The sequence below is a fragment of the Lampris incognitus genome, chromosome 13 (assembly GCF_029633865.1).
Source record: "Lampris incognitus isolate fLamInc1 chromosome 13, fLamInc1.hap2, whole genome shotgun sequence".
Lineage (NCBI taxonomy): Eukaryota > Metazoa > Chordata > Actinopteri > Lampriformes > Lampridae > Lampris > Lampris incognitus.
Genome location: NC_079223.1, coordinates 19,586,015 through 19,703,844, shown reverse-complemented (window position 1 = coordinate 19,703,844; position 117,830 = coordinate 19,586,015). Strand labels below are relative to the sequence as shown.

Below are 117,830 nucleotides of genomic sequence, written 5' to 3'. Positions count from 1 at the left end.
AGTCATGGCTTTATGTATATCCACACTCTATAGTAAAGGACATTTACCAACGTCTACCTCCAGTTAAAACACAGCTGCAAGTACTTTTGTAGAACTCGGTTGATTTTGTTTCATAAACCATCTCTACATTCGAATAATGACTTGTTTTGCTGTAATTATGGTGCAAAAGTGTAAAAGTATGCTCAATTTAATGTGTTTTGCTCAGATCCCATTATAGTTCGCTGAACAGACCACATATGGTCATTAATGAGGTCTTCATTTTATTTTCCTACAGTAATAATAATAAACATAATAATAATACTAGTAATTTTGCTTGAAAAAGCATCATACAAATTGAGTTAATGATTGTATACAGTGTGCCAGCGATCACATAAATGGAAACAGTCAAAAATAAAACAAACATCACTTGAAGTTGCCTCAAAATAAGAGCTTCACAGTGAAGAAGGAACAGCAGCAACAAAAAAAAAACCCATCCATCCATCTATTCTCTATGCCTGCTTACTTCTGTAGGGATCAGGATGATTTTGAGGCCTACTTTGAACAGAAGGAAGAGATGCTTGTCCATTAATTAACTTGCCTATATGTCTACTACCGCAACTACTGTGCCAAAGCTGCAAAATAAATAAATAAATTAAAAAGCAATGTAAACAACACCAACAGACAACCTGCTGATTTAGTGCAAAGTTTCCCTATATTTTCATGCCGTGACCCGATTACTTTTCAGCCCTATTACTTTTTGTGCAGTAAAAAAGTTCTCATTACCCGTTAAAAAAAAAAAGAAGAAAAAAGGCGAGCTTATTAACAAGCCGCTTAACATCATTCATCCATCCAGTATTCCCCTATTAAATATTCAATCATGGACTACAAATAATCAAATGTGGAGGAGAGGGCATGTCAGCATTAAAGATGGGCAGATCGAGGATATCCTGTGACCACCTGGGCCCACTGCTGCTGCAGATTTAAACCCACCGATTCAGTAGCTAGCACTGCTGCCCGAATCAATGTCAGCCCTTTGTTCAGAGTTTGCATATTTCCCCTTTGTGTGGATTTCCTCTGAGGACTCTGGTTTCCTTCCACAGTCAAGAAACATGCATGTTAGGTGAAACGTCTCCAGATATGCATATCAGGTGAAAGGTCCAGAGACATGTATGTTAGGTGAAATGTCCAGAGACATGCATGACAGGTGAAATGTCTGGAGACATGCATGTTAGATGAAATGGATACAGTAAAATGTGTGGCCCTGTGATGGACTGACAACCTGTTCTAAAGTAGTAGTAGTCATACTTCTATATTTCAGTCTTAGATTTGAGCTGCAGCCTACCTAAATCTACTCATCTTGTTTCACCTTAGCAGGTGAAAATCAGGGCATTGGTAGTGATTTTAGTGTCTGACTGTAGAGGATCCTGTAGAGCAGTGGTTCTCAACTTTTTTGGGGTCCTGGACCCCCTGCGTATTTTTGATCTACCCTGAGGACCCCTCCACCTGATCTTGGGGGAGGGGGGTTGCAATTTGATAGAAACAGTAGAAACTGCATTTTAAATTGCATTATAGCATTTATTCACTCTTTGGGGCAAAAATAAGAGCTTTCAGTTGTAGCTTAGATATAGTTAACAAAACAGAATTCTTATGCAGTAACTTTCAGATATATGTAACAAAACAGAATATGTATTCAGTAACTTTCAGATATATGTAACAACAGAATTTTTATGCAGTAACTTTTAACAATGCAAACGGGAGCGAGATTTCTTATTAAAATACAATAAATTACACTTGTGAAACAGATGTAATTAGAGAAAAAAGTCCTGTTACCCTTTATAGTTTAGGTAGATAAAGGTCTCAGTCACATTTGAGTAAAATAATCCTATTTCTATAAATGTCATAGGATCTTTTTTTTAAAGATATTTTATTTTCACGGACCCCTTGCAATTACACCACGGACCACTAGGGGTCCGCGGACCCCCGGTTGAGAAACACTGCTGTAGAGGATCCTGTCCGTTTGATCATCTGTCTTGAGGCACCAGACAAACAAACAGAACTTTTAGCTGTATTTCAAATTCAAGGCTATCAGCCAAAACGCTCTCTCCACAGCATTAACTTCTTCATAGTCACAAAATTTACAGCACAACATGTTCCCGAGTTATAACCATTTCAATCAAACTTAACAACTCCCAAGCAGTGAGTACAAATATACACACACAGCTGCTTGGGGTGAATTCTGCAGAGCCCAGTGAGGCCATTTGGCCACATGTCCCCTTTAGGACTAACTTGTTATCCCCATATTATCTCACACGCCCTCTTTAATAATCCTCGTAATCCTGCCCCGGCTCGTAATAGATTCAGATAAAGAACAGAAATTCCTCAGTAAGCTTTGTTTCAACTTTTACAAGTTGCTCCAGACATCCGGTTCATTCTGTAATCAGTTATTCAGGTGTGTGTGTGTGTGGGGGGGAGGTGGCTAGGGGTAGTGGGATTCAACAGATATCTGGCACTGGAAGACTCCATCATATATGGAGAACAAAGGGGCAAAGGGGAAGGACAGAGACAGAAATACAGGTGTCGTAGGACCAAGAGAGGGAGACAGAGAAGGAGAGAGGGAATGAGAGGAGAGACAGAGGAGAGAGCGATATGGGGCTGAAGAAACAGAAACGGCAGCATTCAAGTCCCTCTTCTTCCCCGATCTCTCTCTCTCTCTCTCTCTCTCTCTCTCTTTTTCTGTTTGAGCCCTCTCCACTTCTGCCTCCAGCTCTCTCCAGTTCTTCTTTTTCTCCTTGCTTTTCCCCTTTCTGTTTCTCCCCTTCTCTCTCTCTCTCTCTCTCTCTCTCTCTCTCTCTCTCTCTCTCTCTCTCTCTCCTTTCACATCTTCATCCTATGAGGGCAGAACCAGCCTCCCATGGGCCTCTAGCAGCCCTCTTCCCATCCACTCACCCTCTCAGAAGCCTGAACTGAGCTACATCCTTCTTATGGGCAGGGTAGGGCTGTTGGCAACATAATAAATACGATCGTGTAAATAATATAACGATGTTTTTCAATTAATCAATCCGTTGAAGTCAAAGATTAAACTGGGTCCCACTGTCTCACTGAATATCATTAACTGGTGATCAAAGGGGTCTGAATAATGTAGCGAGCTAACTGCTGGCATGCACAGGACTTGGTATGAATTGCTGTTTCCATGTGCACAGCAGGTAATCCTCCGACAAGTCCAAACTCATTTTGCATGCATGCATTTTGTCAGCCACAGCCACCTCTTCCTCACTGCCTGCCAGTTTGCAATATGGAAAGTTGCACATAGCTTCGACTGTCAATGGCATCGTCTTTGGTGAATCGGGGGAGGAACTGCCCTGGTATCTTTAATCAATTCGTGTACATATGGTACATTTTTAACCTACAGGCAACATGCGTACCAAACAACAACACTACCAAATCCAAACTCTGGATGAAATGCAACAGCAAGTTGTCTACATAGTGCTAAAAAGAGATCATTAAAAAAGGTTAACCAAAGTTCTTCAAGCAGTTAGAAATCTTAACCCATTTAACTTTGACTTAAAACAGATTCAACGGTAGATATAGTTTTATCAAACCACCACTAGAGGGCAGAACCACAAACGTATCCTCAAGGACATCGAGACAAAAGTGTTTCATGAGGCGTGATGGTTATTGATTGACTTATTGATTGGTTATTGAAATCTTTTAGGCCAAAACTGTGTTGACAATCACAAGTCTCAGAAGCCAATCTAAAACAATTTGATTGGTTTGTTTAACTGTCGCGTCAAAGAAAAAATAGTTGGCCTTTTCAGAAGAAGCCTCTGTTTGTCTACAGCTTGCCAACTTGTCTCCAGTTGTTTATTTATCAGATAAAATCTGATAAATAAAACCCCTGTCTCTACTGTTAATGTCAGGGTAGCAAAATTGTTGACATTTATTTCAGTGTTGGTGTAAATATTTAATTTTTGTTATAACACAAGCATGCTCTTGACTAAACACTAGAGAAAAACTATTGGGCATATGCACAGACACACAGACATAAACACCCCCCCCCCACACCACAGATAGGTTGTTTATTCATACCATAGAATTTCTACTTTTTTTTCTCTCAGTTCAACTCACTCTTTGTCCTTTAATGCCCAGTAATACAATTTTTAACAAGCTTGGATTGTTAAACATGTACTTAATCGTTATATTGTCATATTTCTTTAAACGCTCAGTGGGTAGAGCAGCAAAGGCACTAACACTGTCAGCAAGGGCCTAGGTTTGGTTTAGACAATGATGGAAGTGACATTTTTGAAACATTTGTTTGAAACTATCAATGTGCTGTGTGTTTGTGTGTGTGTGTGTGTGTGTGTGTGTGTGTGTGTGTGTGTGTGTGTGTGTGTGTGTGTGTGTGTGTGTGTGAGCTTGATTCTGCAAATATACATCTGGGAATATACATCAAATTTTGCTTTATTCAATGTATAATTGCTGGCATAATTTAGCCCAAAACAGAACTTTTATGTCACAGAAAGTTGAACCAGTTCATCTGGACACAACCTTTACTGAGAGAGAAAAGATTCATCACTCATCTAAACAGTGTTGCCAGATTTGACTGAGACCAAATAGCCCAATCACAGCCCTGAACGCGCCCAATCGTCACAAAAATAGCCCTTTTTTTTTTTACTGCCGTTTAATAGAAGGTTTCTCTGTCCGTCAGGTGTATGTATATAATAATAATTATGTTTTTTTAAGTCTCAATGTTGGCAAGTAGGATATGATAATATTTTAACACACACACACACACACACACACACACACACACACACACACACACACACACACACACAGTTATGTCCAATACCACTACAATCCACTAGGTGGGGGATTAACGCAACACAGACGTCACCATTAGGCCAGTGGATATGCGGAAAAATTTAGCACTTTACGCATGACACTTTTCTACCCATCGCCACAGTAGACGTGATTTGACTTTTACATTGATTTCGTCGCAGAGGTTATGATCTGGATCGCTGTGAACATAATTTATCCATATAGTGGGCCCAGAATAAAATACAATCTGATGTAGAAAAAGAAACTTACCCATTCCGCTGAACTCTTGCGAATTCCGTGTGACGGTAAAATCAATGCTGAAACACGCAGCTTGCCAGCAAATACGCCTGCGCCTAGACAACAGTAAACAATTTCCCTTAATAAACGACGTTATCTTCTCTAAGTCTTTTGGATAACGTTACATTAAATACAACGAGTCTTTACTTATTACATTAATAGATGCAATATTTTACAAGGCTTTTATCACAGAGTAGGGCTAGGCCTTTGGAATTGAACAATAACATAATTCGAATAAGAATAAAACATTTTTTAGTTGTAATGAACTTAAATGATATTTGCCTTTGCGGTAGTATAATAGAAAAAAAATCATTATAACACACAAAAAATAGGCTAAATAGATCTCTGTACAAACACTTACCGGTTCAGCTGAACTGCTAGCAGGGAACGTATTGATTGAACTATATACAGTCAATCCATGTACATCCTAGTGGTACTTCTTGGGAGTGAAACCTCGCCAGCAATTCGCTGGGAGGTGTGAATGTTGCTGATGTCCAGCTGTTCCTTCCAAGGCCCGAACGAACAGTCATGATGCTTGACAACAACTTAAGCCCCGTCCGGTTTCGTGCGTCGTCTTTCAGCAGACAGACTTGCGAGAGGCCCTCTCGACGTGTGCGTTTGATATGGGTAATGCCGGGTCTTCAGGGCAGTGGTTTCCACCGGCATCGGTAGACGCTTCGACTTTAAGCCAACAGGCCTCAACTGGGTCTTAGTCTGGTAACCCGGAGGAAGCAACACCCGCCACTGCACTTCCAGCATGTCGGCTGAAGCCGAGAAGAGCTGATCGGGTAAGTCTTGACACTCCTGTCTTGTCTGAAGACATGGCTGAATTTGGGCTCAGATATTCAATTTTCCTAATGCCGAACTGAAACGCAGCTTTACTTCGACGTGCTGATCCAGAATTCTGTCGACGCAATCTGCAATTAGCAGCCAGCGTGTAGAGCTGGGGGAGACCAGCTTTAAAGGACAGCCGCCATCGTAAGTTTGGTACACTTCACGGTGTTCACTCTGGCGCTTCGCAGAATGTGCAGACCAGCTGTACGTCTCTCGGACCACATACTCACTGGGTAGACACTGCATTGCCTTGTTAGCAACAATGTCAAGTGAATGACACACACAACAACGCACAAGCTGTAGGTCTGGCTGCCATTCTTACGATAAAGTGAATACAGAATGGTTTCTGCCACACGTCACGCTCGCCCCGTCTGTTGCGATTCCGACAAGGTTTTTTCATCTGCAACCCATTTTCTTCCGGGAACCCCGTTATCGCTTCAACCATGTGATTTGCTGGAGCTTGAGTAAGTCCCACAATGCCGAGGTAAGTACTGACAAATTTGTTTTGCTTCTTTGACCTGTACTTAACGCATGTGCAGAGAATGTTTTCCACTCATATATCAGCGGATTCGTCCGAGTACAAATGAGTACGGAGAATGGGCCATATAGCTGTAAGAAGCTCCCGTTTGAAACGTGGCGCTAAAACGGAGTTGATCGCCGCTGTGCATTTAGTTCGATGCATTTTAAAAGAACCAAACTCCTGTTGTAAAATCTCTCCCAAGTCTCCCACTGCATTAATCGATGTGTGGCATGCTACATGTGTGGCAATTCTTCATTCCCTTCTTTGTTGGTCATCTTTTATTTCGTTAGCCCTTGGGGGGGGGGGGTTAGCACGTCCCTGTTTGGTGCTCACCAGTCTCTGCATGGGTCTTTAGCTCATTCAGTTGGGCTCCGAGTTGTACATTGCAGTATTTGCAGCGGGCTTTTGTGTTGTCTCCGGGACCAGACGCGATCCATTGCTTTAACCCGGGGGTTGTTTTCCAAATCCCGTCCGTACACTTTTGAATATTTCCCCCATTTCGACATTTTAGCAAAGGTTAGCTTCCTAGCAAGACTAGCCAGACGCTCGCTCCAGCTCCGACACAACATTTTGCGCGTGGCGCGTTGGTGTACGTCATCATTTCGCGTCAGAGCCAATCTGGTCTCTCCCTCCCTGCGCCTTCTCCCTCGTCTGTTTTTGTAGAGAATACCTGTCAATCAACAGGCGTTCTCTGTACAGGCACGAGGGGGCGATTCATTGTGGAGTTAGGGTTGTGAAAAAATGAAATGTTACTTTTCACCGGGGGAGCCGAGAAACCGCCCAAATGGAGCAAAAAGTAACTCAAATTATCACAAGCCGCTCAAAGCATGACCCGCCCAATCAAATAGCTCAATTGGGCGTGAAACCGCATCACCGCATCTCAGCGACCTCTTCAGTCTCAGTTGAGTGCCGGTATCCCCACCCTTATAAACAACACAGTGGCATAACGACCGAAACCAACGATCGGTTTCATATGCAAATTGCCAGGACCATTAACTAGAGTTACAATGGCCATGTGTACTGTTCAAAGAGGATTGGGGGATAGTTGCAATCACAGGATTGTAAAATGGCGACAGATGTACTCAGCCCCCCTGTCGGTTCAGGACTTTTATGCCCCCCCCCCCGATTTTAAATAATGTAATGCAGACCAACAATGTGCAAGAAAGTAAGGTATACTGACTTAATGTTATTCTGCAAGTGCTGTTCCACTTAAGTTTCCATGATTAAACTAGTGTCACTTCTAAACTGAACTTCATTTGGTTTTAATGTGAGGTCCTGCCTCCATCTACGGAGAACCATCAAATCAAATCAAATCAAATTTATTTGTATAGCCCAATATCACAAATTACAAATTTGCCTCAGTGGGCTTAATAGCAACACAACATCCTGTCCTTAGACCCTCTCATCGGATAAGGAACACCTCCCTAAAAAAAAAAACCCGCTTTAACAGGGAGAAACCTCAGGGAGAGCAACAGAGGAGGGATCTCTCTCCCAAGACGGACAGCGTACAATAGATGTTGTGTTTACACAATTTACATAATACAAAATTGAAAGAGGATAACAGAAGTATAATGGACATAAAATTTATGAAGAATATGATGCACAGGATGCCAAGCAACCGTCTAGTGCTCTAAATGTGCAGCATGACCACGTCTATGCACCTCAAAGAACAGTATAAAAACAACAACAACAACATATCACTACACCACTGCAAGACCTCACACGAGACCCTATGGCTCCACCTGCCTCTGCTGCACTGATCATCTACCTAGCTGTGACTCCTGTAGGCAATAAGACGATGAAGCTACAGATGGAGACCATGAAAGCTCACTAAATCAAACCAACTTATCCCGATTAAACAATGTATGACATGCACAGGCAAATTAATTGGCTTAATAATCGATGTTCATCTTAAACAAGACCCATACGATGACTGATTGTTCACTTATCCAGCTCATGAGCGCTTGAGGGAAGGCAGGGAGGGGGTTGATGTTAGGTAACACTACACAAGTAGCAGATGTTAAGGATGGTTGCTAAGTTAATGTAGCATATTCGGGGCGGGGGGGCAGAAGCAGGAATGATCAGCGTGAGCCAGAGGAGGAGGAGAATAAATCTCTAATGAAGAGGAAAAGGAATCTCCCCAGGCGAAAGCCTTACCTTCCGAGGCAACAAAGTCAGGAGAAACCCCTTTAGGGACAGACGCCCGCCAAAGAGACTGACGTATGAATTAAAGGCCCTGGACCCTGACTAAATTCAGCAGAAGATTGACCTGGGACGGAGAATATGGGAGAGAGCTAAAGAAAAGATGAACAAGGAGGGTGGCAGAGAGTGACACACATACACATACACTTACGCTATGGCACACACACCTCATCATGGCTGTGTTTTGAGTTATTTGTGAACTTCTTAATCTGATAGCGGGGACGCTATCAAACATAGTGGGGGAAGGGAGTTACACTTAATCGCCGGCAGAGGGTGATCTTGCATTATCGGCGCACGTATTGGGTCTTTCTGACTCTTTCGTCCCTCCGTGGCTACTGTAGAACCGATCGTGCCGTAACTACAGCGCCACCGCTCAACCTTGCAGCCAGTTTATTCCAGTGGTCAGTCGCGGTATTGCAGCAAAAAACCCTGCGGCCCAAAAAGCATTTCCCCCATAGACCACCATTGTAAAAGAGACGCCTGTAGCGGATTCTATGGATATAATTCCCCTTAAATGATTCTGGTCGCTTTAAGAAAGTGTTTCCGGGTTAACAGGGTGGCTGATGGTTTTATTTTCGCTAAGGCTATGTATGCTTAAAAAAAACATACAAGTACCGTGAGATGCTTGTAATGCTCATAGAGGTGTGTCCTTCATTTATGGGCCAGTAAAGAGGAATATCTTCCTTACCAAATGTGATACACCACAACGGATACACCCGGTGCATAATCCTTTTCATCTTAATACCAAAATAGGATATATTTAGTCTATCATCTTGACACACAGGCCTATCGAATTACACAAGCACTTTTCAGATAGAGACCCACACGTAAAAAGCATTCTTGGGTCCCAATCCATAGTTTATGACAAGTGCTGCAGTCAACCATCAGAAAGGCAGGATTGTGGTGGAGCCACATCAAACCCAGTCCTGACAGACTGTCAAACAAATATGAGCTGGGCCCTTTCAGGATATCAGCATGCTCTCTGCATTAGGTGACTTAATGGCTAAAGAGCCTGCCTCTCAAGTAGAGTGTCTGCCTTCATGTCTGCCTCAGTTTGGCTGTCGCCAACTAGCAGTGAGACGAACACATTAGCCTGTCACTGGCCAAATGTACCACACACACACACACACACACACACACACACACACACACACACACAGATGAGAGGGCTGTGTGTACAACATGGTATACACATGTACACATGGTATATAACATGTGTAAACAACATGGTACACATTAACACACAGGCATGAGCTGTAGATACATGTGGACAGCACACAACAGCTAAAGTTTTTTTATTTTCTGAAGAATATTCATCAACCTCTATCATGTGCTCATTAGACAAAATAATACTGATTCAGTTTCAAAATGTACACGTTATTGCAGATTATTGATTATCATTAGATAAATGTTTACCTGTTTTGCAACATGATTTCCTACTACCAGTAGGAAAATAAAGCTCGTGTTACACCAATTAAACAGCTCATTTTTTTCCAGCTGTGTTGGAGGAAACACACACACACACACACACACACACACACACACACACACACACACACACACACACACACACACACACACACACACACACACACACACACAAAGATAGACATACAGAGAGACAGACGAGCTAGCTGACAGACTGACTTACTGAAAAGTACGTATGAGTTATAGATAAGGTTAATCACCACTTGTGGCTGTCTGCCAAAGACTAAACGTGAAATGATGGTAGAAAAGCCAGGCCAAACATGGATACTTAACAGTAGTGCTCTGTCGCCATGCTGTGGTTGAAAGTATTAACTGCAGCCTCTGTTATGCTTGGTTTAATATGAGAATACCTCTGCTATTCCAGTAAATGCTTTTGTTAATGTTGAAATACTCCATTATTTTTACTGTCTCATCTGTATGCATGTATGGATGTATCACACACACACACACACACACACACACACACACACACACACACACACACACACACACACACACAGATGGAGAGGGCTGCATGTATACAACATGGTATACACATGTATACCATGTAATATGTGTAAACAACATGGTACACGTTAGTGCACAGGCATGAGCTGTAGATACATGTGGACAGCACACAACAGCTAAAGTTTTTTAATTTTTTTGAAAAATATTCATCAACCTCTATCATGTGCTCATTAGACAAAAAAATACTGATTCAGTTTCAAAATGTACAACTTATTGCAGATTATTAATTATCATTAGATAAATATTTATCCGTTTTGCAACATGATTTCCTACCACCAGTAGGGAAATAAAGATCGTGTTACCCCTTATTTTTTTTATTTTTTATTTCTTCTTATTTTTCCAGCTGTGTTGGAGGAAGCACCTACACACAGAGACAGACAGACAGACACACACACACACGCACACGCACACACACAGAGACGAACTGGCTGACAGACTGACTTACTGAAAAGTACGTATCAGTTATAGATAAGGTTAATTACTACTTGTGGATGTCTGCCAAAGACAAAATGTGAAATGATGGAAGAAGGGTGAAGGCCAAACAGCCTGTGTAATGGATACTTTACAATAGTGCTCTGTCGCCATGCTGTGGTTGAAAGTATTAACTCCAGCCTCTGTTATGCTCGGTTTAATATGAGAATACCTCTGCTATTCCAATAAATGCTTCTGTTAATGTTGAAATACTCGATTATTTTTACTGTCTCATCGGTATGCATGTATGGATGTATCACACACACACACACACACACACACACACACACACACACACACACACACACACACACACACACACACACACACACACACACACACACGAACCCAAACAAACCAGCATGATTCGTGTGTGTGTGTGTGGGGGGGGTCGTTATATGATACTTGTCAGTAATGAGTGATAAGAGAAGACCATGTTGGGAAGGTTGCACCCAAATGCCATGTGATGATTAACACAGTCTTAATAGGCTAGTCAAGATATGCTCTGTCTAAAAAACAAAGTAAAACCAGCAGCTGAGCAATACATTCTGATTTTATTCCCTTGACATATGTGTATGAAGCTTGTATGAGAAGTTTAAATTTCTAGAAATAAAGAACATTTGAAGACGTGTGAGAGTTACATATTTCAAGAAGAGAGAGGAACACAGGGTGATGTATAAGAGTGGAGGAAAGTGCACACAGGTGGACTATATCTTATGTAGGAGGCGCGATGTGAAAGGGATTGGAGACTGCAAGGTGGTAACAGGGAGAACGTAGCTAAGCAGCATCAGATGGTGGTCTGCAGGATGACTTTGGAGACCAAGAAGAGGAAGAGAGTGAAGGCAGAGCCAAGGATCAAATGGTGGAAGTTGAAGAAGGAAGATTGTTGTGTGGAGTTCAGGCAGGAGTTAAGACAGGCACTGCGTGGTAGTGAAGAATTACCAGATGGCTGGGCAATCACTGCAGAAATAGTGAGGGAGACATCTAGGAAGGTACTTGGTGTGTCATCAGGACAGAGGAAGGAAGACAAGGAGACTCGGTGGTGGAATGAGGAAGTACAGTAAAGTATACAGAGGAAGAGGTTGGCAAAGAAGAAGTGGGATAGTCAGAGGGATGAAGAAAGTAGACAGGAGATGCAGTGTAAAGCGAAGAGAGGTGGCAAAGGAAAGGGTGTATGGTGAGTTGTATGAGAGGTTAGACACTAAGGAAGGAGAAAAGGACTTGTACCAATTGGCTAGACAGAGGGACCAAGCTGGGAAGGATGTGCAGCAGGTAAGGGCGATCAAGGATAGAGATAGAAATGTGCTGACAAGTGACGAGCGTGTGTTGAGAAGGTGGAAGGAATACTTTGAGGGGCTGATGAATGAAGAAAATGAGAGAGAGAGAAATTTAGATGATGCGGTGACAGTGAATCAGGAAGTGCGGTGGATTAGCAAGGAGGAAGTGAGGGCAGCTATGAAGAGGATGAAAAGTGGAAAGACGGTTGGTCCTGATGACATACCTGTGGAGGCATGGAGATGTTTAGGAGAGATGGCAGTGGAGTTTTTAACTAGATTGTTTAACACAATCTTGGAAAGTGAGAGGATGCCTGAGGAGTGGAGAAGCAGCATACTGGTACCGATTTTCAAGAATAAGGGTGATGTGCAGAACTGTAACAACTACAGAGGTATAAAGTTGATCAGCCACAGTATGAAGATGTGGGAAAGAGTAATAGAAGCTAGGTTAAGAGGAGAGGTGATGATCAGCGAGCAGCAGTATGGTTTCATGCCACGAAAGAGCACTACAGGTGTGATGTTCGCTTTGAGAATGTTGATGGAGAAGTATAGAGAAGGCCAGAAGGAGGTACATTGTGTCTGTGGATTTAGAGAAAGCATATGTGCTGAGAGAGGAGGTGTGACATTGTATGAGGAAGTCGGGAGTTGCAGAGAAGTATGTGGGAGTGGTGCAGGATATGTATGAGGGAAGTGTGACAGCGGTGAGGTGTGTGGTTGGAATGACAGATGGGTTCAAGGTGGAGGTGGGATTACATCAAGGATTGGCTCTGAGCCCTTTCTTGTTTGTAATGGTGATGGACAGGTTGACGGATGAGATCAGGCAGGGGTCTCCGTGGACTATGATGTTTGCGGATGACATTGTGTTCTGTAGCGAGAGTAGGTTGCAGGTTGAGGAGAACCTGGAGAGGTGGAGGTATGCACTGGAGAGAAGAGGAATGAAAGTCAGTGGGAGCAAGACGGAATACCTATGTGTGAATGAGAGGGAGGACGGTGGAATGGTGAGGATGCAAAGAGTAGAGGTGACGAAGGCGTATGAGTTTAAATACTTGGGGTCAACTGCTCAAAGTAATGTGGAATGCGGAAGACAGGTGAAGAAGAGAGTGCGGAGTAGGTAGACATGAGTATCAGGAGTGATTTGTGACAGAAGGGTACCAGCAAGAGTTAAAGGGAAGGTTTACAAGATGGTTGTGATATGGTTATATGGTTTGGGGATGGTGCCACTGACGAAAAGACAGGAGGTGGAGCTGGAGGTGGCAGAGTTGACGATGGTAAGATTTTTATTGGGAGTGATGAAGAAGGACAGGATTAGGAACGAGTATATTAGAGGGACAGTTCAGGTTGGACGGTTTGGAGACAAAGCAAGAGAGGCAAGATTGAGATGGCTTGGACATGTGTGGAGGAGAGATGCTGGGTATATTGGGAGAAGGATGCTGAATATGGAGCTGCCAGGAAAGAGGAAAAGAGGAAGGCCAAAGAGGAGGTTTATGGATGTGGTGAGAGAGGACATGCAGGTGGCACGTGTGACAGAGGAAGATGCAGAGGACAGGAAGAAATGGAAATGGATGATCTGCTGCGGTGACCCCTAATGGGAGCAGCTGAGAGTTGTAGTAGTGAAGACGTGTGAGACTTATGGCTCAGCTGGTATTACAAGCATTAAAAAATACAATAGAATCATTTGCTTGCCTCTGTCTTGGTCTCTGTTTCTCTCTCACGCTGCCCATCTTGGTCTCTGTCTCTTATCTTTCCACTCTGGTTCTGCAGAACAAGTTAACATTGTCCGTACTCTCCTGCAATATTGTGGATATGTGACTGAGGCTCTCCATGTAGAAAAAAAGAGAGAAAGTTGAAGACAGCACAGATCTCCACAACCGTCACTGGGTGGCAGGATAATTTAGTGGTAAGAGAGTCTGTTGTCTCACCTGGAGGTGCTTAGGCTCAACTGCCATACTGACAAACCTGTCAAAGCATCCTTCAGCAAGGCATTTAACAAAGAGAATTTACTCCTCATACAATCCTCTTACTCATGCTTCATAAGAATGATTGAAAATAAAGAGCTCATAAGACTAAGATATCTGTCTCTGAGCAGAATTCCCTCGTCATCGATAATTTCAAGAATACCACTATTGAAACATTTTGATCCATCAGAGAAACTTGCTTGTTTAATGCTCCAATGTCACACCAGCTCAGCACACAGCGAGTTAGACTTGAACAGCTGGGATGACCCACCACATCAACCGTCTCTCTACGATATCTCCCTGAACTGAAGGACATTGTTAGTCTAACTTGTCCTTACTGCCATATGAGCCACTTTCAACCATCTTGTCTGTGGTAGATGATTTCGGCTTATGTCTTTTGCCCCTTCTGTACAGTACAGTGGGACTGGCATTGAGCCAATGTGATGGCACGCACTGCTCCTCCAGTAGACTGCATGGTGCCTCCAAGCAGTATTAGATCAGCGACACAAAAACACTCAAAACTTTCTCATACATGCTTAACGTGCATGAAACCTTTCTTTGGGGCTCTCAATATTACAAGCTACCAACCCATGCATGTATTTACATTACATTTTCTATTCCTTTAATGCATGTAGTGCAGTCAGTATGAGTACTTAGTAGTGACCCCCCCCCCTTATTACATTTGCTCTACATTTAGCCGGCATACGAACAGCGGAAAAAGCTTTTTTAAATATCACTGGCAACCAGTTACAAAGTTGCCATACAAAGGTCTAATGTTATTAGACGTCATCATTTTTTAATATTGTCCTGCCAGACAATGTGAATGAATGAATGATTTTCATCAACATGCCCCTGCAGATGTGGAAAAAGTGCGGGTTAAAAGGAAACCTCCACAATCCGTCTGTGAATCCAGGCTCCTCATCTTGCAACACTGGTGACTGTGCACACAAGACCCAAATAGGGCAATGAGAGAAAAACTCTCTCTGTGTCTGACGGTAACAAAGATGTACGATATGAGACAGGCCCAGTCACATCCTGGTCCTCAAGAGAGCGTCACTGACCAGCCTCAGGCGTTCGTAGAGAGGGTCAGTCTGGATGTAGTTACAGGGAGGTGGAGATGACTAAATTTTGTGATTATTTTCTGCCTTCTACTCCATTCTGTCTTTTAATGTGTTTATTTCATGTGCCATAAAGACTTGCTGTGTATTCCATTTATTTTGTCTGCAGTGAGTACAAATTGTAAAGTCTTAATATCGTTCCCTCCATTCTCAAGAATAGGAGTGTTCCCCTGCAGGTGGGCCTCTAGGCTACAGGACAGAGGTGGGAAGCAAGACCTACAACCTCAGGACTGAGGGTACGAATCTTCACAGGTTTCAATGATGAATGCTGACTGTGCAATCTGAAAGTAGCATCTACATCTACATGTACATCACTACCAAAGTACCCTTGAGTAAGGGGGGGAACTCCCCCAGAGATGCTACACTGCAAGCAACCCTGCATTTTGAACTCCTCAACAGGTGTGTGTGTATGTGTGTGGCTTTGTATGGGTTGAATGTGGGTTAATTGGAGGATGTATAAAAATGACAAATTCATGTTGCTTGTCATGTGTTTGGATCATGTATCAGTTGGTGAATATCAGCCCACAATTATTCGTACACCTGGGTTTTCCGTTGGATCCAAGTCTCTGCACTGCAAGCTGTTGGGGGCTGGAGTTAGTGCCCATTCTTCATCATTGCCTTGAGGCAGTGATGAAGAATGGCAGTATTTCCAGCCAATGGAGATGAGTGATAATGGTTTCAGCAGGAAGGGGAAATGCAAATGGGACTGAAATGTAGATCATGCAAATGCTGAAACACACACACACACACACACACACACACACACACACACACACACACACACACACACACACACACACACACACACACACACACACACACACACAGTGGGCTACACCGTTCAACAATATATGGAAATAATTTTGTCAGGTTTTGGTAACATGCACACACATATGACATGCTGAACGTAAATTAGTGTCAAATGACTCTTTAATGACTCTTTAGATACCAGATATTACAAAAATTATTGTTGTGTGTCCTGATCTTAATTTGTTTTTGGAGCAATTCCCTTTTTTTTTTCCCTGGGATTTTCCAAAAGCCCACGTTCCTTTGTGTCAATCATCAGACCATCTTTAACCAAAATGATGAATCCCTTTCCCTACTGTGTCATTGTACGCTGAATAAAATGGGAGAACTGACAGTAAATTTAATTCACCTGGAACAACTGTAAATAAACTACAGTCGTGTCATGGATATATTCAGTTTAATAACTTTTTAGACCTTTTTTTTATTAAACCTTTTTTGTTAAATATGGATTAAAAAGCTGATGTTGTCAGAGCTGGCAATAACAGTTGTTTACAAATCAGAACACACAAAAAATGGGGGGCATGATTTCTAATATAAATAAATAAATACAAACACACAAGCTGGTGAAAATAGGCTTAAGCCCAACCGGGTTTGAGAACATCAGCGAAGCGGCGTTTTGGTTGGCTAGCTGTTTGGCTGGCTTCGGCTACCACATAGTATGTCTGAACGATAGCCTCGTCCTAACCGTGGCACACTCAGTGGGGTTGTGTGTCTGATCCCAGCTGAAACTGTGCAGCACAAACACGCAGGTCTAACGGAGACACACCGGAATAAGGAGGGAGGGAAAAGACGACAGGAAAGGCTTTGGAGAGAGAAGGGGGCGATGAGGGAGAGGTGAGAGAAACAGGGCTCATCGTCGAGAGGAGGACGGCGGCGCGCTGAAGAGACGGGAAGCGATGCGGGCTGACGATGCGGACCATTGTAGCGGACGTAGGACGGGGCTGACGGCGTGGCGATGCTGAACCCGGACGTCGAAGACGGAGGAAATATTTAAGGTCGGAGTCAGTCAGGTGTTCACCCAGAGTTTACCGATATAAATACACGCTATTCTGAGGAGGTGGGCCAAGTCCCGGGAGAGGGAGAGACAGAGACGGAGAGAGAGAGCGCGCGCGTGCGAGAGAGAGACAGAGAGAGCGTGCGAGAGAGAGAGCGAGACAGAGAATTCGCGCCACGACGGACGGTCAGATAGGACACAACTGAACAAATATGGGGATTGACGTTGCCGATTATGTGAAAGGACTAATTCAGAAAAGGGTTTGAAATATCGAGGAGACATCTGGCATCGTATGGGGATACATGTCTACCTTTATGCGGGTAAGACGCACATCTCTCTCCCTCCCTCTCTCCCCCCCCCCCCCCCCGTTTCTCTGTCTCCGTCCCTCTCTCTTGTTCGCAGGCTTCCTTCCCCTGCGCCTTAAAACTCCTGTCAAGTCCGCATTAGGAAAACACCATCTATGCAGCGGAAGTGGTCTCTCACTATAGGCTTTAACCGCCACTCCGGTGAATTATTAGGAGATATCGGCTGTTAAAACTTACCTGTTTTTTCCCCCTTGTTCGCGTCCATAACCCAATTTGACCTTCTTTTTTTGTTAAATATGAGTGACCGGACAAAGTATTCGGTAAGCTAATATGTTGTTAAGGGGGCACGTATTAGCAAAGCGTTGGACGCAGGGGGGGGGGGCACTAAAGGGATTTCGAAATATATCCAGATGAAAAAACTAAAAAGCTTTAACATCGAGGAAAATGTCGCAAAAGTATTATAGTGCTGTGGGAAACAGCAAAACACTGGCATAATGTAAACACGTACTGTACAATTATGGGACGACTAAACCTCCTGCACCGTGCAGAACCAGGTCAAAACTGTCATACCCCCAGTCGTAGGCTATTCTTTATTGTGTTGTTAACAAACAACTACACAAAAACACACCGGTGTCCCTGGTACCATAACAGCAAGAGTTGTCCCTGATTGTCCCCATGGTTCTGTGGCACCCATTGACCTGAGCTAAGCTACAAAAGTTCCCTTCTCTTAGGCAAATGTAGAAGGTAAAACTGGCACTTCATGGATGTTTAGCAATGCTATAAACTGAATGGAGGACTAGTGGTTCCAACATGTTTAGCTTGTAATTGGTGTAATTGATCTGACTAGCATGTGTAATTTGTAGACTACAAATAATAATCAGAGTACAGGGTCATGGTTTTTTATCTTTTCACCACAGGTTAGGGTTGTCAAGTTGCAAGTCGCGACTGTATTATGTGTCGTGAAACCCCCAAACCCATTTGGTCTCATTTGCCCATAGCACTGATGGGAATTGAACCCGTGATGTTTCAGTTGTGGGACTGTCTCACCATCCCGGTGGTCATGGAAGTTGAACCCATCACCTTCTGGTCACAAGATGGACCCTCTGACGTCTTGCCACCCTTGTTCAGCTACAAATCGGAGTCTATGTGAGATTGGTGCTGCTGCCAGAACTGACAGGTTGGATGGATGAAGGGGCTATGAGGGCCAAATAGACTGTCAGAAAGAGGTGGGAGGAGATGGATGAGAGCATGGAGAGAGGGGCAGAGGGAGTTGGAAAGAGAGGGAGGAGATAGAGAGAGAGAGAGAGAGAGAGAGAGAGAGAGAGAGAGAGAGAGAGAGAGAGAGAGAGAGAGAGAGAGAGAGAGAGAGAGATGAGGAGATGACAGAGAACTGTTTTGTCTACAGGCTATACCTGATTCTCTAACTCTTGCGCTCTTTTTTTAAACCTGACTCCCTCTCTCTCCTTACTGTCTTTTCCTTGTGTCTGCCCTCAATGTCTTTCATATTTGCCTGCTTTTCTTTCACCTGTGGAGGGAATTGGTCTCTGTAACATCACTTGGTATATATGATTATGTACCATTTCATCTTTTGAATCCATCTTGGCACCATAACACTGTACCACTGTCGGGGTAATTTGCTACTCAGTCACAGGCAAGAGTCCTCAGATGTCATTTTGTGGTGTCACTTTGCATTCTTCGATGCATGCATACTTTTTATTTGTATTAAATTGCTTTGTTTCATGTTAGACTATGTATGTCTTGTTGTCCATTGTCATATTTTGTTTGCACAGACTGTGCAATTTTTATAGAAGACTGTACAATCTTACATTTTGTAAATATGGAGCAACTTTTAACAGCATGAAACAAGGATACTCCAGTTATTTCATATGCAGGTCATAGGTACATTTTGTTTAATTCCCTCTCTGTGATTTAGAATATATTATAGTTATAGTTTAGATCCCACTAAGGGCATTCAAAATGTATCGGAGGAAAGGCCAACTCTTAGCATGTGTAAGTTGCAGGTCAAATGAGAATGACACCAATTATAGCTACATTAAATGATATTTTTGATATAACAGTGAACCAAATGACTCCTGTAATGTGAAAGAACTGCTTCTACGATGACATTTAGAATCAATGGCAGTACAAGTGATCCTTTCACATTACAGGGAGTCATTTGATTCACTTTTAATTTTAAAAATACGACAATGCAGCCTTAAAGGTTTAGTCTGCAACTGAGGACGATATACGTCATTTTTCCTGTTGTCAGTAGACCGCTTGTGTTGTCGCAGTACTCCACATAGCCAAGGCGGTGCATGCCATTACGGATTGTACCTTTAAAGAAAAGCTGCTTACAAGTCCCTCAAGACAGATAGGCCAACAAGCCCTTCAAAGGACAGTTATGGAAGCAAAGGGAACACATGGGGTTTACTTTCATGAGAGATCTTTCACACTCATACATTTACATACAATAACCTTAGCAAGAAGTCATAAAGGAAGGCTTTTGCTAATTTTCTCAGGGAGACAATCAGTAGTAGGGAAATGATGAAGTGGGTCTTAGTGATTCACATGGTAAGCTTTTCAAGCCAATCAATCAATCAATCAATCAATCAATCAATCAATCAATCAATCAAAGGAAATCCTCATGAGGCTTCATTAGTGACCAGTCTGATTGGCACTTAAAAATCTTTAATCTTCCTTATATGAGGGACTTTGATAAGTGATCAATAAGACAAGTCCTAAACCTTACACATTTATCAGGATTGTTCAGTCACAGTATCAGTGTGGGTGATTTGAAAAAGCCTCAACATTTTCTTAAAGACGTGGCTTGATTAACATCCAAAGGGATAGGTTTGGGTTTGAAGGTGCTGAGGTGGGTCTCAGTTACTGATCCACAGGGTTAGCTTTTGAAATAAATCAACCACAGGACCAAACATCCTGGATCTTCCCTTTGGTTTAAAAGTGATGGTGCTGTTTATGTAATGATGTTAGTGTCCTGTATGCCACACAAGCGGTTCTCAAAGGCAGGGATCGGTGTACCACCACATAGCCTTGACAGAAATTTAGGTGGACCTAAAAAAAAATCAAATAAAGAGTTAATATTTATCAATAGCTGTTATTCAATTCACTATAGGATAAAAGGAAGGTATTGGCACTTCTGATTTTATGGTTTGATCTCCTTACTAATACTCTCTTCTCTCTTTTCATTTGTCTGTCTCTTTCTTGCTCTTTTTTCTCTTTCCTCTATGTCGCTCTCTCTGTCTTTTTCTCTAGCTCTTCCATTGTTTGCTACTTCTCTCAGTGGATCATGGAGTGGAGTTGAATTTGACGCAAACTCAAGACACTGTAAGTTCTGTTTGAGAGAGTGTGTGTGTGTATGTGCATGCGCATGTGTGTTATCACTGTAGCTGCTAGAATGTGTAGTCTGTAACAGTTCTCTACATGTGCAATGAGGGTTATGCAACAACTCAGCAGAATGTATCACACATTGGCATGAGTCATACACACACACACACACACACACACACACACACACCCATGAATGCTGAGGATGTGGCTCCGTCGTATTGGAAGGAGTGATTTTTGTCAATGGATTTTCCTTTTGTGTAATAATTCAACTGTAACCAGCTACTGTTTGCATCCGTTAAAACAGCAAGTTTTAATAATAATTAATTAATTATAAAAATAATAATGATGGAGCTAATAATGATAATAATAATAATTGATAATAATTGCAGCAGCCTCATGCATTGTTATGATTGACCTTAAGATGTTAAGTGCTGGTCTCTACTAGTGTCCAAGTCAGAAGTACATCTGCAGGTAAGGCAAAACACACCAACAACACATCTGTAACCTGGATACGAGCATCTCTGATGTGGTTCCCTGTTTTTTATTGTTTTTCTTTGAATTGATTTTTCTGGGTTTTTCTGGCTGGGTCTTTCCCCTGGAGCCCCTATCAAGTGTGCTTAGGGTGACAATATTAGCCGTGTTTGAATACCTTCTGAAATACATCTGTATAGACGAGTCTCTTTCTAACTGTTTTATGTTTGTTTATTTACTCCTATGTGACCTTCCGTGATTGGCATTTTTTTATCACGCTATTTACTTTGAGTTAATCTAATTTAATTGCTTCCGAAGCGAGGTATGTCAGTTAGAAATATACTATGATGACATTAGGATTAAAACTTCATTTTATATTATTTTTATTATAATTATTGTTGTTGTTGCAGCATCATAGTAGAGTTTACTTGTATGAGACGGTGTAGTTGAAGTATTGACTGGTACATTTGGTCCCTGTGGCCATGTTCCAGAAAGAGCCATGAACGCACACTTACACAGGGTGGCGTGGGTGGCCGCTCAGCTGCATCAGACAAGACACATGAGACATGAGTGTATACACACACACACACACACATACGCACGCACGCACACACGTGCACATACACGCACGCACATACACACACTGAGTGCCAGGGGCTTTATAAACAGCTGGGATAGGGGGGTTGTGACTCTCACATCACTCTCTCCTCTCCTGCTCTACCCTCCTCTCTTTCTCTCGCCTCCTCACCAAGAAACCACTTGATCTTTTTTATGTTTCATGCTCTATCTGTCTGCCTTGTGTTTCTTTATTCACTTATTTTCTCTCTCTCCCTTTCTCTCCATCCGTATGGGCTCTCCCTCTCTGTTCGACTGACGGTGTGCGTAGCAGGGCTGTGTGGTAGAGACCGGCTGAACTGGGGTCCTTGTTTGTTGAGATGTGCCAGTAGAAGATACTGTGGACGGGGGTTCATGCTGATGAAATTGATCTGCTCAGGTAAGGGGCAGGAACGTCCTCTCTTCCCTCTCTCTCTCACTTATTTCTTTGTCTGTTTTCTGCCTGCCTTTCCTAGTGCTCCGTTTCTTTCTCTCTCGTTCTGATGTTACTAGTCATGTTCTCTCCTACATTCTTCTCTCAAGCATTAAGGAAGACTATAGCCCATTTCCATATTATTATTTGTATGGCTTTCTTTCCCATGGACAAGCATCTTCCCTCTCTCACATAGAGCTCTCATGGCTTCTGACAGGCTTATATAGCTGGATGTTGTTTGTTTTGTAGCAATGTGCACGTATATTGCCGTTATCTCCCTCTGTCAGTTCTCACAGTAGCGTCATCGCGGCCTTTGACTTTCTGTTGTGAAAAACCCCCTTTGTGGCATGCATTTTGAAAGGAGCTGTATGAATAAAGTGATTGGACATTGCATTTTGTCCCATCCTTAAATATAATTGTAGTGGCCATGTGGCATAGTGAGGCTGGACATGGGATTTGATTCCCCTACCTGTTGGCAGTATCCTAGAGTCAGATACGTATTTAACCCCCACCCGCTCCATGATCACACACCAGCTGTCCGATCAAAAACAACCAGGAAAGCATGAAATGAGAATTTCCCCTTTGGGAATTAATTGTGTCCAGTATAGTAATGTAAATCAAAATTGTGAATTAATAAATAAATAAATAAACACCGTTGCTTTAATTCTCAAAGATTTGGTCAATAATGCACTTTTTCCAATCTGAATTTGAATTAAAGAGGTCTTTAGGAGTCATCTGTCTAAACAAATATTACTGTTTAAACATTTTCTTTTTTTCATGACTGTTGGATGACATCTGCATGATACAAGAACAGAGAATGTCATATTTATCTTTTTACTGAGGCCCATGTACTGTGTGGTGTCACACAGACATTTGCACTGTACTCTGTACAAACAGGAGGAAGTGCTGAATCGGCTCAATCACAGCTCAGAAGATGTGGAAACTTAACAGTGTTCTCCTGATTTGTGCAAGTGAGATGTTGTCAGATTGACGTCCGCCAGGATGTCCCTGGGCTGTCATGTCATTTATCCAAACAGGGTTGTGTTAGAGATGGGGTTAGGTTCACGGTTAGCCCAAGGTCAACATGTAAAAATGCTGAGTGGAGAGCATCTCTCACTTGCAGAAATCCGTACGTGCAACTTACATCGCGTATCGGATAAAAGAGAAAAAATGGGTGGGAAACTTTGCTCAGTGTACAGTCGGTTGCCACAGGACAGCAGCAACATGCTGCAGCAAGACGTACACTAAGCTCTTACATTTTGTGATTAAGCCGCAAAATCACGATGGATTTGATGCTGTCTCTATTCCACAAACAGAGCTAAGCCAACATTTACATTAGAGACTAGGACGTTTATCAACCATATCTGTTGCTTTTCCATCTGTCGAGTTTTATGGGAATCTTCACGTTCTGAATTAGTCAAGCTGAACAAAATAATAACAACAAAAAAACCTCTACATCTCACAAAGAAGTTCTTAGGCTAACTTTAGATGGAAAACTTGCAAGCTGATTAACAGATTATGTAGTGAGGGGCAATGGAAACAAGTTTTAGAAATTTCTCCAACATAAAGTCATCATTGTCAAACCTATGCTTTTGCCTTGAATGTTTTTGAAAAAGATTACGTATGCAAGTCATTAAAGTAGGTACAGCTTTATTTTTATTATATGGCACCTTTTGCCTAAAACTGACCACAGCTGAAGGCAATCGATAAAACAGCAAACAAATTCATGAGACTGTACATAAACCAGAATAAGAGCTGCGGGAGACACCCCAGCAATAAAAATCCAATACAAAGCATAAAACATCATCAAGTGATGGAAAACAGATGGGGCTTGAGCCATCTTTTAAAAATGGACTGTGACAGACTGATAATGTCATATCAAGGGGAAGGCTGTTCCATGATTTAAAAGTGGTTTACTGCACAATCCAATTTCAGATTCAGCTGGAGCTGCAAAACTACCAAGAGTTCTTGGTTTGAAGACCTACATGGGACCTCATTTTGAAAGAGATTAAGAGGCCCTTATAATGTTTCATTAGGTGAAAGGAAGAGACGGTGCCATTGTTTGATGTTAGTTAAAAGATGGTGAATTTGCAATATACCACACACACACGCACGCACGCACGCACACACACACACACACACACACATATAGCTGTCAAATGTTTTGACAGCTGATGATGCTTATGGCATGAAACAGGCTTGTACCGTCTCATAAAGAATTTACTTGACTCACTGGATTATTTTGCTTCTTATTTGTTGAGCACTTTCCCTACCGTTGAGTGTTTCTTTTAACAAAGTTACATATATATATATATGCGTAAAATCTCCCTCTCACCCTTTTTTTCGGGTGGTGTGTGTCTTCCTCAAGCTCGGGTCCTCTACCAGAGGTCTGGGAGTTTGAGGGTTCTGCGCAGTATCTTAGCTGTTCCTAGGACTGCACTCTTCTTGACAGAGACTTCAGATGTTGTTACTGGAATCTGCTGGAGCCACTCTCCCAGTTTGGGGGTCACAGCCCCTAGTGCTCCTATTACCACTGGGACTACTGTGGATTTCACCTTGCACATCCGATCCAGTTCTTCCCTCAGCCCTTGGTATTTCTCTAGCTTCTCATGCTCTTTCTTCCTGATGTTGCCATCGCTCAGGATTGCTACGTGGATCACTACTGCTGTCTTCTGTTCCTTGTCAACCACCACAATGTCTGGTTGGTTAGCCAGCACCTGCTTGTTAGTCTGGAACTTGACGTCCCACAGGATCTTAGCTCTGCCACTTCAACCACCTTTGGCAGTGTCTTCCATTTGGACTTGGGGGACTTCCAGTCTGTATTCAGTACAGATTTTCCTGTACACTATCCCAGCCACTTGGTTGTGCCTTTCAGTGTACGCTTTCCCAGCTAGCATTTTCATGGACAAGGGCTATATATATATATATATATATATATACACACATAGTGGGTTTTTTTTTCAGAAACCGTCAATGGTGTTAATGAAAGTGCTCAACAAATGAGGAGCGGAATATGAAGATAGATGTAGGAATTTTTTAAAAATTCATAGCAGTACAAGTGTGTTTTGTGTGTCACGCACTCATCAGATGCTAAGTTGGCTATACCACAAAGAAAAAAACCCAGCAAATAAATGCACACACACACACACACACACACACACACACACACACATATATATATATAGTTAGATAGATAGATAGATAGATAGATAGATAGATAGATAGATAGATAGATAGATAGATAGATAGATAGATAGATAGATAGATAGATAGATAGATGTGTGTATGTGTTTTTTTTATTGTTTTCCATGGAAAGGTTGCATTTTGAGCACTCTCGATCAAATGCCTGAAACCTTACCTGTATTTGAGCATTGTGCCTTTTTCAGAAGTTGAAACAATTTCGACGTTTGCTGAAGCGCACAGCTCGTTATTGTCACTTATTGTTCCACCAGCCAGTAAGGATGAAGGAGGGGTGGGACCACAGAGGAAACAAAAGTTGGATCCATTTGGTTAAAACAGAGAAGAGGAATGAAAACAAATGGAAATGAATCAAAAATTAGCATTGATAACCAAAAAACCTTACAAGCCTCACACTTACTGAGCTGTGTTCAGGTTAAAAATCCTGTCGCAGAGCATTCGTCCTTCTCAGCACCAGCCGATGTAGAGGGCATACAAAAAAAGGAATTTCCCCATAGAGAACCATACAATAACCTGGTATCATTCAGCTGCAGACCTGCTACCCCTCACTCCCGTCCCTCGAGCATTAGTCAAGCAATTCTGGAGTGATGAAATTGGGTTTATTTTTTACCGAGTTACCCTTCATTTTTAGCAACAAATCAAGCTTTGAAAATAACGTAGAACAACTTAGATGTATTTATAGCCACATCCCATCTCAATAAATTATGAAGTGCTGTCTTATGCAACAGCTGCTGATTGACCACACTGGATATATATATATATATATATATATATATATATATATATATATATATATATATATATATATACATACACACACACACACACACACACACACATAGTATCTATATATATATATATATATATATATATATGTGAATATATTCATCTGTGGGAGAGAGGGGAAGTGAAGGAGGAATGTATGGTTAAACTGACAGGATGATACAGGGAGGAATGGTTGGATGGATGCAACGATGAGTAGTCGGGCGAATGATGCATAGATGGATGGATTGCTGGGCAGATGTGACAAAACTGTCCATCATTTGTTTTCGCTCTCTCTTCCTGTCATTTCTCTGTATCACACTATGTCCTTCTGACACCCCGCTGCAAAAGCTCTTCTCTTCCCCCCTCGTTCTCTCTGTCGCTCTGCACCCCAACTCCATTTCCCTCATTCTCTCATCCTTGCTCTCCCCCTATCTGTCTCACCCTCTCTGACCTCTGACTCTCACCCCTTTCTCTCTCTCTCTCTGATCTATTATTCCCACCATCTCTCTGTCTCTCTCTCATTCCCTCTCTCTCTTTCACGCTCTCTCTCTTTCTCTCTTCACACATGAAATCCCCCCACCCTCCAGGGCATTCAGACATCCACCTGCAGTGTTCAGATCCACTCAGTCCCTGGCAGGAGAGAGAAATAGAATGATAAATAAGAAAAAAGTGAAGGGAGGGATGAACAGGTTGGGATGGGTGGATATGTTCGGATATGTCTTTATGCAGCAGATTTGACAGCTTGGAATTTCTTTTTGCCCCATCTTGAATAGGCAAGACAGGAACGAATTAATCGAATTTATCCAAGCGCAACAGTTGCAAAATAAGAAGAAAATAAAAGCGGACTGGATTAATCCAAGACAGTTGAGCGGTACTGGACTGTCAGTACAGAACTGTCACAACGGGTACAGGATGAAACAGTGCACATGCTATTTATTCACAGTGCTGATAACAAAGACTGCCTGACAGTACATGTTATCATTAAATTCATTTCTTGGTGGAGCAGTAGTGATGGATGGATGTCCATATAGGCTCCACATTACATTTACATTACTGTAAACCCCAAGATTTGGGGGACTAAAGCTTAAAGGTTAGAACATTGGACTAGTGACTTGAAAGCTACTTGTTCCCAATCCATTAAAGTGATTGACTTTATGTCATGTGCACCGTGTACGTTACGGTAGGCACGGTGCAGGGCCGTCGGCTGCTCAGAGGAGATGCTCAATGTCCAGAAGAGTCGGGCAATCGATTCTGCTTGACACAATACTTTGTTTTACCTAAGGTGTGAGAGGGGGAAAAAAAGCAATCAAATGTTCTTGAATAAATAGACGTTAAAACGTAAACCCCACAATAGTAGTATAATTACAAAACCACAGTAAAAAGGCAATGCTCTATGGAAAACATCAGTTGGTTACTGTATTTTCTAAGCTCCTATATTTTGGCCCACAAAGCAAAATACATTAATGTTTAAAGTGTGAATCCGAGAAAAAGTCTTCTGACTTCTTAAAAGCCAAAGGACCTTTGTAATGTGCAAATTCATTGACATGGTAGTAAGTCATTCTTTCAAGTGCATCGTCTTTAACTGAAATAGCCAAACTTTTTTCAAACCTCAAGTAAAGCTGGAAATAGTTTTACGTTGTTTTTTTTTCTTTTCTTTTCTGTATGAAACTATGTTTCTGTCTTTGCTGGGAAATGTTACAGTAATTTGCTGACATAAGTTACCTTTCAGTACACCTACTTAAACTGGTATTCTATTTAGAAAGCTTTATAGGACTTTTACAAATGTTTGATTTGTTTTTATTTTTACTGTTTTTAATTTTACTCTTATTTGATCTTACTCTTATTCCTGCCTTGTCTGGTTTTATGTTTTTTTTTTGTGAAGCACTTTGTAACATAGTTTTTGAAAGGTGCTATATAAATACAATTATTATTATTATCATCATAGGACATAGCAAATATTTCACATACATGGTATATTTAAATACAAATTCTATCTGTCTAGCTGTCTGTCCATCTGTTTCCCTGTCTATCTGCCTAGCTGTCTACCCGTCCATCTGTCTTGTCTGTCTATCTGTCTGTATGTCCGTCTGTCTCCCTGTGTGTCTCTCTATATGTCTGTCTATCTATTTGTCTGTCTGTCTATGTTTGTCTGTCTGTCTATGTTTGTATGTCTGTCTATCTATATAGCTGTCCATCTTTCTACCTATCTGCCTGTCTACCAGTCCATCCGTCTGTCTGTCTGTCTGTCTGTCTGTCTGTCTGTCTGTCTGTCTGTCTGTCTGTCTGTCTGTCTGTCTGTCTGTCTGTCTGTCTGTCTGTCTATCTATCTATCTATCTATCTATCTATCTATCTATCTATCTATCTATCTATCTATCTATCTATCTATCTATCTATCTATCTATCTATCTATCTATCTATCTATCTATCTATCTATCTATCTATCTATCTAGTTTAGTAGTCATAGCTCTCTCTCTTAAGACAAATCTTTGACAGAACTTTGTTTAATTGTGGGCTTTCATAGATTAGATTAAACTGTTGTTATCAAATCAATTTTCATTAACTTGGAGTGCCACTTTAATGTTACCATAAGCGAGGCCGGGCCCTGAGCCGGTGCCTGAAAGAGGCTGCTATGTACCATATGGCAGCTGCTGGAGCCTTGAGGTTGTTGTTGCTGCTGTATGGGTAAGAAGGGCAGACAGTCCTGAGCTGTTAGTGTAAACACACAATCAGTGAACAAACAGATCAACTAAGCGATACGCTTCTGATATAAGTGCTGCAGTTTCAGGCTGCCTTTGCTTTCAGTTTCTCTAAGGGATATGGAAAAGTCTTTGAATCAGCATTTAGACCACATGACGGTACAATTACAATTTTATTCCGATTCAATTTTTCAGTTGGGCAGTCACATACAGTGCATTCTCTCCTATATGCTCCAAACTGAATGAAATTGCTTTTTTTTTAAATTTCTTTTGCTTCAGAGATAGGATTCAAGAGGTGGATGATGGCAGCCCGGCAAATAGAGATGCAAGTGTGTGAACCGTGTGCCCTTGAGGAAGGTGTTCCTCAGCAGGGGGCTGCTGAGTTGCCAGCAGTAGGAAACCCTTTCCTAACTTACTGATTGACAGTGTTTACTGACAGAAGGGATAGGAAAACTCACAACTCTCTCCCAAAAGTCTTGACTCTCTAAGTGGGCAACAAAAAAACAAAAAAAACCAACCTTTTAAAATGAGGTATAGAGGCTGAATACGCAAGGTCTGAAGCTTTATACACAAGTGCCACAACAGGTTCTTAGGCAGATGCTGAGAAAACAAAATAGAAATATCAACCTACGCTCTGTTGTGAGACTCTGTGTCTTAGTCATGAAATAAACACTTTAATATGAGTAACGACCTTGGGTAATGCAAATACGACCTTAATCGGAGAAACATAATTCGATTAAGGTATGTACGCATTCCTTCCATGTCCTAATGACTGTAATCTAATGGTGAGTATCGCTGCGCATGTAAACATAGTTTCAAGATTGGAGGTACCTGAAGAGAATGATAATGTTACCAAAGAGAGCCTGCGGGTATGTGAGAGGGAGACAGCAGTTGCGTGTGTGTGTGTGTGTATTTTCTGCGCCCCGCACCCCAAAAGATAAAGGCTAAACACAATTTGCATATTAGAGAAATGCAATGCTTGTGTGTCTCGATGAGGCCACATCTGAAATGGAATTTTGCCCTGTTCCACCTCACTGCACACATCATCTCCCCACCTATCACCACATTGATGCCTTGGACGCTTCGCCTTCCCTCTGCATAGCCATCAGTCATCACATTCACATGCTTTATGGAAATAGGAGGGAAAGCAGTATTTGATGGTATTTTAGCCTTCTATCTCATCTTTCATCCATTCATTTCTGTCTATCCATCCGTCTATCTATCTCAGGCTCTCATCTCACCTAGTCACAGTTTAAGGTCATTTATTTAAATCTATTTAAAGGGATATGAGGCATGTGCATCTAAGGCTGTTCCATCTCACCGACTGCCTCTTCAGGGCCAATAGCTGGCTAATAGGTACCACAGGTGGGCAGCCGTGCATGTGTGTGTGTGTGTGTGTGTACATGTATGTAAATGTGTATGAGAGACTGTAAGAGTGTAAGAAAATATGGAGGGGGTGGAAGAAAATGGTGACAGAAGTGTGTCCGAGGGTGCATTCTCTTTCTTTCTCACTATCTATCTATCTATCTATCTATCTATCTATCTATCTATCTATCTACAATTATCCTAATTAGATATCTAAAACTTTATTAGAACTGCAAGAAAGCCATTGGAGTCGGGAGGTAGGTGGGGAAGAGGATTGCGTGGAAGGAAGAAAATGGAGGAGTGAAAAGGGGGAGAAGAGGAAACTCGAATGCAGTAAGTGTAGAGAGAAGTAGTATCTGGTGAAAACAGTATTTGAAGGAAGGAAGAGAAACTGAGAGAGCTAGCTTGGAACAAGAGTAAGAATAGGAGGCTGGGGGGGGCAGATACAAGGTGGGGTAATGAGAGAGTGGGAGGGGGAAGGAAAGTTAAACGTCTTTACTAATGTTGTTTGGTCCCAGTATTGACGTACACTGGCTCCTTTGATTCCAGCATGCTTCGTCAACGTGAACCATATCCTCCTCCTCGGTTCATTAGCTTAGCTCATTTGGAAATGGATGTATTGGCTCAGATGTTCAATGTCAACCTGCTGCAGCCTGATGGTTACATGGAAGGACAGACAGACAGACAGACAGATAGATAGGTGTGTGTGTGTGTGTGTGTGTGTGTGTGTGTGTGTGTGTGTGTGTGTGTGTGTGGTTGGATGATAGATATAACTGGATTTCATGAGAGTGGAAAGATGGATAAATGGCGAGAAAGATGGATTCCAGGGGTAAAAACAACAGAATGACAGGAAGAACAATAGATGGATGCCTGATTGGATGGCTGGATGGATAGATGGATTGATTTGGGGACATACATACACTTACATATACACACGTTATTTTCATAGAAATTTTAATCAATGAATGGATTAAAGGAGCTCAGATGGATAAGGAACTTGATAGGAGGGGTGGTATATTAGCTTGGTTGTTGACTGTCAACATATTCTAGATGGATAGATGAACTGATGGGTATGTGGATGAATGGTTGTCATCCAGCCCTTAGTCCTGTTTCTCTATCTTTTGTTCCATCAGGTAAAAGAAACGTAGTGCAGAAATTATCTCTTAGGGCCTTTTCTTTTTTTGGAATTTCCCCCCTTTTTCTCCCCAATTGTATCCGGCCAATTACCCTACTCTTCCGAGCCATCCAGGTCACTGTTCCACCCCCTGCCAATCCGGGAAGGGCTGCAGACTGCCACATGCCTCCTCTGATACATGTGGAGTCGCCAGCTGCTTCTTTTCACCTGACAGTGAGGAGTTTTGCCAGGGGGACATAGCGTGTGGGAGGATCATGCTATTCCCCCCAGTTCCCCCTTCCCCCCCAAACAGGTGCCCCAATCAACCAGAGGAGGCGCTAGTGCAGCAACCAGGACACATACCCACATCCGACTTCCCACCCACAGACACGGCCAATTGCGTCTGTAGGGACACCCGACCAAGCCGGAGGTAATACGGGGATTCGAACCGGCGATCCCTGTGTTGGTAGGCAACGGAATAGACCACTACACTACCCGAACGACCCCTCTTAGGGCCTTTTCACACCTGAAAGTCCAAACCAAGGTTCATATTTTATTACATTGTATACATTTGATCTGGTTAGTTTTGGCTTCACATTGGTTATGTGAGTGCACTAAGGAACGTCACATGACATACGTCCTGTCTCATCACCTACGCTGGTTGCATCTCCCTGTACTTGACATTGATTTGTTTGTGGACGGGCATGTGTCTGAAGTTGGCATGTTGTCAATTCGGCGGTAGCCCTCAATCACCGTTTGAATTAATGGAGTTAAATGAATGAATGGATTCATTTCGTTGCCACTATAATAATATTGTTATGGCATTTCTACCAGAAGCACCAACCTCAAGTGCGATACTTGAGACTAGTTCAAATTCACCAGATGAACGTCCATATTTCAGTTAAAAACTTGGGTCTCCTCCTCTCCCTGTGTGCTGTCACAGCTCATTCCAGTTCTGACGATAGCCTGCCGGAACTACCTGTAGTTGGTCTGAAAGTCCGAACCATCCAAAAAAAAACAAAAAAAATCCCACTAGACACAAACCGAGCCATGGTTTAGTTTGATCCGGACTGAGACCACCTCTTTTTGTCGGACCAGGTTCAGCTGTTGGGTCCGGACCTTGGTGCGGGGGAGGTTTCACACAAAAGGAGGCAGGTGTGAAAGGGCTCTTAAAATATGATATACAAGTCAGCAAATGTAATGCATGGGATACAGCATGGATAAACTCATAAACGTGTGCCTATTGTGTGTGTGTGTGTGTGTGTGTGTGTGTGTGTGTGTGTGTGTGTGTGTGTGTGTGTGTGTGTGTGTGTGTGTGTGTGTGTGTGCATGTGTATGTGTGTATATGTCCAGAGGGGATCAGGCTTACACAGTGGGGTTGCAATATAGTTGTTTTAACATGATAAACAACGCCCTCAACTCTCTCACCTTTTCTCCTGTTTTCCTCTCCCCCTTGATTTCATCCCCTCCTCTATCCCCCTTTCATCCCTCCCCCCCCCCCCCCACCTCCATCTGTTCCTCAGCCCATCCCTTAATTCTCAGGTTGAGAGAGAGGGAGAGACAGAGGAACAGAGATTAGATTTGTAGGCAGCAAGAGACTGGGGGAAAGGGCTCGGCAGCCACAGAGAGGAAGTCACAGAGACAGAGAGAGAAAGAGCAACCATACTTTGACTGACAGGGAGAGAGAAAGAGAAGGAGAGCGATTAGAACCCTCAATTCAGCAGGAATAGTGGTGTTTTCCCCCCATTTTTTTAAATGGGCTCCTATGAAATGAGGTTATGACTAGTTCGGCTTTGATTAATCTGTATATTCCAGCCGCTACCAAGCCATTAGCCCTCACCAGAAACTCAGGGATTGCACAGAAATCCTACCCACTGACAAAAGGATAGACAGACAGACAGGTAAATAGGAAGACCGGCAGACAGGACAATGGACTCGAAAGCAGACGGACTGGCAGAGGCCTATTCAATGTAAGAGCGACCAGCCAGCCAACTTTGGACAGTATAGTATGTACAAATCCGTTTTGTTTTTTTTACTCCGCTCTTTAACAGCGATGGCAACGTCAGATAAGATATTGCTTCTTCAGTGGAAACACTTTCTGTGACCGCAATGCATTTCTTTTTTTTTTTAAATTTCTTTTGCAATGTCACATAATGAATTTCACTAATTCTAATATATGCAGCTTTTATTTTTTTCCCCAACCTGTGCTGTCGGCAAGGGGGTCCTCCCTATAGTCCCCGGGTCCTATAGTCCCCGGGTCCTATGTTCCCCGCTTTGTATGAGACCGGGGAATAGCGGACCTTTTTGTATACAGAGGGCCCTATATTCCCCACTTTTCCCCAAAAGGGTCCTATGTTCCCCGTTTTGTATGTGCAGGGGAACATAGGACCTTTCTTTATAAAAAGGGTCCTATGTTCCCCTAGGGCACCCGGGGAACATAGGACCCTTTTTATAAAGAAAGGTCCTATGTTCCCCGGTCAGCAGGTTTGACGCTGTTTGGCGCAAAAAGTGCATTTTCAATAATGCATTATTTAGGGCAGATTATTAAAAAGACAATGAATCATACGATTTCTATTTTTATATCACAAAAACGAATTCACAAAGTCCAGGTTGGCTAAAGTATGTGGAAACTTTCGACACTACACCAATTTCAATTTATTAGGCTATAGCCTATATTTGGGCGCATAACCCACCCCGGTAGTTCTCTGATATTTATGCGCGAAATGTGTCACTTACCGAGGAAAACGCGCCTCGCCGAGTAGGTGAGCTGGCTCGTCTGTGTCTGACTGTAATATAGTAAGCCTATGTTCCTTGAGCAACTGTACCCGGGCATAGCTCAGTCGGTAGCGCTCTCGCCTATGGATCGCAAGGTCGTGAGTTCGATCCCGGGTGCCGCCAACTCAGCGTATGAGTAGCACATTGTGCGAGAAGTGCTGGGAGCTGAGGATAGGTGTTGTGTTCCGTCCTCAGCAGTCCATCTCCCAGAGGTCTAGCGCATTGTACCAGGGATAGACTCCTGCAAAAGCTGGCTGATACCGACAATAGGCCAATTCCGACCCACTTCTTCTATGTTCCCTAGAAAGCCGTCGTTCCCATTATAACCACACCAGCTTATTGGGAAAAGCATCTGACAGATATTAGATAGAAACCATATGCTCAGTAAGGCCCTTTAAGCATCATAATTGTAATGATAATAATAATAGCCTAATAATAATAATAATAATAATGATGATGATGATGATGATGATGATAATAATAATAATAATAATAATAATAATAATAATAATAACAATATAGCCTTATATTAGAAATGCTAAAAATTGGATAATTGAAATATTTATAATTATAAAGTAGGCTAATATAGCATGGTAATAACAATAAAATAATAACAATATCTGCCTGGTCTCTTAAGATTCTAAGATGCTGTATGCTACAGAAATAACGGGACATAGGCCTAGGCTAATGAATACGCCTTTTTGACAAAATATGAATGAAAGGCTAATCAACAACGCTAAAGCTGAATCACAAAACACATATTGCTCGAAAAATAATTTATAAATAGCCAAATGCACACATGATTTCGAGTTTGGAAATATTTAAGACTTGTCGTGGATGTGTGGTCATCTGCACGCAAGTTTCCTGGCGTTCTAAACCACATGATCAAAATTCACCAATGTCTAAACCGCCCGCCAACTTGCAACAATTTGCAACAATCGGTTGTTATCGGTGATAACTCGTGGACTCACTGTCATGTGCTTACTAGCGTACAAGAAGACAAACAATGGCGATAGTTATGGATGGTGATCGAGGGGGCAAAGTGTTGGTACATGAGAACTTCAGATATCAGAAGCACCGCACCAATCAAGACACCATTAGATGGAGGTGCTGGAGGTGGAACTGTAGAGTGCCACTGATCACAAATAGATTTGAAGTGGAGGACGTGGATGCTAACATTATTGTGCACGATGTTGGGGAACACGTGCATCCCCCTGACGGAGAAATGGTGCACCGTGCAGAATTCCGACAGGGGGTGGTTGCAGAAGTTGCGAGGGAGCCAACAGTCCCAATCAGAAGGATCTATAATGCGCAAAGGGTCCTGCAGCGTCGGCAATGTCAAATCCAGGGTTTTAGCCCCTCTTTGTTGAGTAGCCTAATGGACTAGGACTACTCATTTGGATTTTTTGAAGAAGAAAAAAGCCTTAACGTTAGCCTAGTTAGGCCTTGGAGATTTTTGTTTTAGACCATGCCTTTTCTGGGGGGCTTCTGCCATAGACCAACCCTTTTTCAGCCAAGCTTTTACTAGAAGCATTTTGTTATTAATAGCCTATTATCAGCATTACTATTGATAGTATTATGCCTGTAATTGTTATTTGTTATTAGGCCTCTTTTATAATTAGGCTATTATTATTATTATCATTATCATTAGGCTGTTATTATTATTATTATGTATTATTTCTTATTATTATTATTGATATTATTACTATTACTATTATTATTATTATTATTATTATCAAAGAAGAACATCAAAGGATGTAAGGTAGCACTCATCAAATGAAAAAAAAGACACAATTCTCTATTTTACCATTTCATTGTTTGGCATCAGTCATTAACTTGGCCGGGTGGTCTTCTTCAGAAACCTTAATGACTGATGCCAGACAATAAAATGGTGAAATAGAGGACTGCCTCTGTTATTTTTTTACCATTTGGTGAGTGTTACCTTACATCCTTTGATGTTCGTCTTTGATTCATGTTTTTGGTTTAGCACCTCCACAAGCCTTTAGTTTTTTGTGAAGCACATATTATTATTATTAGGCAATTGGCCTATTGTGTAAGGTAGGCGGCCCCCGTTGATGGATACTTTGTGCTGGTCCTAAATTTCAAGTCCTGGTCTAAGTTCTCTGCCTAAAAAGTTCATCATTAAAGTCTTTTTGAAAGAAAGTCTGCCAAGTGATTTAATATGGAAAACGAACTGCAAAGTAACAAGAAAGTGGCTGAAGTGTCCAGTGCTGTGCAAACTGAATTTTGAGCGAAGGTGGAAATGGCTAGGTTATACTGGTAGGCGGGCCTACTGCAAGACAAACTTGCGTTGATTGCCGACTGTCCATGCTGAGCCGGAGAGCCAACTAACTAGGCCTACTGCAGTAAATATTGGTAAGAAATAACAATAAAGCAAATTACAGCCTCCTCTATAGGCCGAATTTGGATACGCACTCAAGGTGGCCTGCGATATACAACAGCCAACAATGGTAATACGGCCTAATTTAATCAGCGGAGGAATAGATTGTCGTAGCCTACAACTCAGCCATGACCCAGGTTTTTATTATTTTGGACCCGTTAAGGAAATAATTTGCAAAAAGGATCCTAAGTTCCCCGGTTTGTTCCTCGATTGGCAATAGCGGGGAATATAGGACCCTTTATTTGGAAAAGGGTCCTATGTTCCCCTGGTAACAGCGGGGAATATAGGACCCTTTTTCCAAAAGAGGGTCCTATGTTCCCCGGTGTCTATTGCAACGGGGATTATAGGACCTTTTTAGGGGAAAACGGGGAATATGGGACCCTTTTTTTTCGAAAGGGTCCTATAGGACCCGGGGACTATAGGCACGGCCCCATCGGCAAGCTTGGCATACAACATGGGGAATTTGCACACCAATGTGTCCCAGACAGAGTTAATCTGCAAGTGGAGTCCAGGTTCTCCACCTGCAAAGGCGATCTCTATGAACCACTTACAATAACTCCGTCCTTAGGATGATCTATGGGATGACAAGAGCACAGGGGTTTTGTTATACATTTATAGCCCCCACTGGCCCCCGCCTTCAGCATGTTTGATTAACTGTGTTTTATTTCAAATGGTTCTCTGGGATTCGGTGTGGACAAACTCCACTGCAGATGATACATATTAAAATAGGTTTCTGTAAGCTAAGCAAAAATGAAGAAATAATGTGTATATCTGCACATAACTCCATCAACATCACATCCATGTGCTTCATGTGAGAGTCTTAAACTCAAAAAAATAGCAAAACCCCCTACCTGCTAACTGAATGCAAGCGCTATATAACTAAATGTCGTTCCAATGCAAAATGTAAATCACTTGTCAAGAACTGACTCATTGCTCATCCATTCCTAACCTGGAATTCCCTACCGATCACTTTCTAACCGGCAGACATGTGGAAGTTGGGAATTTTACTGCAGTTTTCCCACAGTGGGTATAGTAGCATCACCCACTGCACTGTGTCAAAGAGACATTCTCTGCTGTTCTGTCAAAAGGCAAACGACACCACTCCCTTTCTCCAGCAGCAATCTGCAGGGTGTGTGTTGAAGAGAGGGAGGGAGGGTGTGAGTGTTTGTGTGTTTGTAGGTTTATTAAGAGGAGAGATGACAACAGGATATGAGTCACTTTGTCCCCGAGCACTTCTAAACCGTTCCTCGCACGACACACACACACACACACACACACACACACACACACACACACACACACACACACACACACACACACACACACACACACACACACACCACTTATTTCACCACATGGCTTCTATGGAAATGGTCAAGTATGGTGTTTGTGTGTGTGTGTGTGTGTGTGTGTGTGTGTGTGTGTGTGTTTGTGTGGTGTGTGTGTGTGTCTGTCTGTCATTGGAAGGGGCAAACATGTTATTTTCAGCTCAGTTGGAGTCTTGATTGACCAATCATGACGGGATTGACAATTCTTATGGTCAAGTCAGAAATGGATCGAGAGTGCTCCAACAAATAAGAGTGAGATTTGCCAGTTATTGAACAATCACAACTTGAGCCATGATTTACCTTGACCAATCACAGACAGATTTACAGCATACATCGTCCTATCACCAATTGTCCCCTGTAGAGGTATGATTCCTATGTAGACTGTACACTCTGTATTAGGCTTTATGATATATATAAATGAGCATGCAAGAAATGCAACGGCCTTGAGCCAACACATCTGGTCATTGGTAGACAAGAATATCGGTTACTCCATTTCATGGAAAATCCTTGCAAAGAGCAATGCATATTCATTTAGCAGCAAAAGGTGTAACCTGTGCTTGGCAGAAAAGTATTTTATTATTTGCAAACCTGATATGTCCACCTTGAATTGTAGAAATGAATTGGCCACCAGCTGTAGACACCAAAAAAAAATCTTCTTTGTAACTACAAGTAAAATGTCTTTATTATCCCCCCCTCATTAGATGAAACACGTGACATTTATTAGATGTTGTATTTTTATATTTTAACTGCCTACCCTTCCAACTGTGCCCCAACACCACCCCAGTATTGATATATATAAATTACTCCATTTGACGTTACCTTGTTATACTTTAAACGTACACTATTTTAACAGTGCCCGGGTCCTTTGAATGCTTTTTCAAAACAAGCCCCAGCCCCTTACCGCACTGGCTGTAATGTTTTCTACCCCACCATTGGTTGCTGTGCATCGTAACTACCTACCCCATTGGTTGTAATAGTTCAAATGTTTTCTCCTCTCATTGGTTACTGTCTACCGAAAGTAGGGATGTGACGCGGGGCAACGTAAACTGTGTGTTTCTCTTTGTTGAATCACATTAGCAGCTGATGAGTGTGTGACGCACGAAAAAAGCTTGTACTGCTGTGTAGTAAAACAATTTTTTCCTACATCTATAGTGATATTCCGCTCCTCATTTGTTGAGCACTTTTATCAACACCATTGACGATTTCCGGAAAAAAATGGTATTTCATATATTTTTTTCTTTCCTGTATCCGTGTTGATATATATATACATACCTTTTTCGTGTATCTGTGATGATATATATATATATATACCTGTAAAAGTGAGATGTGGTGAAATGACAGGCTCCGTGGAACAAAACAAATGCAGAAAGAGGTAACCAGGGAGTCTTCAGTCTCCAGAGCTTCACATTTGCAATTTTAAAACAACTGGAGATTCATTTTGGCTCCCTCTTGCCTGTAAGACCCTCACCTCTAGGGGTTTCAAAGCACAGTGTTGCTACGAGACAGCCCATAAACCACTGGAGGGTTTTACGTCCCAGTTGTGTTGAAGAAATTGTCTTTGAACCATTTGTGTCTCTTACACCTCATGCTGTCTTGTGCATACTGAACAAAATCAAATCAAGACTTGTGTTTGAGGGAGTAACTCAGCATGGTTATGTTTATTGAGGGAACATTTTAGGGCACATCTATGAGCTTTTTTTTTCTTTCTTTTTTGATGGGGAACAGAATGAATGAATAATATGACAGTTTTTTGTTTTTTTGTTTTTTGTTTTTTGTTTCTCCCCAGTCATACATGGCCAATTATCCCACTCTTCTTAGCCGTCCTGGTCGCTGCTCCACCCCCTCTGCTGATCCGGGGGGGGGGGGGGGCTGCAGACTATGCCATGCCTCCTCCAATACATGTGGAGTCGCCAGCCACTTCTTTTCACCTGACAGTGAGGAGTCTCACCAGGGGGACGTAGCGTGTGGGAGGATCACACTAGTCCCCCCAGTCCCCCCCCCCCGACTGACCAGAGGAGGCGCTAGTGCAGCGACCAGGATACACACCCACATCTGGCTTCCCACCTGCAGACACAGCCAATTGTGTCTGTAGGGACATCCGACCAAGCCGGAGGTAATACGGGGATTCGAACCAACGAGCCCCGTGTTGGTAGGCAACGGAATAGACCGCTACGCTACCCTGGACGCCCAACTTTTTTTTTTTTTACAATGTTATAAAATAACTGCTGAAAAATGTGACCATCATCTTGTGTTTAAAATCGCGGATTCCACTGGGTCATAAACTTGACAATTCAAAAGTAGCTCTGCTTTCTGAATGGGGTCCAATTTTAGGGTCAGCAAACAAGAATACAGACGTGATGACATCATCAGCAACAAAAACACCGGCAGCATGTCATGTCAGCTGCCAGAGAGAGAAAGAGACAGAGAGATAAACAGGAAGAGGTGAATGAACAAGTGAGGGAAGCAGTTGATGATTAAATGAAGAGGAGGCAGGAATGTGGGCCAGCAGGGCATGATAATCTTTCTCCCTGCCATCTATCCGCTAGTGTGTGTGTGAGAAAGGGAGAGAGAGAGAGAGAGAGAGAGAGAGAGAGAGAGAGAGAGAGAGAGAGAGTGGTTGAAAGAGAGAGATTAGGCAAGATGTATGATGTATTCTGACCCATATTCACACACACACACACACACACACACACACACACTGATGTTTTGTGACCCACATATTAGCTCATCCAGATACAATTTTGAATTTAGTATGGATATGGCTGTGCACATGACACAACACATAAATAAGTGCTTTGTGCATATGTGCATGTGTGTCTGTCTGGCTTTTTCTGTATACATTTGTTAAACAAGAAGTTATCGTGGCACAATACCACTATTTTTCTGACACAGTGATCTCACTGTAGTATATCATTTTGGCTTTCATGGATGCTGGTATAATTTCGCTCTGTCAGGTGATTTTGGTTACTCGGCCACTTTTCGCACATACCATTTGTTCTACTTTATGTCTGTAAAGAGGTTTGCTGAACATGCATGTTCTTTTGCGGCACTGCCCTGCTTTACAGTTTGGCACATTTACACATGGCTCCTACCCAGTTACAACCTCAGTCAGCTAATGATGGCCACTGAGCAGCTCCACTGGTGCGTTTTAACATTCGAGCCTTTGGTCAAGGACACTTTATTAGCAGTTAACTACATACTTTATGTATCTTTTGCGCGGGCGGTTGCCTTTATTTGGTAAGACAACAGAGCGTGACTAGGTCAGAGAGAGTTGGGAACACTTGCAGTGGAAGTCTTGGACTTGAGCTGAACCCAGGGTTTTGGTGTCAGGCTTGAACCATCATTAGCGCTCAGCTTCTTGAGTTGACGGGACACAATACAGGCCCACTGCTGGATGTCCATTCTCTATGATTTTGCTAGCGACCTTCATCTAAAAAGATTTTTGTTGGGCGTCTGGGTGGCATAGTGGTCTATTCCGTTGCCTGCCAACACGGAGATCGCCTGTTTGAATCCCCGTGTTGCCTCCAGCTTGGTCCGGCATCCCTGCAGAAACAACTGGCCGTGTCTGCAGGTGGGAAGCCGGATGTGGGTATGTGTCCTGGTCGCTGCACTGGCGCCTCCTCTGATCGCTCGGGGCACCTGTTCAGGGGGGAGGGTGAACTGGGGTGAATAGCATGATCGTCCCACACACTACGTCCCCTTGGTGAAACGCCTCATTGTCAGGTGAAAAGAAGCGGCTGGTGACTCCACATGTATTGGAGGAGACACGTGGTAGTCTGCAGCCCTCCCCAGATCGAAAGAAGGGGTGCAGCAGCAACTGGGATGGCTCGGAAGAGAAGGGTAATTGGCCAAGTACAATCGGGGAGAAAAATGGGGAAAAATCCAAAAAAAAAGAAAAGAAAAGATTTTTGTTGTTTAATTATTGTAATTTATGAACAGAATGGACTAAAGGTGGAACCTTTGATTTAAATCATTCATCCTTTTCTTGTGTTTTTGAGTGTAGAAAAGTAATTATTATTCCCCATTTTTGATGGTCTTGCCCACACACTACTCCAACCCTCAAAACTCCCATTTGTACCGCTTTGACAACTTCTCGTCTTGACCACTGTCACTCAAATGTCATGAGTGAAGTTCAGCTCTTAGCTTTCGTCGCATACTGTTCTTTGTCCCTGCCACCTTTCCCATATCTCTCCTTTTTGCACACTATTGAATAAACTGGAGTTACTATAGGACGGATCTCTGAGAGTGGGTGGGACATTACTGTGTAACACACAAAACATAAGCCATTAAAAGACGCATTTTAAACTAGTATTTGTGATATGGAATACATGATTTGTTGACTGAAAAACAGAGGTGAAACTATTCATGTACATTTTTTAAACAAAATTATGTTTCGTTATAAGAAGTTCACTCACAAAAGTCTTTGCATTTGTGAAAAATAGATGTTACATCCGCTCCACATATCTTTGTTCAACTTTTAAAATTTTAACATTACTCTAATGGTGCATTCAGACTAATAAACAACATTGCAGGCTGGTTTCAGCAAGTTGATAGCTACTGTCACTCTACTGTGACTATGATACTGTGGGCGGGATATATGCTGAGGTTCACTGGTGATTGGCTGTTGATGGTCAATGCCAATTAAAAATTCAGTCGCAAGTTCGCAACCTATATTGTTGTAGAAACACATAAGGTGATCGTGGGAAATTATTGCTGGTTGTAAAAAAACTGAGTTCTGGTGACTGGTTTATTAAGTTGTTCGTAGTGTGCACAGGTTATTCAAAATGTTAAAAAAAAGGGATAAAAACTGGCAGCTATTCTGTAAGCAAATCCTGGTTTCTGCCTAGTATTGTAGATTTTCCTTCTTTCCCTTTTTGACCTTTATTTAGCCAGCCAAGATTTGCTGAGTTGGCAGGTGCTGTCTCAGCAAGACCATGCTCCTTAGCATTAAACTAACAACCATCCATTACTAACAGAACTGACATACTGTGCCATGGAGCAGCTCCGCTGGGGCAGTTAATGGTTCTTCATGTCAAGGGCACCTTGAGGGCAGTTGTTGCAGCTGGAGAAAGCGTTAAAAACGGCAAACTTTGTGGCCACGAGCACCCTTCTCTAGCTATTAGACAAACACCATCGTAATATCTAAAGCAGGATATCTGAGTAGTTGGACAAAAGGTAAAACTGACTCTATAAGGACTCAACTGCAGGTTGTGACCTCCTATCTTTCTTCCTCCTTCCTTACTTCCACCGCCACCTCTTCTGCCTCCTCCTTTCCCCGCTTCAGTGATGATGTGACACGATGGTTTAATGGCCGTTGTCCCCCTCTGATGCCAAAGCCTTCCTGACAACAAGTCAATAAAACAGGAAGGAGAGCAAAGAGAGAGAGAGAGAGGGAGAGCAGCGTTCTTCAGTGTACTGAGTTTTAATTTTAGTAAGATCTGCTGACCCTGATGTAAGTTGTACTGTTGTTCCATTCCTGCCTGTTATTTTCCTTAAAACAAGCAATAGAAAAGTCAAACCTTTTCAACAAAGTACTCAAGATAGAAGATGCAGTTTCACACCAAATCACATATATTTTTGCTGCAAGTGCAAATGTGTGGAAATATTCATGTGGGCAGCTGTTGCATACAGTTAAAGCTCACTACAAAACCTCCTCGCTAGTTATTTTTATAAATCTCAAATCATTTGGGTAGATCACATCTAAGTCTGGAGGTGCAGTACTTTCTCGTCTGTGAACATGGATGCTCTTGCTGTGTTTACGTCAGCGAGTTTTTTTTTTTCTGCGTATTTTTAAATTGCAACAGAAAATCTGAGGGGAAATGCCGAATTTCGATAGTAAATCCTAAACATTGCAAAAAAGGTTTTTTACACTTGCTTGAGGTATAAAAGTTGGCGAAACACACACTCATTTACATTTCCTTCTGTTGACTTTTCACAAATTTGCTTACAATTTGTTCAAAATATGTGGACGGAAACAAAGTTACTGACAGGTTGGACACAGCGTGAAGAGATTTTAAGATTCTCAGTAGTGCAGTCATGGTAATTCAACTCTGCATAGTCGTATATTTCCTGACTGTACCACTATTCAAATTAATAATGCATTAAAGGTGACATTTGGTAACCATGCACATCTTTTTTTATCTCATTTTTTTTCAGTTGCGTATTTCACTGCTTGTCAATAATTTAAGAATAAAAAAAATCATGACATTTGGAAAGACGTTCAAACAGCTTAAAGATACATATCAAATTTTTGAGTAAGGCTGTTGAAAATGCTGTCTATTACATGCATATCTGGGTGTCGCAGTTGGTCAGATTGAAAATTCTGCAATCACACTGAGTGAAAAGAAGAACAGAACCAATTAGGATAAAGCCAATTTAGCAAAGATCTTGAGCTGAGCTCAAAACCAGGAAGCTGTGATCAAACCCAAGATTAAGGATTACCCACTTTTCTGGTTGAGCTATCAGGCAGGGTGCCTGCAGTTTATACAAATGACTTTTGACAGAGATGGAGAAATATCCAATATCACTAAGGCAGACTGATTTAAAAGCCTGTTGAGAGGAGCAGTAAGTGAGTCAGGCCATTGGCTGTTTGCAGTGAGGTTAATGCATTCTAATGAGCATCGTAGTCTAATTGCATTGCCCCACAATGTCATCTATAGCTGCTTTAATTACCTTTCAGTGACAAACTTGATGAACTTTATCCATTAGCTAATTACAATAATTTGTGTTTGCTTTCGCTTGGCTTTTACGTCAAATTTACAATGTCCAGAATGTATACTAAGAAGCCAAAACAGGGCATCCGGGTGGCATGGCGGGCTGTTCCGTTGCCTACCAACATGGGGATCGCCAGTTTGAATCCACCGTGTTAACTCCAGCTTGGTCAGGCGTCCCTACAGACACAATTGGCCGTTTCTGCAGGTGGGAAGCCGGATGTGGGTATGTGTCTTGGTCACTGCGCTAGTGCATCCTCTGGTTGATTGGGGCGCGTATTGGGGGGAGGGGGAACTGGGGGGAATAGTGTGATCCTCCCACGCACCACATCCCCCTGGCAAAACTCCTCACTGTCAGGTTAAAAGAAGTGGCTGGCGACACCACAAGTATTGGAGGAGGCATGTGGTAGTCTGCAGCCCTCCCCAGCTTAGCAGAGGGGGCGGAGCAGCGACCGGGATGGCTCCGACAAGTGGGGTATTGGCCAAGTACAATTCGGGGGGAAAAGGGGAAAAAAAAACCCCAAAAAAAGAAAGCAAAAAAATTTTTGACTTTTCGAAAAAGAATTTGAATTTATTTTACACACAACTTCTAAAAGTCGAAATCCTATGCTCACTTGTCAGAATTTAGCAACCTTTTAGAGCACAATCATAAGCACATTATCTGTACTATGCATATGAATAAATCAATCATGTGTTTGCAATCATGTTTCGCTAATTGCCCAGAAGCACATCATCATGAACACAAGCACAAACCACACCATTTCAAAACTGTAGTTTCCTCAATTTTCTCAGTTGAGCAGAGCAGTGTAGGACTAATGAGAGAGAGAGCGAGAGAGAATGTTTTATATATTTATTTTAGGAGGTAGCTGTATGTACTGTAATACAGACAAGCTGTCAGATTGAATAAGCATGGCTGGCTGATGCTGCTTTGGAATATATGGACCTAATAGCAAGTGTGGGGACTCATGCTGTAGCAGTCAATATTAGTCTTTTAACCCCTATAGCTCATGACTGCAAAAATAAAAGAACTGCTTGCTAGTGAATTTCTTTATAGATACATTTATGTTGATGCATTTTCGCTGATATAAACTGACAGAAAGTTTTACACGACACAAATACATTCTGAAGATTATGCAATGTACCAGAACATTTATGTAAACATGTTGTAAATTTGCTAACTAATCTAATGACCCCATAAAAATAGTTGCATCACCCCCAGTGGGATCCTGACATGCAGCTTGAGAAACATGATCTTTAAGCCTTACCAGCCCCTACCACACTTTAGCCAGGATTCACTTGGAGCTGGCCCTTTATATTTTGCTAATTTAAGGTGGGTAAGCTTCAAATTAGCAGAATAAACAAGATTTTTTGAGAATTTTCTTGTGACCAGCTTGTCAGTAACCTTGGTCATAAAGCTATAGAGATTGGGGGGGGGTGGGGTTTCACTTGAGAGTGCAGCAAAAGCACTGACGTAGTTCCACAAAAGCACATAATAAAATAATAGCAATGATCTAATAAAATCCCGAGACTTAAATAATGACAACATCTGTATGAAATCTAATTAAGTAGAAATGCCACAAAAATCAACTGGAAATGAAGTCTATTAAAGTGCTGTAGGCTTGTTTAGTGTAGTTTAATTAGATTCAGCCTCGGGGCAAGTGATAACCCTAGGTTTATGAAAGGCTATAAATAGTGCAGATATATGTATACTAGTATACTAAGCAATAGTGACAAGCTGTCACAGTAAATTCATATGGCTTCCGTTGCGACTGTATTATGTATTAATTTCGACTATACAGTTGGGTATAGTGCTGTATTGAAGACTAAATATGGCAAATAAGTGGTCCCTCAATGTAGTGGTGAGTTTGTCCACTCAACATGCAGAAGGTCTATGGGCTTTGAGCCCCAGAGGAGTCATTACGTGAAACAATGGTGATGTGCCAAATACTAGGTTACCACATCCTAACTGGTGAAACCTGTCATCAGGCAACCCGAAGAATCCTCCCAGCTCAGACACTCATCAGTAACACTCTTGTGTATACGGCTGTGTATGCAGGTTTTCTCTCCAACCCGACACTACACCAGCTGATTTCAATGAGCACACCTTCAACCAGATAGGGGAACACAAGTCATGTAGTCAGCTGGTCTAGTGTTGGGTTTAACGAAAACCAGTATACACCAGTATACCACTCCTCTAAAGGCATAGATCAAAATGACATGTCCCTACCTTACTGTGCAGATATACAGGTTATCAGCATGTACATGTGTATTGTTATGCACTAATATTGAGTTAATTTGGAATAATGCAGAAATCAAGATTATTCTGAAAATAGAGGTGCACTGTGTTGTCTACATCTCTAACCTGAACTCGCATCCATACTGTATCTTTGTCGCGTCGATGTCCAATGACTCTTCTTAAAACTAGTGCCCTTCTCCTCACCAACACTGACTGAAGTGGACTTGACAGGTTGAATTTGTAATGGAGTGTACATCCTGTCTGACCTGGTCACTCGACTTCAAGTAAAGAGCAGGTGGTCAGATTGTTCTGCACACAGTGGGTTCTTAATCTTCCAAGATTCACACTCAAACACCAACACAAACACATACTCGTGCACATGTATGTGCACACACACACGTACACACACATGTGCATACACACACAATTGAAATTTGTCTTGCATTTTTCTCCGTCTTTCTCCAGGTGTAACCAGTCCCCACAGGGTCTGGAAATATCACACTAACACTATTCATTAGAGTCTCTCTCTGTCTCTCTCCATCTTTCCCTTTCTCCGTCTCTCTAACTCACTCTCTCTCCAGTAGATTACAATCTCTTTCCCTTTTTCATCTCCCTCTGTCTCTCCCTTTCTCTCTCTCTCCTCTCACATAAATGCTCACCCTCTCTGTATCACGGTGAAGAATAGAGCATAACATGACATTTAGACATTTAGTGGACCCTTTTATCTCAAGTGTCCTGCCATATTGTAAGTGCACATATTTTTAGTACCAGGGATCCTACTGGGAATAAAACCTCCAACTCTGGCACTGCTGCGAAAACTCTCTGCCCACTAAGCTAAACAGGAAATAGAATTTCTACCGCTTCTCATGTTAACGTCCATCTCTACTTAACCAAACAGTAGATGGAACTACTGACCCTAAAAGTGTGAGAACCTCGCCAAACCCACCCCTCTACTCAGTCACACAAGGGGATCTTAATGCTGTTTTTGAAATAAGACGAGGTAAATTGTATTTATCCAAAGCATGAGTCAACGTGACAGGCGGGGGGGATACGTACTGCCATACTTAACAACGAGAGGCGAACTCAAGTCACATCAAGTCAAATTTTATTTGAATAACCCTCCATCACAATTCACTCCCTTTGGGTTTTACAATCATATTACAATCTCCAACAGATAAAAATAGAATAAATGCAATCTATGATGACACCTCCTATCTTTAGACCCTGGATTAGGATGAGGGAAAACTCCACAGAAAATTTCATGACTTATCAGACCATACTTCATTTTGGATGATACCAACCCCGGTTATTTTTAAAATGTAAGAGGATGGTGAGAAAGTAAAATCTGCACTGGAAGAAAAGGCATAGAAATTGAATGTAAAGTATAGCCTCCAGTCAACAGGCACAGATGCTAACGCTGCTTTTGAAGAGCAAATCTGTCAATACTGTGTGTGTGTGTGTGTGTGTGTGTGTGTGTGTGTGTGTGTGTGTGTGTGTGTGTGTGTACGCCATTGATCGTAATGTGCATTTTCCCCCCAGACGGAAGGAAAAAGTGTAGATTTTCTCCCTCAAAGCAGCCGTGCGATGCATCTCTCTTTTTTTTTAATTTATCATGAGGGCAATCAGTCCTACCACCCTAGGCCAATATCGGCATGTTTTGCAAAACGTGAAAAATTAAAATGGAAAAAAAATAAAGGCTTTCTACCTCTTTAAAGGAGCTGACAGCAGACACAGAGACTTGAAGAGAGACGGGAAAGGAGAGGAGACAGACACAGAAAGGGGATAAGAAAGAAATGAAAAGGGAGCAAGAGGAGGAAAAAAAGAGTGCGTGACATGTAGGACGACAGAGGGAGAGATCCTATCGGGGAGATGGAAAAGGAGAACAAACGGGGATAGAAATAAAGGGAATAAAGCTAGGGTAACACATTACCTTTTTCCATTATATATCTATAGTGTGCATGTATAGTGTGCATGTACTATCTTGTTGTTACTTGTGTACTTTTCATAATAAAATGAAATATCAGTGAGTCCTGCGGCAATGTACTAGGTGTAGTGTTAATGCTAATAAAGCTGATTGTAAGAGAGAGAAACAAACTCGAGACAGAAGAGACAGTGAGAGAAAATTCACATGCAACACAAAAGTCAATAGAAGAAAAAAAGATTCATGACACAGACGATACGTGTGTGTATGTGTGTGTCTGTAGGAAAAGAGAACGAGAAAAGAAAAAGAAGGTTCAGAACAGAGGGGTGTGGGTGAAAAAGAGAAACAGGAGAGAGAGAGCAAGAAAGAGAGAAAGAGAGAGAGGAGGGTCCTGTGGGAATCCCTTCGGAGTGAGAATCACTTCCTCTACTCAATCAGAGAGAAAAAAAACAAGTTAAATTAACAAAGTGTTTTCAAATGCTACCCATTCAAATGTCAGCAGCGGTTTAGAGAAAATTACACTAAAACACACAGACAGAGAAAACAGGGTGGGAGAAACAGGGTGGCAGAGAGCAGGCTGACTGACACACACAGAAAGACAGGAAAATAAGCAGAAAGCCAGACGGACGGATGAGACAGGTCCAGAGGGTGATTCCCCTATCAGGACCAGCTACTCAAATTTAGTAACACCTGAGGAGACGTGCTCCCAAACACAAGCTGTCCCGGTCCCATGAGGTGGAGCTGGTTATGTTGAAAATCACAGATTTCAGGGAAGTGTCATAGATCAACTGGTGTCTTTAAATAACTCGCTTAGGCATAGGAGAGCCTAGAAATTGACAACAAAGAGCTTTTGACTTGACTTCCAAACAAACACTGGAGGAAGCAAGGAAAGGAGGATGCGGATAAAAAATTACTTCTTTTCTGGGACATAAATGGATAGATTACATGTAATAACTTTATGTTAATGTTTGCTGTTCCTGATGATTGTGATAAATTGGATTTAATGCGATCAGATCCAGAGCATGTTTGATAATATTTTGATAATGTCACAGCCTGGCTCCTAGGCTGCGACAAAAATCGGAGACCACACGAGTTTACAGGCTATGAACAAACATATTTCCAGCCATCCATCAATTTTCTTAACCGCTTATCCTGCTCTCAGGGTCGCGGGGATGCTGGACCAAATTCCAGCAGTCATTGGGCGGCAGGCCGGGAGACACCCTGACAGAATGAAATAAACATGCAAGTCAGCCACCAGTAATGTTAGCATAGATAGATGTGCAAAAATATCTGCAGTGAACCAAACAGAACAGCCGCGCTCATGATGGGAGAGAGGATCTCCCATAGAGAGGTGAAGGTGATCTTTATAAAGGAAACCACACCAGCCCAGGTGTGGCTCATGAAGTCGATGATGACCCTTTGCCCTGAGACTAGGCCCTTGCAAAACAAAGGAAAACCAACAACACCAAAGGACAGAGACAACTATTGGCTGGAGCGGAGGGGTCTTCACAGCCCCCCCATAAATATGGGGTTCCCACTGGGAATCCCGGTGGACCACAGCTATACAAAATAAAACAAACAAATACATAGCCCAGCAATATAACCTGACTTTTTTTTTCCTACCACTATATACATGTTCCATACTGACTGGCGGTAGAGGCTCCCCCCAGCCAGCCAACCAATCTCCACCCTGCAACCCAGTAACTCTGGCACCTGGAGAAGCATTTTCAGAGTGACAATGAAGACATCAATAGAAGACCAGAGAGATTTAACAGTAAACAGTACAGGCACAAACTTTAAGTAGAAGGTGCTCTTAACAAAGCATCTGCAACAATATTTTCAGAACCTTTGATGTGGATATCCAAACAATAATTGTAACAATAGGATTGCAAAAACAAAATCCATTGCATCAACCCGCGGTTTGGGCAATGCAAGGAATGCAGAAGAGTAATTGGGTTGTGGTCTGTGTAGACCACCATAGGAACACTACCAGAGTCAACATGGACTTCAAAATGTTGTGATGCCCAAATGAGTGCAAGTGTCTCCTTTTCTATAACAGAATAATTTAACTGAAAAGAGTTTAAAAAAATCAAGTAACTCACGGTCGTTCAACACCGCTGTCATCACACTGAAAATAAAACAGCACCTGCACCACTTGTGTCCACATGGAGTTTGAAGGGTTGGTCCTTGCATGGCGCTGCAAGAACAGGAGGTGAAAAAAGATCAGATTTAACATTTTCGAATGCTTGCTGACAAGAAGCTGATCAAATGTACTCGGCTTTTCATTGAGTTAATCTGTCAAAGGCACTACCACAGTTGATAAAATGTCTACGAAAGCTGCGGTAGTAATCCACAAGACCCAAAAACTGCTAGAGTTCCTTCTTCATTGCAGGCAGTGGATACTGCTCAGTTGCAGTCACTTTTGCCTGTACCTGTGGCCTTAGATGAGTTTAATAGTGGATTTGTGGAAGGGAGGACTTTTATTGTGATTGGGGAAGGAGGGAGGGTGATGTTGGATGTTGGTTAGTGTGGTGTGTGTGGCATATGTGTATTTTTTGTTTGATTTCTTTGACTTGGTGGTGGTGGGGGTGGGGGGGGGTCTGTAGGCTGGAAGGCATGCCAGAACCTACAGGTTACCTCACTATTTTCTGTCTTGTCTATCTGTGTTTTAATTTTTAATTCTTATCCTCTTTAATTCTACAGAGTTCGATGGGTTTGTGAAATATTTTAATTCCCTGTTTGTTTAATATATATGTTGTATTTTCAAAGTTATTTCTATAAAATAAAGGGGGGAAAAGCAACCTCACTTTGCCAAATTGATTGTCAGGCGTGCACGACTCAGATGATCAAACAGCTTTTTGATACGCACCAAAGTCTCTTAGACATTTTCGTTGGCGTCTTCGTGTAAATGACCCTTCCTCATCCTTGGACGTTAGTATTCTTCCGGTTTCGCGCCAGTCGCATGATAGAAACGTCATCAACACGCCCGCTCGCTCACTCCGGACAATGGGGAGAGTGGGCAATGTGGCGGAATGAATAGATGCTCTACGGTCAGCGGACGCAAACGTTCATGGAATTTGATTTTATTCCGAGATTTACCCCAAAAACTTTTCTAAAATACATATAGTAAGGACTATTGACCAACTTTCTGTTTTGATTTGAAATACTATGGCGTCGACGTCACCGAAGAAACAAGCTGAAGAAACAAAACGACCGACGACTACTACGCCTACAACGCCTAACAAAAACGAATCTTTCTAAACAATGAAGACAGGCGAGATGGAGACCGAATACCACCCCGCTAAATGCCATTCAGTCCCTGGTTGATCGATTTGACAAACAAGATCAAAAACTGGAAGAAATAACCGCCAAGATAAAAGAAAACTTAACAGCATTGCATTCAGCAGGGCGGATATTGGTGAGTGCAAGAGATCCATGGAAGAGATGACCAAACGCTTTCGGTGCGGTCAAAGCAGAATGAGGTATTGAGAGAGCGAGACCCCAAGAGCTTGAGAGGTATAAAAGATGTTGGAATCTGCGAATCAACGGATTCAAAGAGAGGAACGGAGAAAACATAATAAAGGATATCATCCACTTTCTCTGTCGTATAGTACCGTAGCAGCTACAAAAAATGGGTGACGTTGTCGACACTGTTCACAGGCTTGGCCGGAGAACAAAGCACGTCAAGTAATCGTGCAGTTCACCAAACGCATTCACCGTAGTCTCGCGATACCAGACAATCGGAGCTCTCCGCCTACCAATCGTCTGGGGATTTTTAAATGTAAGATAGTTTTTTTTTATTGTCATACAATCAACAAGGCACATTATATTCAAGAGAATATATTTTACAACAAACAAAAGAAACTGAGCGAGCATAATCATAAAAAAAGTTTTAAAAAAAATAGAACACAAGTGGTCAATCAGGAATTAAGGTACATAGATACTGATAAAGACAGGGCTTTTTGAGTTTTACAACATTTTACATATTTTTATATAGTATTATCTCGTTTTGATATGCAGCAAATATCGGAATAATTTTGAAAAAGGGACATTTGTGTATGAAAAATTTAGCCAAAATAAATTATTATTCCCAAATTCTGTTTTCTTGTCCTCCAATTGTAAACCAAATTTTATATTTTCATATGTTAAAATCTGAGTAATTTGATCATTGTAGGTTATCCAAATTTGAAAAGCATCCCGAAAAGGTCCTAATTAAGCTACACGAGAAAAAAGATGTTCTATTGTTTCAATGTCTGCGTTACAGAAAGTGCAAATATTTAAATCTAAATTAAACCTTTGGTGTAAGAAGTCGTTGCACGGGTAGATCTTGTTCAACATTTGAAAGTGAACTTTAGCCTTGGGTGGGATTGGAAAGGAAAGGTAACTGGTTCTTATCTTAATTATACAATTTCTGGTGTATTCTTTGAACAAAAATGTCCTCTTCAAGGGTGAAGAGAAACAAATCGAGGTGAGATTAGTCCTTAATTTATTATTGCATTTTTTATCTAAAAAACTACATCCATTTTGACTAAAGTAGGCATTTGTGGAATAACCACAGAATGAGTCAGCGTGCCTTTGATTAAAATAATCATTGGTTGTGGAATTGCCTTGATTACTGCATTGTATTGTTTATTAGTACAAACGATTGTATTTTCCAATGAAAGCATCATATGTTAAAAAATTTCCACGACTATCCAATAGATGCATAATGGACCAGATACCTTCCCCCATCCAGTCTTTGTAATAGAAAGAATTTTCTCTTGATTAATATGCATCTATTATTCCATATTGGGACTGTGTGTGGGGTAAAGTTATGCTTTTATATCAATTTCCAATAACAGAGGACTTGTTGATGAAAAGCAGATAGCGTAACAGGTAGTTTAGGAATATCATAATCACATGTGTATATCACCAAAATTCCTGAAGATTTTGGATGGAAAATCAACCCAAAAACTTTAATATTTTTTAACAAAACTTTGTAACCATTTTAATTTGATGGTACCATTCATTGGATCAAAGTCAATTGCATTTAGACCCCCTTCCTCAACAGATTTCACAGTATCACCTCCCCTTAAATAATGATGCTTATTTTTCCAAATAAAGTTGAAGTTATCTTGATTAATTTTCTTGATTAATTTATCAGGTATATCTAATGAATAGGCTGGATAGATGAGTCTAGATAAACTCTCCATCTTGGTAAGTAAAATGCATCCAAAAATGGATAAGTCTAACTATTAAGAATAGTTCCACAGTACTGTATACTATTTACCACATTAGATTTTTCCCTAATAGTTTTATCCTTTGTAATTATGATTCCCAAATATTTAACTTCACTCGTTACTGGAATATTGTGCACATTAATCAGAGGATGATCATGAATAGCCAATAACTCACACTTCTTCATATTTAAATGTAAACCAGAAGCTTTTGAAAACACACCTCATTCAATGCTGCAGGAATCTGTGCTGTGTTCGTCTGCTAGCTGACTAATAACCAAAGAACTTCCCATAGCATTTAATGGTTGGACGTCTAAACAGTTTTTTATAAGGATAGCTAATAATTCGGCCACAATAATAAATAATAAAGGTGAGAATGGACAACCTTGACGAATACCTCGTTTAACTTCAAAACGCCTTGATGTTCCAAATGGCAGAGAAACCGAACTATTAATAACGTCATATAACATTTCAATTATCTTTATAAACTTTTCCCCAAAAACCAAAATATTCCAGTGTTTGTATAATGAATGGATGTTCAACCACGTCAAAGGCCTTGTAAAAGTCCAAAAATAAGATAACTCCATCATCTTCAATTAAATGGCTATAATCTAATAAGTCTAATTTTATATTAATATGTATAGATCTGTCTAAAAGAAAACCAGACTGGGTGTCACTTATAATCTGTGTCATACCGTCCCTTGATCTGTCAGCAATCACATGTGTAAACAATTTGTAGTCGGTGTTCAGCAGCGTAATAGGGCGTAGATTGTCAATATATCTTTTATCTTTACCATGTTTGGGTATAAGTGTTATTAATCCCTGTTTCATTGTAGGAGTTATTGTCCTATTCCTAGTCATGTCATTTAGAGCATCAAATAAAATCCCTTTTTTATCCTCCCAAAAGAATTTATAGAAATGGAGGTCAGACCATCTTGTCCTGGAACTTTTTCTACTGCTAGCCTCTTAACTGCATTGTCTAATTCTACTATTTGGATCTCAGAGTCACAAATCTGTCTAAAAGTTAAATCTATTTTGGGGATATGTGTTTTTACATTTTCTAGAAATGCGATTGAATCGTTAACAGAGTGTCCTGATGAATGCAGTTTAGAATAAAATCTATACACTTCTTCAGATATAATTTTATGATCTGTGCATTTAACATCATTGATCACTAACATGTTAATTGCCTTTCTCTCCTGTCACCTTTTTTCTAGTCCACTGAAATAAGCCGTGTTTTCCCCCCTTCTTCAATCCACTTAGCACGAGATCTTATATAGGCACCTTGTGCTTTTTTAATACATAAATTGTCAAGCTTGGCCTGTAAGCTAATTGTGGTGTATTGATAAATGTTCTATCATTCACTGTGGATACGGAACTACTTATTGTTGACATGTTGTTGACCGGATGTAACCCCGCTCTGAAAGGATATAAATATTCGGTGCAAAAGCGCCAAAACCCAGAACTGCGCTCTCCAATGCCTTGACAGTCAGGTGGACATGTACAGCCGAGAGATATTAATAAAAGCTCCTTTACATAAAGTCATCTCCGGGTACTTTGTCCATAATAACACAACACTGGCGACGAGGGGGATTCGGTTTTTTTTTTCCACGAAAACTTTTTCTTCTGAGACGGAGAACAAGGTGTGAGAGAAGAGAGAGCTAACCGGAGCAACTAGCAACGTCAGTCACGAAATGGCTGTGTTTAGCAGTGAGTCGGGTTTGTGCTTCAACGAGGCTAACGAAAGCTTCAGCACGTACGAGGATCGTTTTGCAGTTTATCGAAGCCAACGGGATTGAGGAGGGGAAGCAACGGGCTGTGTTCCTATCCGTGGTGGGTGCAAAGATTTTCACTTTACTGACTGACTTGGTAGCGCCAAAGAAGCCTTCGGAAACGCCATTAGCTGATATTTTTAGAGCATTGAGGGACTTTTATGTGCCAAAGAAGAATGTCCTGAGCGAACGTTATAGCTTCCGTGCCCGCAAGCAACAAAGTGGTGAGTCTCTAGCCGAGTATGTTGCCGCGCTAAAAGGGTTAGCAGCCTCTTGCGCATTTGGCGCGACGCTAGAAGAACAACTGAGAGATCAGCTAGTATATGGTATCAGTAGTAAAGAGCTGAGAACTAAGCTGTTGAGTGCTGCTTATGGACGAGCTAAACTGGGCTAAAGTGATGGACACGGTGAACAATTTTGAGTGCACATCCACGAGTCTTAGAGCGTTCCAGCAAGCTCCGCTGAGAACAGACATTGTGAGAGCCAGCAGCTACAAAGGGAGCGCCAGTGCCCGCGGAAACGCGGCACACGACATGAAAAAGGGCGCCAGGGACACGGCGTGCTACCGGTGCCTCGGAGAGGGACATCAAGCAGCGACATGCAGGTACAAAGAGTTCCAGTGCAGAGCCCGCAACCGGAAGGGCCATCTGGAGAGGGCGTGCAGGTCCACTGCATCATCGGAGTCGGATACGGCCAACCACGGCGGCAGCTCCAGACGGGCACCTAGGAGGAGCAGGAGGGCCACTCCTGCAGAGAGGCAGACTCGCTAGATCACCAGGGAGGAGTCTCCCCACGAGCAGCAAAGTGCATCGGAGGAAGAGATTGATTATGAGGACTACAGGGCCTCCAACAAAACCCACAAGCTGACCATCATCGAGGTAACAGGGACTGAAAAAGACTTGGGGTTGTTTTCCGTTACCGGTAGGCCTACAAATGATAATGAATATGTCAGACCATTTATGGTCATGGTGAGATGTAATGGTGTAAAGATCAAAATGGAGGTAGATACAGGTGCAGCCATGAGTATCATAAATGAGAAACTGTACAGACAGAGGTTTAGCAAGTGTCAACTAATGCCATGTGATGTAAGTTTAAAAACTTATTCTTCAGAGCCGATTCCATTGTTGGGTAAATTCCAAGTGAAAGTACAGTGTGGGGAGCAAACAACAGCTATCTTTGTTAGTGTGTAAGGGACATGGGCCAACACTGATGGGTAGAAACTGGATCCAGTTCTTAAAGTTAGACTGGTCTAGAGTGAACCATGTACCGGTGGTAGTAGATCCACTGACTGAGATGTATCAGAAATACTTCCAGGTGTTTGAGAGAGACGGGGGTCATTTCAGGAGTAAAAGCAAGGTAACAGGAGGTTAGCGACGCCACGCCCAAGTTTTGCAAAGCAAGATCAGTGCCTTATGCACTGACTACAGCAGTAGAACAGCAGCTAGACAGACTGCAAGAAAAAGGAGTATGGACCCCGGTAGAATATAGTGAATGGGCTACTCCCATAGTATGTATCCCCAAAACAAATGGAGAAGTCAGAATATGCGGGGATTATAAAGTGACAATAAACCCATGGCTAGAGGTAGACAAATATCCTCTGCCAAAGACACAAGACCTGTTTGCTAAACTAGCAGGTGGCCGGTATTTCACCAAGTTAGACCTCACACAAGCATACCAGCAAGTAGAGCTGGATGATGAATCCAAGCAGTACCTAACTATAAACACGCCTAAGGGGCTGTATCGTCTAAACAGGTTGCCATATGGAGTAGCAAGCTCCCCAGCAATATTCCAACGCATCATGGATCAGGTATTACAGGGGCTGCCAAGGGTAGTGTGCTATTTAGATGATATACTCATCACAGGGACAACAAAAGCCGAACACTGGGAAAATGTAGAACGAGTGCTGGAGCGGTTACAAGACAGAGGTGTAAGGGTGAACAAAGACAAGTGTGCCTTCTGCCAGCCAAGTGTTACATATTTAGGGCACAAAATAGACAAGGAAGGGTTACACCCCATAGAAGAGAAGGTAACATCCATAGCAAATGCTCCCACCTCAAAGAATGTCACAGAACTGAGAGCATTCTTAGCCCTACTGACATATTATGGGAAGTTTATGGACAACTTATCCACTATCATAAAGCCTATGACTGAGTTGTTACAGAAAGACAAGCCATGGGTATGGTCTACTAAGTGCCAGGAAGCCTTTGAGAAGGCCAAGAGCCAGTTAACATCAGACACAGTGCTGACTCACTTTGACCCCCAGCTACCACTATTACTAGCATGTGATGCAAGTGCCTATGGGTTAGGAGCAGTGATAGCACATAGAATGGCAGATGGTAGTGAACGTCCAATCGCATATGCCTCACGCACGCTTAGCAAGACTGAGATCAACTACTCTCAAATTGAGAAAGAAGCACTAGGCATAATTTTTGGGATACAAAAATTTAGGGACTACTTATATGGAAGGAAATTCATATTAGTGACGGATCGTAAGCTTTTAGTAAAGATTCTAGGGCCAACAGCAGGGGTGCCAGCATTAGCCGCTGCCCGTCTGCAGAGATGAGCATTACTCCTCTCTGCCTATCAGTATGACATAGTCTACAAACCCTCCTTACAGCATGCAAATGCAGATGGTCTGTCCAGGCTCCCAGTACAGGGAGAAGCACCAACGAGTAACCCAGAGTACAGAGTGTCTTGGTTAGAAGCAATGCCAGTCTCAGTCAAAGATATTAAAATCCAAACAGATAAAGACAGGGTGCTCACAAAAGTTAGGCATTTTATACAGACAGGATGGCCTAAACATGTAGCAGATGAAGAATTAAAGCCATACTGGAACAGACATGATGAGCTCACAGTGGAAGCCGACTGTGTGTTATGGGGTTTACGGGTAATCATACCCATGACACTGAGACCTACACTCTTGAAAGAGTTGCATGCAGAGCATTTGGGCATTGTGAAGACAAATGCAGTAGCCAGAAGCCATTTTTGGTGGCCACGCTTAGATCAGGAAATAGAAAATATGGTAAACAATTGTATTTTATGCCAAGCAAACAGACACCTGCCCACCAAAGCGCCCGTACACCCATGGAAATGGCCAGAGCAGCCATGGGAACGAATCCACATCGATTTTGCAGAAAAAGGGAAACAGCAGTTTCTTTTGGTCAGTGATGCATACTCGCGCTGGCCAGAGGTCAAGCTTATGACCAGGACTACAGCTACAGCCCTAGTAGATGCAATGAGGGGCCTCTTTGCAGCGTGGGGGCTCCCCCAAGTGGTCGTTTCAGATAATGGCCCACAGCTAGTGTCAAGGGAGTTTGAAACCTTCTTAGAACAAAATGGTGTCAAACACATCAAGTCCGCTCCTTACAATCCAGCTTCCAATGGACAGGCAGAAAGGTTGGTCCAGAATTTTAAACAGTCTTTAGAGAAGTAGAAGGAATATGGGTATCCAGTGCAACGGTGCATTGATAGTTTTTTGTTTAGTTATAGGAACACTCCATCAACAACCACAGGGAAAACCCCAGCTGAGCTCTTTCTGAAAAGACAGGTTCGAACCAGGTTGTCGCTGATAAATCCAAAATTCTCAGCACAGATGCAAGAGAAACACACAAAGGTTACAGGCAGTCCTAGAACCCTCCAGCCCAATCAGAAGGTGAAGGTTAGGGATTTTCGGGGAGGGGATGGGAAGAAATGGAAACCAGGGGTGATAGAGCGAGCTCTAGGGCCAGTGACTTACTTAGTCAAGGTAGAGGGGCAAACCCTCAAGAAACACACTGACCAGTTGATCACAGATAAGACCACAGACAACACAGGAGACCCAGAATTTGACATTGCAGAACATGTGTTTGTCAGGGCTCCAGAAACAGAGGTGGTAACCAGTGGTGAACTGGAAAGAGATGAAGCATCTGCCGCTACGGAAGTACCACGCACCAGAACGCAGCGAAACAGACGAGCACCTGATAGGTTAACTTTATAATCTGCTTAGGAGAAACATTGATTGTAAACAACTGTTCACTGAGTGTTGACTGTAATAGGAAAAAGAATGTCACTGCTGTGGGTGGAAAACAGGTTTTATTTTTGTTGTTGTTCAGATGAAAGTATGAGAGGTTTAAAGTTTCTGGGGAGGAATGTGGTGTATTGATAAATGTTCTATCATTCACTGTGGATATGGAACTACTTATTGTTTACATGTTGTTGACCGGATGTAACCCCGCCCAGAAAGGATATAAATATTAGGTGCAAAAGCGCCAAAACCCAGAACTGCGCTCTCCAATGCCTTGACAGTCAGGTGGACATGTACAGCCGAGAGATATGAATAAAAGCTCCTTTACATAAAGTCATCTCCGGGTACTTTGTCCATAAGAACACAACACTAATAAAATTGCTTTTATCAACATCATATACTAATGTCTTATTACAGCAATAACTTGTGTCTTATACCAATTTGACCTCATACTCTCTGTTGTCTACATTTAGATTTACTAAAACTTATTGAAAACTCCCTCACTTTAAATTTTAAAAAATCCCATCTACTTCTGCAGCTAGTTATACTCCTATCTTTCTTTATTTTCTGTAATAAATCTTTGATAGATTTAACATACGCCTCATCTTTTAGGAGTCTGCGTTAAACTTCCAATAATCTTTTTTATATTTAGTCCTACTCTCTGGATTCAATACAAGATGAATTAAACAATGATCTGTTAAGGGAGCGCTAGAAATTTACACATACTTTACAATTTCAGATGTTGCTAACCATAAATCTATTCTGGATTTACAATTTAAATGCAAGATCGTTGCTAGAACGGCGGCGAGAACGGCCGCTAACAAGCCTACGTCTACTGCTACGCCCCTTACATTTTGTCAAGGACACGCTTTACTGGAAACTGCTCTCTCCTCATCCTCCTGCGTAGTGAAACAAACTGGAGATATAGCGGATCACTTTGTAAGGTTTTTAAAACATCGAAAATGGATGTCCCGAGTAACGTTAGATCGTTTGGTTCAGTTTTATCGAACGTGTGCTCAGTTGACAAGTTTGGTGGACTGAGCACACGTAGGTGGAACTACTGACCCTAAAAGTGTGAGAACCTCGCCAAACCCACCCCTTTACACAAAGCCGCATTTACAGCGGCTTTGTTTAAAACTTTTAACCCAGTACAAGAAAGACGCGTTTGCTTGTTTACCAAGTGGTTACGGGAAAAGCTTGGTCTATCAAGCTTGACCAACTGTCTGCGACTTGTTGTCTGCACAGGGACTTAAATCTATGTTGCTAGTCATATGCCCTTAGATGTCGATAATGGAGGAGCAAGTGCAATTTCTGAAAGCAAAGGGCATCCCTGCCGCATACGCGGGACAAAGCGAGGACATCGATGACCAGATCGCCGCCGGTGATTTCGCCCAAGGTTGTGTTTGGCACACTAGAAACTTTTGTTGGCCAAGCAAAGTGGAGACGGCTTCTACAAACACCGTTATTTCGGGAGCGGCTGGTTGGAGTGGCTGTTGACGAAGTACACACTGTAGTGCAATGGTGAGTTTGAAACCATAATTAATGTTAGCTCGCTGACTGTGTTTGTCTAGTTTTTTTCGGTAACTGCGCCTGAGCCATCCTATAACGCAAGTGTTGCTGGTACGACGGTGTTTACAAGCACACGACTTCTGCATGTCACCGCCCCAATGTGACGGCCCCGCCCTAAAGACTTTGGCTTAGTTCTGCAATTAACGGTTTTTAAACTCTTAATTGTTTCCACCCAGTTTTAGCAACCAAAGCTGGGAGAATGTCCTCAGTCTCTAGTTGAGCGAAGCGTTTAGAGACTTTTTATTAAACAAGTTGTATAGAAGATACAATATTCAGTATTCAAATATATCTTTCAAACAACAACAATAAAAAAAACAATTTAAATGGAGCCAGGGGGAATCCTCAAGTAAAGACATTAACGTTTGTCATTTTTCCTTTCACATGTCGAATCTCAGCACAGGCAAAGTCAGCAGTTGTTTTCAGACCTTCGGTCTTCACTGTGTTGTCGGAGATTAGTCTCTCCACATTCTTTTTCAGAGCATCAATTCTGGTGTTAAACTTCACTGAGATTTTCTACACAAGGTCTGTACTACTATCTACATCTGGACCTCGCGGGGTCTTGCTTTTCTTAGGAGTAGGGGGGTTTGGATAGTGTCATAGGCAAGGGAGGAAAATCTTCATCCGCGATAGCTAATGTTGCAGGTCGAACGTCCCTGTCTCCTTCACTGATTTGGCCATGCTGTTTCCGTCGGCTGACAAACTCAGCTAACTTTGCATTTACCTCGAATAAGTTTACCAGTTTAAAACGACTAGAGTAACGATGAAGGTCACTAGCTCATCAACATAAACCACACCACACAGCTCTTATAGCGTTGTAATACAATAGTCTATTAGAAGGTTGTGTTCCGCTTGTTTTAGAAAATATTAGTGATCGGCTCTCGAAAACGCTTGCACTCACGTCGCCAGCTTGGCCCCGTTCCGCGAAGCGTTTAGAGACTGACTTGTGAGTCAACAAATCACCGTGCTGACGTCTGGGGAGCATCATTCAAACACAAGGTGTGTGAGGAGATGCAGATCTGCTTCGTGGAAGATTTGACCAAAGGGGACAAACTCGCCCAAGACACACTGTGGCCCATCATAGAAAAAGCAAGGAAAGCAGGGAAAAGGGCCGGCTTCAGGGGCCCAATCGCCTTCATAGATGGCAAAAGAGTTTATGCAACTACAGGAGAAGGCTGAAAGAAGAAAATGACTCTCTACAATGGGTAAATGCTCGAAACGGAAAGACTGTTGAATCTGTTTGCTGTTTTGCTAACCGTTAAAACCAACTAGTTTACAGTACAGTGCATAGCACTCTTAAGTAAGTTATATTTCTACATAAGCTAAAACATTCAATTCTATTTTTAGGTTTTAAGTGGTTCTACATTTGTGTTTTCTTTAAAAAGTCAACTTTTATTAATTTTATTAAATGCAAATGGTCTTCAGGAGAGGGTCAAGAGAAAAGCAGTTTTTCTATATTGCAGGGGTCAGAAAGCTAATATTAACTTTCTTCAAGAAAAACATTCAACTACTATTGATGAAAAGTTTTGGATTAACCAGTGGAGTGAAAATATTTTATTACAGTCACGGTACGTCAAGATCAGCTGGGGTAGCTATGTTAATGAATAATGGCCCAGGTTCAGTTATTGCAGTCAAATCTGATGAGGTTGGTCACTGGATAGTCATGGTCATAAATATTGACAACTCTTGTAATCATAACTAACGTATATGGTTATAATAAATGTACTCAGAATAAGGCATTACTTTTAAATATATCAGAAATTATATTCGATCTTAAATGACTTTACTCAACAGAGAACATTGTAACAGGTAATTTTAATATTACACCAGATAATTTGTTGGATCGATTCCCAAGTAAACATTATGACCATCACTATAATGACATTATCCTGGCTTTTTGTAGTGAACTTAAGTTAGAAGATGTTTGGGGGAAAAAATGGGTACATACAACAGTTTTCTTGGTTTAAGCCAAATGGTCATTCAAAATCTGGAATCGATTTCTGTCGCTAGTTAGCAACAGCGTTTTCACCCATGTATCAAAAGTGTCCCATCGATAAGGTCCCTTTGACTGACCATGCCTTTATATCCTTAGAGCTAAAAACACCATATGTTTTCAGGAGAAATAAGGGATATTGGAAATTCAGCACAACTCTTTTACTACACGATGATTATTGTCATACAATTAAATCTATGTTAGATCAAATAAAAAAGGACAATAATCTCCCTTTGTTTTCTTCCAAATGGGAATTTTTCAAATATAAAGTAAGACAATACTCAATTACATTCAACAAAAAAATGGCTAATGAAAAAAAGAAAGACAAAAACAAACTAATTAAAGAGTTAAATATATATTGTAACAAAACAAAAACCCATCAAATGAAGAAAAGCAGAAAATAATAGAGTTACATAATAAATTAGACTGCGTCTTCCAGGCTAAAGCAAAAGGAGCCTTTATTAGATCAAAAGCCAAATGGATAGAAGAAGGGGGGGGAAACTCCTCTTACTTCTGTAAATTAGAAAAAAGAAGACAAGAAAAGAATGAAATTACAGCACTGCTAATCAACAACACAGAATGCTCGGAACCCAGTATGATAACCAAGGAAATCTTTTTCCTTTTATAAGAGCTTGTATACATCCTGTTTTTCGTCAATTGAGTGTTCAGAATTCTTTAATATAGTAGAAAGTAGTATTCCAAAGCTTGATAATGACTCAAAAGAACTACGTAAGTCTAACATATTGATAGAAGAATTGGACAAGGCTATAATAAAAATTGAAGTCTCCAGACTCAGATGGGCTAACTGCCAATTTTTACAAACATTTTTGGAATGATTTAAGAGAACTTTTATTACAGGTGTTCCTAGAAGCTGTTGAAAACTAATCTCCCACCAACCATGAAACAAGGAGTTATTTTCCTTATTCCAAAACCAGGAAAAGATGCAAGACTAGTTGACAGCCTTAGGCCTATTACCCTCCTGAATAACGACTATAAACTCTTGGGTCATATTTTTGCTAGGAGATTAAAAACAACTCTACCCCAAGTTGTTGGCACAACTCAATCTGGATTTATGAATGAGAGGTCAATACATGATACCATACATATGTCTTATGCTAGATATTTTAGATTATGAAGCTAATGGTTACATTGTATTTCTTGACTTCAAGAAAGCATTTGATGTGATAGAACATCCATTCATAACCCAAACACTACAGCATTATGGGTATGGGCCAAAATTTATAGATCTAATTCACACTTTCTATAATAATAGAACTAGTTCAGTTGCCTTGCCTTTCAGCACTACAAGCCATTTCGATTTAAGAAGAGGCATAATTTAAGGCTGTCCAATTAGTCCTGGTCTATTAATCTTGGCAGCAGAAATGCTAGCTATTTTGATAAAAATTGTCAGAATCTTTATGGTATCAAGATCTTTGAAAAAGAATTGATCATTAGCTAGTTTGCGGATGACACAACAGTTTTTTCTAAAAAAAAAAAAAAACTTCAAATCCCTACTTCTATACAAAGTGTTTTTTCCAAAGCCTCTGAATTGTTTCTCAACCTTAACAAATGTGAACTGTCACCAATTAAAAACTGTACCCATAAAACAATTTATAACATACCTATTAAAACAGGGGTGAAATACTTGAGAAAACATCTAACCAAAAATCTAGAAGAAAGTAACTCTTTAAACTTGACGGGGAAATTGACAAATTGTAAAAAATATTTTAAATTGGCTGCAAAGAGATCTCACTATATTTGGTTGCACTTACCTCAGTAAAGTTGAAAGTCTTTCCAGAATCTTACACCCTACATACTCCCTGCCATTGGACCAATACATTTTAAAAGCTGTGAATCAACTAAATTTTAATTTTATTTGGAATAACAAAACACACTATCTAAAAAAACCTGTCTTGGTTAAAAACTATGAAGAAGGAGGTTTAAAAGCCATTGATTTTGAATGTATGAATGAAACAAAATTGAAATGGCTTAAATCCTATTTAAAATCCCCAGGTAGATTATGGCACATTTTTCCAGACAGTTTATTCAATGCTATTGGAGGTTTAGATTTTCTTTTCCTGTGATGGACTGGCAGCCTGTCCAGGGTGTCTCCCTGCCTCCTGCCCAATGACTGCTGGGATAGGCTCCAGCATCCCCGCGACCCTGAGAGCAGAATAAGTGGCTTGGATAATGAATGAATATGATTATAACATCAAGAAGCTGCCCAATTAGGTTATCCAGCTATCATCAGCAAGTCCTCTTATATTGGCGAGTGTTGTACAAACATAATTTTACTCCTCATTCCACACCGCTATGGAACAACAGAAACATTCAATTAATGATATATATCCCTCCAATGAATTTCTTAGATTAAGATTCAGTTTTGAAAATAATGTCTGTTCATTTTGCAGTTCAGATATTGAAGCAATGGAGCATATTTTCTATGCATGTTGTCACTCCCAACTATTTTGGAAACGAATGGAAGAATGGGTGAAACAAAAGAATATCTGTTGAACTCAGATCACATGTGGACGTAATGTATGGACTGGTGATGAAAGAGAAAAGAGAAAATCTGCTGATTAACACAATTCTCATAATGGCAAAACATTATATAGACAAATCTAAATTTATGAAAACGCCACCCATTTTCCATGCTTTTTGTAATGAATTTAGACTGTACTGTAAATCTCTGAAATGTATGAATTTAAGATCCGCAAAAGAACTGCTGAAATGTGCACAATCTTACAATAGACCCTGAATGTATCAACCTTTAATTCATATTGAAGACCAAATTATGTGAATGTACCATCTTAGCGGTATTGTTTGTGTGGTATGTTTGATTTATATATTTTAATTCACTTTTATTTTTAAGAATTTTGATTTTGGATATTTTTTCTCCTCATTTGTTTGTTTTGTCTTACGCAGACACATGCCCAAATGTTTTATACCATGGTTGACTTGCCTTGTTTGTAAAAATAATGTTCAATTAAAAAGAAAAAAGTTATGTTGATCGTCATGGAGGAAACCAAAATGAGGAACATACATCTGTGGGAGGGAACATGACACTTGAACATGACACAAGGAAGACATTACCATGACATAACCCAAGGATAAACCTAGAGCTGGCTCCTTGTTTGTTGTTTTGTTTCTGTTGTGTTCAGTCTGAACACTTGTTTTTGTTTGGATCAAACTTTTATGTAATGCATCACTGTTCAGTAGACCGGAAGTCACCCTTCTTTTTCCTTACTCACATAAAAGAGCCACACCAACAAAGGTACACCTGAGACTTGGAAAAAGCCTGCACTTTGTGCATAAATCACATTTTGACCTGCACCTACCATGTAAAATAAAGCATTAAACTTGCCACAGTCTTGTCTGTGTAAGGTGTGTTTTGTGTTGTTCATACTTAATTAATCAATTTTTCAAAGCAAAAAAAAAAAACCCAACAACTCCGGACAATGGGCTCAATAAGGCAGGGTGAAGTCCGTTTAATGTCCGGTTGCGTTCTCATATACAGCTCCTCCGGGTAATGTTTAGATAGGTTTAGGGTTGTAGTGCATGCAATCAGAGTGAGCGGCCCACGCACTGTATGCCCCAAAATAAGTTAAGTAGGGCTAAAACCGGTGCACAACATCTCTAGCAGCTAACAACAGCTATGGCAGCCCTTCTTCCCAATCCTGATTCATTTCAACACTAACCATGCAACAGAATTCAGAGTTTCATGAAATCTTTGCAGTGCCCCTTGGCTCTGAGCATGGTATGCAGAAGCATGGTTATGTTCACCCTGAGTTAGGGTTGCCACCTTATATATGGAGAAATAAGTGGCTCTCCCCAAGCTCCCCACCCCCCGCCACAGTTCCTACATCTGCTCTCCTCTGGTGATGCAATGATTTTTTTTTTCGGGGGGGAATCCAATACGCCAATACACACGGTTTGCAGTGCTTTATAGCAAGACTAACAAAAGCTTGTACAATTACAAGTGTAACAAAATTACACTTTGGATTTCTAATACTGATTGGTTTGACACAAACAACACTGAAACATCCCAAACATAACATTGTGTCCACCCCAAAAAATAGAAACTATTAGTAACGGCAAGCATTCCCCAGTAGCATAAAGAAAGGAAATCGATTGAAAATAAAGTCTGTGTTTCTGTAGCAGCTGCTCAGTCAGTCACTCTATGTGTGGACCCGGTAATCTTTCTCCTCTCCCATTCAGCCCTATATCTCTACAGCCTCTTACGTTTCACGGGTGGACTTGCAGACATCATTAAAATAATAAGAAAATAACAGCGACTGAGGGTGCTATTTTTAACTGTACAAGGCTACAATTGAGTTAGGCCTAATGGAAATGATGACGGCATGACACTGACGTACAATCTCACACAGCGTGCAGGGCTTGTCCAACCTGATCCCACAGAAATACGTGAAATGACCACGACCTCGTAACACCGCATTACGTGGTGGCAGCACGTAATGTGTTAAAATTACATGCTGCCACCACGGAAACAATGCCAAGGGAATGTCAGTTAGGATCCAATTCCTTGGTTCAACAACGTTGCGCAATGGGTGGTGGTTAATATTGTTTCCTAGTATAGAAAACTATGTTATTTTTATCGTCATTTAACTGAATTTATTATATAGTACTTCAGTTACAATTTTTTGTTCTCTAAAACACTGAATTGTGTCTGATAACTTTCATTTTGATGTAATGAGTTAGTTTTGAAGGAAGGCCAGAGCTTCAATTGTGTTCCCTTTACATTATTAAAAAGGCAATTATATTTCTCTTATAATTTTCCCCCTAATAATAACTAAAAAATGACAATGATTTTGAAGACAGCCCCCCCCCCGCATTGGAATGACAAATTTGTTAAATATGATATGATGACAATGCTCGCCTGTGGTTAACGTGGCGTCTTGCTTTATTGTGAATTTGCATGTAAAATATTGCTATGGTGATCGCAATGGATGCTGCAATCAACCGAAACCACATAGCTTGCATGTTGTTTGAACCATTGTCTTTGCATTGTGTATAGTTATCTGAACTGTTATCTCATTTGTGTTATTTTATGTAACGATGATATTCGTTCAGTAAAAAAAGAGAGTTTAGAGTGCCCAGGAATGACGTATTCCTTCTTCCTCTTTGGATTTCTAAGCACACAGGGGCAGTTTACTAAAACCAGGAGGTGGCCAAACAAATATTTGGAAACTGTAATGAATGGAACTTTAATTTAAGACTGGCAGATGAGAACCCAAATGCGTGACTCAAAAACAGGCAAATTTAGGTCACAAAACAGTTTACTTTTGTCAAAAGGCAGGCAGAGGTCAGAATACTGGGGAAAACGGTTCGATACGTGACCAAAACAGACAAGGAGCAGGCAGAAGGGAAAACGGGTTCATACACAGTTCAGGTTACCTGGGAGTCAGTTTAAAACAGGCGAACAGAGCAGAGAAGGGGCAGGCAGAAGAAATAGAAATCAGAAATCAGGCTGCAGAGTCAAAACACATGCAGGTCAGGCAGAATGACCACAAGAAAAAAAAATAACCTGGATTTCTAGATGAGAAAACACACTAGACAATCTGGCAGTGGGCAAGTGAAAGGGGGCTGGAATAAATACTGTGGGTGATTGGGAAGAATTGAGCTACAGGTGAGGTGGGTGGGGAAATCAGGTGAGGGGAGTGGAATGACGGCCAGGTAGGAAAGGGAGATGGGATCTGAGGTATGAACTGGATGAACTGATGGAGTTCGTGACAGGAAACTATAATAAAATGAAATACATATAGGCCTAAAGCTCCTTAAATACGGGAAGAACTACAACTGTGGTACTGATTTGTATCAAGCTGCATGGTGTGACTCAAGTGAATTGTAGTTTTTAAAAAATATTACCGTATTTGGTGGCACGGTGGTGCAGTGGTTAGCATGGTCACCTCACAGCAAGAAGGACCTGGGTTTGAGCCCCAGGGTAGTCCAACCTTGGGGGTCGTCCCGGGTCATCATCTGTGTGGAGTTTGCATTTTCTCTCTGTCTGCGTGGGTTTCCTCCGGGTGCTCTGGTTTCCTCCCACAGTCCAAAGACATGTAGGTCAGGTGAATTAGCCATACTAAATTGTCCCTAGGTGTGTGTGTGTGTGTGTGTGTGTGTGTGTGTGTGTGTGTGTGTGTGTGTGTGGGCCCTGTGATGGACTGATGGCCTGTACAGGGTGTCTCCCCACCTGTTGCCCAGTGACTGCTGGGATAGGCTCCAGCATCCCTGCGACCCCGGTTGGGATAAGCGGCTTGGATAATGGATGGATGGATTACTGTATATCCTAGAATTGGAAGTTGTAAATACTGAATTGAGAGTACGCTGAGGGGTTTAAGGGAATGGGAAACCCATTTTAAAGATCTAATTGTTAAACATGTGAAAATTAATATTGACCATATGAGTATGGTCACGTAGCTGAAGTCAAGAGCTCTCCGTAACAGTTGGTCCCACGACTGTAGGCCCTTCTGTTGCTGACTGACAAGCATTCCAACATGCACTGACGTCAAGGTTCAGAGGTCAAATTTCAAAGCAGGAGCCATTTACTGTAGGGCTATTTGCTCTACAGGTCAAGATCTTTCCAATGATGTATTTGGTTTAGTCCTACGACAAAGTTTTAATTTTATCATTTCATGGAGACAGCCCTAGCCCAGGCTTAGTTTCAGAGAGCCCTTTGGAGGCCCAAAACATGAAATGAAAGGTCCTTAGTCTTTTTGTCTGTCTTTTATAGAAATATCAACAAACATCACTTAAGGTAATCATTTTTGACTAATTTACAACCAAACTAGTAATTGTACATATAAGATCTTTCTTTTCAGACCCAACCCAAACCCAAACAATTCAGGCTGTGCTTGAAGTACCTGTAGTAATGCCCTGGATGGTCAGCAGGATTGCAATATGTAAAGGTGACTTATTTTAAAAACAAACAAACAAAATAACTTTCATTTCATGTATTTGGCCTCCAAAGGGCTCTGTAAAACTAGGCTTGTGCCAAGGCTGAGCCCTTTGGAGGCCTGGTAATAATAATAATAATAAATCAAACTTATATAGTGCTTTTCTAGCACTCAGAGTCGCTTTACAATAAACAGCAGTGAAACAAGACAACAGATAAACATAACACAGACATACAGGGGTGGATGGGAAGGGGGGTGGGCTACGAGAGGGAGAAGCGGCAGCCACACACGACGCCAGCAGTACTCTCCCACTTAAACACATACAAAAGGTATGGATGGTTCACAGAGATAAGAGATAAGTTCCCAGAACTAGCCTATGGAAACAGACCTCAGTAGAAATGGAGAGCAACAGACCAGCAAGGTTCTGTAATCTAATGACGATGATGAAGATGATGATGATGCTGGCGATGATGAGTGAAGGATGTGTGTGTGTGTGTGTGTTTGGGTGGTTGTGTGTGTGTGTGTGTGTGAACTAAATGTAGACTCCAGATCTAATTATCTGTCACACACTGAAATGGAATAAGTCCTCAGGGGGAAAGGGAGAGGGGGGGGTGTGTGAAAGAGGGTGGGGCAGAGACAATAAAATGATGGCGGGATGGAGCAAGAAATGCAGTTGATGAGGCTGAAAGAGGGGAGGGCAGCAAGACAGGAGAGAAGATGTAAAAGGAGTGATACAATTGTTTGGATGGAAGACGAGACGCGAGAATGAGCGAGCAAAAGAAAGCAACAAGCAAGTCAAGGTCAAGGGATGGGGAAAGAGCGAGAAAGAGAGAGCGAGAGAGCAGGGACGGCAAGAGATGTAAAGGGCAAGACAGCACTTATGTAACCTGACCCCCTGGTGCACCACTGTCATTTTACACACACACACACACACACACACACACACACACACACACACACACACACACCGTCATTATCGGTTTCTTCCCATCTCACCCCCCCACCCCCACCCCTTTCTGTTGTACAAGATTGTCCTGTACTTTGACAGTATGCACGGAGTCCAACCAACGCATTTGTACACAAATATGCATGTGCGCGCCAACACACACACATAGACTTATAGATACACACATGTGCCCATTTGCTCGATGCGTCCATATCCATCTGTCCAGCTGGGTATCCAGGGGCCCTCTGGCTCGTTCCTCTTCCCTGGCACACATTCAAACCTTGGGGGGTGACAGGACAGGACCATGCGGCAGGGTTTGGGCACAGCTGGGCAAGCTGTGCCCTCCGTTTGTCTAGGAGGATATATCTGTGTTCACTTTCTACAAGGTCGCATGCAGCCTCGGTGACATATTGCAGACAGCTGCCCATTGTGCTGTGTGGCGGTGCCGTAGTGCGTTAGCCGCATTTCAACCTGTCATTCAGACTGGTTGGGGGAGAGAATAGGGCACCGTTCACTCTTTTTGCCAAAATTAAAACAAATATGAGAGTATAAAGTTACATCATGTAGGTTCCATGTTCTTAATAGTAAACCGTTATATTTTAGTGCTTTCGTAAACAATGCACAGGTTAGCTGCAGACGTACAGGTGTCATTCGTGCAACTCAATACATTATCATTCAATCAAACTTCTTACATTGGCCATTACCATTAAGTAATAAAATGTTCAGTGGCTCCATAATTCTTTAAAAATATGATTTATCTTTTTCACACTACACGTAACTAATTCACAATTGTAGCTGGTCCAAAGCCTTTCAGTGCTGCAGACAGACAAATATACCACTGCAAGAGAATATTTCCTGGGCCAGTACAGCTTTCTTACCCCATGTATATAACAAACCAGAGGTACAACCAGAAGCATGAAGAGACGACATGACTCATCAGAAACCATAATTCAACTATTGAAACTGTTGAATCGTTCATTATTGATGCATTTTGAGAAGAAAGAGCTTCGTCGCAAAACTAACTCAGACAATTCTTTTCGGAGCAGGTCAGATGAGGTGATGTTCCTGACAGGTTAGATGAGCCTTTTTTGTTCAGACTTGCAAGGAGCAACAACATTTACAAAGGGACAGTGAAAGGTAAAGGCAAGGCGAGTTTATTTTTTTATAGCATATTTCAACAACAAGGCAATTCAAAGTGCTTTACACAAAACAGAAAAGGCATCAAGACAAAATGTAAAAGCAACATAAGGCAATATAAAAAGACGTTTAAATGCAATTAAAAAGAGTTGAATAAAAAATAAGCTAAGATTGAACAAGACAGAAAAGTAGGCGATTAGAATTTACAGTGCAGTGTAAGATATTAATCAAAAGCCTCAAATTTGATTTAATAAAAGGCTGCAGCCAACAGAAAAGTCTTCAGCCTTGATATAAAAGAACTGGGGGTTGCAGCAGGGCTTCAGTTTTCTGGGAGTTTGTTCCAGATATGCGGTGCATAAAAACTGAGAGCTGCCTCTCCATGTTTAGTACCAGCTGTGGGGACAGAAAGCAGACCTGGTTCATAGCCTAGCAGAAGATCACAAATGTATTTTTGGCCCTAAACCCTTCACTGCTTCATAAACCAAGAGCAGAGTTGTAAAATCGATTCTTGTTAGGACAGGAAGCCGGTGTAATGACCTCAGAAGTGGAGTGATGTCATTGTTTTGGTCTTAGTGAGGACCAAAAATAGACATTTAGTAGTGATTCAAGGGTACAATAAAGTTTTTCTTTTTTTTCTGCAGAAATCAATGATATCAGTATGGGTATGACTCAGATTCAGTTCTGTAACAGTTGTAACAAGGTTTTCTATCTGCTTTTGCTTGTTGAACCTACTGACACTGGTCAGTCATATCAGCCAGTCATATTTCAGCCTTACCAAACGGTCATTCAAATGATTCATTTGGATTTGTAGGAGTGAAAATTGAGAGTGCTATTCAAATGAATGTGTTCCAAAAAAAAAGTTATATACCATATATTTCCACAGGGGGTGGCACAGTGGTTAGCGCAGTCGCCTCACAGCAAGAAGGTCCTGGGTTCGACCCCAGGGTAGTCCAACCTTGGGGGTTGTCCCGGGTCATCCTCTGTGTGGAGTTTGCATGTTCTCCCCGTGTCTATGTGGGTTTCCTCCCACAGCCCAAAGACATGTCGGTCAGGTGAATCTGCCATACTAAATTGTCCCTAGGTGTGAATGTGTTGGCCCTGTGATGGACTGGCGGCCTGTCCAGGGTGTCCCCGCCTGCTGCCCAATGACTGCTGGGATAGGCTCCAGCATCCCGCGACCCTAAGTTGGCGAAGCGGTTTGGGCAATGGATGGATGGATGGTTCCACAGGGAGTATGATATTGGGCTGTAGGAAGACAAAGACAACATAAATGAATGTGTACAGTCTGAGTTTCATCTCTAGCTTGTTTCAGTCAGACATATTTATATCATTACAACCGTATAATTGACCCTGGTCTCCACACATTAGTCTGCATTATGAGCATGCTGATGGAAATGACATATGGTGCAAGGCAGTACGAAGGTTATGTCGAAATGTCACACTTGGTTGGATGAGCCTCTCCTTTCCTGTGACAGAGTGTGTCATGAGTGGACACGATCCATTTGTTTGTTAAGGTGAGTGATGTGTGTGTGATATGACACACTGCTGGATTATTTAGCTGACAGTTTAGGGGAGCCGCCTGCACACAGACATTATTCATGATTTTAACATTAATAGGAATGAAAAGTCAACCCACCTGAATAAAACATTATGAGCTGAACTTTCTACCACCTCACCCCATCTGCTCAAAAAATGGTCTTTCATCCACCCCACCCCGCCCCACCCCACCCCCAGCTGTCAAAATGTCAGTTTAAATTATCCCTGAATGGTTGCCTCAATACATTTTTGCCTGCTGTGCTCTTTGCTGCCATGGAACTGTTGCCAATTAGATTACAAATAATGACCTCTTCCTTTTCTCTCTCTCGCTCGCTCTCTCTCTCTCTCTCTCTCTCTCTCTCTCTCTCTCTCTCTCTCTCTCTCTCCAGTGAGCTCCAACCAGAGCCATGGGGAGTACCCAGACTGCAGGAGCGAGAGAGACTCAGGGGGGGAGGCGTCTCTCCTTGTCTCTCCACTCGTGGTGGCTGGGATTGTTATAGGCCTGGTCCTCTTCCTCTCCTGCATCACCATCATCGTCGGCAGCCTACGCAAGGACAGCCGACTCCGTAACCCGCACCTCCGAGCTAGTTATGGTGAGTTAGAAGCTGTGCTCCCTGCAAACCTCACTGATTGCACCTTTACTAAAGTAACCCGCTGAAGAGGGCGTCCGGGTAGCATAGCAGTCTATTCCGTTGCCTACTAACACGGGGATTGCCGGTTTGAATCCCCGTGTTACCTCCGGCTTGGTCGGGTGTCCCTACAGACACGATTGGCTGTCTCTGCGGGTGGGAAGCCGGATGTTTGTATGTGTCCTGGTCACCGCACTAGTACCTCCTCTGGTCAGTTGGGGTGCCTGTTTGGGGGGGAGGGGGAACTGGGGGGAATAGTGTGATCCTCCCACGCGCTATGTCCCCCTGGCAAAACTCCTCAATGTCAGGTGAAAAGAAGCGGCTGGTGACGCCACATGTATCGGAGGAGGTATGTGGTAGTAAGCAGCTGTCCCCAGATCAGCAGAGTGGGTTGAGCAATGACAAAGCAAAAAAAAAAAAGTAATTCGCTGAATGACTAACTGACATATATTTAAAAGGAAACAATTATGATTTCAACATTATCTTTACATACTCATTATATATATATATATATATATATATATATATATATATATATATATATATATATATATATATATAAAATTCAGTGATTCAAGTAACTTAGCTGATGATTGCTCATGGCATGAATCAGTCTTGTACTGGCTCATAAAGAATTTATTTGATTCACTGGATTATTTTGCTCCTTATTTGTTGAGCACTTTCCCTACCGTTGAGTGTTTCTTTTAACAAAGTATATATGTATATAGATAGATAGATAGATAGATAGATAGATAGATAGATAGATAGATAGATAGATAGATAGATAGATAGATAGATAGATAGATAGATAGATAGATAGATAGATAGATAGATAGATAGATAGATAGATAGATAGATAGATAGATAGATAGATAGATAGATAGATAGATAGATATAGTCTGCAACTCTCCTCGGATCAGTGGAGGGGGTGGAGCAGTGACAAAGCCAAAAAAATCTTCTTTCTTTTTTTTGGCTTTGTCAAAAATTCGAAAAAAATTCTTTTTCTAATTTTGCCTCTTGACTGAACAGCCAGTGAGTATGTGTTTTTTTAGAAACTGATGAATGTGCAACGCACGTGACAAGCTTGTACTGCTATGTATTAAGTTTTTTTTCCCCTACATCTATAATATATATACTATATATAGTGTGTGTGTATATACACGTATATATACACATATATACACATATATACACACACACACACACACACACACACACACACACACACATATATATATATATATATATATATATATATATATATATATATATATATATTGAAACCGTCAATGGTGTTGATAAAAGTGCTCAACCAATGAGGAGTGGAATATTAATATAGATGTAGGGGGAAAAAAACGTTTAATACATAGCAGTACAAGCTTGTTTCATGCATCGTGCACTCATCATCTGCTAATGATCATTAGCAGAAACAAGCTTGTACTGCTATGCATTAAACATTTTTTTCTTACATCTATATTGCTACATATATTTTGTGGGGATGACACTCTATTAGCAGCCATAATATAGTGTTTTGTGTGTCTGTAAAACGCTGCCAAAATTGTGTAGAAAAGTAAGTAAGTAGGCCTTCACTCAAGTAAGTTTTTGTGAATGTGAAAACTTCCCTCCTAGTTTGCTGATAGGTTTTGTGGTATATATGAAATGCTAATAATATGTAGCATACAGTTTTCTCATTGTCTTATACATCTGTATGAAGTGGTGATGTTCATATTTTTTTAACACGTTGCAGCCTGTTGGCAGATCAGGAAATCTCTTTTCATATACCCAGATTGTCCACCAGTAACGTCAGTGACAGTTTCAGCTGTGTTTCAGAGACACACAGAAGACTGCGCAGTATTATGGCTGCTAAAGGAGTGGTATCCCTACAATTTATAGAGATAATGTTAAAAATCGTAATTGTTTCCCTTGAATGAGCTTTTATAATGTAATCCTATTCACAGGGCATAGTAAAACCAGGGATCAGGTGACTGATATATAGTACATTAATTTTGCCTCTTGACTGAACAGTCAGTGAGTATGTGTTTTGTGTTTTTTTTTTAGATCCCACTTTTAAGACTTGTATTATGAGATGCCTGCTGTTCTCTGTAGGTTTCTAGAAATGCATTTATTGAGATATGCAGTCATTCAGTTAGCTAACCACCGTAGCCTGCTCTCTGTCTCTCTCTAGCCCCAGATGGGTTTTCCTATGGAGGTTCATTGGGTGAATTAAGGTCTACCTGCCTGGAGGACTTTCCTCCCGGTTTAGACTTTGACTCATACACCGAGACGCTCTCACACGTCAACAACATGTACCCCGACTCACCGCCAGGGTAAGTATGTACTTTTGTTTGTGTGTCAAGTCAGATTTTATTTTTGGGCATCCAGGTGGCGTAGCAGTTTATTCCATTGCCTACCAACACAGGGATCGCTGGTTCGAATTCTCATGTTACCGCCGGCTTGGTCGGGCATCCCTACAGACACAATTGGCCGTGTCTGCTGGTTGGAAGCTGGATGTTGGTGTGTGTCCTGGTCGCTGCACTAGCGCCTCCTCTGGTCGGTTGGGGCACCTGTTCAGAGGGGAGGGGGAACTGGGAGGAATAGCTGATCCTCCCACGCACTACGTCCCTCTGGCAAAACTCCACACTATCAGGTGAAAAGAAGCGGCTGGCGACTCCACATGTATCGGAGGAGGCATGTGGTAGTCTGCAGCCCTCCCCGGATCGGCAGAGGGGGTGGAGTAGCGACTGGGATGGCTTGGAAGAATGGGGTAATTGGCCAGATAAAATTGGGGAGAAAAAAAAAGGGGGGGGATATTTGTACAGCACTGATTCAGAAAAAAATAATAATGGGAGAAATCTCAACATTTCTCAGCAGCGTTTTTCGTAAAAGTTTTCACAACAAAGGAGCGAGATCACTCTTCTAGGATGGATAGACATGTAATATGTGTCAATATGAGGCACTTCATGATTTACACATACTATAGTGAAACAACGAGAATATACAGGATATAATCTTTACATGTTACAACAAAATAAGTGAAACTGAATAATAACATGTAGCAAAAATTGTGTATGTGATTCGAGTAATTCTTTAATAAACAGTACAAGGCTGTTTCATGCTATATGCAATCATCAGCTCTCACTAGAACTACATGGCAAAGAACAGAACTGGATGCTGGACATTGTGCACGTGATGTGCACGGCGAGACAGTTATATATGTTTTGTTCTTTGCTGTTTAGCTCTAGTGACAGCTGATGATTGCATATAGCATGAAACAGACTTGTACTGTTTCACTACATTATTTTGCTCCTTGTTTTTAAGCACTTTCCCTACCGTTGAGGGTTTCATTCAGTTAAGTTTTATTATATATATACTCTACACTGTGTGTGTGTGTTCCCGTGTTAGAGAGAGAGAGAGCGAGAGAGAGAGAGAGAGAGAGAGAGAGAGAGAGAGAGAGAGAGAGAGAGAGAGAGAGAGAGAGAGAGAGAGAGAGAGAGAGAGAGAGAGAGAGAGAGAGAGAGAGACCTTAAGGCCAGTGTCATGGTGTTTTGGTCTAAAGGTCAGCTAGTCAAATTGGTAATTTTAATAATTTACACACGTTTATCCTCCCCTGCAGTGTGTGTGTGTGTGTGTGTGTGTGTGTGTGTGTGTGTGTGTGTGTGTGTGTGTGTGTGTGTGTGTGTGTGTGTGTGTGTGTGTGTGTGTGTGTGTGTGTGTTCTTCCGTTAGCAAGCAAATGTCTCAGTTGGAGCAGGACCCTCCCCTGAAATTTGGTCTTCCGAATAAATGCGACACATGTCACATGATCTGAATCAAACCCCAGGTTAGATTTTACTTTAATACTGCCTCTATTAACAAACTGTCTCTATTAACAACACATAAAGCCAAAGGGGAAGAAAATCGTTTAATGCAGTGCTTAAATGAGGGCCTAAAAATAGTAATAAGATAATAAAATATGATATGCAGGAGAAGCGCAGCTTATCTTGGTAGCAATGATGTTGATAGATGTCATTTAATTGCCCTGAATCAATAAATTGCAAATGGGAGTGTTTTGATTTAGGTTTGAAAGATAATGTCGTCTACACTTCTTCACAAAAAGATAATACAGTGTTGGCTCAGAAGGGCTAAACCTAATCAATATCAAAAGGTAATTTTTTATTGTGCAACAGCAAGGAGACTCAAAAAAGTGCCATCACCAAACAGAAACAACTACAACAACACTAGAAGAAATGACAATATAAATACTTGATTTGGTTTGTGTATTACATTACCGTCAAGAAACACAATTTGAATTGAACCCTAAAGGCACAAAAAGAGAGAAAATGAGAATAGACAGTGAGAGAGAAAGAGATATGAGAGGAAGTGAGGAAGAGGAAGAGAACAGGGAAGGATGGAAAGAGGGGGGAAAGAGAAAGTAAGGGAGTGGTAGCAAGAGTGATTTCGGGAGAAAAGAAGAAAGTAAAATACAGGAAAGGGATATGAGAGGGAGGAAATGGAAAGAAAAGGAAGGGATGGAGAGCAGAGCTAGCTAGCCACGTCACTGTTCTGATGAGAGGCCAGCAGTTTTCTGGAACCTGTGTGAGAGCCGGATTCTCTGCCTGCAAGATGGGACGGCAGCCAACACACACACACACACACACACACACACACACACTTCACATTTTGTTCATCATAATGCTAGCAAGTTGTCTGTTGGTACCCTTCCAACAAGCAGGTAGATGAAATCATGTGATGGATGATCCGGCAGTGCATGTTTGTTTGTGTGTGTATGTGATTATGTGTATGTGTGTGTTTGTGGGCCACAGATGGTTTAGGGAAACACAGAGAACTCAATATCAACAGCTCACCTATGGAGGCTGTGAACGTTGTGCTTCCAACAAACGCACACACACACACACAAATGGATCAGCAGCTCACCTGGGGAGACTGTGAAGGCTTGTGTTTCCGCTCAGAGAGAATTGAGCATGAACACGCACACACACACACACACACACACACACACACACACACACACTTCTGAAATCTATTGCATAATAAGGGGAATCATCCACACTGCAGCACAGGCATCAAGTGAGATATAGGGTTTATACAAACAAGGGGTTCTTCACCTGTAGTGCTAGTGACATTTTTTTCAGTATTTTAGGATTATTTTGAAGGTATTTATTCTTTTACGGGAAATATAAATTAGCAAGAGACATGCAAGATGTTAGAAACTGGTGTTAATGTGTCCCAATCCAGAGTCCAACTTACAATGCTTAGAGTACATGGTATGTACTATAGTAATGTAAAGAGTAAATGTAGAGAGCAAACCTCAAAGGCTGAACATTTATTCCAAAATATATCCCACACCCATATTTCCCGCCATTCCATAGGTAGAAAGTTCATTTTCTGCAGATAATAATAATAATGGTGATAATAACAATAATAATTCTAATTACACGTTTCATTTAAGAAGTACTTTTCAAGAAACTATACAGAAGGTGAAGGGTACTTTCCACATCAGTATAGTGACGCCTTGTCAATTGTGTCAGTGAGATGAGATTGTGTTGGTCTTGAAGTGATGAATGAATGAATGAGGGTTTCAGCAGCAGGAAAGGAGAGGGGTGGGCAAAGGTTGACAATGTTTTTGAGATGAAAAATGGCTCTTTTGACAATATGGTTGATATGGGGCGCAAAAGAGAACGTGGAGTCAAAAATGACACCAAACTTTTGGAAAGTAGAGGAAGGGGAAGTGGTGGAGTTGTCAATGCAGAAAGAGAAGCTGCGAGTGTTTACAGAGGGATTTTAGGCTGATTGTAATGACTTCAGAATTATTACAGTAAAGCTAGAGAAAGCTAGTATTCATCTGGGTTTTCACATCCTTAAGGCAGTTGGTGAGGTGAGGTGTTGGAGTGGGTGGTGTTGGTTATTGATTTAATGGAGATGTAGAGCTGGGTGTCATGGACATAAAAATTGAAATGAAGATCATGTTGGCATATAATTTTGCCAAGGGGGAAGAAGTAGATGATGAAGAGAAGGGAACCAAGCACCAAGCCTTGGGGGACTCCATGGAGTGCAGGGGTGAGGTTGAATTGGCAGTTGTTGATACGGATGTAGTGATGTCAGTCTGAAAGGTAGGGTTTGAGCTAGGAGAGGGCAGTGCCTGTGATACCAAGGGAGGATTTCCAGAATGTTGAGAAGGATGGGGTGATTAATGATGTCAAAAGCAGCAGTGAGGTCAAGTAGGATGAGGATATTGAGGATCAACCATGTTGTCAAAACAGTCTTGTTTCAGAAAATATGTGGGCTGGCTGAACATGTTGCTAAGGTGTGGTATTATGGTATGGTATGGTAAGGTATGGTAAGGTATGGTATTATTGGTATTATGAATTAGATTGTGTCATCGTCAGTCCTTTCCACCAGAGGAGATTTCACACACTGCAGCATTCATTTCAGAGTTAAACATCACAAAAGTAAACAGAATTTGACCCCCCAAAAATCAATTAGTAAGTGAGAATCAATCCGTCCATCAATTTTTTTATATCTTGCTGAAAGGCAAAAAGACAAATTAAGGCAAAAATCTAACCTTCTTGGCAGATTAGATTAGATTAGATTAGATTAGATTAGATTAGATTAGATTAGATTAGATTAGATCTGGTCATATTATATTAGATTAGAAAAAATGATCCCAATGGGGCAGCAGATCTCTAAAAGTTCATAATCATATGTAGACTAAGTGTGTCTGTGGCCATAGAACATAATTCTGAAAACTTTTTTTTTCTTCCTAAAAAGCAGTGAAGACTGTTAGGAGAATCAACAGTTGGCACAATAGAATAGTGGTTAGTGAGTTCGTCCAGTCAACCACAATCTGAGCTACCTGTTACTCATAGAAAGGTACCTTACCTCTTCCCACCCTGTGGCAAGGTGCACTAGCTAGGTGACCTTCTGCTTCCAAACCAGACGATCAAAAATAAATTGCCCCATTGAGTGGGGAAAATGAATTAAATATGCCATCTCATAATCAAAGAAAACATAAGAGGAACATAATGATGTGAGCCAGATTCTGGCACAATTTTACAAACAAATTGTGTTTATTTCAGATTGCGGTTATCGGTTAAGTTATAGACATTTTTTGATTCAGTGCAACTTTTATATATATATATATTTTTTGTAGGATGTATTTTTGGATGCAGTATGTCGTGAATCTAGAATAGATGCACATCACGCTCACACTGCTGTGGATTCTTAAAAAGCTATAGATATTGGAATGATCCAGCTCGCGTTGTGATAAGAATCATATGTCATATAAATCCATTCCAGACACATATGTGTAAAGAACACAGATGCACAGGCAAGCAGGGACACTCACGCAAAGATACAGACAACAAATAGAAACATGCAGACATACATGCAGGTTTGTGCCTCTCACAGTGGTAGGGAGCAGGGACCAGCGAGTTTTACACACACACACACACACACACACACACACACACACACACACACACACACACACACACACACACACACACACACACACACACACACACACAAATACACACACACACACACACATACACACACCATATGCTATATGCTGCAGCCAGAGTTGTCCCCTGGCCAGTTCTGTAGCGCATCACAGATGATATGTGCCAGCGGTCATCCTTCTGTTCTGACCTATGTACGAATATCCCCCAGTTTTCCTTCCCCATCATAAAAATCTGCCTTTACACTGAGGGTGTTTGAAACTAACATAAACTAAAATATGTTCAAGTGTCATCTTTTGATTTTTAACTTAACACAGGAAACAGTACTCTACTGACCGACCCATCTGCATGTCATCTAGACAAACAGAAGGTGCAGAATAGATGCTTCCTGCTTTGTTGCTGCACTTTCACTGGACCCATTGCAGAGTTTGGACTTAAGGGCTATAGAGTGGTACTTGAGTCATTTTTTTACAGTGGTAAGTGACTTCTTGCGAGACTTGAAGAAATAAAAATTGAAATCAAGGTGTGTGCATGTATGCATTACGCTACACACACACTCCTCCAACTCTAAATTATGTCAGTTTGTCAGCTCTCTTTTCAATACATCTAGCTGCCTGGTTGCATTCCCTGTCTTAATCAGCTAATGACAACTGAAACGTTTTTTGGAGGTGAAAGATGATAATTTTTCCAGGTAGCACTTGTCTCTCATGGATAGATGTCTTGTCTCAGGGCAGTGACTAGATGTGATGCTCTAATCATGCATGAACGTATGGTGAAAGCTGGGGAGGAATTGTTTTCAGTCAGCAATACCTAGCTGTTGTCAGCCACACACACACATGCATAAACGCACACAACCGCCCACACACACACACACACACACACACACACAAACACACACACACACACACACACACACACACACACACATGTTGCAGTATTCATAAGCATACAATACAATACTACTACTACTACTACTACTACTACTACTACTACTACTTTTGGCTGCTCCCGTTAGGGGTCGTCACAGCGGATCATCCGTTTCCATTTCTTCCTGTCTTCTGCGTCTTCCTCTGTCACACCAGCCACCTACATGTCTTCCCTCACCACATCCATAAACCTCCTCTTTGGCCTTCCTCTTCTCCTCTTCCCTGGCAGCTCCATATTCAGCATCCTTCTCCCAATATACTCAGCATCTCTCCTCCACACATGTCCAAGCCATCTCAATCTTGCCTCTCTTGCTTTGTCTCCAAACCGTCCAACCTGAGCGGTCCCTCTAATATACTCATTCCTAATCCTGTCCTTCTTCGTTACTCCCAGTGAAAATCTTAGCATCTTCAACTCCGCCAACTCCAGCTCTGCCTCCTGTCTTTTCGTCAGTGCCACTGTCTCCAAACCATATAACATAGCTGGTCTCACAACCATCTTGTAAACTTTCCCTTTAACTCTTGCTGGTACCCTTCTGTCGCAAATCACTCCTGACACACTTCTCCACCCACTCCAACCTGCCTGCACTCTCTTTTTCACCTCTCTACTGCACTCCCTGTTACTTTGGACAGTTGACCCCAAGTATTTAAACTCAAATGCCTTTGTCACCTCCACTCCTTGCATCCTGACCATTCCACTGTCCTCTCTCTCATTCACGCATAGGTATTCTGTCTTGCTCCTACTGACTTTCATTCCTCTTCTCTCCAGTGCATACCTCCACCTCTCCAGGCTCTCCTCAACCTGCACCCTACTCTCGCTACAGATCACAATGATCTTGTCCGTCAACCTGTCCATCACCATTGCAAACAAGAAAGGGCTGAGAGCCGATCCTTGATGTAATCCCACCTCCACCTTGAACCCATCTGTCATTCCAACCGCACACCTCACCATTGTCACACTTCCCTCATACGTATCCTGCACCACTCCTACATACTTCTCTGCAACTCCTGACTTCTTCATACAATACCACACCTCCTCTCTCGGCACTCTGTCACAAGCTTTCTCTAAATCTACAAAGACACAATGCAACTCTTTCTGGCCTTCTCTATACTTCTCAGTCAACATTCTCAAAGCAAACATCGCATCTGTGGTGCTCTTTCGTGGCATGAACCCATACTGCTGCTCGCTGATCATCACCTCTCCTCTTAACCTAGCTTCTATTACTCTTTCCCAAATCTTCATGCTGTGGCTGATCAACTTTATACCTCTATAGTTGTTACAGTTCTGCACATCGCCCTTGTTCTTGAAAATCGGTACCAGTATGCTTCTTCTCCACTCCTCGGGCATCCTCTCACTTTCCAGGATTGTGTTAAACAATCTAGTTAAAAACTCCACTGCCATCTCTCCTTACATCTCCATGCCTCCACAGGTATGTCATCAGGACCAACTGCCTTTCCACTCTTCATCCTCTTCATAGCTGCCCTCACTTCCCCCTTGCTAATCCGCTGAACTTCCTGATTCACTATCCCTACATCATCCAACCTTCTCTCTCTCTCATTTTCTTCATTCATCAGCCCCTCAAAGTACTCCTTCCACCTTCTTAGCACACTCTCCTCACTTGTCATTACATTTCCATCTCTATCCTTGATCACCCTAACTTGCTGCACATCCTTTGCAGCTTGGTCCCTCTGTCCAGCCAATCGGTACAAGTCCTTTTCTCCTTCCTTAGTGTCTAATCTGTCATACAACTCACCATACGCCTTTTCCTTTGCCTTTGCCACCTCTCTCTTTGCTTTACACTGCATCTCCTTGTACTCCTGTCTACTTTCTTCATCTCTCTTACTATCCCACTTCTTCTTTGCCAACCTTTTCCTCTGTATAATTTGCTGTACTTCCTCATTCCACCACCAAGTCTCCTTGTCTTCCTTCCTCTGTCCTGATGACACACCAAGTACCTTCCTAGCTGTCTCCCTCACTATTTCTGCAGTGGTTGTCCAGCCATCTGGCAACTCTTCACTACCACCCAGTGCCTGTCTTAACTCCTGCCTGAACTCCACACAACAGTCTTCCTTCTTCAACTTCCACCATTTGATCTTCGGCTGTGTCTTCACTCGCTTCCTCTTCTTGGTCTCCAAAGTCATCCTACAGACCACCATCCGATGCTGCCTAGCTACGTTCTCCCCTGTCACCACCTTGCAGTCTCCAATCCCTTTTAGATGGTGCCTTCTACATAAGATATAGTCCACCTGTGTGCACTTTCCTCCACTCTTGTATGTCACCCTGTGTTCCTCCCTCTTCTTGAAATATGTATTCACCACAGCCATTTCCATCCTTTTCGCAAAATCGACCACCATCTGTCCTTCCACATTTCTCTTCTTGACTCCATACCTTCCCATCACCTCCTCATCACCTCTGTTCCCTTCACCAACATGTCCATTGAAGTCCGCTCCAATCACCACTCTCTCCTCCTTGGGTACCCTCTCCACCATGTCGTCCAACTCACTCCAGAATTCTTCTTTTTCATCCATCTCACACCCAACTTGCGGGGCATATGCGCTGATAACATTCAGCAATAAACCTTCAATTTCCAGCTTCATACTCATCACTCTGTCTGAGTGATGAGTATGTCACCTCCAGCACGCTCTTGACATACTCTTCCTTCAGAATTACCCCTACCCCATTACTCCTCCCATTCACACCATGGTAGAAGAGTTTGAACCCACCTCCGATACTCCTGGCCTTACTCCCCTTCCACCTGGTCTCTTGCACACACAGTATGCCTACCTTTCTTCTTTCCATCATGTCAGCCAGCTCTCTCCTTTTACCAGTCATTGTGCCAACATTCAAAGTTCCAACTCTCACCTCCACATGCCTACCCTTCCTCCTCTCTAGCTGCCTCTGGACATGCTTTCCCCCTCTCCTTCTCCTTCGCCCAACAGTAGCATAGTTTCCACCGACACCCTGCTGGTTAACAGTACTGGTGGCGGTCGTTGGTAACCCGGGCCTCGACCGATCCGGTATGTAAGTCTTATTTATGATCCGCATATTTGATTTGGCAAAGATTTTACGCCGGATGCCCTACCTGACGCAACCCTCCCCATTTGTCCGGGCTTGGGACCGGCACTAAGGATGCACTGGCTTGTGCATCCTCAGTGGCTGGGTTAAGCATACAATACAATACAATTTTATTAATCTCGCAAGGGGCAATTTGTTTGGAGCAGATTGTTGTACACAAAAACACGGTAACATGCAAACACACAAATAACACAAACAATAAATGAATGACCCTCCAGGGGGATAAATGTGGAATAAAATCTATAAGATCTGTAAGTAATTAATAATATTGATAAGGTTAGATAATGTTGGTAAACACAATAAAACGATCAGACAATAAAAAGACTATGGAGCATCTAGTAATGAAGTCGCAGAGGGAATGAACGATTTAAATAATGGTTAGCTGATGCCAGCGGAGAAAATCCACTTGCAAGAGCTTCAGGAAACCAGAAAATGTGCAGAAGAAGCCACAATCCTTGCTGCTTTCTGGAGGATTCGTTGGTTGCAGGAAGAATTCAGATCTCTTTGTGTCACTCTGCTGATCGTAGAACAGACTCCAACAATGATGTCCAGGCTGTATCTGTCTTTTACTGTGAGGCTGGGAAACCAGCATATAAAAGGAAAACTTAGGATACTCTCAATAAAAGATTGATAGAAGCGACAGAGGACTGACAGAAAAGGAATTTTACAGAGTTTTAAGAGTTCAAGTTTACAGAGAAGGTGAATTCTCTGTTGTTGCTTCACAATAGCCTCAGTGTTCACATTAAATTTAAGGTGGTCATCAATAATAGTACCCAAATATTGGTATGTAACCATTTACACACGATACACTCTTTGGCGGCATCTCTGTTATGTCCAAAATCAATAATCAGTTCCTTGCTTTTAGAAACATTTTAGCCCAAGAAGTTGTTATCACACCAGCAAATAAAACCAGTGAGAGCTCTGATCCTTGGCGAAGGGTCAGCAGTGCAGTGTCCTCAGAAAATTTGACCAAATAGCTGCTCTCCTTAGTGCTCCTGCATCCATCAGTGTACATAATAAAGAGTAAGGGTGAAAGGACGCATCCTAGTGGTGAGCCTGTGGACATAGCTACAGAAGTCCAAGATCCATAACACAAGCTGGTGAGGCAAATTAAAATCACATAACAACCTATCTATTAAAAGATGTGGCCGCGTCGTATTGAATGCCAATGAAAAGTCCGCAAACAAAAACCTGGCATGGGCTTGCAGCTTTTCTAAGTGCTTACAGAAGTTATGAAGTATAAAAAGCTTTGCATCCTTCACACATCTCCCTGCCTGGTAAGCAAGCTGCAGTTGATCAAGTTTTCCATCCACCATTAACAAAACAAGGTTTTTGACAATATTCTCGAAGGTTGTCATTATAAGTGGTTAGCGCGACTAGTCTAAAATTAAAATGCAACTTGATTGATTGATTGATTAATTGATTGATTAAATGGCCTAGGATTGGTGTTCTTTGGGACAGGTATCACGGTAGAAGATATCCTGATAGCGGGGATTTGGTTACAGTCAAATGGGGAGAAAAAAAAAGAAAGAAAGAAAGGTTGTATTTGTACAGTACTGATTCAGAATGTAGTCCCAGAGGGCTTTAGAATCACATTACATTCTGTGCAATGTACAACTCCCCCTGTCCTTAGACCCTTTAGAAGAACTCCACTGAAACTGTGCCATTGTCATGAATGTTGGATGTCGATATTCTCAAGGCAAATAATCAAATCAGCACTGTATTAAACAACTCCTGCCCCTCTCATCCCTTGTAATAAGTGTGTGTCTGTGTGTGTGTGTGTGTGTGTGTGTGTGTGTGTGTGTGTGTGTGTGTGTGTGTGTGTGAGAGAGAGAGAGAGCGAGATTGTCATGCTCTCTCTCCTCTACCATAGTGCTCATTGAGAATTCAGATCAGTGTGTTATCAAGACAATTCCACAGTGAATTTGTGACATGACACATAGCTGTTTATGAATACAAGAATTTTACAAGAACATCAGCCCATAAAAGAACATGAACTGTATTTATGAATACAAGAATGAGAAGAATTATGGAAGTTATAATAAATAATGCAGTAAATAATTGAATCATCAAATTCTCCAAAGTACAATTTTATTCATTTTCTGCTATAAGATTCAAAGTTAATTAGTACTCATTAATGAATGGCCAAGATTTCTAGTAAATTATCCTTCTTGCAGCAAATGTTGAAAATTTTTGATAAGGCACAGGTGAAAAAAATATTGTGCCTCACTGCTTAATGTCCTCTGTTTGCCTTGTGATGAACACTGAGCCACAGTGGTTTGCATAGATTTTATAGACAGCCAATGAAAATGTACAAAACATTTTGCCTTTTCATATCCAATGATAAAAGGAAAACAGAACTCTAGACCTTATTTTTTTTCTTTATTAAGTTTTCCAATTTAAAATAAGTATCAGTGTTTGAAAAGAGACCTGCTCAGCACAAAATCGTATCATATGTCAAATTTATAATCACAGCAGATAACTCTCGCATCCAGGTAATGGAGCTGTCTATTCCATTGCCTACCAACACAGGGATCGCTGGTTCGAATCCCTGTGTTACCTCCGGCTTGGTCGGGCGTCCCTTCAGACACAATGGGCCGTGTCTGCGGGTGGGAATCCGGATGTGGGTATGTGTCCTAGCCGCTGCACTAGTGCCTCTTCTGGTCGATCAGAACACCTGTTCAGGGGGGAGGGGGAACTGGGGGGAATAGCGGGATCCTCCCACGCGCTACGTCCCCCTGGTGAAACTCCTCACTGTCAGGTGAAAAGAAGTGGCTGGCGACTCCGCATGTGTCGGAGGAGGCATATGGTAGTCTGCAGCCCTCCCCGGATTTCAGATTTGCAGAGGGGGTGGAGCAGCAACTGGGATGGCTCGTAAGAGTGGGGTTATTGGTCGGATACAATTGGGGAGAAAAAGGGGGGGGTGGACAGTAGATAACTCTCGGATAAACACTTTTCAAAGTTCCCCACATAAAGATCACCTTTGACTGCATTTCTAAGCATTGAGCTGTGGCTTGTGAGGTCAGATTCAGAATCCTGTAGCAGTTGTTTTGCACAAAGATCCCATCGTTAACGCACCCCACATGCAGTGGGGACAGACTGCAATCTGATTTCTTAAACCATCTTGGTGGTTTGAGACATTTTGTGGTCCATACAGATACAATCTGGATGCAAGTCACATAAAATGCCAAGTGCAAATGGGGCAAAATACGTGTCGAATCACGCAAACCAAAACTAAAATGAATTCCCTGTGGTTGATTAATATACATATATGATCCCATTGTGACAGCTGGTCCAGATAGCGTGAAAAATAGAAAACAGTCAGCTTCATCAAGGCAATCTGCCTGTAATTCACTTAATTAAGCAATCTGCCACAGGAGGTTAGCAATTACTCCAAATCATATATTATCATATTATCATATTATAATTGTACTTGACCAAGTAGGTCAATTAAGAATAAAATCAAATTCACGTTTGATGGTAGCCTAGTAAGTTTGCACATACCAGGAATTTAAACTGGTGGGATGCTCAACATAAAGAACACAAGGGCATGAGCACAATGTCCCAAATTAATATCTAACAATATGTACGAGCATACATCGATGCAGTATTATATGCAGTATTAGCGACAGGCATGGGCACAAGTCCATGAATACTGGGATGGCATCCAGCACTTAACCTGTACCCCCATCCATAGGGTTAGGTGATGTGTCAGGAAGGGCAGCCAACGTAACATTTTGCCAAATCAGTATGCGGATTGACAAGACCATATCAGATCAGTCAAGGCTCCAAACCGCATCGGTCGAGGCCCAGGTTAACAACGGCTTCCATTGGTGCTGTGCCCTCACAGGGTACCGATGGAAACTAAAATCCGCTGTGGCGACCCCTGAGAAACAGGGAATAAGCTGAAAGAAGAAGAAGAAGATACATCTATGCAGTAAACCTGAGAATAAATAAACTGGCATATCTAGATACAGAACTTTCTAAGCCGGACAGACAGCCAGCCAGACAGATGTAGGAAGTGTTTCATTAGTGTTCCTTTGACCTACTACATTGTGCTTTAGGTGGAGGCAGCAAAACTGTAGACATTCGTGTTGGTGATGAAGACTGGCAACACCATTTGTTTCAATGAAGCCATATCCAGTTAGATTAGAATTTAAGTGATCAATATTATTGAAAGAGGGCATGTTCTGAAGGCTTTATTTCAGCTGAAATGTTTTCACTTTTCTTTCTTTCAAGTGGCATGCGAAAAAAAATCCAATTGATTTATCACTGTTGTTTGCTCTTACGAATGGCCAGATCTGAAAATATGCAAAACTGAATCGCAGTAATGCAACTTGGTGTTGCTAACTGAGAAACACTCCATGAATGTTGTCCGATTGTTTTCAGTTGCCCAATATCCTGGTTGCAGAGGCCCAGTGGGGCAGTGGTTAGCACGGTTGCCTCACAGCAAAAAAGTCCTGGGTTCGAGCCCGGGGTAGTCAACCTTGGGGGGGGGGTGACATGCCAGGTTGTCCTCTGTGTGGAGTTTGCATGATCTCCCGGTGTCTGCGTGGGTTTCCTCCGGGTGCTCCAGTTTCCTCCCACAGTCCAAAGACATGTAGGCCAAGTGTATCGTCCATACTAAATTGTCCCAAGGGGTGAATGTTGTGTGTGTTGGCCCTGTGATGGCCTGGCGGCCAGTCCAGGGTGTCTCCCCGCTTGCCGCCCAGTGACTGCTGGGATAGACTCCAGCATCCACATGACCCTGAGTAAGGATAAGCGGCTTGGATATTGAATGAATGACTGAATGACTGAATGAATAGCCTGGTTGCTCAGGGACAAGTTGAGGTACATCCTTTCATATTAGGCATCAGAAATTATTTTTGGGAGTGACTTTAGATCAAATTTACTTCACATACCAAAATGGAAATATTGCTGCCTTGAGTCGAGTATTATTGATTACAACTAGGTGAGAGAAGAACAGCTACATGTTAGTTATGACTGTCTGATATCGTCAGCAGGTGAACAGTCATAAATCTCAAAACATAAACTGTGCTCCGCTCACATCATGTGACTTTTTGTAGCGATTAGATGGAACATTTGGCAAAGGGAAACAAAGTGAGACTTCAAAATAAAGAGAAGAAATAACAGACAGGCAAGATAGCAATGTATCACACACACACACTAATGCAGACCGTTGTGCTTCCAGGATGATATAGTTAACAACGGGCTGATATTGTTACACTGAAATATTGCTTCCTATGAAGCCTTATCTACCACTCCTGACAGGCGCGCAAACACACACACACACACACACACACACACACACACACACACACACACACACACACACACATATGCAGCACACAGATGTTTAGACACACACATGCACATGAACATACACTCACATCAGCTTCAACCTTACTTGCTTTGGGTGTTTTTTGGCCCTCTACCTCAGGTCTAATTTCTGTCTACCCTTCTACTTCTCTCTCCTTCTCTTTCCTTCACTGCCCCCCCCCCTCTCTCCTGTGAGCTCCAACTTTTTCCTCTTGGGGGCACTGTCCATACGATTCAACTTGAAGGACTTTTTGTCATAAATACACACTTGCTATGTCATTCTGTGTGTGTGTGTGTGTGTGTGTGTGTGTGTGTGTGTGTGTGTGTGTGTGTGTGTGTGTGTGTGCGCGCGCGCGCGCGCGCGCGTGCACTGAATTGAGAGCTGGCGATTTCAAAGGCAGTTGTAGATTTAGTTTTTCCTCTGTTGTGCTTGGTCTCCCCTGGAAAAAATGTACCGTGGGTCCCTAAAGGTCTGACGGTGGTCCACACTCCATTAATGTACACATGCAGAGAGTGGATATGGGTCTGTCTTGAGGCTCCTAACATTTTAGCTGATATTTTGTTTAAATAGTGCCTATTACTAAACTAATTAGCAGTTAATCATGTTATCACAAACCAGTTGATACATGGCAAACCTGGAGGGGCCTCCAGGGGTCCTGGGGCAGTTGCCTACTCTGCCCAGTCAGTTATCCAAGCTTGTGTGCATACACAATGGTAGGGTAACTCGTTTTTTAATCAATTCAGGATTTTTATTTTTACAATTTTTATCATTTTGGCTTAAAAATATTCACATTGTAAGCCAACTGTTTCCATGTCAGGACAATTATAATGATTGCATTTTTCTTCATCTCTTGTTTCCATAGCTATGATGAGTGTGTCAGTCCTGGTGCAACTGAGATCTACATCCCTACTGATGACCCGCCTCCTTATTCCCTATTGGACCCATGTCAGAGAGGAGCCGAGCGGGAGGTGGAGCCTAGATTCTCCAGCCCAGACTCTTCTCCCCATCATGGAGAGACCTCGGCAAGCGTGTCTTGGTTTTCCCCTGCCCACTACCCAATGAGACTGCAGGACCTAGAACAGCAGCCAATCGCATCCATTTCCCTACCACTAGAGGCCGCACCTCCTTATGAGTCTGTGGTGTTGGAGCAGGGACAGCCCCTCCCACTTATGCCGTGTGACTTTAACAAGCACCAATCCGAGGGAGGCAACGACGGCATCGCCCAGCAGCCAGAAGCAAATCACGTCCTGTAGAGCACTGTATGTATTTCTCATGCGCCATTTGGTGTCCCAAGCTAGATTTAACCAGGTGGTTGTAGTGAGGGACAAAAATGGGTCTTTGTAGGATGTTTGACATCAGTTAAGAGCAAAGCACACTGTGCTCACAGATACACATCTTCTACACTGTCGCCAAGGACTCTCTATGCACTGCAGAAGGTTACGGGAAGTTTCTGAGGCAGCAGAAAAACTGTGGTCTTGTATTGAACCAGCACCCAACAACAGTGGTTACTTAAGTTTCTTTCTCTGGACAAAATGCTCCATTTATGTGGCATATGATATCCCCTGCTTAAATGTTTCTTTGATTTTAGAATGACAGCAGCTCTAAAAATAGAGTTCTGGTTGCCATCGTGCCCTTTGTGATTGCCAAATTTAGTCAGGATATTGTTGTTTAATTTTAAACGTTCCCTTTCTTGAATGAAGAGGGGTTTGTGATGTCAGTGCCCTTTCTATTTTCGACAGATCTGTGGCTATAGAATAGCTAGCAGACTACAGTATGCTGACTGTGTCTAGAACAACATTGTTTGTAAGCTGTATCAACACAATAGCAGAGTTGTCGTGAAGCGGAGCGTTGGGTATGACAAACCCTTTGTCCAAGCAAAGAATAAACTAACAATCCTACCAGCCTCGTAAAATAATGTATTGAATGTATAAGGTTATAGTATTTCGACCTCGTCAGCTATACAGAACACTTCTTTCACCACACTATTAGATATTTCCAATATCCTGTAGTGTTTTAAGTTATGACCCTGAGGATTTACATGCAAGCAAATGTCAAAAACAAATGGTACAGCGTCTTCAGTATGGCAACTGCTGTTGTGGCTAGCATGCAGATTTGTGGCTAGCATGCAGATATCTGGCAGAAGGAGCTTGCATTTTTACCATCAGTTACCACAACATCAGTAGCTAAAACTCAGGTTGAACCTTCTTTTTTTTTTGGCAGGGAGGTAGGTTCTTTTACTTCACTGGCAACTACTTATTTTTTCATTTCGAAAGGATCTCTGGGATTTGGAGTGCTCAAACACCACTGAAAGTGAAAGGACCATGTTTTACTAAGTTCAACGGAAATAATACTTCGGGATTGTAACTTAAAACTTTCAGTGCGGTTTGCTTTTTCCAAGTTTGGGCTAGCTTGCTAGCTTGCAAGCTTGCGGGGTCAGGGTAAGAGAAGCACATTTGTGACCATGGGGTTGCCAGGTTCGAATCCCAGACCAGCCAGTAAAATATGATGGCAGAAATGTCCTCCCCTTTCCTCAAATTCTTTTGTTGTGCTTCCTCTGAGTTTGGTATATTAATGCAGTTACTCCAGTGTGGTTGCTCAGTCGCTAGCAATGAAAAACAAACTGGTTTTACAGTTAAAAGGTTTGAATGTACAGTATGTAGGTTAGTGACTATCAAGCAGAGCCTTGCATGCATGGTTAGTCGACCATTCCTGAGCAAATGAAGGTTAAATCGTATTTGAAATTTAGCTTGTTGAGACTGTAATGTTAGCTGGATGGTGTGTAGAATAGCCATGAACAGAGATATACACAGGTTTTATTCTGCTGTTATAGCAGCTAGTTCCACAGCACGATTAGTGTAAAATTAGCTTAATAGCTAAAGGCTAGCTGACGTTGACAAATGTAGGTATCTCACCATGGTGACGCTAACGAGGGCACTGTTCAACATCCCCACCCGAAGGGCACCAATATGGAGCCATTTGATAAATTGTATCCTAAGTCTTTCTATTAAGGGCTCGTTATATTATCAACACTGTAACTCGATCCCAGCAACGTGATGTAGCATACAATAAAACCAAGGAAGATTACCCACACACGTTAATACTGTTAACCTACACACACCTTTAACATGGGAAATGCATGGATGTACGCCTTTCCATGTCCGTGTACGTGTTGCTTTTCTTAGGAGGGACATCCTGACACTAGAATCCACTGTTCAGGTTCACATGAATCAAGCGAAAGGAGTGGGCAGGTTTTAGATGAGGGCCCATTGGGGGGGGGGGGGGTGCTATATAAGGAAGGGCTCAAACTGGGATTTCCTGGAGAAAATCACACAAGTGTTTTCCACTGAACCCCATTTACTTCAGTAGCAGAGCACGAGAGGCCTTGCTTTACAGTAGCTTCACCTCAGGCAGACTGTCACTGTTATCTAGTGTCCAACAAATGCTTATCATTGTCAATATAAGGATTATCAATAAAGATTTTATTATGGATAATTCTTATAACAATTAAACCTTTTATTAGCAATATGAAAAATAATGTGTAATAACTGCTATACTTTTGATCTGCAATAGAAGAGTTGGGAATTTGGGTCAGCATCAAACATCTATATGTTTGTGCAAGTACATGTGCACTTTATTGTTTATTTATTTAATCCAGCCAATCAGAATGACAGCCCAGACCTATGCCTTTGAAATATATAGCTTTTTTTTGTTTGTTTTACTCCGCAAGCAAAGCGATGAGCGAAAAATCAAAGCGACGTCAAGAAAAATGCTGCAGATTAGTATGAATAAATAAAAGGACGGAAACATGAGAGAGGCCATTTTAACAAGTAAAAGAACACAACTGACAGCAAAAACTTAACATTTTAGAAAACGGGGGGGGGGGGAAGCAAAGAGGATCCATAAAACGACCAGGAAATACAACATAAATAAGTAATTAAAATTGTTCCAACGCAGAATTTAGGGTTTGTGTGTGTGTTAGAGAGAGAGAGGGAGTAGCGACTGCTTCCTCCCGTATGGAGTTGAGCCTGTACTGCCCATCTCATGATTTGAACGTTTAAACTCTTATCAGAAGTCATCGCGTGACTCTGCTCCCCTCCAGCTGCGTCTTCCCTTTGTGCTCGAGAGCAAACCAGTAAGAAACCACCCCTTTCCGCCGGCTCACGTGCTCGGCGTGATTCCTCACGGGGGCAGTGGGGACTCGTGTTGTGGAGGGCCACTTTGTTGAGCAGGATGCTTTAATTTGCACCTTCTCTGTGAAACCCAAAGGGGTTCAGCTGAGTGTGTGTGTGTGTGTGGGGGGGGGGTTGGCGTCAAGTGAAAGCAGGGGGATTATACGTGACACGGATGTGGTTTTTCTTTCGGTGACCTACTTATTGTATTTTGCAAGAAGGAATGCTGATTCAGACATGATGATGTAACGTGATGGTACGTCACGTCACGTCCCGTCCTGTCACGTCAACATAGACGTGCTGATGATCCCAATGCTGAAACCTTTTTAAACGCTTTCAAATATTTGTTTCGGTCTACTTTCGGTTCCTAAGTCTGTGGGGGGAGAAAGGGTCGTTTTTAAAATCTTACGCTGTTGGTTGTTTAGATGTGTACTGATTTCCATTGTTTTTGTAGTTCAAAGATAATGTGCCTAATTCCCCCCAGACTGTTAATTATAACTCGACTATACGTCATAGCCATGGTATAGAGAACCTCGATGCAACCCCTGCAGACTTCTCCTTGCCCTGTCGTCTCATGGTGGTGTTGTTCTGCATTGACACAAGATGCTAAATGGAGGGTCATCCTCGGGGTCATCGGTCAGTGGGATAGTCATTGTTGATCTTATGGACGTTACCACTACACAGTTTTTGTGTTTTTGTACTTTGTTCGATCAGGTTGGGGGGTGGGAGTGGGGGGGTCCACCCACCTGGTTCACTTGCACCCCCACCTTTAGATATATATCTATACTCAGTCTGCTCCTCCCTCTATTTTATGTACCTTTCTTAGGTTAGTGAGAATTTTTGCACCCTCCGACTCGCCTTCCATGATTTCTTCCATAATTTTCTTCTCTCATTATAGGGTTGCTCTAACACAGCCCACCTCATTTTCTCCTTCCACCTCCCTGCCCTGAGGTTGGCGGTTTGGGGCTTCAGTAGCCTTGGTAGGAGAAGACCAAATTTTCAAGGGCCACCTTGAAAATCGTGGCTGTTTCGCCTTCAGTCCATTAAACTCTAGAAGGCAAAACTCGTTTGCCTGCGATGGATGAGTTATTCTCCCTTGTTCCTCCATCTGCTCTTTACACTGCGGGGGAGAGGTTCACCTTATGGGGCTGACTTGTTTGAAAGTAAACCCAGGCTGTGCATGCTAATTTGCCATATGAATGCATCTTTTTGGTGAACGTATTATAGCGAATTCGGGAGCCAACCACAGGAAGTGGCGCGGCCGGGACGCGAAGCAAGGGTCGGACCCTTTAGTCGACTGGTTAACGTTGTCTCTTGCGGAGTGGGAGACACGGGTTCGCGTCCCGGCTGTGGCGACGGTCTCCCAGACTACCCCTCGAATTCGCTACAGTATATTGTAGACAATTACAATCTTAATTGCTGTTTTTGGGGCGGAGAACAAATGGTAAATGGTTTTTCCAGGTATTTGATTTAATTAAACGGTACGCACACATTACAGAACATTTACACGGTGCAGGAATCCCCATAAGGACCTGGGGCAAATATAAACCCACGTTATTTATTTATTTATTTATTTATTTATTTATTAGGTCGAATCATTTCATTTGATATTGGGTGTTGTGGAAAGCCAGTTTAGTAAATTACTAGAGAATGTAGACGTAACAACAGCGGACCTAGATTGTTACAACTGTCACATTATTAATACCCTCATATAAATACATTTTAAAATTAAATCTCCTAACACGGTGAAACACCCCATTTACACACCTGCTCACGTGTTTCCTATACAGAAACTGTATTTTCTACAAGAAATAAATGTACAAAGCATGTACAGTCTCTCTCTCTCTCTCTCTCTCTCTCTCTCTCTCTCTCTCTCTCTCTCTCTCTCTCTCTCTCTCTCTCTCTCTCTCTCTCCCCCCCGTATTATCGTATTAGAGGAATCTTGTAAAGGTAGTGTTGATTTGAGGATTGATTCCCTTATGGGACACTTCCTGTTTCAGCACGCGTGTCCATGACAACGCTCACGGGGCTCCACGCCCACAGCCAGCTTTTCTCTGCCCACCAAGCTTTCGATATTGAGAAATGAAAATAGGAAATATCCCACACAGGGAAGCATCTTCGTCAACGTTGGAAATAAAAGCACTTAGCGTCTACGTGTATAGCCACGTGTTTATGTGCCGTGTGTGGGAGGGAGGCTCGTCTGTCAGAGCAGGTGTTCGAGATGAAGGTGTGTGGTACAGGTGCTGAGTTCGTCATCGGCTGTTCATGAGCGCCCAGTGGAACCAGTAAAGGCCAGCTGTAGAGTTAGTCCACTGCTAGGATCAGTCTAGTCCAGCACAGCCATGCATTGTTTGTTGATCATTAACTGTTAAACCGGAACTCTCGTTTCTGTAGGCGTGTATCTTCCAGCAACAAAGGCACTGTGTGTGAGTCCATGTGTATGTACGCCACTTCGGATGTATGTCTTCGTCTCGCAAGCCGCTGTCCATATACCGACTAGGATTCTAGTGTACATAGAAGAAGCCACAGTTAAGTGTTTTAGATATGTTCTGTATTACAACTTTTTGGTTATTTTCTTTTGTTGAGAAAAGTGAATAAATACAATCTCTGATATGACTCTGTGTGGTGTGTACACGCTCACGCACGCTCACACACACACACACACACACACATACACACACACACACACAAAGAGGGCGGGGCAGCCTCGTGTCGCTGGTTTTAAGTAAGAAGGAGGTGTAAAGAGAAATGGTCAAGTTTATCCTGTTTGCCATGGGCATTATAATAGCATTGGAACTGCAACACAGTTATGCACAAGCACCAGACACAGCTTATTTGGTGTTTGTAGCTCATTTACAACACCTGTCCACAGGACAGATGCTGCAACCAAGTTGCCCTCAGGGATTCATTGTAAAGCGCTTTGAGTGGCTGTTGCAGCTAGAAAGGCGCTATATGAAATGCAACTTGATTGATTGATTGAATACACAATATAATATGCACAGATGCCAAAGGACAAAGGTAATGATAATAATAATAATAATAATAATAACAATAATATTTATATAGCACTTTTCTAGACACCAAAAAGGTACAGGCACACACACACACACACACACACACACACACACACACACACACACACACACACACACATAGTTCAAAGCAAACTCCCAGAGGATATCTCCAAGTACAGTACACACATGCACACACATGCACACACATGCACAGTGAAGCAAACCAACTACAATATACAACAAAATATGCTATAGAATAACTTTCATATTGTCCCCTTAAAAGGTTTCTCACTGCCTGCAGAAGGGCAGTGCTCCTGGGTGAGACAATGTGTCTCACCATTGCTATTCAAATTCAAACCTTCACCACTCTCTCTCTCTCTCTCTCTCTCTCTCTCTCTCTCTCTCTCTTTGATTACACTTCAAAAGACAAAATACAGTCACACCTAAAAGTTAGCTTTAAAACCCAACAAGACCTTGGTACTCCTATCCTTTATTATGTAATATTGAATCAAGTACATAACACCCACATTGCACCCCCTCCAAAATGCTTGTGAGGGAGTGCATCTCTTCTGCACTAGATATAATTTCTTCACCAGATTTAAATGATAAAGAGACATTTATGGTGTGCAACCACAGCAGACACCAAAAAGCTAGCGCTAGGCCACTACACTAGCATTGACCACCCATCTGAAAATTGTGGATGAAGATTTTATTGATTAATACAAAGTCTAGCATGCATGCTGGATTCAAACAACCCAACGCTACATCGTGGCAAATGCAAATCATATATATATGTCGAACACACACTAGGGTTGTCTGAAAGTCAGAGACGTGGGACCCAGTCATTGGCAGTACAACCAGGTTCTGAAGATGACCGTAACAGACACCGTCTACAGAGGTGTCACCCATGACAAGCCCCCTCCAAACTGCGGAGCAGGCGATGGCTTTCATCACAGCGGAGGGGTGGAGGGCACAACCGCAGCCAACAGTGTTGGGTTTCTTGGAAGAGGGCATAACTGGCAGCTGAGGACTGACCCAGGGAGGCTGCTCAAATTCCCCAGAAACTGCCGCAGCCGCCCCACTCAGGCTAAACATTGGTGCTGCTGTTTGAATCATTGAGACAGGTGGTCATGAGCTGGCTGTCCTCCGGGAGATTTTTTATTTTTTTGTTTTATACTTGGGAAGCCGGTAAATTGAAGAGGGACAAGAATGAGGGCTTGGTGGATCAGGGCACCAAGTAAGGATGGTGTCCACAATGTGTGCAAGATTAGATGTGTCATTGAGGACCTTATGTGCTGGGGCCTGCAGTCTCCCTGGAATCCCAGCCATGGCACAAAAAGATATAGAGATAGATAGAGAGACAGAGAGATAGATAGATAGATGCATACTTAAACACAGAAAATTGAGTATAATAGTCACAATAGGCCCCACACAGCATTCACATAGCTAATTATATAGGACCCAGTCCAGTCAATAAAGATCACTATAGTCTATAGGTCACAGGGCCAGCACTTGTTCAGCACCCCTATGACAGAAAGAACAACAGAAAAATCTGCTGAAGCAGCCCCTTTTAGCGCCTGAGGTTCCTCTAAGCTCATCTGTGGCTGAAGTGGAGGAATGTTAAGTGAAGCTGGTTGTGGGTCAAGACAAACAATCCATGTGATGGCATGTGCAACCTGGACACAGCTCAGAGAGTGTTCAGCTACAACTGGGTTACAGGGGAGAGGGGTGTCCGATGATGCAAAACCCAAAACGTCCACTGAGCCCCTGGCCACATCACTGCATATGCATTCAGGTGGGTCACATCATTACACCTTTACGGTTCACCTGATTCAGTGCTGGGCGATATTGAAAAAAATCAAATATCACAATATTTTTGACTGAACACCTCAATATCGAAACTGTGACAATATTGTCACACAAAATTTTGAGAAATTATCATTAGTAATCTGGATATGATGACCAAGCAGGTAGAGGCATTAGTTGTTCATTTCACTCAGCTAAAATAGTCTTAAGTTTAGAGTTTTGCTAAGACCAAAGAATGACATTTAAATTATACCACAATATTACGAAAACCAAAAAAAATCCCAGATGTTATCTAGTCTGATATCGTGATATCGATTTAATGGAGATATTTTATCTAACCCAACTAAACCTGGTGTGTTTGGCGGGCCATCGCCCGATAACGTCGGACGTTGCCTTTACCATGCTGACCTCTAGTGGCATTGTTGTGTAAGTACAACTTACAAATGCTCAGAATTCACTCCAGTAGCAGTTTAAGATGATGAGAGGCAAACAGTCCAAATGCGTTGCAAACGGCATTAGTTTGCACAATAATGCGGAACAATTATTAATTATCCACTCTGTATGGGTTACCAATGCAAAAAAACGTGTAGAACTTTGATATTATGCATGCCAGGCTTAATTAGACACATTTCTATCCAGCTCGTGCCCACTGTCAGTAAATAATGTGCTTGAATAGCAAATTAGGAAATGAATTTACTAAAGGCACATAATGACAGCGGTCTGCGACTATACGTGCCTTGCGGATGTGTTTTGACTACAGAGAATGCTGAAGAATATTAGTGGATGTCAATCAAAATTGATCGGTAAATGTTTAACCAAGAAACGTGTCGTTTTTTTCCCCCCAAAACGCAGGACGTCGTCTCAATATGGGGGCTATGTAGGAAAAAGAGCCATAACGCTTTGCAGTACGACGTAAAGCGGGACGTCTGGCGCTCCTCCTTTAATTAATTGGCGAAAATACAAGCTGGCGGGTGAGCCGGGGGGTTTGCAGATCATATCAACACGCCACGGTCGCTGGGCACTCGTCGCATATGGCGAATGAATGCTGGTGGCTTTTCTGCAGCCCAGTCGGTTGGTCGGTGGTTTGTCACGTGATCCGACCGTCTGTGGGTGACAGCTCTCACACGTGGGCTGCCCCTCAATTCACCGAGCACCTTGCCGGAGTGGAGCCCGAGTGTCGGGCCGTAAGTGCAGGGTACAGAACAACTTCTCAGGTGGACTTTTATCCGCTGGTGTTGGTTCCCCTGCCTGCAGCACCGGTGTTACACAACAGCGGTTCGGGCGGTTCGGACCATCTGAAGTGTGAGTTTTCGCACCGGGGAGCAATGCGCTCCTTAATGGGACTGATCGCCGTCGTGGCGGCGGCGACTTTCTATCTCTACCTGCTGTCGGCCTATCTGCCCCCGGGGCCGCGCGACGCTGCCCCGCACCCCGAGGGGGAGGACCCGGGAGCTGGGGAGCACAGGTAGGATGGAAGATCCTTTTTAAAATTAGAAATATAAGGGGGGGTAGTGTTGCCCTGGTGAGAGTACCTGTTCCCTTCCCTCCATCCTATTCTTATTCTTCTCTTTACTTTCTTCCCCTTGTCTTCATTTGGTTTATTCTCCTCTCTCATCCACCATCCCCTCCACTCCATCCTCGCCCTTGCCTTCCTCTTTCTTCTCCTGGACTTTCGTTAGCCCCCCCCCCCCATTTTTTTCTATCCACCCACCCCTTTCTCATCTCCTCAGCTCCTTTCTTCCCCCCTTTCTCTTAACCTTTTTCTTTTCTGCCCTCTTGTCTCCTCTCCTCTTCCTCCAAGAGGGGCAGATCAGGGCAGATCAGGGCAGATCATGGCACACTGAGGACTAATCACCCCTTGGAACGTGTGTATCCACTGCTGTGGGTGTGCTAGAGGCTGTGCTGGATCAGAGCAACATTTGTACATCTCAGTCTTGTCTCTTGTGTATGTGTGTGTTGTGTGTTGTGGTGTGTGTGTGTGTGTGTGTGTGTGTGTGTGTGTGTGTGTGTGTGTGTGTGTGTGTGTGTGTGTGTGTGTGTGTGTGTGTGTGTGTTCGTGTTCGTGACATTTTGCCATGGGTCAGAGTCAAGTGTATGGTTGTCTGGGGATGATAGAATAACATCTACCAGGATACTCTTTAGACCAAGAGCGGGGCCTCCCCCTGTGTGTGTGTGTGTGTGTGTGTGTGTGTGTGTGTGTGTGTGTGTGTGTGTGTGTGTGTGTGTGTGTGTGTGTGTGTGTGTGTGTGTGTGTGTGTGTGTGTTCATAACTTACAGAGTGCAAGAAAATGTATTCAATATTCAATTTTTGCACCTGCGCAGTCATCCATATTCAGGTATGAAACGGAAAATAGAGCCAGTCAGTGATACACATAGAAGGGGACAACTTTACCCTCTTGGAACACTGGCCGGGATGTCCCGATACTCCCCACCACACACACACACACACACACACACACACACACACACACACAGGAATCACCTTGCATGTGTTTGTATGAGCCGTGTGTGTGTGTGTGTGTGTGTGTGTGTGTGTGTGTGTGTGTGTGTGTGTGTGTGCGTGTGTATAAGTGTGTCTTGACATTTTGCAGTGTGACAGCCAAGTGTTAGGTCATCTGGGGATGATAGGATAACGTCTACCAAGATACTCTTCCACCAAGAGCGGAGCCTCCTCCTGTGTATGTGCATGTGTGCATATGTGTGTTTGTGTGTTTTGCATGCATGTGTGTGTGTGTATGCACGCTTGTGTGTGCACGCGCTCACATACAGACATTAGTACAAGAAAATGTATTAAACATTGTACCTTCCATATAATCTTCATTATAATGTAAAGCTACATATTGATCAAATAAGTAATATATGGGGGGCATCTGGGTGGCGTAGCGGTCTATTCCGTCGCCTACCAACATGGGGTTCGCCGGTTCGTAATCCCCACGTTACCTATATGTGTGTGTGTTGTTCTTGTTCAGCTATATTCGTGAGGGCCGCTTTCTACTTTTAAACGACAGCAGTGAGGACATTTTTTTGCTGATCCTCACATCCATCTATCTGTGTCTATCTGTCTGTCTATCTGTCTATCTATCTACCTGTCTGTCTGTCTGTCTGTCTGTCCGTCCATCCATCTGTCTATCTGTCTTGTCTTGTCTTGTCTGTCTGTCCGTCCGGCCATCCGTCCATCCATCCATCCACCCACCCACCCACCCACCCACCCATCTATCTATCTATCTATCTATCTATCTATCTATCTATCTATCTATCTATCTATCTATCTATCTCCAGTAGAACAGTTTACCTGCTCATCTTCTGTCTGTTTTTAGGGAACCAAGGTAATTTTGTGTCACCTTGGAGTTGCTTCATTTATGTTGTCACATGACTGATAATTCTCCATAAGCTGTTTATTTATTCCTACACACTGTGTCCAAACCCCACTGTCGTAAAGCACTGCAGGCATGAAGATAAGGACTCCATGCACTGCTCTTCATAGAGCATCTTTACTTTGCTTACAAATTAGTTTATTTCCTTCCTTTATATATAATAATTATTAAGTTATTTATTTAATTTCCTTTTATAACTTCTTATTTTCTTTCTGCTATTATAGAAAATTAAAAAAAAATCTCAAAAAAAGTTTCTTTATTACTTATATTTTACAGAAAAGTAGATTTGTGTCTCTCCCTTTGTGGAGGTTGTATTTGCTGTCACAGACAGGCCTAAAGAGGGCACTGCATCGGTTAACGGGGACAGCATGCTGACATGATGATCAATCTAAAATAAAAATATGCCCCACCCAGTAGTTTTATCATAAACCAGCGGCGGTTTGTACTGCCTTCCACTGGCACCAAACTCCAAACTGATGACATGGCAGTCACCTGTTTATATCTCTAACTTCCTGGCACACACACACACACACACAACTGTAGTGTGTGTGTGTGTGTGCGCGCGCCACCTGCATGCGAGTGTGTGCGGGTAAGTGAGCATTTGTGCGTGAGAAAGCATGTTTCTCATGGGGGTGTGACTAAGCGAAATCAAAGCCCCTCTCTGACAGACATAACTCTACACACACACAAACACACACACACACACACACACACACACACACACACACACACTCATGCCCCCTCTCATGCCCCCCCAATACCCCCTCTCACAGACATTTGCCCAGGTTTCCGTGTCATTGCCCCCTTACTGAGCAGTGAGAGAAGTGTGTTTCTCTGCTGGACACTCCACTGAGTCCAGGCAGGCAGAAGGCAGCCGCCCAGTCTTCAGGGGGAGTTCAGTCTGCTGCTCCTCTAGTGTGTGTGTGTGTGTGTGTGTGTGTGTGTGTGAGACAGGGGGTTCCTTTAGATCAGGGAGATTTTTGTACATGCGTGGACTGTCAGCAGTGTGGTTTGTCTGTTATGTACAGGTTCATCACACTGGGTTACAACGACTTCCAGAAACGTGTGTGAGTTTGTGTCTGTTTGTGTATCTATACTTGCGTGATAGAAGGGGGGAGGGAAATAGGGAATGTTTGTGTGTGTGTGTGCTTCTTAGTGATGCTGGTCGCGTGGCTTGGGTCCCGGGCTGTTCCAGCAGCGTCTGGACACTGCTTGGCCTCCTCCTCATCATATTCTCCATATATTTTATAATTCCATTATAGTTCTGTTATCCTCTTTCAGTTTTGTAGTCTGTAAATTGTGTACACACAACATCTATTGCATGTTGTCCATCTTGAGAGAGAGATCCCTCCTCTGTTGGTCTCCCCGAGGTGTCTTCCTATTTTTTCTCCCTGTTAAAGTTTTTTATTTTTTTATTTGGATGGATGGATGTTCCTTATCTGATGAGAGGGTCTAAGGACAGGAAGTTGTGTTGCTGTAAAACCCACTGAGGCAAACTTGTAATTTGTGATATTGGGCTATACAAATAACACTGACTTGACTTGTGTGTGTGTGTGTGTGTGTGTGTGTGTGTGTGTGTGTGTGTGTGTGTGTGTGTGTGTGTGTGTTTTAGGGGTATCGCAACCCTCTACTTTAAGCTAAGGGGCAGTGATGGCTATTTCTGTCCTTCAGTCATGGATATCCTGTTACTAAACCCCTCTCGCTCTCTCTCTCTCTGTCTCTCTCTCTCTGTCTCTCTGTCTCTCTCTCTCTCTCTCTCTCTCTCTCTCTCTCTCTCTCTCTCTCTCTCTCTCTCTCTCTCTCAGATTTTAGGCAAGAGGGATAGTTGCAAAAGTAATTGTGTTCACTGGCATTTCACTGCTCCTTTTTTCGTAGTGCCCCCATTTAGTTCAAAAAACGTTGGCTTTGACTCACGCGTCCCAGCATGGTTTGACAGTTCATTACAGTGCTTCCACGCACCATTCATACTTACAGATAAACTCAGACTCCATTTCACCCACCAAGTATGTATGTAGGCCGTGGGAGGATACTCACACAAATACATGGAGGACATTCAAACCCCATAGACAAGAAGCTGGAACCTGATCTGGGCCCGATTTGCTGAGAGACCTCAGGCATCAATCACTGACCCAGCAGGCAGTCAGTCACACTGTCGTCACTAAAAGGCTATTTTACGTCTGCTAGTAAGAGGTGAAACCTTTCATTCCTCTACACGTTTTCCTTAAAAAAAAAAAAGATAAAATTTGACTCTTGTTGCGGTCCTGGAGATTTCCATGCAAGCCCTTTTTGATACTTTTTATAGCTGCTGTATTTCGGGTGTTGGCCTATCCACGAATATCCAAATAATTAACGCTTTTGTAGTTGCTCATTTCACCAGTTACTACTGGATAGTACTTTCCAAGCAATAGTTCATAGTGTTTTATGTCCTTATCGTAGCAACCAAATTACGAAGATGAATAAAGCAGACGGCGAGTATGAAGTAGGAAACATTTGCTGTGGCTAGCATGCAGACCAAGCTTGTGAAGACCTTCATCAACAAATACAACCACAGCAATAACCAAAACCAAGGCTTAGCTATGTTTTCATTCATTCATTCTTCTTTTTTTTTGGAGGAGGGGGGGTTCCCTCTCTTTCTCCCCAATTGTACTTTGCCAATTACCCGAGAAGGTAACTGCTGCAGCCTGCGGGAAGGCGGAGTTGGACGTCCACCCTCGCCCACAGGTCCAACCCCACCCGCGAGTCATGGTGATATTATTCACATGAACTGATCTTATAGGGAAAACATTGAGTTGTAATGGATGGACCCACATCCGGCTTCCCACCCGCACACAACAGCCAATTGTGTCTGTAGGGACGCCCGATCAAGTTGGAGGTAACACAGGGAATCGAATCGGCGATCCCCATGTTGGTAGGCAACGGAATAGACCGCCACGCCACCCGGACGCCCTATGTTTTCATTCTTGTCTAGTGGTGAGGAAGGGTCCGACGTAACAGCAGTGGCAACTGTTTCGTTTTAAATGGACCTCTTGGATTTGGTGGTCCAATACCAATGCAAATACCATGTGAAAAGAAATGATGATCTTCAGGGTTGTATGAATTCACACCTTCACTGCTACTTTTCACACAACTCCCCTAGATACTGTCACAACAACTGACTGGACAGTGTTTGTACCCTCGCACATATCGCGTCTTGTTATTCGAAATTAATGTTTCATTACTTTCACTTCAACCACGTCCTTTCTCCAGCCATGTGCCATGAATAGCTACATGTACGAAGGTTTTCTTCCCAAGCAAAAACACTGCATCAACCGACATCACAAAGTACAGCACTTTAGAAAGAGGGAATTTGTGAAATTGAACCTTCACAATCTTCACTCCAACCAACAAAAGGTCAAAAATAACCGAGTAAAAGAAAAAAAAAGATTGTTAAAATATTTTTCAAATATTGTATATGGAAAATTGGTCAAAACCTAGTTGTTAGATGGTTTCTGTTTTTGCCCAGGCTGAAGTTCCCGTCGGACCTGGATGAGCTGAGGGAGCTGGCAGAGCTGCTGAAGTTCTACAAGAGGGAACATCACAGCTACATTCTGCTGCTGTTCTGCAGCGCCTATCTCTATAAACAGTCCTTTGCCATACCTGGCTCCTCTTTTCTGGTGAGCATGGACACACACACACACACACACACACACACACACACACACACACACACACACACACACACACACACACACACACACACACACACACACACACACACACACAACCAGCATAGATTTTACTTGAATGGATTGATAGTTAGAGTAAATTGAAGGTATACACTCCCTCACATGAAACAAATCTATATATCCATCTGTCTTTTCTTCACTCTGTCTGTCTGTCATATAGAACATGTTGGCTGGTGCGTTATTTGGACCCTGGGAGGGTCTGATTTTAGCCTGTCTGCTGACAACATCAGGTTCGACCTTCTGTTACCTGCTGTCCTTTGCTTTTGGAAAGAAGTATGTGGTTCAGCTCTTCCCTGACAAAGTGGCCATGCTGCAGAGGAAGGTAGGGACAGGAAAGCCAACAAGTGTCTGTGTGTATGATGATGTTTTGATTGAGCGATGATTTATAGGGTTTTAAACATATATAAATGTGTTTTAGCCAAATGTTCCACTGATGAGTCATCAGCTCTTCACTTATAACCCTTTTATTTTACCAGAGAGATTAGAAAAATGGGTCGGCCTCTCTGGCCTGGTTCTCAACTGGCTTAGAACATACCTTCAGGACAGGCAGTTCTTTGTGTCTATTGGAGACTTTTCCTCAGACAAAGTGGGTATAATGTGTGGGGTACCCCAAGGTTTGAGTCTTGGACCATTACTATTCAATCTCTATATGCTCCCACTCGCACATGTTATGCAGAAACACAAAATAAATTACCATAATTATGCAGATGATCATGTACATATCCCTATCTCCTGATGACATAGAGCCCATACATTCCCTAACTCAGTGTATTGACGATATGGATGTCAGAGAACGTTTTACAACTGAACAAAGACAAGACAGAAATACTTATATTTAGTGCAAAGACTCAGAGACAGAGAATTGTAATTCATCTCAGCTCTTTGTCTCTGGAGTGCAAAAGCGAAGCTAGAAATCTTGGTGTAATCATACACAGTGATCTAAATTTTAAGAGCCACACCAATCATCTCACAGATCAGCCTTCTACCATCTTAAAAACATTTCAAAACTAAGGGGCTTCTATCAAAATCAGACTGTGAAAAATTAATCCGTGCATTTATAACAGGTAAACTAGACTACTGTAATGGACTTTTTACTGGGCTCCCAAAATCAGTTGTGCGCCAACTACAGTTAATTCAAAATGTGGCAGCACGTGTTCTCACCAGAACTAAAAAGTATGAGCACATTACACCTGCTCTTAGATCTCTGCATTGGCTCCCCATCAAAACTAGCATAGATTTTAAAATTCTGTTACTTGTATACAAAGCGCTAAATGGCCTTGCACCACACTTAGAAAGACATGTTAATTATGTACAAACCAGCAAGAACTCTCATGTCCAATGGCAGTGGTCTTTTAACCATCCCTCGTGGTAGGTCTAGAGCAGGGGAAGCTGCATTTTGTATTTACACCCCAAGTAGATGGAACGCCCTGTCTGAGGACCTGAGAGAGGCCCCCACTCTGGACACATTTAAAAGCAGGTTAAAAACCTTACTTTTCAAAACAGCCTATGGCTAAGTTCTTGGTGTGTGTGTGAGTGGGTTTTGTATATTTTTCTATATTTATATATATTCTGCTCTGATTGTTTACTTTTTGTTAATCGGTTTTTATGGCACTTGTTTATTTTAGTAACTCAGTTTTAAACTTGGCTGTACTTTTATAAAATTTGTCTGTACTTTTATTTATCTTATTTTATGCTTTTTTTCCTTATCTTTTGCCTGTAAAGCACTTTGAATGACCTCAGCGATGATAAGGTGCTATACAAATAAACAAGCCTTGCCTTTTTTGGATGGACTGGACCAGCGGGCCAGCCCTACAAATGCAAATGTCCCTGAGTGATCACATACAGTGACAGTGATCATGCTTAGAGTGACTGAGTGAACAAGTTACATGATTGGGCCGCTGGATCAGATGACCAACGACGTCACTGAAGTTACATGAATGGTTAGCCGACCAACAATGTCCCTGGTAAACATGGAAGTTGGAGTTTCCCTATCGGCCGTTGCTCTTTCAAAATTAGGTGGTGTAGCAGTTCCAGCTCATTCCACATGTATTGCATGCTAACGAACAGTATATACTGCTGCTCGTGGATACTACTGAAATGCTTCACAACAGGAATACTCTGCTATATGCATTTCCTCCAGTAGAATTGATCCCGCTGGTGTTAGAGAGAGAGCGGCGGGACGGCCTGCCCTTGATTCTGGTAGCACTTCAGTGGCCGGTGAAGTTGAAATAATCAGTCTAATAGCAGCAGAGCCATGGTGCCTTCCAGCCTGCAGAGATCTCGTGTCTCAAGCAAGGGGGAGGTGGTTCACCACCCCACAGAGGTGTGGTGTCTCCATGCCTACCCGCTGAAAGGTCAAATTTGATGGCTAAGGGTCTGAATGTGATCACAATGATCCAGAGTGCGAGAGCATCATCCATCAGAGGGCTCTACACATATAAATGGCGGGCCTTTGAACGGTGGCGTGAGGGGAAGAATCTGATTCCCTTCCAGTGCTCTGTTGTGGTTATTCTGTCTTTTCTGCAGGAGCTGTTTGAAAAAGGCGTATCCTTTTCCACAAGAAAAGTTTACCTGGCAACTACATCGGCTTGTCATGTTGGTTTTGATGGTGTGTCACCAGGTGCTCACCCATTTACAAAATTCGCTTCATGAGGGGAGTGAGGTGTTTAAAACCCATGGTTAAGCCTATTGTACCTACTTGGGGCTTAACGTTGCTTTTGGAGGCCCTCTGTGGCCCTCCTTTTGAGCTTTTAGAGTCTGTATAGATATGGACTTCATGAAGCCTGCTTTGCTCCTCGCTTTGGCTTCTGCTAAACACATGAGTGATTTTCATGCCCTGTCTGTGCATCCCTCCTGCACCCCAGTTTCCACCAGGTGACTAAATAAATTTGACTTGACTATGTTTACTTTGCACCCCAATACGGCCTAGGTCCCCAAGGTAATGCCCACATCTTACACATCAATGACAATTGAGCTGTTCTCCTTTTCTCCTTCCCCATTTGCTTCTGAAGAGCAGCCTATGTCAAGTACGTGTGCTATGTTCTTATATAGCGTACTCAGGATGTAGGTATGTGTGACCAGCTGTATGTTTTGACAATCCTGCACAAGGTAAGGCTTTGTCAAAGCAGCAGCTCTCCCATTGATTGTGGGGGCTATATCCCTGCTTTACAACAGTAAGGTTCTTGATTTACCCGATGGAGTGTGGGCACATTGGAGCATGGAGCTGGTGGCATCATGGGCATTATTTAAATGGATGTCCATGGGAGACATCTATGCTGCAGCCAGCTGAACCACACCACACTTTTTTTTTTTTGGAAAAAATTCCCCCCCCTTTTCTCCCCAATTGCACTTGGCCAATTACCACATTCTTCCGAGTCATCCTGGTTGCTGCTCCAACCCCTCTGCCGATCCAAGGAGTGCTGCAGACTACCACATGCCTCCTCCGATAGTGAGGAGTTTCACCAGAGGGACATAGCACGTGGAAGGATCCCGCTATTCCCCCCAGTTCCCCCCGAACAGGCTCCCTGACCGACCAGAGGAGGCGCTAGAGCAGCGACACATACCCACATCCGGCTTCCCACCCGCAGACACTGCCATTTGTGTCTGTAGGGACGCCCGACCAAGCCGGAGGTAACACAGGGATTCAAACCAGGTTCTCCGTGTTGGTAGGCAACAGGATAGACCGCTACGCTACCTGGACACCCCTACACACACCGCACATTGTTGGGATTTATTGCTTGGATGTAGTGGCCCCTTCAGTGGATCGCTCTGTCCTGTCCGCTGGCACTGTGATGCAATAGGACATCAGGAGTTTTGTTATGGTTTGGTGCTGAATATATGTCCCATGCTGATGGGGCTTGGTGAAGAGCACCTTTTGAACTGAGGGATGACAGTGTTGAAGTGGTACTCAATGTGGTATTTTGGAAAAAAATGGGTGTTTGCAAGATATACAGTGATGAGGTGATATATCTCTAACTGTGGCTATGTATCCCATGTTGTATGCCGTAAATCAATTTCGTGGGGGAATCTGACTCAAGAGAAAAGCATTTCAAATTATTATATAGCAATATCTAATTTTCTTGTTGGTCGTCTCATTTGCTTGTCTCGGTTTTATAGAGGCATCACAATTAAATGAAGACTGATAGAATTAAATTAAGACTGATCAGTTGGAAACTTGGGCGGCACGGTGACGCAGTGGTTAGCATGGTCGCCTCACAGTAAGAAGGTCCTGGGTTCAAGCCCCGAGGTAGTCCAGCCTTGGGGATCGTCCCGGGTCGTCCCTGTGTGGAGCGAGCATGTTCTCCCTGTGTCTGCGTGGGTTTCCTCCGGGTGCTCCGGTTTCCTCTCACAGTCCAAAGACATGTAGGGCAGGTGAATCGGCCATACTAAATTGTCCCTAGGTGTGAATGTGTGAGTGTGTGTGAGTGTGTGTGTGTGTGTGTTGGCCCTGTGATGGCCTGGCGGCCTGTCCACAGTGCCTCCCCGCCTGCCGCCCAATGACTGCTGGGATAGGCTCCAGCATCCGCGCGACCCTGAGGGCAGGATAAGCGGTTTGGTTAATGGATGGATGGATGATCAGTTGGAAACTCCGTGTAGCAGCTTTAAGTACATCTTCAGCTGCGCACCATTGTACAGCGACACGGCAGAAAACTCACTTGGAGAGGAATAAAAACACCCATGTTTCAGTAGTCTGCAGCCTGGCCAGGGCCTGTGGAGAAACTGGATGTTAGTCTGCAGAATGCACACTTCTCTTCTCCCACTTGCCAGTTTTGCTTCATCCTTTACTCTTCCTGTTTCTCTCTGTCTGGTTCTCACCCACCCCTTTCTCTTTATCACTCTCATCATTTCTTGGTTCTTCTTTCTCACTCACCCTCCTCTCTCTCTTTCTCTCCTGTCCACTGCCTCTCCTTCACTCTCTCCACCGTCTCCTCCTCTTCACCATTTACCATGTCCCTCATCCTTTCGCTCACCCACTCCATTCTTCACTGCTTCTGTCTCACACCCCTCCTCCTCTTTCTCTTCTTTCTCTTTAAAACCCCCCTGATATTCTTTCCTGTCTTCTCTCATCCATACTGCTCTCTAACTCTTCCTCATCCCTCACTCCTTTCTTCTCACCAACTCATCCTCTCCCAAACTCTCGTCTGTCTCTTTTGTCTGTCTGTCTCTCTCTCTGTCTCTCTCTCGTTCTCTCACACTTTCTCTCCCTTTCTCTCAGGTGGAGGAGAATCGCAGCAGTTTGTTTTTTTTCCTGCTCTTCCTTCGTTTTTTCCCCATGACACCAAACTGGTTCCTTAATGTCACCTCTCCCATCCTCAACATCCCTCTGTCCATCTTCTTCTTCTCTGTTCTCATAGGTGAGACTATGATTACTTGCTCTCTCTCTCTCTCCCTCTGTCTCAAACACACACACACACACACACACACACACACACACACACACACACACACACACACACACACATACACACACAGGGTCACCTTCAGTCAGGGAACTCTTGCTAGCTAACTACTGACCTAGTTGGCTTCAGCCACATGCAGAATAAACCAGTCACGCTCACCCCTACTAAAATGTGTAACCAGATTGTGCTGGTTATTGATGTTTATGCTGTTGCTCTGCTTGCTTGGATGCTGGCCCACCTTCACCCCACCTGCCACCTGTTTGGATCTGCCTCTATATTCTGTATAGGGGATTTGGCTCCATGTTCTTAATAAGATATTAGCGGACCCTGAGTAGACTCTGCAGACAAGCCGATCACTTCCATTGCCTTAGCTAAAAATTATACTGCCATTCTAATGCAGTTACACAATTAATTGTGAAACTCATCATCATAGTTACCATTGAGATTGTAGTCACCCAATCTTCTTCTTTTCTTTTCGGCTGCTCCCGTTAGGGGTCGCCACAGTGGATCATCCATTTCCATCTCTTCCTGTCCTCTGCATCTGCCTCTGTCACACCAGCCACCTACATGTCTTCCCTCACCACATCCATAAACCTCCTCTTTGGCCTTCCTCTTTTCCTCTTCCCTGGCAGCTTCATATTCAGCATCCTTCTCCCAATATACCCAGCATCTCTCCTCTGCCCATGTCCAAGCCATCTCAATCTTGCCTCTCTTGCCTTGTCTCCAAACCATCCAACCTGAGCTGTCCCTCTGATATACTCGTTCCTAATCCTGTCCTTCTTCATCACTCCCAGTGAAAATCTTAGCATCTTCAACTCTGCCACCTCCAGCTCTGCCTCCTGTCTTTTCGTCAGTGCTACCATCTCCAAACCATATAACATAGCTGGTCTCACTACCATCTTGTAACCCTTCCCTTTCACTCTTGCTGGTACCCTTCTGTCGCAAATCACTCCTGACACTCTTCTCCACCCTGCCTGCACTCTCTTTTTCACCTCTCTTCTGCATTCCCTGTTACTTTGAACAGTTGACCCCAAGTATTCAAACACATCCACGTTTGTCACCATTCCACTGTTCTCCCGCTCATTCACACATATGTATTCCATCTTGCTCCTACTGACTTTCATTCCTCCTATCTCTAGTGCATACCTCCACCTCTCCAGTCTCTCGTCAACATGCTCCCTACTCTCACTACAGATCACAATGTCATCCGCAAACATCATAGTCCATGGAGACTCCTGCCTGATCTCATCCGTCAGCCTGTCCATCACCGTTGCAAACAAGAAAGGGCTCAGAGCTGATCCTTGATGTCATCCCACATCCACCTTGAACCCATCTGTCATTCCAATCATGCACCTCACGACTGTCACACTTCCCTCATACATATCCTGCACCACTCCTATACACTTCTCTGCAATTCCTGACTTCCTCATACAATACCACACCTCCTCTCTCGTCTCCTTGTCATATACTTTCTCTAAATCCACAGACACATTGTAACTCCTTCTGGCCTTCTCTATACTTCTCCATCAACATTCTCAGAGCAAACATCACATCTGTGGTGCTCCTTCGTGGCATGAACCCATACTGCTGCTCGCTAATCGTCACCTCTCCTCTTAACCTAACTTCAACTATGCTTCCCCATAACTTCATGCTGTGGCTGATCAACTTTATACCTCTGTAGTTGCTACAGTTCTGCACATCACCCTTACTCTTGAAAATCGGTACCAGTATGCTTCTTCTCCACTCCTCAGGCATCCTCTCACTTTCCAAGATTGTGTTAAACAATTTAGTTAAAAAAACCACTGCCATTTCTCCTAAACACCTCCATGCCTCCACAGGTATGTCATCTGGACCAACTGTCTTTCCAATCTTCATCCTCTTCATAGCTGCCCTCACTTCCTCCTTGCTAATCCACCGCACTGTCACCACGTAATCCAACCTTCTCTCTCTCATTCTCTTCATTCATCAGCCCCTCAAAGTACTCCTTCCACCTTCTCAGCACACTCTCCTCACTTGTCAGCACATTTCCATCTTTATCCTTCATCCCCCTAACCTGCTGCACATCCTTCCCAGCTCGGTCCCTCTGTCTACTCAATTGGTACTTGTCCTTTTCTCCTTCCTTAGTGTCCAACCTCTCATACAACTCACCATACGCCTTTTCCTTTGCCGTTGCCACATCTCTCTTCACCTTATGCTACCTCTCCTTGTACTCCTGTCCACTTTATTCATCTCTCTGACTTTTCCACTTCTTCTTCACCAATCTCTTCCTCTGTATACTTTCCTGAACTTCCTCATTCCACCACCAAGTCTCCTTGTCTTCCTTCCTCTGTCCAGAAGACACACCAAGTACCTTCCTAGCTGTCTCCCTCACTATTTCTGCAGTGGTTGCCCAGCCATCCGGAAACTCTTCACTACCACCCAGTGCCTGTCTTAACTCCTCCCTGAACTCCACACAACAGTCTTCTTCCATTTCCACCATTTGATCCTTGGCTCTGCCTTAATGGTCTTCCTCTTCTTGATCTCCGAAGTCATCCTACAGACCACCATCCGTTGCTGCCTAGCTACGTTCTCCCATCACCACCAATCCCTTTCAGATTGCACTTCCTGTGTAAGATATAGTCCACCTGTGTGCACCTTCCTCCGCTCTTATACGTCACCCTATGTTCCTCCCTCTTCTTGAAATACGTATTCGCCACACCCATTCCCATGGTTTTCGCAAAATCTACCACCATCTGTCCTTCCACATTACTCTCCTTGACACCATACCTACCCATCACCTCCTCATCACCTCTGTTCCCTTCACCAACATGCCCATTAAAGTCTGCCCCAATCACCACTCTCTCCTCATTGGGTACACTCTCCACCATTTCATCCACCTCACTCCAGAATTCTTCTTTCTCTTCCATCTCACACCCAACTTGCGGGGCATATGCACTGACAACAATCATCATCACACCTTCAATTTCCGGCTTCATACTCATCATTCTGTCTGACATACTTTTCAACTCCAACACACTCTTGACATACTCTTCCTTCAGAATTCCCCCTACCCCATTTCTCCTCCCATTTGCACCATGGTAGAAGAGTTGGAACCCACCTCCAATGCTTCTGGCCTTACTCCCCTTCCACCTGGTCTCTTGCACACACAGTATGCCTACCTTTCTTCTCTCCATCATCTCAGCCAGCTCTCTCCCTTTACCAGTCACAGTGCCAACATTCAAGGTTCCAACTCTCACCTCCACACTCCTACCCTTCTCCTTCACCCAATAATAGCTCTTCCCCTTCCTCATCTCCTTCTCCTTTGCCCAACAATAGCAGTAGTCACCCAGTATAGTAGTCACCCAATATAGACAGCAAATAACAAATCACATGACAACATTCAAATACAATTGTGATTATATTAAGAACTACAAAAACAGGGATGAATGAGCATGTATGAGTTCAACAGTAATTTACAAAATGATAAATCAGTTCATGTTTATTTAAATGTCCTTCAAAAGAAAAAAGAAAAAAGTCTTCACAAGAGTTAAATAAATCAGTGAAAGACCAAAGTAATGGATTGATTGTCCAAAAGTTTATACACTACAAATATATTCAAAATTCAAGTTACTCACCACTAATGCATCCCTTTTGTTCTTGTGAATTTAAGACTAGTCAGCTTTTCCACAGCCTCATTGATGTAGGTCCACAAGTGGAATTTTACATCTTGGTGTTAAGCTTGAGATTTACCTTGGATATTAAATGCCACTCCAACCAACTTGCAAATTTCCTTTTCACCACTTTACTCCCTGCAGACTCTCAACTTGATAACTGCAAATTTGGGTGTCTGCAGGTGGTGGTCATATATTCCACCACTATTGAATGAATATCCTACCATAATACAGAGAAAAGGGATGTGTTACAGAGTGGCAACAATTGGTTAATTAATCCTGAAAAGTAGTATATGAGTGTGTATATAGTCTATAGTATACACAATGATACTTGATGTGAGTGGAGATGGAGTCTGGCTCATCACAGCACATTTATAATAAGACACAGCCGCTCTCTCTCCTTCCCCTCTGCATACCTGAGCACAGGTACAAATTCTCAGTCCTCTCTCTTCTTTCCCATCTCTCTCATTTCAGGTTTAATACCCTACAACTTTATCTGTGTCCGCACGGGCTCCATCCTCTCAGAGATCTCCTCGCTAGATGACATCTTCTCCTGGGGAACGCTGGCTCAGCTCCTCGCCATTGCCTGTGTGGCACTCCTCCCCGGAGCGCTGATCCGACGTTACAGTCAAGCGCACCTTAAGCTGGATGGGTTGGACAGCAGCAATGGACCCAGTCAGGCAGAAGTAAGGCAGGACCACAAAAAGCAACGATGATGGAGGACAAAGGGAGAGTTGGATTCTTCGGTTCCTAAAACCAGCTTCCGTCTTAGTGGAATCGAGTAGGGCAATCCCCCCGCTGTGGAGAACGTGACCTTTTGACCCTATTTACACCTCATCTTAAGATGCAGTCAGCATGGATATGTTATCTGGATAAGGAAAAACACATATACGTTGTAATTGCAATATGATTGGAATCTCAGACAGAGTCAGACAGTTGTAACAAATCACCGGTGCAATGATTTTGCCTGAGAGGAAGCATTGCCCATGGGCTAAATACATCATTCCTGTGACCGACATTTATCAACTCTGTTGCTACTCACTCAAAAGTTTGTCATCCAAACAGACCCGTCAGATTGTGGCACCCTCCATCTATACCAGTTATCACTTCCTGTCCTCAACCACAGTGAGGCAGTCATTATTAGTATCCACAGTGACTGCAAAACAATAGTCCTTCTGTTACCTCCTGTTAAAGTCATAAAATATAATCTCTTTCACATTAAAGGGTAAAGGCCATGTTTGTTTTTGTTGAAAAAAGACAGACTTGCCAGCCCTTCAG

The 117,830-nt window shown here is 42.5% G+C and overlaps 2 protein-coding genes across 2 annotated transcripts; both read left to right on the top strand.

Annotated features, from left to right (window-relative positions):
* The first annotated feature begins 61,206 nt into the window (after positions 1-61,206).
* Positions 61,207-92,668, top strand: bean1 (brain expressed, associated with NEDD4, 1). The gene is made up of 4 exons (XM_056292308.1): positions 61,207-61,312; positions 74,398-74,601; positions 76,823-76,964; positions 92,278-92,668. The coding sequence occupies exons 1-4, from the start codon at positions 61,207-61,209 to the stop codon at positions 92,666-92,668; spliced, it is 843 nt and encodes a 280-aa protein (XP_056148283.1).
* A 9,061-nt stretch (positions 92,669-101,729) lies between these two features.
* tmem41ab (transmembrane protein 41ab) lies at positions 101,730-117,268 on the top strand. The gene is made up of 5 exons (XM_056292307.1): positions 101,730-101,869; positions 107,281-107,431; positions 107,664-107,825; positions 112,719-112,857; positions 117,027-117,268. The coding sequence occupies exons 1-5, from the start codon at positions 101,730-101,732 to the stop codon at positions 117,266-117,268; spliced, it is 834 nt and encodes a 277-aa protein (XP_056148282.1).
* The last annotated feature ends 562 nt before the right edge of the window (positions 117,269-117,830 follow it).

Excerpts from the sequence above, each read along its gene's own strand:
- bean1 (XM_056292308.1), top strand. The coding sequence starts at position 61,207 with ATGGAGGAGCAAGTGCAATTTCTGAAAGCAAAGGGCATCCCTGCCGCA. Across the intron at positions 74,602-76,822 it reads GCACCTCCGAGCTAGTTATG|CCCCAGATGGGTTTTCCTAT; the intron begins GTGAGTTAGAAG and ends GTCTCTCTCTAG. Across the intron at positions 76,965-92,277 it reads TACCCCGACTCACCGCCAGG|CTATGATGAGTGTGTCAGTC; the intron begins GTAAGTATGTAC and ends TTGTTTCCATAG.
- tmem41ab (XM_056292307.1), top strand. The coding sequence starts at position 101,730 with ATGCGCTCCTTAATGGGACTGATCGCCGTCGTGGCGGCGGCGACTTTC. Across the intron at positions 107,432-107,663 it reads TACCTGGCTCCTCTTTTCTG|AACATGTTGGCTGGTGCGTT; the intron begins GTGAGCATGGAC and ends TCTGTCATATAG. Across the intron at positions 112,858-117,026 it reads CTTCTTCTCTGTTCTCATAG|GTTTAATACCCTACAACTTT; the intron begins GTGAGACTATGA and ends CTCTCATTTCAG.